Source organism: Carya illinoinensis, chromosome 1 (assembly GCF_018687715.1).
Source record: "Carya illinoinensis cultivar Pawnee chromosome 1, C.illinoinensisPawnee_v1, whole genome shotgun sequence".
NCBI classification, from domain to species: Eukaryota; Viridiplantae; Streptophyta; class Magnoliopsida; order Fagales; family Juglandaceae; genus Carya; species Carya illinoinensis.
Genome location: NC_056752.1, coordinates 43,230,735 through 43,371,411, shown reverse-complemented (window position 1 = coordinate 43,371,411; position 140,677 = coordinate 43,230,735). Strand labels below are relative to the sequence as shown.

General features: G+C 35.1%; 13 protein-coding genes across 28 annotated transcripts; 8 read left to right on the top strand and 5 right to left on the bottom strand.

Moving 5' to 3' along the window:
* Positions 1–22,733: 22,733 nt before the first annotated feature.
* LOC122276096 (serine carboxypeptidase-like 13) lies at positions 22,734–26,714 on the top strand. Its single transcript, XM_043085564.1, has 14 exons — positions 22,734–22,946; positions 23,063–23,208; positions 23,392–23,468; positions 23,545–23,667; positions 23,835–23,937; positions 24,064–24,101; positions 24,252–24,353; positions 24,935–25,021; positions 25,154–25,309; positions 25,445–25,516; positions 25,594–25,712; positions 26,072–26,185; positions 26,269–26,323; positions 26,423–26,714. Exons 1-14 carry the CDS (start codon positions 22,801–22,803, stop codon positions 26,504–26,506), a joined length of 1,422 nt encoding a protein of 473 aa, XP_042941498.1. The 5' UTR covers positions 22,734–22,800; the 3' UTR covers positions 26,507–26,714.
* A 2,003-nt stretch (positions 26,715–28,717) lies between these two features.
* LOC122276068 (protein NLP9) lies at positions 28,718–38,318 on the top strand. 5 transcript variants are annotated; one of them, XM_043085543.1, is made up of 7 exons: positions 28,718–28,871; positions 29,883–29,991; positions 30,207–31,342; positions 32,896–32,940; positions 33,021–33,794; positions 35,714–35,834; positions 36,581–38,318. In XM_043085543.1, exons 3-7 carry the CDS (start codon positions 30,395–30,397, stop codon positions 37,705–37,707), a joined length of 3,015 nt encoding a protein of 1,004 aa, XP_042941477.1. In that variant the 5' UTR covers positions 28,718–28,871; positions 29,883–29,991; positions 30,207–30,394; the 3' UTR covers positions 37,708–38,318. The 5 variants fall into 5 exon arrangements, with proteins under 5 accessions (XP_042941477.1, XP_042941469.1, XP_042941452.1 ...); XM_043085535.1 differs by lacking the exon at positions 28,718–28,871 and adding an exon at positions 28,938–29,161; XM_043085518.1 differs by lacking the exon at positions 28,718–28,871 and adding an exon at positions 28,938–29,735.
* A 2,172-nt stretch (positions 38,319–40,490) lies between these two features.
* On the top strand, positions 40,491–44,793 carry LOC122276060 (peroxisomal membrane protein 13-like). 2 transcript variants are annotated; one of them, XR_006228750.1, is made up of 6 exons: positions 40,491–40,669; positions 42,207–42,440; positions 42,541–42,863; positions 43,550–43,642; positions 44,342–44,624; positions 44,658–44,793. XR_006228750.1 is itself a non-coding variant. In XM_043085501.1 (5 exons), the coding sequence occupies exons 1-5, from the start codon at positions 40,645–40,647 to the stop codon at positions 44,561–44,563; spliced, it is 897 nt and encodes a 298-aa protein (XP_042941435.1). In that variant the 5' UTR covers positions 40,491–40,644; the 3' UTR covers positions 44,564–44,793. The 2 variants fall into 2 exon arrangements, 1 of the variants encoding a protein (XP_042941435.1); XM_043085501.1 differs by having other exon boundaries at positions 44,342–44,793.
* A 1,064-nt stretch (positions 44,794–45,857) lies between these two features.
* Positions 45,858–51,228, bottom strand: LOC122276048. Of its 2 annotated transcripts, none has more exons than XM_043085490.1 (7): positions 50,982–51,228; positions 50,451–50,522; positions 50,309–50,342; positions 48,187–49,951; positions 47,391–47,484; positions 46,540–46,686; positions 45,858–46,451 (listed from the first exon to the last, which is right to left on the bottom strand). In XM_043085490.1, the coding sequence occupies exons 1-6, from the start codon at positions 51,068–51,070 to the stop codon at positions 46,647–46,649; spliced, it is 2,094 nt and encodes a 697-aa protein (XP_042941424.1). In that variant the 5' UTR covers positions 51,071–51,228; the 3' UTR covers positions 45,858–46,451; positions 46,540–46,646. The 2 variants fall into 2 exon arrangements, with proteins under 2 accessions (XP_042941424.1, XP_042941415.1); XM_043085481.1 differs by having other exon boundaries at positions 48,157–49,951; positions 50,982–51,225.
* Positions 51,229–52,463: 1,235 nt separating this feature from the next.
* On the bottom strand, positions 52,464–62,501 carry LOC122276044 (uncharacterized GPI-anchored protein At1g61900-like). 2 transcript variants are annotated; one of them, XM_043085467.1, is made up of 9 exons: positions 62,141–62,501; positions 61,743–61,838; positions 61,100–61,231; positions 55,815–56,669; positions 54,770–55,015; positions 54,649–54,663; positions 53,569–53,709; positions 53,314–53,361; positions 52,464–52,649 (listed from the first exon to the last, which is right to left on the bottom strand). In XM_043085467.1, the coding sequence occupies exons 3-9, from the start codon at positions 61,131–61,133 to the stop codon at positions 52,576–52,578; spliced, it is 1,413 nt and encodes a 470-aa protein (XP_042941401.1). In that variant the 5' UTR covers positions 61,134–61,231; positions 61,743–61,838; positions 62,141–62,501; the 3' UTR covers positions 52,464–52,575. The 2 variants fall into 2 exon arrangements, with proteins under 2 accessions (XP_042941401.1, XP_042941397.1); XM_043085463.1 differs by lacking the exon at positions 61,743–61,838.
* A 549-nt stretch (positions 62,502–63,050) lies between these two features.
* LOC122276025 (protein GAMETE CELL DEFECTIVE 1, mitochondrial-like) lies at positions 63,051–66,149 on the top strand. Of its 3 annotated transcripts, none has more exons than XM_043085456.1 (4): positions 63,051–63,232; positions 63,836–64,556; positions 65,216–65,405; positions 65,610–66,149. In XM_043085456.1, the coding sequence occupies exons 2-4, from the start codon at positions 63,877–63,879 to the stop codon at positions 65,826–65,828; spliced, it is 1,089 nt and encodes a 362-aa protein (XP_042941390.1). In that variant the 5' UTR covers positions 63,051–63,232; positions 63,836–63,876; the 3' UTR covers positions 65,829–66,149. The 3 variants fall into 3 exon arrangements, with proteins under 3 accessions (XP_042941390.1, XP_042941383.1, XP_042941374.1); XM_043085449.1 differs by having other exon boundaries at positions 63,052–63,232; positions 63,831–64,556; XM_043085440.1 differs by having other exon boundaries at positions 63,052–63,232; positions 63,828–64,556.
* Positions 66,150–67,646: 1,497 nt separating this feature from the next.
* LOC122276011 (ribosome biogenesis protein BMS1 homolog) lies at positions 67,647–78,380 on the bottom strand. 2 transcript variants are annotated; one of them, XM_043085423.1, is made up of 18 exons: positions 78,067–78,380; positions 77,812–77,958; positions 77,610–77,700; positions 77,387–77,505; positions 76,648–76,838; positions 76,325–76,535; positions 75,414–75,651; positions 74,185–74,654; positions 73,237–73,339; positions 72,697–72,896; positions 72,244–72,596; positions 71,909–72,005; positions 71,609–71,827; positions 70,682–70,921; positions 69,922–70,131; positions 69,317–69,586; positions 69,016–69,222; positions 67,647–68,279 (listed from the first exon to the last, which is right to left on the bottom strand). In XM_043085423.1, exons 1-18 carry the CDS (start codon positions 78,202–78,204, stop codon positions 68,118–68,120), a joined length of 3,666 nt encoding a protein of 1,221 aa, XP_042941357.1. In that variant the 5' UTR covers positions 78,205–78,380; the 3' UTR covers positions 67,647–68,117. The 2 variants fall into 2 exon arrangements, with proteins under 2 accessions (XP_042941357.1, XP_042941364.1); XM_043085430.1 differs by having other exon boundaries at positions 74,185–74,651.
* Positions 78,381–80,115: 1,735 nt separating this feature from the next.
* LOC122275983 (GTPase-activating protein GYP1-like) lies at positions 80,116–90,334 on the top strand. Of its 4 annotated transcripts, XR_006228730.1 has the most exons (11): positions 80,116–80,310; positions 81,462–81,606; positions 81,761–81,944; positions 82,990–83,060; positions 84,621–84,758; positions 84,847–84,938; positions 86,428–86,699; positions 88,563–88,648; positions 88,827–88,928; positions 89,565–89,681; positions 89,909–90,052. XR_006228730.1 is itself a non-coding variant. In XM_043085393.1 (10 exons), exons 1-10 carry the CDS (start codon positions 80,201–80,203, stop codon positions 90,068–90,070), a joined length of 1,344 nt encoding a protein of 447 aa, XP_042941327.1. In that variant the 5' UTR covers positions 80,117–80,200; the 3' UTR covers positions 90,071–90,334. The 4 variants fall into 4 exon arrangements, 3 of the variants coding, with proteins under 3 accessions (XP_042941327.1, XP_042941321.1, XP_042941334.1); XM_043085393.1 differs by lacking the exon at positions 89,565–89,681 and having other exon boundaries at positions 80,117–80,310; positions 82,990–83,042; positions 89,909–90,334; XM_043085387.1 differs by lacking the exon at positions 89,565–89,681 and having other exon boundaries at positions 80,117–80,310; positions 89,909–90,334.
* Positions 90,335–91,100: 766 nt separating this feature from the next.
* On the bottom strand, positions 91,101–93,715 carry LOC122276006 (pentatricopeptide repeat-containing protein At1g62350-like). The gene is made up of 3 exons (XM_043085411.1): positions 93,284–93,715; positions 92,121–92,504; positions 91,101–91,505 (listed from the first exon to the last, which is right to left on the bottom strand). The coding sequence occupies exons 1-3, from the start codon at positions 93,599–93,601 to the stop codon at positions 91,473–91,475; spliced, it is 735 nt and encodes a 244-aa protein (XP_042941345.1). The 5' UTR covers positions 93,602–93,715; the 3' UTR covers positions 91,101–91,472.
* Positions 93,716–95,421: 1,706 nt separating this feature from the next.
* Positions 95,422–98,248, top strand: LOC122300152 (protein FAR1-RELATED SEQUENCE 5-like). Its single transcript, XM_043110615.1, has 5 exons — positions 95,422–95,526; positions 95,610–95,681; positions 95,783–95,894; positions 95,978–98,082; positions 98,177–98,248. The coding sequence occupies exons 1-5, from the start codon at positions 95,422–95,424 to the stop codon at positions 98,246–98,248; spliced, it is 2,466 nt and encodes an 821-aa protein (XP_042966549.1).
* Positions 98,249–101,915: 3,667 nt separating this feature from the next.
* On the top strand, positions 101,916–102,666 carry LOC122275979. The gene has a single exon (XM_043085378.1). It carries the CDS (start codon positions 101,949–101,951, stop codon positions 102,480–102,482), a length of 534 nt encoding a protein of 177 aa, XP_042941312.1. The 5' UTR covers positions 101,916–101,948; the 3' UTR covers positions 102,483–102,666.
* Positions 102,667–104,575: 1,909 nt separating this feature from the next.
* On the bottom strand, positions 104,576–110,771 carry LOC122275976 (peptidyl-prolyl cis-trans isomerase FKBP16-3, chloroplastic). The gene is made up of 7 exons (XM_043085362.1): positions 110,659–110,771; positions 109,492–109,775; positions 107,887–107,970; positions 107,065–107,114; positions 106,003–106,051; positions 105,307–105,381; positions 104,576–104,905 (listed from the first exon to the last, which is right to left on the bottom strand). The coding sequence occupies exons 1-7, from the start codon at positions 110,750–110,752 to the stop codon at positions 104,786–104,788; spliced, it is 756 nt and encodes a 251-aa protein (XP_042941296.1). The 5' UTR covers positions 110,753–110,771; the 3' UTR covers positions 104,576–104,785.
* Positions 110,772–117,269: 6,498 nt separating this feature from the next.
* Positions 117,270–124,124, top strand: LOC122275966 (membrane-associated 30 kDa protein, chloroplastic). 3 transcript variants are annotated; one of them, XM_043085341.1, is made up of 11 exons: positions 117,270–117,605; positions 119,205–119,317; positions 119,445–119,555; positions 119,837–119,901; positions 119,984–120,065; positions 120,857–120,931; positions 122,001–122,071; positions 122,163–122,245; positions 122,822–122,886; positions 123,369–123,443; positions 123,736–124,124. In XM_043085341.1, the coding sequence occupies exons 1-11, from the start codon at positions 117,467–117,469 to the stop codon at positions 123,853–123,855; spliced, it is 999 nt and encodes a 332-aa protein (XP_042941275.1). In that variant the 5' UTR covers positions 117,270–117,466; the 3' UTR covers positions 123,856–124,124. The 3 variants fall into 3 exon arrangements, with proteins under 3 accessions (XP_042941275.1, XP_042941266.1, XP_042941283.1); XM_043085332.1 differs by having other exon boundaries at positions 119,199–119,317; XM_043085349.1 differs by lacking the exon at positions 117,270–117,605 and adding an exon at positions 117,684–118,642 and having other exon boundaries at positions 119,199–119,317.
* The last annotated feature ends 16,553 nt before the right edge of the window (positions 124,125–140,677 follow it).

The following is a 140,677-nucleotide window of genomic DNA, read 5'->3' as shown; positions in this document are numbered from 1 at the left end:
AGGTGGTCCTTCGAGCCTTGTTGGACGGTTTTTCTCAAGAAGGGTGCATGCTCTTCCTGCACCGTGGGGCTAGTGTGCATGCATTTCCCGTCATGTGCCCAGGACGACTTATTGCCTTCTCGCCTGACGTCCTGTGAGTCTTTCCCTACGCTTTCACGGGCTTTCCATTTTGTCCACCCATTGGCCTTCTTATCGACTTGATCCAGCTCGATTTTCCTGGGGGACGTCAGGGCCAACATGGTGTCCTCCGCATTGATAAAGTTATATGCATGATCCATGAATTCTCGCAAGGTTGTGAGTGTTTTCAGTGCCAATTCTTGCATGGATGGGTTCCGCACTGTATTTTAAGTCAATGCTGGTGAGCAGTTGTGATGGGCCCCAAGGCAGATCAAGTCTCCGGGACCAATTAAAAGATTAAGAGCCACGAAAATCAAGGAAGCAATGCAAGAATTTGTGCAATCCAATTGAGATGAAGCTAGTAAGAGCCCAACACTCATGATGGGCTTGAGAGAAGGAGAACCAGTTTTGATTCACTTGATCCAAGTTATGGAAGATACGACTTGGGCTTATTGTTATTGAAGGCCTTGGACTTATTTATTTCATTAAAAGAGCTTATTTTATTAGTTTAGAATAAGTGGGCTTGAGGATGTCAGTTCGCATGTCTTATTTCTAATGAACTAAGGTTTTTGGGAAGGTCTTGTATTTTGGCCAAGGGCATAGTTGGAAAGTTATTATTTTAAGTGAACTAGGGTTTTAGAAGTTACTGTAGTGTATCATTGTTCACGCTACAGTACCGCGGCACTTAGCGTTTTTGGGGATGTTTATTTAAACCACTTGTAGCCTCATTTGAGAAAAAAAAAGACATTATTGAAATTGATGAATTTTATTCATTGGGAGTTGAGTTTATCTTATCTTGTTCTTGATTGAACGTTTGAACTTATCAAAGGTAAATCACAACCTTTGTGGCGTTCCTCCTTTGTAATCCGGGTTCTTGAAACAGGTTCTTCAACGGGTCTAGATTTTAATATAATCTAAGTTCTTGAAACGGGTTCTCAACGGGTCTAGATTCTCCATCCATAGACTTGAATTTGGATTTCTTGGGTTGTTTTTTCAATATTATTGTTGGGTCTCAAAGCGAGTCGATTGGGGTTCACATCAAGTTGATCCACGGATGAGAACGCACCCATCCTTTTGGCCATTTCAGCATACTTGTCCACGAGCGCATGCAACTCATGGTGCATTTGCCTCCTCTTTTCTCCTGTTGCATCTACCTCCGCCGCGCTTCATGACTTGGTGTGCTCGTTCTGAATTGTCCTTTCATATTCTATGAACTCGTCATTCACCCTCTACGGCACTTTGTTTTCTTGATAGAGGCTTCGCACCTTCGCAGTCAATTTCTTTATCATAACCTCCATCTTGACCAACCTTTCTTCCATGTTCCTAGATGATCTTTCCTGTCCACGCGTGGTTTGTGAACGCGTCGTTACCGGCATATGAATGACACGCTAATAAAAAATAATATCTTTAATATTTCTATTAAAGATGATATCAAATTAAGAATTTAATTTTTATAATTATCAAAGCAATAAACTTAATTTTCATAATGATCAAAATTATTTATCTTATCTCATTTTAATACAATTTTTTTATAAATATAGATTTATACTTTGTATTCAATTATTAAGAATAATAAAGATTTAATTTTCAAAGTTCTTCTCCTTTTCTCCAATTTAATTTCTATTTATATTAATTTCTAGAGACGGCCTAGAAACCTATTAATTTCTTTCCATTTAATCCTCAAATTAAATATAGAGATATCCTAGATTATATATATCGGAAATCATCGGAAATCTTCAGCAAAACTGAATATATTTGCAATCAGATGGCACTTGTTATGGGAGATCCCATGCAAAAACTATGAATTTTAGGACAGGAAGACTACTCTGTTCTTATGGGATAGTGCATTGGCTGCAGAGTGGGCAGAGGAAACTGCTTATTTATAAACCAGAAAAAGAAGGGAAAAAAAAAAGAAAGGAAAATAAGAGGTTGTGACTTGTTAAGCATGTCATAGACGGGGCAGGAAGCGACATGTTGTTACTGAATGACCCGATGCAATATCCGACGACATTTTTGTTTGCGCTCAAGAAATCGAATCTAGGAAGTTGGAAGATCGGACTTTCAACCCGTCAGACTTTCTGCTCTGTTTCTATGGATGAAATTATCCAACTGCTCGATCTTCTAGCATTCCTGCTTCCTTACAAGTTATCCACGTCTTGTTTCTCGTTGCATTATAAATGAAGATGCCGATGAGTTTCTTTGCATGAGTTTGCGATATTCCTAACAAAGCAAACCCAGATATGAACATGTTCTTAATAGTTAATAGTTAATTTTTTGCTTCTGTTTGTGTAGTATAAGTTACGGTACTTACAATTTGTCTTGCCTAATTATTAATTTTTTTAATAAGTTTTCACCCTAAGCGTATTTTTTCAAATATCATCACATAATAATTAATATACTACTAAAAAAATTTGATATAAAAAAATACACTTTTTAATGATGACTCTTATTTGTTTCCAAAGGAAGTACACAAAATTTACATATTCCACTATTGAATCTATGAAGAAGATAGTTAATTTTTTGGGTTAATTACATTTTGTTCTCTCGAACTTTTACTCAATTCACAATGTGCCCCTGAAACTAATAATTGCATCAAAGTGGACCCGCTTATTTTCAAAATGATCAATCCTCCATTTTGTTTACTAGCAGCGTCAAATATAATGGAAAGTGCTTCCACGTGCTACTCACGTGCATAACATTCACTGCAAAGACAAAAGCACATGTGATTGCATCGAAATTATTAGTTTGGGGGCACATTGTGAATTGCATTAAAGTTCAAGGGGGTAAAATGAAATTAACCCTAACTAATAAGTCTAACATAAAAGGAAATATTAATTTAATGTAAAATAAATTAAGAGAAATATATGGTCTAAAGTATGTTGGTTAAACATATGTAGATTTCTATCAATGTGAAAGAAATGGTTGTGCTTCAATGACTATTTTTTTAAAAAAACTTTAAACAATTTTACTAAGAGTTTTGCTGCATACAGTCACTTTTGCATATTTTTTACGCACTCTACTAGTGTGATTTGCCAAAACAATTAGTTTAGATTAAAAAAAATGACGCAACTAATTACATTATTGGAGTGCACAAAATATACACAAAAGTGCTTGCAAATATGATTTTTGTTAATCAACCCCTTTTTAACAATAATAGAAAACATCAATTGCAAATAATTTTATTAATATTTTAAGAAATATTTATAAATAAATATGAGTGACGTGTATTTTATTGATTTGTTATTATTAGAATCATCAAGAATATATTTGAATAAAACAATACATTTTATATGAAATTATGTTATATTTAGATTTAATTTTTTTTTTTCATTCAAATGATACAGATAAATTTATACAGAATAGTATATTCACGTATATTTTTGAATAGTAGTAAAATTTTTAAAATACACAATTAATTTCACTTTGTCCTCTCGAACTTTCACACAAGTCAGGGGTACTTTTGTCTTTGCATTGAACAAGATACATGTGAGCAGCACATGGAGGAAGTTTCCGTTATATTTGACATTCCTGGTAAACAAAATGAGGGGATTGATAAGTTTTGAAAATAAGCAGGTCCACTTTGATGCAATTATGAGTGTCAGAGGTACATTGCGAATTGAGTGAAAGTTTGAGGGGGTAAAGTGTAATTAACGCTAATTTATTTTATGAAAATGGAATTTATTTCGTTCATAAAATTGATATTCTCAATTCATGTATATATAGTTTTCTTTTACCACACGGCCCATGCCTAGGTCTACAATATTTGTATATATGAAGATGATCTTGAAAGTTTAATGTTTTGAACTAAACTAATGAAAATCTAAGATAGAAAGGTACAAGAATAAAACATTAATTTGAAATTATTTAGTACGCTAATCCTTATGATTGGACCACTTTTTTTAAATAATGGACAAAAAAATTATTAGATTGTCTTATTTTTAAATAACTCATATCATATGGTGTTATTTCTAAAAACAATCGCACATGAACCTAACCCTAAGCTTGTCTAACCACAAGAGAATGACCAAATTTATCTAAAATTTTTCCAAAAGAAATCTCTGGTGCAAAAATATAATTTTATCTAAGAAACAACACAATTTAGTTAATGCAAAATAGACAAAAAGACAGATTTGAGAGAGAGAGAGAGAGAGAGAGAGAGAGAGAGAGAGAGAGAGAGAGAGAGAGTAATCTTCTAAATGAAAATCTTGATAAATTTACTTGCTAAACAAAAAATATTTTAGAATCTCATGGACAAAAAGGTAGCCCATCAAATACAAACTTCAAGGATAAAGAGGTAATTTTACCCATCAAATTAATAAATTAGACCCTCAAGGATAAAGAGGTAATTTTGCTCATAAAACACAAACCTGAAGATCAAAAAATTAGTTTTTCTTTGCTCATTAAACATAAACTTCAATGATAAGAATGTAATTTTTTGACCAAACACAAATTACAATTCATACTACTCACATGCCCCGATAGCTTTGATTAATAGCATAGATGGATCATTCTACTAGACTGTCTAGTGCAAATTGTGTTTTATTTAAAAATAATATTTTTTTATAAAAAAAATATATCAATATTCACTTTTTTAACTATTAAGAACAAAATTAAAATATATGCCCGGTCAAACTCAGAGTAAAATAGGAGGGCAAACTAGCATCTTTTAGAATAGATATACATGTTCCGAATAATGAGACACAGACATGCAGAGGATCGGATATTCGAAGGCTTTACGTGCGGTAGGCTAAGCTGTCATATAGCGGATCTTGATTATCATAGTACTTTCCTCGGCACATAAAAGATACATATCCGAAAATCAAACCACCGATCCGATGGCTTTTTCTACCACTTCCTAATTAAACTAACCGAACTCCAGTAGAGTTTTTCCAAGCCAACACGTATTCAAAATATTATACTTTTATTTGTTATGAAATAAAATATTATGAAACCAAAAATAAAAAAAAACACTCCATTTCGTTTGGCACAAAACATATCTCTTCTGTAACTCGAATTCTGCGATGTTAAACATATCTCCTCCCTTTCTCCATTTTAGTTTCTGTTCTATATTAATTTCTTTCAATTTCTAGAGACACCCTAGAAATTCGTAGTAATTTCAATTTCTAGAGACACCCTAGGATCGGAAATCTTCAACAAAAGTGAATATATTTACAATCAGATGGCACTTGTTATGGTAGGTCCCATGCAAAAACTACGAATTTTAGGACATATAGAATACTCTGTTTCTTATGGGACGGTGCATTGGCTACAGAGTGAAAAGAGGAAAATGCTTATTTATTAACCAAAACAGTAAAATAAAAGGTGGTGACTTGTAAGCGTGTCATAGACGGGGAGGGAGAGATAATTATCCGATTAGAAAGTATTATAGCTATAAAAGAATTATATAAAAATAATCATATAAAATGATGTGGTTTGTTAAGTTATAAAATTATTTTTATTATAAAGTAAATTTAACGAATTACACGAATTTATATCACTTTGTAAGATTATTTTTATATAAGTCTTTTGTAAATGTAACGGTACTTTATTTGTATTTGTATGCTTGGATCTAACAAAGTGCACTTTCGAGTTCCTTTTTGCCTTTTTTTTTTTTTTTAACATCGGTATTGAATGGCCCGATGCAATATCCGACAACATTTTTGTTTGCGCTCAGGAATTAATAGGATCTGGGAAGTTGGAAGATCGGACTTTCGACCCTTCAGCCTTTTTGCACTATTTCTAAGGATGAAATGATCCGATTGCTCGATCTTCTAGCATGCCTACTTCCTTACAAGTCATCCACGTCTTTGTTTCCTCGTTGCATTATAAATGTAGATGTCGAGGATGTTGTTTGCATGAGTTTGTCATATTCCTAACAAAGCAAAACCCAGATATCAACATGATGAACATTGCCCGGCGTTCCAAAGAAGTCTTTTTTGCTTTCTTAGCGTCAATGTCCGAACTCTTGCCTAAACCATTAGATCCACCTGCAACAACACAACCTAGAGTGGCAGGACATAATCATGTCGTTTTGCTTCACATCAGCCATTGCAATAGCACTCCAATCCCAGCAAACTCACTCGAATTTTCCTCCATCTTCTTATCCCCTTTGTTTCGCTATGTTACTCATTTTTTCGTCCCTCTTTGTTGCCAAATTTATTAGCTCGAAGTTTCCCACCTTAGCCCGAGCTCTGGAGTTACTTGCAATCTTCGTCGCCGCCGCTGCATTCTTCCTTGCCGTAGCCATTCCCCTGCCACTGTCCCTCAAGTTCGCCACTTGGGCTATCTTTGGAGTCTCATTGCTCACTATTATCATCTGCAATATCTTGTAAGTGTGTGTGTCTATACATGTATGTCTTGTTGTTGTACGAATATCAAATGAAATGCTTGTATGATCATTTGAAAGAGAAAGAAAGCAGGTATGATAGTTGAAATCTGTTATGGTCATAGTGTGTGTTTTAGGTGATTATCTGAGCCAGAGGTACATGTTGAAGTACCGATGGAGTATTCCAGTTGGGAAATGATAGGAGTTCATTTGTCCTGCTCAATCTTCTTTTTCTTTTCTTTTTTTAATTTTTTTTTTTACAGAAAGATTAAACATTTTTTTCATATCAGTTTTTTAACACTTTTAAATATTAAAATTTACAATATAATTAAACAATATTTTCTTAATCTTTCTATAAAAAAATTCAAAAAAAAAAGAAAAAAAAAAGAGGTTAGCGGAATACTTGAATGGAATCTCCAACGGAATCCCTAACATTGCCCTTTTCAATTATATATATATATAATATATAAAGGCATTATATGTTATTGTTTCCAAAAATATCCATGTCTAAATAAAATTATTGCTACACTTAAGAAATCTCTCTCTCTCTCTATGTGTGAGAATGATGCACGATTTCCAGAAGTTTTACTCACAATGAACTTCTTGCGGAATATCATATATGTTTGGAAATGAAAAAACAAAAACAGTACAGCAAAAACATAAAGACCATTTTATGGGAACTGCTCATGAGAGAAAGTAAAAAGGCTTCCGATTATGTTCCAGATCAGAAAGAATTCCTTAGAAAAAAAAAAAAAAAGTGAAAGAAAACAGTCTTCTTTCCTTCGCCGGCCCTCAGTGTCAAGCATAACGAAGTTTCTCGGTATTGGGATTTCGTTGAGTAATTTCCAACAATTTTGAAGCTAATTCTTAAGTTATGATTGGTTGTTGAATCATTTCAATCCATCTCAAACAAGATGTATTACTTTTTAAAATTTTTATAAAAATTGAACTCATCTCACTTTATTTCATATATTTAAACACATATTTCAATTTATTTATATTCAAACACACTTTAGTGAAATTAATAAAATATTATTATTCATAAATCAACTTAAATTATTTGAGATCACTTTAACATCTAAACGCAGCTTATGTCTTTTCGATAATAGGCGAGAAATTAGTATTAATTTGGGATAACACATCGTTGATTCATCGGAACTATGTTGTGAAAATAGAATTAGTTGCTTCATTGACATCACAAAATATTATTTTATAAAATTCAAACAACCAATCTTGAAACTCTACGAGATTAAAAAAAACACTCATGATCGAATATTTTGATAATTTTCATAAGCAAAATAATAATCAGCAACTTTTCTAAAATCATCCTAAACAAATTCTGATGATCAACGTCTAATCTCTTTAAGAGTAAAACTGTTATTAGTGTAACCATCAAAATAACAAATCTTGACCGAACAATATTAAGGCTATATTTGATTGTTGAATCAATTTCAATTCATTTCAAATCAATTATTAATAGGATCCATTATTTTTTTAATTTTTTATAAAAAAAATTAAATTCATCTTAACACACTTCATATATTTTAATCTAAAAATTTAAATTCATCTCAACCTTAATAAGTTAAATTCATCTCAATGAGATCTATAAAATACTATTATTTATAACTCAACTTAACACATCTCAATATTCAAACGCAACTTAAACCAAGATCGAACAAATATTTTTTTTATTTTTTAAATTATGCTTGAGTTCATATTGAATGAACTCTCATATTTGGCTCATTTTCTCTCTAGCTAAATTTTAAAAACCCGTTTTGAATATTAAGAATATTTTAAAATATATATAAATAGTAATAAAATAATTTATGAATAATAATAAAATAAAATAAAAATAAAATTATATTAATAAATGATTTTAAAAGATCTAAAAATAATTATTTTTCAATCGTAACGTTAGTCGGTCTTCTTTAATCGTGCTTTTGAAACCCACGTAATGACCGGCATCACTTATCAACTTTTTTTTTTATTTTTTTATTTAATGTGTAAGAAAGTGATTTTAAGTATATTAATTTTATTTTTATTTTTAAATATATTAAAAAAATGTGAAAAAAAAAAACAAAAGTGTGTAACAATGTAGCTTATTCATCTGTCCTTATGATTGGATCACATTTTTTTATGATTGGACATTATTTTGACATTATTTAGTACTCTAATCAGTAATCTTTATTAGATGGTCTTATTTTTAAATAACTTATTCTATATGGTGTTATTTTTAAAAACAATCGCTCATGAACTTAGTCCTAAGCTTGTCACACCATAAGAGGATGACCAAATTTGTCTAAAATCTTTTCAAAAGAAATCTCAGGGTAAAAATATAATTTTATTTAAGAACCAATAAAATCTAATTAATGCAAAATAGATAGAAAGAAAAAGATAAAAATAAAATAAAATAAGTGGCACTAATATTCTAACTGAAAATAATTTTAGTTGCCAAAGAAAAAAATATTTTAGAATCTCATGAACAAAAAAGTAGCCCATCAAACACAAACATAAAGGATAAAGAGATAATTTGACCATCAAATACATTGGAACCAAAGATAATTAGTTTTTCTTTGATTAATAAACATAAACCTCAAGGACAAAAAAGTAATTTTTTGACCAAACATAAATTATAATTCATGCTAGTCACATGTCCCGATAGATTTTATTAATAGAATAGATGAATGGTTCTTCACAACTGCACAGCATGTATCATTGGTTGTGCCATTTAATATAAATTAAAATTATATTTTTTTCTTTTAAATGATTTTTAAATATATTTTAAATTTTTTTCAAAAAAGTACATTAATTCATTTGTAATAACTTATTTAATTATTAAGAAAATTTTTAAAAAAAATTAAGATATATAAACAGCCAAGCAAAATAGGGGGCAAACTAGTACCTTCCTAGAATAGATATACATGATCCGAACAATGAGACAGGGACATGCACTAGATCGGATATCCGAAGACTTTATGAGCGGAAGCCTAAGCAGTCATATATCGGATCTTGATTATCATAGGATTTCCTCAGCACGTAAAAGACAACGATCCGATAATCAAACCACTGATCCGATGACTTTTTGTGGCTCTTCCTGAGCGCAAACAAAAATCTCGTCAGATATTGCATCCGGTCATTCAATACCGACCAAAAAAAAAAAGCAACTGGAAAGTCCACTTTGTTAGGTGCAAGCATACAAATCGGATAATTGTCTCTCACAGTGTCCCTCACCGTTTGTACGGAAAATTTTATATATTATATTATTATTCTACTTACATATTATTAAGTAAAATATAATATATTTATTTTAATTAAATGATTATTTATTACATACTTTTTTATGTTAGTACAAAAAAGGCAATAAAAACAAAAATAATGAGTGAAAATTTACTTCAAGGCGCATTACAAATGTTACTTTCTTTAAGATAATATTCGCTTCTATCAATTACGGTATGTACATGGGTTACAAACGAATTTGTTTCCAAGATATAATAAAATCCAGAACAAGTCTGTTTGTTTAACTGTGTCATGCATACACCTAATTAGACCCCAAATACTTTCAAATTTTACTATTCAACCAAGAAATTAGAAATCTTTTCTCTACCTAATGATTAGATCCTAATAATAAGTTTTAAAGAAATGAAGACTTTTGAGAGAGAGAATTTCAAAATTATCTTTGATATTCTATAATTCTATTTTCTATATTAAGTTTGCCACTGGGTGTTCTCATCCGAACAGGTATATTAATTGTGCCTGCAACCACGTGACCTAAAGGTTGGGCCTAGTCCAATGGTTACGTTAGTCCTTTTTGATCCGTCTCACACTGGTTCGATCCCCAAATGGTGTGACTTTTGCCATTTATTTTCCAGGCGCCTATTCACAAATTGCACGATGGCTGTATTCCACAACCAGCAATACTACATATAGTGAATTACAAACGCCGCGTAATCGCTTTGAAAAAGAGTGAAGTCTACGATTAAAAAATTAATTTTTTTTTATGTGGATCCCATATTAATTCATATTTTTCAGAACGACTGCACGCCGCTTGCACAACCACGACTGCAAATATCATTTCTCTTTCCACAATAAAAAGATACTTGTTTCGAACCTCTCTACCGATCATCAAGTCAAGTGTTTTATACCCTCTCTACCCATGATCAAGTCAAGTGTTTTATACCACCAGTCAAGTATCTAATTTGACTTGTAATGCATACTTAAATATTATAACCATAAGCAATAGCTTATAAACTGTCCTCCTTCTCTCTTTTCAAAATAATTCATAACTTCTAAACATAAATCATAACATATTATTAATAATAAATATAATATATATTATTTTAAAAATATTTTTAATAATTTATTATTAAATAATAATAAATATGTCACATTATATAATCGAATGCGAGTAAAATGATATTGAGATGTATAGCTTTAATCTTCTATGACACGCTTACAAGTCACCACCTCTTACTTTACTGTTATCCCACTCTGCATCCAATGCACTGTCCCATAAGAACCAGGAAACCAGCTAGAAATTAATCCCACGCGGTATTGGGAAAAAAGTCCGGATAGGGGTAAAAAAACAAAAAGTCACACATCCTGCCTGCAATTATACAAGTTGCTCATCTTATTCCCAAGCCGAAGCAGAAGCAGAGGCAGGTCTTTCTATCACGTACAGAGACCTGAGCAAACTCTCCAAGTTCAGGCTTTCTTCTTGCCGCGAGTTTCAGGTATGTATTTGTGTAATATGATCTAGTAGTAATTTGTTTGTTCAAATATTTTGGCGTACGTTTCGGCCGGTTCTGTATTTCAATCTTCGATCTAGGCAACCAGCATGAATTTCTTTTTATTTTTTATTTTTTAAAGAATGATATATTCATTATGCTTATAATCATTTTAAAGTTGATTTCATATCAAGTTGTTAAATATATTTTAAAAATCGATAAAATTATCTTAGACCTAGAGAACTTTCAATTCGAGCTCAAACGTTTATCTTAGACCGAACGTGGGCCTGCCCCTATATTTATCATTTTATTCTAAGAATTGCATAACCAACCATTTATACTCCTAGTAGTATATGATACTGCCAAATGTATGACGGTCTTTTTCCATTACTTATGTATTTGTTAATAGGAAGTCAGTACACAAAATGAAAACTTTAGGAGCTTCATCCACTAGCTTACAAATGTACGATGAGAGACCTAAAGAAACTTATGCAGTACCCTCGTCTTCTAAAAAAAGAAAGTCTGAGGTCTGGAACGACTTTGACAAGATTATAATAAACCAAAAGGAGAAGGCCGTGATTGTAATAAGAAACTCGAAGGGTCTAGCAAAAGTGGGACCTCATACCTAAAAAATCACTTGTTAAGATGTCCAAGTACGAAAGATGTAAAAACACACAAAAAAATGATGAATACTTGTCTTGAAACAACCGACATTGGGGCTGATTTTGTGTTTGAATCTTTGATGATTAAATGAGTCGCTTGGATATGGCAAGAATGATAATTAAGCATGGACATCCATTGGATATGGTTGGACATGAGTTTTTTTCAAATTTTCGTGAAGAATTTACAGCCTAGTTTCAAACTTTGGCCACAAGATGCTTTAAAGGACGGCATTCTTCGTGTCTATGAAGAAGAGAAGAAGAAACTCTACGAGTATCTTGGTACGCTTTCTTGCCATTTTAGTTTAATAATTCAGTTTTGGACATGCCATCGTAAGAAGAATGTATATTGTTGTTGTTGTGCCCAAGGTCGTCCAGAAAACAATCACACAATAGATAGAGACAGTATTTAAATGATTCGGCAATTTGCCTACGTCCACTGAAGCGGAAACTTGATATTGAATGTGTTTGTACAAAATTACAAACACTTTCTCAAAACAATTCTCTATCTCTCAAATGACACTCTACAAACTCACACTCAGAAGCGAACTCCTCTTTTTGGATGATTTTCTCTTCAGCAATCCACTCCTATTTATAGGAGAGGTTAAGCTTCTCCCTCCACAGCACATAACATAGTGGAGGGACATATATGAGCTAGAAAAACGTTGGAGATACCCAATTATTTCTAGTGCACATGGGTGGACCACAAAAATCACCACATCTACCCAAGTGTGCCATATTAGGATACTACATATTGCATCCTTCCAATGATTGTACCCCCTCATCGAAATGTTCATTTGTTTTTACCATGAAAGATTTCTGCTATCAAATGCGCCTTAAGACGCCAATGCACCCGTAGGTGCTCAACAGTGTGAGATATTAATCAAATCCAAACAGTGTTAGAACTTGATCTCAGTGACCACTTTCATCAACATATCTGTTGGATTATCTTTAGTGTCAATCTTCTAAAGTAGAATGTCCCCTTCTTCCAATATCTCACGTACAAAGTGGAAATGGACATCTATATGTTTTGTTCGAGAGTGATACACTTAATTCTTGACTAGATGAATTGCACTCTGACTGTCATAGTAAACGGTAACCTCTTGCTGCTTAAAGTCTAAATCTGCCTTGTAACCAAATGGCTTCTTTCATAGCTTTTTATTATAGTCATGTATTCAGTCTCCGTAGATGATAATGCAATTGTAAACTGCAAAGTTGATCGCCAACTGACAGGTCCTCCAGCCATGGTGAACACATATCCAGTTGTCGACAGGCTTTTGTCAAGATCACCTGCATAGTCTGAGTCAACATATCCAGTTACTAGACTATCTTTACTCTTATTGAACTTCAAACCAATGTATACGGTCCCTAGAATATAACGTAGAATACATTTAGCTGCATACTAGTGTGTCTTTTTAGGATTATGCATATATTGGCTGACTAAGCTGACGGCCTAGGAGATATTAGGTCGTGTACATACCATGGCATACATTAGACTTCTAAGAACACTGGCATACGGGACATTTTTTATGTAGTCTCTCTTTTCATCACTTTTAGGAGATTACAGCGCACTAAGTTTGAAATATGGGGCCATTTGAGTACTTACTGTCTTCATCTTCGTGTCCATGTTGAAGCGTTGTAATATTCTCTTCAGATACTGCTTCTGAATAAGGTAAACTATACATTTCACCTTATCTCTGTTAATCTTCATCCCCAATATTTTTCATGCTTCACCTAAATATTTCATTTCAAACTCTTAACTCAACTGAGTTTTCAAACGATTTATCTCCACCTTACTTTTACATGCAATGAGCATATTGTCTACATATAAAAGCAAATATATGAAAGATCCATCTGCAAGTTGTCGAAATACACACAGTGATCATATTAGCAACGAGTGTATTACAGGTCCATCATGAAGCGATCGAAACACTTGTATCATTGTTGGTATGACTACTTCAACCCATATAGAGACTTCTTCAAACTGCAGACCAATTTTTCTTTTCCAGTTTCTTTAAAGCCTTCTGGTTGAGACATATAAATCCCCTCCTTCAGATCACTATGTAAGAAAGTTGTCTTTACGTCAAGCTGTGCTAATTCAAGATCATATTGTGCAACCAAACCTAACAATATCTGAATGGATGAATGTTTCACAACAGAAAAGAATACTTTACTGTAGTCAATTCCCTCTGTCTAAGCCTAGCCTTTGGCTACTAACCTAACTTTATATCGCACTCCATTTTTAGCGACTTGATCGTCTTTCAAGTTAAAAACCCACTTACAACCAATTGACTTCCTTCCTTGTGGAAGTGGCACAAGCTCCCATGTCTAGTTCTTATGAAGAGACTGCATATCTTTATTCATTGCCTTGTCCATTCAGTCTTTTCACATGACTATATGGCTTTTTTGTAAGTGGTTGGGGTCTCATCCCCTTCAGCTAGTAGTGCATACGTCACATAGTTTGCAAAATGTGCCGGTACATGTGTCTCTCGTCTCGGCCTGTTAGTTGCTATTGATTCAGGTTGTATTGGAGGCACTGTGACTGGACTATCAACCTTATCTTGTCCGTGCTCTCCATTTGTTTTTCCTGAATCCTTCTAAGTGGTAAACTCCACCTTTTACGAATCATCAAGCGTTTCGTTATGATGGCTGCCTTTATTGGAGTTTTTATGCTCATGTGACTTAAGTATCTCAGACTCGTTGAATGTTACATCTCTACGGATGATAACCTTCTTAGCCTCTATGCACCATAGTCTATATCCTTTTACACCAGTACTAAAGTCTAAGAATTTTACTTTCTTGGCTTTAAGGTCAAGCTTACTTTCTTAAGCATGATAGTAAGTAGGACATCCAAAAATGTATAAAGAGTTATAATCAGTGGCATGAGTACCTTTCCATATTTCAATGGGTGTCTTCCCGCCATTGGCAGCTGCGGGTAATCGGTTGATGAGGTGATAGGCATATGTCACAGTTTCAACTCAAAATTGTTTACTGAATCCAGCATCTAGTAACATACATAGTACTTTCTCCAGCAAAGTACGATTCATCCATTCTGCCACACCATTTTGTTGCAGTGTTCCTCGTATCGTGAAGTGTCTGATGATTCCCTCTCTTCGGCATACTTCCATGAAGGGGTCCGAAGTGTACTCACCTCCATTATCTGATTTGAGTCGCTTGATTTTTTTGCCGGTCTGAGTCTCGATAATTTCCTTTCAATCAAGAAAGATCTTCAACACTTCATCTTTATGCTTCGTCATGTACACCCACACATGACGAAAATAATCGTCTACAAAAGTTACAAACTAATGCTTACCTCCCAAAGATGCATTTATGGAAGGTCCCCAAACATTAGAGTGTACATAGTCTAGTATCCCCTGTGTATTGTGGACTGCGTTTCTGAACTGAATCCGATCCTGCTTCTCCAATACACAGTTCTCACAAAAAGATAATTTTCTAGTTTTAGCACCTTTGAGTAAGCCTTGGTTTACCAATGTTTGCAAAATTTTTTCTCCAACATGTCCCATACGCATATGTCAAAACCTAGTGGTGTCATCATCAGTTTCGTCTAGCTCCTCATAGATTGTGGAAACTCTTCCATCAACAATACTCCTTTGCAATAAGTACAAATTTCTCCGCTTTAAGCCCTTCATAGCCACTTATACTCCCATTACCACTTTGAGAATTCCATTTTCAATAGTGATTCTAAATCCCTTTGAATCCAGAGATCCAAGTGAGATGAGATTCTTTTGCAAATTCAGAACATACCGAACTTCTATCAAGGCCCTGACAGTTCCGTCGTACAACTTCAACCGAATGCTATCTATTCCTTGAGTCTTATAAGGACTGTCATTGCCCATAAGTACTGCTCCACCATTAATCTTTGTGAAATCAGTAAACCAGTCCAGATTAAGACACATGTGATAGGTACATCCGAAATTCATAATGCATTCATCAGAGTGACAAATGAATGATGAACTTGTCCGCGCAATGTCTGGATCTTCATCTTTGTTGACGACATTGGCTGTGGAGGGTTGGTTCTTCTGATGTCCCTTCAGTTTGGGACAATCTTTCTTCTAGTACCCTTTGTTGAAACAAAAGGCACACTCATCTTTGGCGGGTCTTCTTTCGACTGATTTATCACTTGATGTGGCTCGAATTCTCAATTGAGAATCATTATGCTTTCCAGGATGCTTTGATCTCGATCTTCCTCTAGCTGTAAGTGCTTCACTTGAAGTATTTAGTTGTACCTGCTTATCATTTTTGCAGTACTCATTACTAACCAAAGCACTGGATACATATTTTTTCCTTCCCATACAATAGTGTAGTAATCAAATGATCATATGTATCGGGCAAGAAATTTAACAATAGTAAAGCCTTATATTCATCTTGGATTTCGACATCCAAGTTTCGCAAATCAGCAAAAATTATATTGTAATCATTGAGATGTTTGTTCATAGAAGTACTTTCTCGAAATTGAAATCTGAAGAGCTTCTTCTTTAAGTGCAAGCGACTTTCAATGCTCTTCTTTATAAATTTATCTTCAAATTTCTATGAAAATTCACTTGCTTTTGTCTCTCTAATGACAAAATACTTCTGATCTTTGATAAGACACAAACGGATTGTACTACAAGCTAGAGTATTAAGCTTCTTCCAATTTTTTTCCGTCATATCATCTAGCCTCCCCTCTAACGCTATATCTAAATCTTGTTGGATCAAAACGTCCATCACTTCGCATTGCCACATGCCAAAGTTGCTAGTTCCATCGACCTTATCAACTTGAAACTTGTCATTCGAAACTGTGGACATATGACTAGAGCTACTAGCATTTTCAGAACTTCTATTTCTTGTATAATCTTCCATCTCAATTTTGAAAAGAAAATTAGAAAGAAAATCTCAAAATTCTAACCGTACGGATGAGTTCGGAACGTTCCAAATAGTTGGAAAGTACTATTTGATTGTTGAAATTAGACTCCAAATGGCTTAGATCAAGTCTAAAATGGTACTAAAAATCAGACGGTCCAGATCTTCTGGCACGTGGGTTGCACTCACAGCAGGGCGCATGAGTTACATGCGTTGAAGGTTGGCGACTGAGGCACGTAAGATGAGTGGAGTACACACATGGGCAGCTTCTTGTGTGCATGGGGGCGCGTGTTGTACACGCGCAGAAAGCTCCTAGGGCACGTGGGGGTGTGTTCCTCACTTGTCTTCAACCTCCGATGTGTGTGGGGGCACATGGGCTTCAGTCGTCTTCTTCCTTTGGCTGCATTTGAGGCACGTGAAGTCCACTCTCTGACTTCTAGAGACGCGTACGGGCTTTTCCGATGTTAGTTTTCGATACTGTTTGAGCCAACGGATCCGTCTTGATAAGAGGAACGTTGTGGTGTGATCAAAAATTGATTTCGATCAACTAGAATTTTTTGGATAGCACAAACCGAAGCTCTAATACAAATAGATAGATACAATATTTAAGTGGTTCGGCGATTTGCTTACATCCATTAGAGCGGAAACTTGATATTCAATGTATTTGTATAAAATTACAAACACTCCCTTAAAATAACTCTCTATCTCTCAAATGACACTCTACAAACTCACACTTAGAAGCGAACTCCTCTTCTTGAATGATTTTCTTTTCAGCAATCATCTCCTATATATATATATATATATGAGAGGTTGAGCTTCTCACTCCATAGAATATAACATAATGGAGGGACATATATGAGCTGGAGAAATGCTAGATATGCCCAATTATTTCCAATGCATATGGGTGGACCAAAACAGTTGCTTTGCCTTACAATTCCTTGAAAATGGTCTAATATTAAAGAAAAAGATTCTTGCCTTAAAAAAATAGGTCAATGCAACGATGTTGTAGCTGAAACTTTGTTTGAAATAGTAAAAAGTTTGCTTCGAGAGTGAAAAATTGACAATAAATTGTGATCTATTACTCTAAATTCTTCCCCAATTGATAAAAGGAAAAAGTTAAGTACACATTTCCCACTGCTGCCAAAATTCTTTTTTCAATTAAGAAAATATTTTTTAATAATATTGTGAATTTTCTTTTTAAAAAAAATTATTTTAAAGTGTTAAAAAATACATGTAAAAATAAGTAGAACAAAAAAAATACACTTTTATATTATCCTAGCAATAATTGGGAGCAATGACTATAGTGCCACCTTGATAAATGGTTCCAAAATTGGAAATCTGGCTCGACAAGCTAGCTAGCAAGCTGCCTTTATGTGGATATTTCTTCCACATGCATTGCACTACATATATTTTAAACCATCGTTTTCAGGATGGATGGAATGAGGTGGGTGAGATAATTGTTAAGAGCATTCCTATCCGGTATCCTAAACATCAAATTTTCTATAATTTGAGGAAATATTTAGAGATTTTATCCCAAACCACCCTCCATCCCATTCCTCATTTTAGAGTTTAGGGATGAGGTTGCTACAGTAAATCCCTAAATATTGGGATCTATTATTTGTTTCCAAACTATTTTTATATTGATAAAATTATTTGTAGTTAAGTTTATAAAAGGAGGTGAGAGAAAAATGTAATAAAGAAATAATAAAAAAATGTTATTTTAATAAAATAGAGAAAATATAGGGAATGAGATGTATGAGGTTTTTGAAAGATGAATAAAATTTAAGAAAAAATTTTAAAAAATGTATTTTTTAGTTAAATTATAGGAAATTTTATAGAGAATGGAATGTAAATGCTCTAAGAGCGGGAACACTACAAGATATACTAAAGAAGAACGAGTGCATTGGGAACTGAATTTTGATCAGACTCTAGAGCAACACTATTTTCAAGGCAAGTATAGTGTTTCTCCAAGATGGAATTCCGCCTTAGCTTGATTCCCTAATAGAAAAAAAATCAGTTTTCTCTTGAATGCGATGCGGCGGCAGTAAGTAAATTCTTGAAACTACTACATGTTGCTTGTAGTATTTTAGGACGCAGATCTCTTACTATAAATATGTACTTTTTTTTATATTTGTGACATTTACTTCAAACTACTTGAATTGTAAAAAAGTAAATATCTAAATATTTGCATGATAGCAATTAAAATGAAAGAGAAATTTGACAAGTATCTTGACGAGTGTCGAATGGGTTTAGCAATTGCAAGCATTCTTGACTTGAGTAAAAAATGTAAATACATGACATTTGCATTCAAGGAATGCTATGGTAAGGAAGCTCAGACATACTTGGTAAGGAAGCGATCTACCTCAAACTTCTCAAATATTATTATAGGTTCAGTCAACTCTACAGTACTTTTTGAAATAGAGATCTCAGCTAAAAGCTAGTTTATAAGAGATTCACGTTTCAGTTCTTATAAAATTCTTTATAAAGTTATAATTTAGTTAAAAAGTATATTTTTTTAATTTTTTTTTTTAAATTTTATTCATCTTTCAAAAACTTCTTAGAGCACTCATAATAGTTTATCTATCCTAACCTTTAAAATACATCATCAAAACTTACTTTTCTATTTTACATATTGACTTTTACAATATATTATACATCAGCTTATCTATTTTTTCTTCATATCATTTAAATATTATACTTTTTATTCTTTATTATTCATTTCAAATATTTTCTCCAACTATCAATAATATCCTCCTATATTTGGATATTTGCAATATCTCCTCATATATAATATCATAAAATTATATCCTATTTTAAATTAACCCAAATTTATAAGGTAAACTAAAATATAAATTAATTCAAAAAATAAAAAGAATAGATTATATAATAAAAATATTCTGAAAACATATTATGAGAAAATCTATTTTTGATAATTGTAAAAGAATATTATTAATATGTTTAGAATATTGAATGAGGAAAAGAGAAATGAATTAAAAATGTTTAGATTGATGAACAGTATCCTCTACATGTAGAGGGATTACTGTAGCAAAATGTAAACTAATTTTAAAATACACAATCCAATGGAGTAATACTTTAAGAGCATTTCTTTAAATTTTGAAGAAAAATGTATTATAGAAAAGCCATTGGGAATGCTCTTACATCTCATTCCCTATTATTTCTTTATTCTATTAAAATAATATTTCTTTATTATTTTTTATTACTTTTTTCTTTCACTTCCATTTACAAACTTAATTACTCAATATATATATATATATAATTTGAACTATTACTCTAATGTTTTTAACAAAAATTAAAATTTTTTTTGTAGATATGATATTTTTTTTTAAATTAATTTTTTTCTATTTTTTTAATTAATTAAATTGTTTTTAAAACTATTATTTAAAACTATAATAAATATGAGTATGAAAAAAAATATAAATAATTGAAAGAATAATTTATTTTATGTATTAAAATAAAATTATTGATAAAAAATAGTTTAGTGAGTGAATAGTAATTTCTTATATTTAGAAAATTATTATATTCTCTAAATCTTTTTCTTAAAATAAAAATTTAGACAAAAGAGTATTTTGATCAAAACCTTAAAATAAAGTTCAAACTATAGGAAAAATTATGTCAGTCACCCGAAATTGAATGCTCAGAGAAAACATAGTACTCCCGAATGCGAAAGGTCATAGAAAACCTAGTACTATTCAGAAGCCAATCATTAAAATGTACATCAAATTCAAGCTCAGATACAATTGGGGGAGAGAGAGACAGACTTGTTGTTACAACAACCTCGTGGATATATTGAGATTGAAATAAGAGTGATGCCACGTGCATCTTATACGGACTACAAAATGGATGTTACCAGTATTCGTGGATATATTGAGATTGATATAAGAGTGATGCCACGTGAATCTTATACGGACTACAAAATGGATGTTACTAGTTATTATACTGTTAATAACTTAATGCTAAGAGTAAAACGGAAAGTGATACAAATATAATTATTTTTTTCATAATTTTTTTATACATATATGTTTTAGATGAATGATATTTATAAAATAACATTATTTTATAGAAATATGTTCAATTTAAATTATAATTTTATAAAAGATTATAAAAATAATAAAAATAGTGTAATATATATAGATAATAAGTAAAATTATTCATAATTGCTGGCACAAAAGGACCGAAAAAAATAAAAATTGAAGTCACCCGGAACCCAACAGCTAACAGTCTTAACACCCTTTCCGACAGCTTGCGACTCTTCTTCCGACGACGGGCAGACTAATTTGTACAAACCCCAAACTTAATGCATTTGGATTAACAACGTCTGCATGTTTATTAATTAATAATTAGATGTGTTTTTCTAAATTTGAATTTTATGAATTCAATAATTAGTGGAGGCAGTTAAATTAAAATATAATAATTGTTTTTCTAAATGTCTGTCTTCTTCTTCGTCCTTTGCCTTTTGTCTTTTTTCTTTTAATATTAAAATAAGTGCTGGCCACATCGGCAAGGTGCACATGGGTGCACAAAGTGGTCCGTACGTAGAAGCACCAAGGGTGTGATAACTTTTTCAGCTGGTAAAGCATCATTTTTTTAAGTAATATTATTCATTATTTTAATTTTTATTATTTTTTCATCATATTATAATTTGATATTAGATGATTGAAAATTATTTATTATATTTTATTTGTAAACTTATCATTTAATACTATATCATAAGATGATGAGAAGATATGAAAATTAAGATGCTGAATAGATTTTTTCTTACATTTTTTACCTTAATTCCATGATAGCACTAAGGGTATAATCAGTACCGTCCGGTTTGGGAGGATCATGAATATTTTTTTACTTTTACCCTTAACTATCGGTCCAGTCAGTTTATTTGGACTGATTCAGTTTATGAATTTTTTTTTTCTCTTTTTTCTTTTTTTGACAAAAAATTAATACAAAAAATTAATTAAATTGGTAAAATTAAAGTTAAGTGATATCTTTTAACATTTTATATATGATTAATGAATATTGAATAATTTCATTGTATATATGATTAATAGTGATCCATTGGATAAAAATTATATAATTAACTTATACGACTACTATATAAAATAATATATTATATGTATAAAATATTTAAAATATATATATATATATATACATTCAGTCAGTCTCGATCCAATCCGATAAAAACAAATCATACTCCGATGCTGACTAATAAGATCCGAACGGATAGTCTTAAAGCCCTAATGGCTAATAGGCAAACTAATTCGTGAAACCTCAAACTTTAATGTATTTGGAATTTAGTAGACTAATTAAGAACGTGCATGTTTATTAGACGTGTTTTTCTAAATTTGAATAATTGTTTACGAATTCAATGATTAGGGGAGGCAGTTGAATCTGAGTTTCAAAGTAATAAAATATGAGTTTTGCTATGTATAAGCGAATTCGTATACCGATCAATATATTAATATTGTTGTTTTCATATTCAAAATTTATATTGACATTATTTTTATTAAAGTCTGACTTTCTGACCAATCACGTTGGATAGATACACGTATTAGTGCACAGAATCGCTTACAATCAGATTTTTTCATAAAATATTGATGAAGCAAATTAATTCCACTTAATGCTATTATAATTGCATTTGAAACCAATTGGCAATTAGTAGTTTAGAGAAATTCACCGGCCGATACATCATTATTCCTTTGAATAAATTTTGAAGATCTTTGATGCTACCCTACTCATATTCACTTCTAGGTACATACAAAATAAGAACTGTTTTTGGGTCAAAGCCAACTAAAGGATGCTAACTTGAATGACAAGTACTGAAATGCGAACGAATTTAACCACAGCCGAATCAGGGGAACTTCACCCACTTTTCCACTTTGACAATGGTTGTAACTCTGCATGGCAAATGAAATTAGTTTGGTAGGAAGTATATTCAAATAACGAACGAGACAGTCTGATTCTACCAGTCCTATTTACCGTGCATTTTTTCATGAAAGTTTGGTAGGGCGTGCATATTAATATCGACGGAGACGGTTTCGTTTCCGCAATGTGAGGGAGAGAAAATACTCTCATTCTAGTACAAGTGCTTCCCATTTTCATTATGTTTAACTCCACAGCAGCGTTGTTGTATGGGGCGTGTCTGCACATTACTTTGCTACTGATTTTGTCAGGCGTTTCCCTCTCAGGCACAGTTGTCAAGACCCTACCTGGGTTTGCTGGTGATCTTCCATTTACGCTTGAAACTGGGTGACTTTTTCCTCTTATATGGCACACCCCATTCCTTTTAATTTCTTCTTCCTTTTTTTTTTCTTTTTTTTTTTTTTTTTGCCGAGTTTGGGGTGATTGAGTTACTTTGGTTGCAGATATATTGGCGTAGGTGACACCGAAGATGTGCAGCTGTTTTATTATTTCGTAGAGTCTCAGAGAAGCCCTGCACAGGACCCTGTTGTGCTCTGGCTCACTGGTGGTCCTGGCTGTTCTACTCTCTTGGCATTCTTTTACGAGAGTGGTATACCGTATTTCTACTTTTGTCCTTCAACTGTACTTCTCCCTTCCTCCCTTCCTACTTTAGGAAACTCACTTCACGTGTCTATTTTTCTTGTATGGTTTGATAGTATTGTATATGTCCGTCCAAGTGCTAACTTACAAGTACCTAAGTTAAAAGCATGGAGATCTTTCAAATTTGGTACAGGACCTTTGGGTTTCACTTATTCCGAATACAATGGGAGCTTACCATCACTTCATTTGAACCCATACACATGGACCAAGGTATTAAATTAAATGCAGCATATCATACGTGGAAAGAAAAAACAAATACTCAAAAGGGTGGAAACAACTTTTGCAGAGCCTCAACATAATATACGTGGATGCACCCGTCGGCACCGGATTCTCTTACTCCACCACCTCAGAAGGCTACTACAGTAGTGACACAGCAACAGCAGCACTCACCTATGAGTTTCTGAGGAAGGTGCATAAAACATTTTTATTTATTTATTTATTTATTTTGCATTTTTATGTGCTAACTCTCGAGTGAAAACCAGCACTAAATTTCAATTAATATGTTATATATCGGCATTGTAATTATTTATTATTATTATTTTTTTCATTTGGTTAAATTTTCAAATTGTAATGCAGTGGATAATGGAGCACCAACAATTCAAGTCGAATCAACTATACATAGGTGGTGATTCATATTCAGGGATAACTGTGCCGTTGGTCGTTCAAGAAATAATAGGGGGTAAATTACTCTTATGAAAACAAAATAATCAGTATATAAACTTTTTTTGAGACCAGAGCAATTCCTTTTTAGATTTGGAACATAAACTCATTAAGCTCTGTTTTGGATATTGATTTTGGATTTCAGGCAATCAAATTCAAGAATATACACGCATGAATCTGAAAGTATGTTACCTAGAACTTCAATTACTTCAGTTAGTTCGAACATGCATGCTTTCCTCTCTGTTAATTAGGATTGCCAATCCATGCGACTATTTTTCAGTTCCTTCAGAACAAAAATTGTTGTATGACATAATGTTCTTTGAATTGAATCAGGGTTATGTGCTTGGGAACCCAAAGACGGATACTCAAATTGATGATAATTCAAGATATCTCTATGGTTACCACCTAGCTCTTATTCCAAAGGAACTCTATGAGGTGAGATGATGACTTCTCTCTCTCTCTCTCTCTCTCTCTCTCTCTCTCTCTCTCTCTCTCTCTCTCTCTCTCTCTCTCTCTATAAGTTTTATGGGAATCCACCAAACATATCAACTTCCAGGCCTCATAGACAGGATTTTAGCTTTGGCAGATGAAGGAAGTGTAGGAAGTGATATTGCATATATTCTGAATCCAAATGTGGATATAGTCTCCACTTATAAAGTTTTATTTGGATGACTCAAATTGGAACTGCTTTTGCCTCATAAGCTGCATTAAATTGGTAAAAACCAGAGTACTTCCTTCTCAAACCGTTTTAACAAGGAAAGTTTTAGCTAACAATGGATTATCTCATTATTAGTGATCATTTCAATTTCAATGGAAAGCTGTTTCCAAAATGTGATGCAAGAAACAGAATTTGTGAGTAGATTTTAGCATCTACTTCTGAAAGAGGCCGTGAGTTGTAGAATCAGCTTTGTCAGTGTTTTATCCAGCTTCTTATGCTTCGTTATTTTACTGCCTTTGAATCATTAATATTTTATTATTGTGTCTTTACTCTCTCTCTATCTCCTATTTATGCCTAGACCGCCTATATAAGCTGCAACGGAGACTTTGTGAATGTGGATTCAAGCAATGCACAATGCGAGTCTGTTCTTCAAACCATCGAAGAGGTTAGCAAACTGCCATAATTGCCTTGAGTTGACTCCCTTCTTCTTCTTCTCCTCCTCCTCTCTTTTTGGTACAATTGCATTTTTATTCTCCTCATCGTGATCTTAATTGACCTGTGAGTAATGGCCATGCAGTTGATCCTTGAGATAAATCTTCAACATGTTCTTGAACCTTCATGCTCCATGACATCCCCAGAACCAAGTTCAGTGAATTCAGATCGGCGATCCCTAAGAGAGCAGTCCCAAGATCTTCTCCTCTCACATCCTAAAGGCCCTGCATTTTGGTGCCGGGTATCTCTCTCTCTCTCTCTCTCTCTCTCTCTCTCTCTCTATATATATATATATATATATATATAAATATATGTGTGTGCGCGCGCGTCTGTGTCTGTGTCTGTGTGAGCAACATTTGGATTACTATTTTCTCAGAATTATCGACACGTACTGTGTGGCATCTGGGCAAATGATAAGAGCGTCCAAGAAGCTCTTAATATTCGAAAGGTAAGTGAAAATTACGAGTGATACTACCCCTTATACCAAAAAAATGGACTAAACAATAGCTCTGTACTGCTAATTAGGGAACGAAAGAGTTATGGAAGATGTGCAACAGCAGCTTATCTTACACACAGGAGTTCTCAAGTGTCGTTAGTTATCACAAGAATTTTACTCGAGCCGAACTAAGAGCTTTGATATACAGGTAAAATTTGGTCCCAATCAATTACGAGCCGCAGATCTCAATCATACTTCTTGATGTGTCACATTTTAAGTGACTGTCACTTAAATGGTTGAAATATAAAGTCATTTAAAATGCGTTATATAAACAAATGTGATTGAGAATGACAAGATTTACGATAGAGAGTTGCATTGCTGAAAGCATATAAACTAGCAAGGGAAACTTTTATTTTTTAGGCTTGTGTCCCTTGACTGCATGATATTGGAGTTCTCTAATTAAAGTTCTTTGAAGCTAGTAAGAGAGCTCATGAAACAGGGTCTTTAAAGTTACGAAGTTAATTTTAATACCTCACATGAATTAATGTCGTTGTTGGATTCCAACAGTGGTGATCATGACATGTCTATTCCCCACATTGGCACACGACAATGGATAAGATCATTTAACATGACCCTAATGGATGCTTGGCGACCATGGTACCTCGATGCTCAAGTTGCTGGGTAGGTTTGGGATTTTGATTTCCTTTTCAAGTTCTCTCAAACTTTGGAATCTTGTTACTTAACACAGTATATGTTCTGCTTAGATACACGGAGGAGTATACAGAAAATGACTTTGTCCTGACATTTGTAACCGTGAAGGCAAGAAAACCCCTCAAACTCATGACTTCCCTCCATTGATAATGGTTATAAGAAAAAAACTAACGATGGTTTCTGTATTTTGATTCATTTTCTGGTCAGGGAGGGGGTCACATTGCTGCAGAGTACAAGCAGAAGGAGTGTGCTGCCATGCTTGACAGATGGTTTGCTTATTACCCTATGTAGTTAGTTGTGCCTGAGAAGAATAAAAAGATTGTTGGTGCTGCCCAAAACGCATCAAAACCATGTTGAGCCAGTTTTAGGGCGTTTGGGCACAGAGGCAACTGGGCCGAATTTTTTTCGTCCATTCTCAAGCAGGCTTTTTTCTTCTTTCAGATAGCATTGTAATTTGCATCAACCATTATCATCTGCATTTATATCTTTCAAGCGTGAATTCGGAGCAATTGTCCCGGCCAAGTTCTTAAGACGGTTTAGATAATGAGATGAGATAAAAAAATTTTATGCTATATATTATTTATATGAAATAATTTAATTTATAAAATTTAAATTTTAATATGTGAATGTTATGTGGTGTAAAAGTTTTTATATAATACTAGATAGATGAATAAACACGAAAAGAAAAGAGAGAGATTGTTGGATTTGAGCATTGAGAAATGTTGAAATATATTGTGAATATTAGGAAAAAAAGTAAAAAGTAATAATAAAATATTACATAATAATAAAAAGTAATGAATAATAATAAAAAATAATAATAAAGTAATAAATAGTAGTGAAGTATATTGAAAAGTGTTGAGATATTTTCAACACGGCCGGTTTCGATGTTGAGTTAAGTTGAGATGAAAGTTGAAAGTTAAATAAAATATTATTAGAATATTATTTATTATTATTATTATTATTTTAATATTTAAAAAATTAAATTATTTATTATATTTTATATTAAAAATTAAAAAAATTATAATAATCAGAGAAAATAAATAGTGGTAAGTTAAAAAGTAATTAAATAACCAGACGCAACTTAAAATAATTGAAAGTTGGAGTTGAAAATGGATTCCAGGTGGTCTAAAAACTCAACTCCAAATAAAGAAGGAAGAACTTATTACAGTGACAGTTGCGTGCTTGGGTGGTGGCGTGAGATAGGGTGTATGTATTTTTATGAATTCATGACGACTTTTTGGGCTTTGGAATCTAATACCCCTCCATGCTCGCGTCATCTGCCCAAGATTCAAGTCGCCGATTTGAAGGCGCCCCAACCTTCTGACCCCTCCTCTTCCTGCCACCTGTCTACTCCCCTCATTCTCCACCACCAAAACCTTTTTAATTAAAAAAATATATATTTAACTTTGAATGATGGTAAAAGTAAGTTTTTTTTTTTTTTTTAAAAAATTCTATTTATAATCTTCACTTAAAAATTAGATGTGCAGGTCTTTTGTTGAATAAAAAAGACATCATTTTAGAATAATATTTTAGTAATTTTAAAAAATTTTAAAGATAAAATTATCTATACCTATATTGTAATCTCTAAATAAAGACTATACGTAATATTGTTCTTTTTTTTCCTCTGATTTTTCATCCATTTTCTACCAAATAAAACACCATTGCCCTCAAAATAAAAAAAAATAAAAAAAAAAGTGGTATTTTTTTGCTACATAAAGAACAAAAAGAAAATTTCCCACTAAACATAATAATAAATTAATAACAACTCAATTCAAAAGGGGGAAAAAATGAATTAACTGCATTAAACCGATCCACCAATTGATTATAAAGAAAAATTGTATTCTTAAGCCGAATACGTAGAATATACATATAAAGTACTTATATGACATGATTTGATTTGAAATATAAATTTTAAATTTTACAAATCAAATATTATAATTTAAGTAATGTGAAACATGAATGATATATTTTACATATCGGCTTAATAATATAATAACTCCATTACAAAATCACTTTTTCTATGGTCTTTTCTTTAGTTTGTATGGCCCGAGATCTTTTTTTTTTTTTTTGACCTATTGTTGAAATCTTCCGCATGAAGTTATTGAATTTAGGATATGTTTGAGTAATGAGATGATATTAAAATTTTGTAAATAATAGTAAAATAATTTATAACTCGTAATTAATAGTTTAGGTTAAGATCTTTAATTAGATTTTGAGAAATGAAAGAAAAATAATTGAATGATAAATTATAAAGTTAAAGTATTTTTATAATATTATTTTTGTTTTGAAATTTAAAAAAATTATATTAATTTTTATGTTTTATTTAAAAGTTTGAAAAAATTATAATAATTAGATAAAAAATTAAAAATTAAAAATTAAAAATGATTTATTTATTTTTAGAGACGCATGCAAAGAAAATTTTGAAAAGTTGAGAGTAAGATGTTAGCAAACAAGTACTTAATTTTGACGCAAGTTCATTAGGCCTCCCCTTCGTTCCTCTCCAACCCTTGGAGTGAATCGAGACTTGACGAGCCATTTATCAGGATTCCCATGGGGCTATATGTCCCTTCATTTGACTTTGTTTATTCCTGATCTGTCAACACAAAACATCACAACAATGGACAAAGCATGACTTTCGATCCTTTCTGGCCACTCAGTACGTTCTTGATACATTTTCCTTGTTTTGTACAGAGATTAATAATACCATGACTTCAATTTTTTGACTCTTGAGCTTCAAATTGCGCTAAAAACATCAGATTATATGCTTTTGGGTCCTTTTAAAAAATTATAATTGCATTTGATCAAAGCCATGGCTACTATTCCCTTGTCTATTTTTTCACAAAACCAGAAGGAAAAAGGAAAGAAGATTGCTCTTCACCATGTATTTGTTCTCCTTTCCCTCCTCGTTCTTGGGCCGGAAGGTATTGGAAAAGGAAGAAATGTAAGGTGAGAAATAAGAATATCGAAGAAACAGACAACATAGACAATTTCCATCTGTGTCTTTCCTTATCAAATATCGGGTTCGGAGGACGATATCGGGAGTCACAACACATTTCGGGTTTTTTGTTTTAGTTTTTTGGGGGTAGGGGGGAGGGAGGGGGGTTGCTTTACCAGGACAGAAAGGCCAAGTACAGTGTAAGCTTAACACTCAGACGGTCAGACCCCTTTCGTTTTCTTGGTCCGAATCTCTGCGCAAAGTTATCGGTACAAACTCCGGATCCCACACAGACAGCACTCTTTTAATTAACGGGTCAAGTCCCCATAGTATTTAGCTCCCAGGCACAGGCTGACGCAACAACGTTAACATTCCTTTTTTAGTAAGCCGGTTGGTTCTCTGCGACAACCGTACAAAAGCCGTAATCCCCACTCCTTAGGGTTTCCCTTTATAGTAGCCCTTACAAACCACACACGCACGGACGCAACGCACCCACCCTCTCTCTATGGTTCTTGGACTTTTGCTGAAAGCTGAGCGAGCTTTGAAAACTCCGAGACACGAAATCGTCAAGTTTGAGATGCTTAGGTGGGCGCTTTCGTCGGATTTTTTTTATTTTTTATCTGGGAAATTTGAATTTGGCCTTGAATTTCATGTTCCATTCATCTCTACCTGAGTTCCAGTCTGATTTTCGACAACTTTTGGTTAATTTTGTCATTTTCTGCTCACCCACAGACTTACATCTATGCACTACGGGATGAATCTGAAAATGAGTTTTGTGGATTACTGCTGATTGGGAACTGTGGCCTTTTACTGCACCAGTTTGTGGCGGTTGGTGGTAGAGGTGAATTCTATCAGAATCTTATTAAGTTCAGACTCTCAATTTTTTATATGGTATATTTATATTGCTTTTATAGAAAATTAAATATGTTCAACTTCACTAATTTAATGTTGCGGTAAATTTTGTAGTTATTTGCCGAGAAGGGTGTTTTTTTTTTTTTTAATCGCGGGCAGTGCAGGTTTTGTATGTTTGAACTGGGAAAAGTTTGTTTTTGACAGGAAAATTGAGCACTTGTTTGGATGGTTTCGAGTGTTTCACCGCGAAAGACAAATCCATGAGGAGCTTTGAGGGTCTTGGGCGTAGCGGCGAGGAAAGATAAAGGGGAAATGAAGACTTTTCTAGCCACTGTCAATTTATAGGTCTCTAGGATCCTAACTTCAGTTTCAAATTTCGTTTTGATCTTAAGATGGATTACCCCCTTTTTTCTAAAGAAAAAGGGACTGGATTTTGGGCATCTTCAAAAGTTCAGATGGAGAATTTGCTTTCATTTGATGGAACAAGGAACCTTAATTCGGAGGAAAACTTCACGGAACTCATGAATTTTGATACATACGCTGGGTGGTGCAACAGCCCTGGAGCAGCCGATCAGATTTTCCCCTCTTTTGGATTGTCATCGTCTGCGTCAATGCCTCATGGTGCATCATTGGATGCTTTGAATTTCACAGAACAGAACACCGGTGCATTTCCGGTGAACGAAAGTCATGGAAATTTCAATCCTATCGAGAATTCTTTCAATTCTGGAGATAAAATGATGTTTCAACAGATGGACACCCGGTATGGCTTCTCAATGGATTCCAACGACACAAATGACGTAGCAGCTGCACAAAATACCCGTTCTTTTCAACAAAATAATATATTGAATATAGAAAATTATATTATTCCTAGGCCATTTAGTTTGTCAGTTGATGAGAAGATGCTCAGGGCGTTGTCTCTGTTCAAAGAATCATCCGGTGGGGGCATTTTGGCACAAGTTTGGGTTCCCATGAGGCTCGGTGATCATTATGTCTTAAGCACCAGTGAGCAACCCTATTTGCTTGATCAAATGCTTGCAGGGTATCGTGAAGTTTCAAGGTTGTTTACGTTTTCAGCAGAAAGGGGATCTGATTCTTTCCTTGGGCTTCCTGGTCGTGTGTTTATTTCCAAGGTTCCAGAATGGACTTCGAACGTCAGTTATTACAATAAGATTGAGTACCTGAGAGTCGATCATGCAGCTAACCATGAAGTCCGTGGATCTATTGCCTTGCCAGTTTTTGATTCTCCTGCGATGTCCTGCTGTGCTGTGTTGGAACTTGTCACTACCAAAGAGAAGCCCAATTTTGACAAAGAGATGGAAATTGTTTGCAATGCGCTCAAGGTTGGCCTCCCTTTTCCATTTGTTGGGATTCCTTTATTTATTTATTTATTTTCTAAAAATGTCCTTTTCCAAGTATCCTTGAGTTGAATACGTATAAGGGTAAGTAAGCACCTAACCACTTTTAATTTGTGAGAATCAAGATATGCTTGTTCTTGATTTAAATTCTTTTCTGCTATGATATAAGTTAAAACAGCAGCAGAAAGGAAAAACCATATAGTATTTTCTGGATTAATATTAAGTAATCGCTGCTTTAGAAAGGGTTTTGATTTATGGCTTTGGAAAATATCCATGAGTTGTACTGGTAGGTGTTGAGTTGACCTCATTGTAACAGTTTTGGTTGTAAGTTGCGTGCTTCCCCATGACATACTTGTTGGGTAGAAGATATATGCGTTTGGATGCTGAGCTGAGTTAAGTTGAACTAAGTTCTTTATAAATAATAGTGAGTTGAGATGGTTGAATGAATTTGGTGAGGTCCACTTAAGATGAGTTTGTTTGGATGTTAAGATGAGTTTAGATATATTTATGGAAAGTTGTAAAAGAAATGGGTCCTACTATTATTTTATACTGTTGAATCTGACAAGCTTTGACCAAAATATTCTCATTTGGACCACACCATGTACAGCAAAAAACTAGTGATTCAAGTGCACTGCAATCCCCAACGGCCTTGGAAGCAATGGCATCATCCGAATTAAATAGCAGCCATCGTCTTTTTTTTATTTTTATTTCATGAATAAAGCAGCCATCGTCAACTACTGAGTCAAGAATCCTGCCATTTGTCAGGGTTACATCTAGGTACAGTATAAAGCCAAGTTCAGCTCACCTCGATGTCTATCAGCTAGTTGTTTGGTTACTAGAAGAAGTTTATAATGTAAACTGCACTGAGCTGAGTTCAGCTCACTCAAGTAATTGAAAATTGAAAATTGAAAATTGAATAAAATATTATATATTTTTTTTAATATTATTATTATTTTGGGATTTGAAAAAGTTGAATTGTTTATTATATTTTGTGTTGGAAGTTGGGAAAGTTGTAATGATTAGATGAGATGAGTTGAGAGGAGTTGAGGAACCAAACACACATCTTATTTTGTGCATGTTATGTAAGTTTATGCCCTATTATTTTTCTCTTCTTAATTTGCCTCTGCAAATAGACTAGAAAAGTTAAATAGAGGTCTTCTTGTGGATGGGGATACATCTGATTCTCTGAACATTTTTATTTGGGGGACTAAGGGTGATGTGTTCTCAATTGAAGGGAGGATTGGGCCTATTCACGGTGATTGTGGATATGTGCTGTAGTTAGAGGTTCAAATAGGATGAGCTGGTGGATCAATGTTAGGAGTGGATGGGATGATGCAGCTCAGTGTTACTTGAGGGGACAGTTTTTTTGTTTTGCCTGAGTGGATGCAGTTCCAATAATGTACTACAAACTACATGATCTTGTATATTTTGAATGAATTTTTTCTTCTTTAAGAAGTATCTTTTGTATGAATTTGCATCAGATTGAAAAGGTTTACCAATATTATTATAAGATCTATTCTTACCATGGTCCCTTGCAGGCTGTGAATTTATCAACTGCTGCACCTCCTCGACTTCATCCTCAGGTACTGTTGATGACACTGGCCCCCTCCCCTTTTCCCCTGGTCAATTCTGCATGCTTATCAAGTTAATATGCTCTTTGCAGTGTCTGTCGGTGAACCAAAGAGCTGCCTTAGCAGAGATAATTGATGTCTTACGTGCTGTATGTCATGCACATAGATTGCCACTAGCTCTGACATGGATTCCTTGCTGCTACACTGAGAGAGCTGGTAAAGAAATTACAGGAGTGCGGGTAAGAGAGGGTAAAACAAATTCTAATGAGAAATATATACTTTGCATTGAGGAGACAGCTTGCTATGTTAATGATCGAATGATGGAAGGTTTTGTACATGCATGTTTGGAACATCATCTTGATGAAGGGCAAGGTATAGCTGGGAAAGCACTTCAATCCAATCATCCCTTCTTCTTTCCTGATGTGAAGACTTATGACATAAGTGAGTATCCACTTGTCCATCATGCACGCAAGTTTGGGTTGAATGCAGCAGTCTCGATCAGGCTAAGGAGCACCTACACTGGTGATGCTGATTATATACTGGAGTTCTTTCTCCCTGTCAGCATGAAGGGTAGTTTGGAGCAGCAACTCTTGTTAAACAACCTCTCAGGTACCATGCAGAGAATATGTAAGAGTTTGAGGACAGTTTCTGATACGGAATTAGCTGGCGCAGAAAGCTCTAATGTTGCATGTCAGATGGGAGCAGTCCAGAAGTTTACACCGATGACTAAAAGAAACTCTCAAGAAATGTCATCAGATAGTGATGTGAATTCAACCGAGAAATTACCTGAGAAGATACGTCAGAAAGTATCTGATGCAAGTAATGATGGAATTGAGGCAGATAGTCCTCATGAACAAGTACTGTTCGTAAGATATCCTTCTTCTTCTTCTTCTTCTTCTTTGTGTTACTCTGAAAAATGGAAGGAGCATGGTTTGTTTAATGGATAGTTTGGTGCATAACTTAGAAGCATTAATTTGTCTAAGGAAGTATGGCTCCTACATCATTGCAATGATGTTAGATTATATCTTTCTGGTTGAAATTGCCTGGGGAATGTGGTTTCCCCTGCTTTACTTGGTTGATGAATGATAAAAAAGTGGAGGGATATTTGTTACGTGCTTGCTGCAGTCATTCTAGATAGTCAATTGAAAGCCAAACATATTCTACACTCACTAGGATCTACCTTATATGTAATATAGCTGTAGCACCGCTGCAATTAGGATGTAAACATATCTGAAATGGGCTAAGCTTTGTACAGCTCGGTAGGTTCAGCTTTGTTTTGCAACACTTTCGAAAAGCCCAGCACTGGATGGTTCTATATTTGTTTGACCCTGGGCTGGATGCTTCAATGATTTAGATGCTCACTTCATGTAAAAGGTTGATTTGGAAACCTCAATAGATACTTTAGGGAAAGAAACTTAAAACAGGAGAGAACCAGGTAGGGGATTAAACTGTGGTGAGTACATGAATGGCTGATTTGCTTTTCATTGGGTGTAAATTGTCATGTTATGTGGAATATGATGAAAACAAAAGTATCTTGATTACTCTAGAATGCGGTAGGGGATGTAGTAAAACTGGATAATGTATTTTTCATCCCAACTCTAATCAAATTATTCTTAAAGACCACTCATGGCACATAATCTTCCTCATTTATATCAGGGAACTGTGAGATAGTAATTAACTGCATTCGACCATGCCACTCAGTGTTTCCTGTCTCTATCAGTTCTTGTTTGGACGCTTTAATATGGAGAGCTGTCTCCTTGTCTTGCCTTGTGTTCCTTTCATCTTTTAAACTAATGTGGAAATATTGAGGAGAAAGTATTGCTTGACCACGAACAAGAAGTATTGAAGTAAGAATTGAGTGGTCTGGGATTTTATTATATATGATATAGATGGAAACATGGGACACTTGACATTCTATAACACATGAAAATTAAGGGAAAAAATTAGTTTCTGTTTTTTCTTTTGAGCAACTATGCACTTGAAGGTAAAAGTAGTTTAACAAACCCCTCCATCTTTTGGGCCACTTATCACCGTCTTGTAGTTCTGTTCTTGGGAAAATATTAGCAGCTTGTTAAAACTCGGCTTTCTATGCTAATTTTCAATGATCTATCTGGTCTTATGGGTTTGACTTCCTTTGATTCCTGCATCATGTTTTTCCTCCTCTTGACATGCTTCATGGCATCTGTTGATATTGCTAGACATTAAAAAAAAGGGGAACAAAACTCTTTTTTTGTTTCATTATAATTAGCACATAAAATTTTGACACCGTGCTATAAAGCGGGTTAGGTGTCTGATTTATGTGACTGTTAGAACTGGGGATGAGTTTTTTTCGCATACATGAGTAATATATTAGACCTCACATATTTCGGATATAGGTTGAATACTATTAATTATGAGGGTGCTTCAGGGTTATATATCAAATACACCATCTGTTACTATTGTACAAAAACCTGGCCTGAGCTCAAAGTGTATTTGATAAGGTGACTCAGCTTTTTTCAAGAGCTTATGCTGGGTAGATATAGTTAATGTTTTTGTTGGTTTCTGTTTTGCCTTTTTCATATTCAATGATGCATATCTATCTAGCATTTATTATTGATAGAAAGAAAAGCAAAATGTAAGAATTGGAGTATAATAGCTATCTATGACATGTTTGTCGTGGAAAGAATTTGATTCCTACTACAAAACGTCTATTCTTACTTCTAGCAAGTAGTCTGGGTTTTCTTTGTGCATGATTTTGAAGAGCTTGTGGGATCCTTTTTTTAACTGTTTCTTGTACATCTTGCAGGCGAGAAGTGGATCAAGAAGGCAGGAGAAAAAGAGAAATACAGCAGAGAAAAATGTGAGCTTAAATGTTCTTCAGCAATACTTCTCTGGGAGTCTTAAGGATGCTGCAAAAAGCATAGGCGGTGAGATCTGTTATCCATGTGTGGACATTTCCTAAAGACTGATCCAGTTATCCTGAGTTATTAAGCTTTAGTAATCATCAAATTAAAGCGAGGATTTAAAATTTCAGAAAGACAGGCAATAAAATAGATATGGTTTTCTTTTTTAAAAAAAAAAAAAGAAAAAAAGAAGAAGAAAAAACTAATTTTCCATGTATGTATATTTCTTGTATATTATTGAAAATTAGGGTAGATTGTGTTTTGTTTGTGTTTTTTTTTTTTTTTTTTGTTTGGGGGGGGGGGGGGGGGGGGGTGATGTCATGCATAAAGTTGTGACCTTTTAGGATTTCTCTTATCATTTCCTAATGCCCGCTAACATCTAGTTAGTCCCAGCATTGGAGAAGTTTATTTAGTGCTCATTATGTTGTTATAACAATGCTATAACAGTAGTCTCTATTGTTTAGAATTGAAAAGTTCACGTGGACAACTCTTATTAGGATTTGGTTAGTAATGTTAACTTCAGAGCTTGGGTAACAATCTGAAAGACCAAGAGTTATAGTAATAACCTTTTATAGAACCCACTAACGCCCCCCCTCCCGCGCCCCCCCCCCCCCCCAACCCAAAAAAAAAAAGGAAAGAAAAAACATTTGTAGAGGCCCTACTGTTGCCATTTCATGAACAAACATGTTTTTAATGTTAAATATAACTATGTGTGCTTCATTTCTGTATGACTTTGATTTACATTGGTTCTTTGTTCTTTGTGTGTGTAGTTTGCCCCACTACTCTCAAAAGAATATGCAGACAACATGGAATTTCAAGATGGCCCTCCCGTAAGATAAATAAGGTGAACCGTTCATTAAGGAAAATACAGACTGTACTTGATTCTGTTCAGGGGGTGGAGGGAGGATTGAAGTTTGACCCAACCACTGGGGAATTTGTTGCATCAGGCTCCACAGCCCAGGAATCTGATTCACAGAAAGGTCTCCTCTTCCATGACACAGATATGTGTGGCAAAAATGCCATGCCAGCTACCCAAAATGCAGTTTCAGTACCTTCAACACCTGGTGTGAGTTCTCTAATCAAGCCCGAAGTGGATGACTGTTCTATGGGAAACCAAGTAGGGCCCTCAAGTGAGCTCCCTATAAATGCTTGTGAAGGTGAACTTGATAAACCCAGTGCCTCTTGGATTGATTGTAGTGAAGATTCAAACATAGCTGCAATAGATGCTGTATCATGCCAGCTGGCTAGCCTTGAAACTGCTCCTCTGACTTCTTCAGAAAATGCCACCTTGGGCTCTTATGTTGTGGATAGAGATGAAAAATGGGGTCTGAAAAGGGGTAGCTTGAAATTAGTAGATTCTGATTTCCACTTTGTGCCTCGAAGTTCCATCTCCTTGGCTGCTGCCAACGAAATGCATACTGGAGTTGGTGGGACTGCTGGGATTGTTGAACATAACCAGCTTACTTCTTCAAGTTTGACAGACTCATCAGACGGTGCTGGTTCAGTGATGCATGGTAGTTCATCAGGCTCTCAGAGCTTTGAGGAGCAGAAGCATTCTAAAGTCAAAACAAGCTGTGTTGATGGTGGCTCCAAAATTACTGTGAAAGCTACTTATAGAGAAGATACAATCCGGTTCAAGTTTGAGCCTTCAGCTGGGTTTTTCCAACTGTATGAAGAAGTTGCAAAGAGGTTCAAGTTACAAAACGGGACATTCCAGCTAAAGTATTTAGATGATGAAGAGGAATGGGTGATGCTAGAGAGCGATTCAGATCTTCAGGAGTGTCTTGAGATTTTGGATGATATCGGCACACGTAGTGTGAAGTTCCTAGTTCGTGATGTGCCTTTTACTATAAGCAGCTCTGGCAGTAGCAACTGTTACTTGAATAGAGGATCATAGTATGAGGATAATAGTCAACTCGGTGAGTGGTATTTGAGTAGTCTGGATTTTGTAGTATTTTGATCAATCTCTCCACGCTCCGACGGGTGGTTCTAGTTCACATGCATGGATTTCTGAGAAGGTAGGAGGCATTCTGTAGAAATGAGCCCGATGTCTCATAGAAGTTAGTGCTTTTTTCCTTACATCTCTTGCACTGCCAATCATGAGATGGGGCATCACCGTGGGTTAAATTTGTTGCCATATTTCAAAGAAACTCCTAGTCTGAAATGTAACGATAGAGGTCTTGTATATTGGGGGTTGCCCATGTATCTTCTTATATATAGGTCTGTTGTATATTGGGGGTTGCCCATGTATCTTCTTATATATAGGTCTGTATATGGTAGAATTTGCAATAAAGGTTGTAGCTTTAGGAGTGTGCAGGTATACAGTATACTTCTCTGCAGAGATCTAATCCCAGTCTGTATATGTTTTACATGAGAATTAGATGGCTTGGAGCTGTTGATTTTGTGTTTTAGGACATGAGGAAGAAAAAACATTTGACTTGTTAGCAGTTCAGCAGGTATTTTGATCTCATATGAATGAAATTATGTTGTGCGTGGATGTATTCTTTAGATGTGTGAGAGGACATGACCATTACTACGAGATGAGATAACCTCAACTCGTACGTAGACACTCTTTTATTCAAACTTGTATTTTAAAATTACTTTTTAATTTAAAATCATCTCATATCATCTCACTTCTTAATTTATAGACATAATTTTTAAAAATTGTATTATCTCATCTCAATTCAACAATCTTATTATTATTCACAAACTATCTCATCTCATTTCACTTATTAATTCAAACATATAAATTTTTTAAAAACCATCACATCTTATCTTAACTCAACAATTTCATTATTATTTACAAACTATCTTAACTTATCTTATATTATCTCACTATCCAAACGGGGCGATGTTAACACAATGACAATGGATTTTAACTTCATTTATGTCCATCTCTTTTTTTGGTGATTTTTCTTTTGATGTTCTAAAGATATGATTGCTCAAGTGAAACGAATGTGTAGCACTGTAGGTCAATTAATTACATATAAAATATTTACTTTGGGTTAAGTATTTTTACCTAAGAATAGCATTAAAGGGCTCTAATTTCTCGAAATTTCCATATTTCTTCTTTCTAATCTTTCATGAGTCATAACCTTCCTTTTTTCTGTTTTGGATTAATACAATGTCAAGGCCTAGAGAATGACGGACTAGGATCATCCAATACAAGAGATCCTCCCTTTCCACTGATTAAAAATAGTGAAAAGCTTGTATGTCGTCTCCATTTGACCGCCTTAGTTGATTGCTGATCAAATTTTATTTTATTTTTATTTACTTAATAATTAAGAAATTAATTTTAAGTGTATTGGTATATTTTTTTATTTTTTTAAATATTTAAATCTATTAGAAAATGTGAAAAGATAAGTACAAAAAAAAATATAGTGAATATAAAGAATGGTCTACTTAGATGGCAGAGTAGTCCGATCCTTAAAAATATGGAATGTTTTGATATTTTCTAATATTACGCTTTTAAAAATATAGCGCCCGAAACATCCCATATTTTATATCAAATAGATATTATACATTTCAAGTAAAATAAAAATGATTTTATTTCAAATATAGAGACAATAATTGAGTTCTATAATATTCATTGAGTATTAAAAAAAATTCACATCGATGACAAGTGAATATTATAGGACCAATTTCTTGCATTTATTTATTTTTTTCTACTTTAAATCCTAAAACTCCAACAAGAATCCTAAGTATCTGGATTAATCTTTCAACCTTGGAGAAACTTCAAAGTGAGAGAGAAAAAAGAAAATAAGAACAAGTGTGGGTAATTTATGTATTTATTTATGAATAATAATATATAGTAGCGGCCCGTTGCAGACCTTTTGTAAAAAAAATATGTGAAAAACTTACCCTTTTTTTTAATGTTTACACGATTCACTTTTTTACAAGAGAAATTTTAAATGGAAGCAAGCATTCACAATGTTGCCTTTATCTAATCTTTTAAAATATATTATCAATCTTATTTTTTCTATTTTACATACTAATTTTACAATATATTATACGTCAGCTTATCTATTTTTTTACCATACCATTTAAATAATATTTTTTTTTATTCTTTTTAAATATTTTCCTTCTACCAATAAATTTAAAAATTCCATACATTTTTATATACTATGTAATATAATTTAGTCCTATACACACAAAATAAAAATATATAAGCCAATTAAAAATATAATCAAAATATAAAAAAATTGGATAAAATTTTTTTTTAGAAGAAAATGAAATAGAGGTGTTTCAAATGATGAACAATAAAAAGAATTTTTTTATATGATAAAAGAAAAAAGAAAAAAGGAAAGAGTAAATGAAATATAAATAATAAAAAAATGTTTACAGGATGAGCAGTACCCGCTACGTGTAATTTGTTACGGTAACAAATTTTATTTTAGATTTCCTTTTACACAATCGGATGAAACTCAAGTTATTGTGAATATTCTTACACCACATACATTCATCTAACTAAGTAATTTATCATTTTTATCTTTATATCTTAATACTTAAAATATATATATTTAAATAAAAAAATTACATATTAACTAAATAGAAGCGTAGGATTAAAGCGTAATTGTAAAATAACTCCTCCTATTTTTTTTTACCCCTAATATTACTCCTTATGCATAGGTGTGAGTGTCTTCGAAAGCGCAATCTTTATATGAAATGGATGGGGGCCAAAACAATGGACGTTTCAGATACAGTTTCGTCCAAAACAACAACCTACATGTATTGTCGGGTACCGACGATAAGAAAGACCTTTGGGTGAGTAGAAGGAAAGACACAGCAAAAACCTACGCCCGTTTTCTCTTTATGCCGCTTCTCTGCAATCCCCATGGACTCCAATCGCCCACCGTCCGGTTCGTAAAGTCCTCTAATTCTTCTCTCTCTCATATTCAATTTATTGGTTTTTGTATTCGTAACGTTTTTTTTTTTGGATTAGTGATTGATTACTCTGGGGGTTCCGATGCGTTATGCTGATATTGGATTTAACTTTCAATTAGCTGAATTTTAGTTATTTTTCTCCAAAACTTTCGGTTTGGAGTCAGGCTATCTGGTCGCCGAGAGAATTATGGAAATCGAAAGTAATCAGAATTTTGAACAATCGGGTTTCGGCTTTCCGTATTCTCTAAAGAATAAATCTTCTGATTCGATTGTTTTGTTCTTTCCAGAGCCAAAAGATTTGATTCAGTTTTTTTCCTTATAAAAAAAAAGATTTGTTTCAGTTTGTTTGATTCGATTTGATATCGATGTGCGTACATCTGACTACGTCCTGCGAGTAGTTTTATTGCTCCGCTTGTTTCCAAGGTAAATCTTTTTCTTACAAAATCTTTCCCACGCGGAATGAAACCTCTGTGCAGAAAAATACACTTCAAAAACTCTATATAGCACACTTTCATCTGACTTCTTTTATTTATTTTTGTTTGACAAGTAAAAACTTTCATCCCACTTTGATGATGTGGCATTGTCCATCAATCATTGAGTTTTTCTTGAAAGAAAATAGAGGATCCAGGGTGATGAAAGTGTCACATTTCATATAGTGGAATGAAAGTGGTTTGTAGCATTACGCCACGCACGCACATGCGTAAATATAAGAATTTTGTTGGACTTTTAGGTTGGCTGGTCTTTCGATTCATGCATCTGTGAATTCTGGTTTGGGCTTATACTTGTTGAAAAGGATATCAGAGTATACCAAATGCTTGAAAAAAAAGTCTAAAAGAATCGTCTTACTCAAAAAGTATTTTTGTATTTGTTTTCCACACTTTTACAGAGCAATACAGTGAGCTATTTATATAGTACATTCCTCTCAACTATTGGTCCACCTGTACATTCGGTTATGAGTGATTCCTTCTAGAATTTACAAGATATTAGAGCAGAGGAGCATATACATTGTGGGGTGATTTCTCTATGGTCAGATTGTGGTGTTGGTCCTCCTGTGAGGCCTTTATATTATTTGCCTTATCAATACTGGAGTGAAACGATATAAGTTGTCTTGTAAGAGGTTGGGGTATAGTTGCATGAGGTACTGTTAATAAGGTAGCGGTTTTACTCAATTTTCTATTATGCAGTAATATAAACTATATATTCTGTGATAAATGTTTGAATCGTATATTACTAAACCTGAGTTGACTGTCTATTTGAATATCTGTTGAAATTGCTTGGAAGACATGATGCTTTACTTCCCTGGAAGTGTTTTCCTACTTATATCAATGCTCTGACGTGTAGGTTATTGTTGAATGCTAAGATGGTACTTGGAAATATGTTGTGGTCTTTTTACCTTTTTTTTTTTTTTTTTTTTTGAACGCTTTGCTTGGTTAAGATGAGGTCATCAGTCAACCCTTTCTTTCAATAATAGCAACACTTTTGAAAATTAAGTCATGTTATTACATTTTGCAGCTAATAGCCCTCCACCAAAACCCTGGGAACGAGCAGGTGGCTCAACTGGCCCTGCACCATTTAAACCCCCGTCAGCGGGTAGCACGAGTGATGTAGTTGAGGCTTCAGGAACTGCAAAACCAGGAGAAATAGTTTCTACTTCTGGTCAGAATGCTGCTATTAACAGGAACGCCCTTAGCAGGCCTGTTCCCACGAGGCCTTGGGAGCAGAGTTATGGAACTAGCAACTATGGAGGTACTTACTGATCTCTAATGGAAATATTTTTCCTTTTCTTTTTCCCTCCCCTTTTTATGGTTGTTTTTGGATCTTTTGAAAATTGCCCCCAAATCTACAGGTTATGGCTCTAATGTGGGCTACAACTCTAGCTATGGTTCTGGAATGTATGGCTCAGGATCATATGGTGCAGGGGGATTGTATGGTGGAGGTATGTACGGTAACAACATGAATAGAGGAGGTTATGGAGGGCTTTATGGATCTTCCGGCATGTATGGAGGTGGGATGTATAATAGTGGTTTTGGAGGCTCCGTGGGTGGTTATGGAATGGGTATGGGTGGTTATGGAATGGGTATGGGTGGTCCTAATGGCGTTGAAGATCCAAATAATCCATATGGTGCTCCTCCATCTCCTCCAGGGTTTTGGATTTCAGCTCTTCGGGTGGTAAGGCATATACTTGTCTAGTTTAATTCTTTCTATATGTAGGATGACAAGCACCTTGCGCACATAGTACCTATAGGTAATTTTTTTCCTTATATATGAAGTCTGACAGACTTGCCCTTGGGTTTGGCCAATGGCCTAGGTATTTAGATGGAGTTATGATGAATCTTAAAATTCAAATCTTACCATCTTCAATCTTACCCCCCCCCCCCCCCCCCCCCCCCCCCCCCCCCAAAAAAAAAAAAAAGGAAAAGAAAAAGGGCATTTTTCAGATGACTATACCAGATAAAAGGTTTCTTAAAACCTCTCCAGATGATTAGTACTCAAAATCATTTCAAGTTGGTAACTCAATATGTCGGACAAATATAAAATTGCCTCCATATGTTCACATTTTTCTATCTGCCATTTTACTTATTATGCTAGAAAAGGGCATTTAGTTATGACCATGATGTTAATGGATTGCTTCAGATGTGTCTAGCTTCTTTGTTAATTGATTTCTTATTTGTTTATGTTGTTGCTTTCAATGATTAATCAACCTTATATGAATATCATTTTTGTGCTGAACATTGTGAGGAGTTATACTAGCCCATGATTGTTGTAATATACTCTTTTTTCCCTTCATTTTTCATTTTTGGGTGAGAATATTTCGGTTATGCTGTTACTTATTCTTGGACTTTCTTTTGTTGCAGATGCAGGGTGTGGTAAACTTTTTTGGTAGGATCTCGATTCTCATAGACCAGAATACACAGGCCTTTCATATGTTTATGACTGCAATGCTTCAGGTGTTTTCTCCATCCTGTTTCCTTTCATTTGGCCATATAGTGTGTGAATTCTGGTAGAATCGGAATCCATTTTTTTCTTTTTCTTTATGGCATTTTTTTATGGAAATAAAGTAAAACCACCTCCCATCTTGTTCATATTAGTTAGCACTGGGCAAATATGTGATAGCTTCTGCGCACTGACCCCTGACGTTTGTATCAATTTATGGTCATCATTAATATTTGAGTTGAACTTTTAGCGCAGCTTCTGGGATGTTCCAAGTTTTTGAGTAATAGCTCTACTTAGCAGAATATAAGTCTTTAGTAAGCACCACTTTTCTTTTCTTTTCTTTTCTCAACAAGCATGCGTTATCTATATATATTGAAAAGGGAGAGATGCAACGTGTTCAAGGTGATCCTTTCCACTATCTATATATATATATATATATATAGTAAGCACCACTTGATATGACTTCAGGAGAAGACATTTCTTCAATTGCATTTATGATTCAAAAGACTGATCCAGAAGATAATCCATTTAAGCTACTGTAGCCTCTTCGACTGATATTTGTGACAGTGCCTTTCAACCTAAAAAGTACTAGAAAGTTTCATTATGTATGATATCCTCGGAATGTAAGTTGTCTAAATGTTAATTTGACAGCCGAGTATGATTAGCACCATCAAAGCATTATATGTCTCGTGTAACATGGGCTTTTGTTGCAGCTTTTTGATCGCTCTGGTTTATTGTACGGAGAGCTAGCTAGATTTGTGTTGAGGATTCTGGGCATTAGAAGCAAGCACAAGATGGTTCAGCCACCGGGCGCCAATGGACTTCCACTTCCTGGACCTCACAATCCCCACGCAAACCAGAACTACATTGAAGGAGCAAAGGCAGCTCCAAGTGGTGGTTGGGACAATGTTTGGGAAAATGACGCGGGCAAGTAATGCAATTGCAATGTGGCGCTTGAGATGAAGCGCTCTCTCTCTCTCTCTCTCTCTCTCTCTCTCTCTCTCTCTCTCTCTCTCTCTCTCTCTCTCTGTGTGAAGTCATTTGTAAAAGTCCTTGCTTTTGTGGGTCATTGTGATAAATGGGCTGTCCAAACTAATGAGGCTAAGATCTCAGCTATATGTATCATATAGTGAAATAATGAAATGTTGGCCATTAGTTATTTTTAGGGTGGCTCCAGTTTGAATTTGCAGTCTTTTAACATGTCAGGCTCTTCAACTTACCCATCTGTCTAACCCACAAACCAAGCGATCCGATCCGATCCGATTTTGCGATTCGAACTCGAGCCTCAATTAGTTCTGCAATCCTATCTTTGGGTTACTTACGAACTCTCAGCTTAAACCAACGGGAATCTAAAAATACTAGGAAAATTACTGTAATGTCCCTAGAATTTGATCAAATTTTTTTTTTTTTTTTTTTTTTTTTTTTTTTTTTTTTTTTTTTTATCGGTCCCAATTCTCTTAATTCATTAAATAAAGTTATTTGTGTGGCAAGTGTCTAATAGCATACAGACACGTGCCATATATAAACATTCAGCTTTTTTTATACACAATAACCAAACTTATGAAATTAAAAAGAAAAAAATGTTAGAACTTAAAAAAAAAAAAAATGTAAAAAGGAGTATAATTAGCTTTGTGGAGATAAAAAGCTTAATATTATTATTATTTAAAAAAATTATCTTTTTTATTATCTTATTTTGATTTAAAAAATTATATATAAAGTCACTTTTATATATTTTTTATACATTCTATTAATATGATTAATTGTATTATTTTTTTAAATATAAAATAACTATTTTAACCAATCACATTAATAGAATACATAATGAATATGCAAAAGTAACTATGTTGCGAAACTCTTTTGATTTTTGCCTATTTTTAATTTTATAACTTTAATGAAGTTGATTTTTTTTAATAAAATCTAGTTCTTTTCATTTTAAGCATTTGTAATTTGTCAATATATCACTGACGAAATGTTGATTGGATACTTTTTAATTTTTTAAAAATTGTATGTACGACAAGCATGCCCATGAGTGATCATATATATATATATATATATAATATTACCTAGTTTGTAATACCCAACCATTTAAGTTAAGAGTTAAATATTGCCGGGGTTGTAAACCAGCTTAATTCTCGTCTTTTCCCCAAAAATATTTCGTCTCACAATATATTTTATCACAGTATTAAAAAATAAAAAGAAAATATAATTGATTTGATTTAACAAACAAGATACAGCTAATGCAAAACAGTTCTTGATATGATTTTATGAAACCAACAACACGAAAATCCCACATGCAAACACGGAATGAAAAACGTAAATTAATTCAATCTAAACACGAACATTTAACCATCAATTTCTTCTTTAATTACTTCTTTAAACATGATAATGATACTCAGTAAATTTTTTTAATCATCATCTAACAAATAGTTCTTCGATCAAATAATGATATACTAGGAAATGAGGAAATGATGATTTTTTTTTTTTTTTTTTTTTTTTAACATAAGGGGTGGGGGGTTCCAAACCAGCTTTTTCATTTGTAAAATCAGATCGAATGCCATCAGGCAATCAGACTTTTAAAATGATGATGATTTTAAAAGACTTACCGACAACATCCCTAATTACCTACAGACGAAAAGCATATTCAAACTACATCATCTGCGCTATTGCGGTTACCCAATTTTCAGAAAGACTCCTACACCAGTTCTGGGCAACCGTAGGAACACTGCTATCTCAAATGTCCGCAATATTCAAATCTGGGTTTCTTCATTTGGATTTCCATTCAAGTGAGATAAAGCTCAAAACCCATGAGATGTAGAACGTCACCTGTATTAAGGGCAACAGTCATGTCACACTGCCACAACTGAACTCTATTGATGTCAATGCTTTGAAGGATCACAAACAGCACACTCACCTCTATGTCAGAACTCAGAAGGGATGGGCAAGCTGGTAAAAGAATGCAAAAGCATTCCAAACTACAGTCAGGACCTCTGAAAATGACCACCAAAGCCTCAAAGAATGCTACCATAAGCCCAATAATTTCTTCACTTTCTCTATTCCACTGCACTCGTAGAACAAAAAGGTTACTCCTACATATGAGAATGATTCCAATTGTATTTTTATTTTTCATAATTTTCTTTAAAGACTCCACAAAGTAATCTAACAAATCCTTTCAATGTTTTAAGTTAGCTCAGCCAGAAATGTAGAATAAACACTTCCACTCCATTAACAGAATGCTTGACTTGAATCAAGCCTAATTATCAGACTTGCAACAAGACAGTTAAAATTAGATATTAATGATTAACGGCATCAACACTAACTCGAGAGTGAAAGAATAAACATCCTACCTGGTGTTGTTAAAAGCACATCTAGGCAATCTTAAAGAGCATAACATAGAGTTCCAAGAGTAAAGTGGTTTTGATACCCTAAGTGAAAGTGCATTCACCGATGCATGCATGAGGCATGCTTTCTTATGCTTTTAAGGAAAGCCCAAATCATGTTCTTTCAATCTTTTGAAAAATATACTGTTCAAAGTACTAATTTGTTATATGAAATTCTTAAATTATATATTACTTGTAAGTAAAATTGGGTAATAAGAGTTTAACTTAAATTATAAATTATGAATCTTTCCATTAGAACTATTTATATATATTATAAAAAATGTATGTTTTACTTCTGTTGGGCGCAGAATTGCACTTATTCATCTAGGTCACAGTGTCACACCAATCCAGCCTTAAGCAGATCTTAATGGATGAGTAACAATACCTCTTAGGAAAGGAAGGTATTTGCTCTTCAACTACTCGGACAACAACTGAACCTCCATCATATGCCTCAGATAAATTCTGCTCTTCCTTTCCCACTGCAAATGTAAATGGGAAACATCATCAAATATTTTCCTTTTAAGCATATTAGAATAGGAAAAGGAAAGAGATAATAAACATTAGCTGGCAACTTGGAACCACGCAAGATCAAGAGACCATTTCAGCCTTTCTTCTGATATAGCATGACATTATTGGTTTAAATCCATCCATTGAACACCTTCAACTTTTAAGCATGTACAAGAATGTACTTCTGATATACATATAACACCTATTATGGTGAAATCCTTATTTTTTCTTACACGTCCACTTTAATTTTTAATCTTTTTGGCTTTTCTAATGTTTGTTCAGATCCCTTGTCCATAAAATACTCCGCCACAGTAAGTTCTAAACTTGAATTGAAATCTAACAGGCCTGCAAGATCCACAACCTATATCATCCATACCATAAAATTTTTTTTAGATGTTTGTATTTCAATTCTTGGATCAACAACCACAGCAGGCTGGGTCACAATTTTATCCTTTAAAAAAAAAAAGCAGATAACATACAGAGAAATAATCTCTTGCATGTAATTGCAAATTTGCAATATGTTATATAAATAATAATAGAAAAAAAATAAATATCATGATGAACATTCGTCCCCCCTTGAGGATTGTTCTTGTTAATCACATAGCTCAATTGAAAAGAAGGGAAAAAGATTATACTTCCGATACCTAGAGAATCTTCTTCCATAGAATTATCACCTTGTAAATACAAATGGTCTCTCCAGTCCAAATCTAAGCCTTCTGTTTGTGCTAGCTTCTCCAGCAAATGACCAATGAGGTTGTAGGCAACCATACTAGTTTCATCACAAATTTCTTGGATGGCAAGGTATTGGTTCTTACATTTACTTTGCTTGTCATTATTAGCTGTTTGTTCCCCACATGAAAAGTTTGAAGAGATGAAAAGTGGAGTGTTTGCTGGAGCTATTCCCGAATTGCATTCAGGTTCACATCTCTCGCACCTTTGGTTTGCTGAAACAGGTGAGGAGAAATAATTGCTATCTGTAGGCATGAAAGATCTGCCAATACCTTCAACTTTGTCATGGATCATATCCACGTCAACCATCCTGCTATGAAATCTTGATTTCCCGGATAAAGAGGAAGGAATGATTCTATTAGGATTGATAGAATCTATTCCACTAGTATCGTTAGGTTCAAGTCCCTCAACAGAACCACCATTTAAGTCTTTTTGGGGGGTAAATGGGGAGGAAGGGATGCTCTTGTTGGTCGTAGAGGTAGGTGGCTTGACATTGAATGGTATTGACTCTCCAGTACTTTCTACTTCATCAACTGAATCAGTACAGCGAGACCTACTATTCTGACAGCTTCTATCTTCCAGGAGCCAGCCATCATCGTCATCATCATTACCATCATCACTTTCTTCTAATTCCTCCATATATGCATCGGTAAATTCTCGATCAAAGTCATGGTCAGGTAGCAAATCCAACACAATCTGCTTTGTCAGAGCACTCACACTCAATATACATTCTACTTCTTCTTCAACTTTCTCCTTACTAAAGCATTCAAGCAGTGTACTTTGAGAATTACTATTGATAATAGCAAGAGTTTCCAATATAGACTTTGGAATGGCATCCATTTCACTGCACTCAAAGAGATATTCAGTCAACATTTTCCTAATTGCTGTCCGTAAACACCGATTTGATACTTTGGCATTCGGGTCTAATAAAAGTTGCAAGTTTTTAAGCACTGGTAACCTAACCTTTGTTTTCAGTAACAAAATAGCCTTTGCTATCTCATTCTGCAGGCTTTCTACTTCTGAAGAGAATGGGTAAAACTCCGTCACAGACGAATTTTGAAAACCTGGTGTTAGCTTTAGCAGCAAGCCAGGTACTGACATTGCTTTGGCTAGTGGCTCTTGTAATTCATCCCCTTCACCAAGTTCTGAAAGCATCCTTTCGCTATATTTCCTCACTTGTTTAATTAAATAATCTCGACCCCATCCATGTCTGCGAGGCAATAATTGAGGCATGCCTGCTTGGGAACCTTTAAGCTTCCTGTACATTACAATCAGGATCTCGCAAGGCAAGTCTTTTAGTCCAGATAGCACCTTTTTCACAGCAGCATGATGGGATTGGGATCTAGACATAAAAAATGTCACACCTTTCTTTCGGAAATTTTTTGGGTCACTGAGAAGTTGAGATAGCTGTCTGCATATGCTAATTTGATGGCTGTGATTTCTGCTTCCCAAAACTTTTGGAAGAAGATCTTTAATTACCTTCTTCATCTTCCAACGAGTTTTCTCAAACTCACAAGAGCCTCTTGTAAGAATCATGGCAACAAGATATAGCCCCTTATTGGTCAAATCATCAAGGTGTGACATAATTCTTCTTGTTATACTGCACGTGCCAGACAATACCATATGATCTTCATTTACGCTGTGCCATCCTTCAGCATTACATGCTCCAAAGGCCTCTTCTATATGCATTCTTATGGTCTCATAGAATATCTGAAAATAAGATATTAAGGAAATCATCAGCTAACAGGAGGGAATATTGTGTATCCCAAAATGTAAAACGCAAAATTGGACAGATGGCAGGGACTCAAAAATGAAGAATCATATTATTAAGCCTCTGAAACCTTACAAGCAAGATATCATAATGACCAACCACATTATTGAACTGACTCAATAATAAGATATGGCTGATCGTAGTATTTATTTAACAACTGCCTCAAAATGAAAACCCAACAATGTATAAAGGCAATTTCTAAACGCACCATGCCATGATGCTCTACATGCATAGTTTATTTATCCATCAAGAACACCCATTAAGTATAAAAACGATTTCTACCACAGAAAACTTACATCATCTTCCCTAAGCAAAGACTCGGGTAAAGTCCTGTTGAGACAACATGAAAACTATTAGTCTAATGATGTAAAAAATGGGCTTCAGCCAATAATCAAAAGAAACAGACAGAGTTATAAGATATAAAATTGTCGCACTCACCTCTGTTTCAAAAACTCAGGTTCTTCAAAACGCTTTCTTCTAGATTTGGATGTAGGAAGCCCCATCAACCATCTGCATCAATTTCATATGATAAAATTTGGCTTGATAAGCTCATACATGCAATATCATGTCCCAACAAACAATGGCATATGCACAAACTAAAGAGAAAGCAGCAGACTAATCAATTGTAGACAATTATTCGAATAAGACACAATGAACCCAGGTCCCTGACTCGTTCAAATTCACATTATTACTCAAAGTCCTTGGAGTAATGCTGGAAAAGTAAACTTCAATCAGAAGAACCGATACATTTGCAAAGTGCCTTCGATTTAATTATTTTTTCCTTTGTGGAGGAAAACATAACTTCTCATTTTCACGAATACAAACATAATAAAAAAGGAAATTTTTTGATCGCGGACAATCCGGAACAAAATTATAAAAGAAACTCATTCTTAACAAGCACAATCATATATAAAAGGAAAAGGAAATTTAAATGCCAAAAAGGATATTAAAAAGAAAAAAAAAACTGACCTTCTTTTGAGTCTCATCTGCTTCTCTTGGTGCTTAATTTGTGACAAAATCGACTCGCAATCCGTTTGGAAAAACTCTGCATTCGCCATATCGATCGATTCTGGGGGTTGCACAGGGCCAGAGAGAAAGCGGGCTAGGGTTTTAGCTTTGAACGGAAACGAGGGGTTTTAGAAGCAGAACCGTACGTACTTCTAATTGTAATTTTATGAATAAAAATGTCAATGTATCCAAATCGATTATCAAAACGTTTTTAAATACTACTTATTGTTTGAGAATTTTTTAGTGTAGAAGAAAAATCCTGAATAACGTAAACTTATTTTTCCTTCTTCTCTCTCTCTTCTCTCTCTCTTTTTTTTTTTTTAAATTAATTAATTAATTAATTTTTACAATTATCTATATAAATTAAGAGAAATACTAGTTATAATAATAAATATATAAATATCACACAATTATTTAAAAATAAATAAATAAATACGAAATTTCATTAAAAAAATTAATCTTTCAATAATAGATTCTATTTTTTTTAAATAACTGCTTGACACTTGTACAACTATATATAATATTACTCATAAATTAATATGCATTTTTAATCATTTAAGTTTCACGTGGTTTAAGGGCCAACGAATTCACATGGTACTTTTAAAATATTTTTGTCAGAATCTATATAAAGTTTTCTAACTTTTTAATTGAATGAGACCAACTTACTCGATTAAATTAGATATTTCAATACCAAAAAATAAAAATAAAAAAAAAGTAACTGCACATGTTCGGTACATATTATTATTTTTTTTTTTTTGATATAGGGATTTGGGGAGGGGATCGAACCCCAGACCTCACTTTTGGAGGTGGGGCTTCATGCCATCAGGCCGTTGGCCTTTGGCAAGTACATATTATTTAAAAGGACTGATTTGAAAGTAAAATGAAATACAAAAATTTTATTCCATCATCAATATAATTTTCTCAAATTTTCACGTAAAATATAATAAATAATTTAATTTTTTTAAATCTTTATTCAACGTTTTTAAATTTTAAAATAATAATAATATTAAAAAATAATATTTTAAACTTTTATCTCAAACTCAAAATTCTAATCCCCGCAATGTATTTATTTCTCTTAAAACTATAATATTCAATCCAATTTGATAACGGAAGATCTCATCTCTATTTAGTAATTAAATTCAAAAATTAATTTTAAGTTTATTCTCGCGTACCACATTCAGCCAAGTTTGTTTGTAAACTTGCTTTTGTAAGATATCTCTGCGATCAAACCATTTCTCATTATGAATACCGGGTTTAGATCGTATAATTTGCCATGAATTGGAAAAAATGAAAAAATATTTATTTTTATATTAAGTACTTAAAATATATGCGCATGGCTTACTCTGTTGCGCGGCATATGTAACATGCATACCCGATGGATTGGCAACGTAACGCATGGAGTGGAGACTAACAGCTTAAAAAGGAACGGGCAGATGCCAGAAGAGCGGAGAAAACAAAGAAAGGCTGCTATACATGGAGGCTATTCAAAATATACACGCAAAAATCCACAACCAATTTTCAACCTCAAGCCAGCTCAACCCAAGCAAAATCTCCTTCAGTACAACAATGTACTGAAAATAAACAATGAAAAAATGGGTACCAGCAGTTCTAACTCACCACCACCACAACCTGCATTATAGCATTGTAATCAAATGTCATTTCAAATAAGTTTCGGGGAAAAAAAAAAAAACTAATCAAGTTATCGGTTTTATAGTGCAATGATCTTCTGCTATTTATCAAATGATGCAACATCTTGGCAAACAGTTCATAGAAAAGATCTTGGTCCTCTAGATGGGATTGAAGTTTTTCATCTATCTCAACCATTCAAATACGAAAATCTCATATATGACATTTCCCCAGAATCCAAGAAAATATAAAAGGAAGTAAAATATCAACATTTTACAGATAAGACAGTTCATAATCTTTACGCATCTTCATATTTTTTAGCATAAAAGGTAAAGTGAACTATGGGTATATCAAAATGCTCATCTGATGAAAACTTGTTTAACATGTTGGTGTGTGCGTGCATGTGTTTCAATTAACATTTTGTATTTGCAATGGTTCATGGGAACTGAAAAAACTAATAATGTATATGTAAATGATGTTACTTATGTATATGTATAAAATCCTATGTGATATATGAATCGGTGCCAAATCTGAATTCCACCACACTAGACATCACCAATACTTCCATTTTCATAAATAATCAACATCTCACATCCTTGTGCATGTGAAAATCAATGATATACTAAATTTAAGAGAGTTAGAAATTGCCCAAAGCAATGGCACACACCAGAATTTTTTAAAGTCTCTGATGTTGGTAGTGTATGCAATGACATCTCTGCAAAATTCGATAACATCGATAAGGATAAGGACACTAGAACAAACTCCAAATACGCTAATCTCAGAATTTTAACATTATTTATATTAATCTTCTAGAACTGAGAGTAGAAACAACAGGTAAAAATGATATCTTCATTAACTTTTTTTTCATAGGTGATATTTTCATTATTTCTTTTTTTGATAGGTGATATTTTCATTATCTTACCAGGTGCACAAAGAGACACGGATGAAATTGAGGATGACGAAGGCCATGGGGCAGCAATGTTATCACTCAAGTCACATGTAAAGCTGATGCCTGTTGCATTGTCAAATATGACATCTGCAGGCAAGCTCCGAAGTAGACACCCTGCATTCCAATGAAAGTCATAATTATCCTTTTTTAAAGTTAAAAAAAAAACATATAAATATAAGTACGCAAAAAACCATAATCATCAGTTATTGAACATTCGGGAATACTAACTCTATTTTTATCACCATCCATTTATTCATCAAATGAAACACAAAAACCTAGCCTAAGACTTTAGAGTGTACAGGGAAATTTCCCTAACCCACCTCAGACGGTCAATGTCATCCAACATACTTATTACCATTTTGACATCGCAACAAGAAGTTAGACAAAGCAACCAGATAAAAGTTATTTCATGAAAAGCCACGAAAATTGTCAGCTAGCATTTACCACATAACCCAATTCCTAACCATCCACTCTGAGCATCAGGCCTTCAAATATATCTTGAAGGCTGACACAAGGCCCATAATGGTAAAGCAAATGCTCCACATTAAGCACAAAGAAGCTTAATGGCCATAACTTTGAAGATTGTGAGAGAACGCTGCCAGAGTTGAAAACAGCCATGCTTAAACCTTTCTAGGAATGGACTATGGTCCCCATAACAATGCCTGATTTGCATCTTCTGTCGATTTTAGTAGTTCTTGCTACCTAAACCTTCCTTAAAATAGGCTTGCTTGGGTTGCACCCTAGTACTTTTAATTTTTTTTATAGTTAATAAGAAAATTTTCTTGCTACCTAAGTCCAATTACACGGGACGTATACAAAGGAAATACCTACTTTACACTAGAAACAAAAAGAGCCTAAAGCAAATCCCGAAAATTATCATCATTCGGTACAAGAGCCTTAGCCCACAAACACAAAGTACTTTTAATAAAATGTGGTACCTTTACTTATAAAAAAAATATAAGGCTAAAGCAAATCTTTTCATATGAAACACTAAGAGAGAACAACAAAAGTAATGATGAAGATTGAAAGAAGGAAGCTGAAACAGTAGCAAACCTTGTTGTCCATATACTGCTCCAGTGCACATGTAGATCCACAGACAGAGAGATTGTTCAGGGCGACAAGATAAAGCTATGACCAACGGCAGAAAACAAGAACAATAAAGCAAGAAATGTACCTTGGATACTAAAATCTTTCAAGTCAACATCACAAAGCTCATAAATATTTTCCATAATCCCACCTTTCCGTAACATGGCTCCAAACACTGTTGCACAGATTATGGCTTGTCTATTTGTTATTAACATTTGCTTTTGTACTCCAGCAATGTAAGTATTTAATGAGCTACAGCAGGAAGGACTGGGAGCAGCTACATTACGACATGCTACAATAACCTCGGAAGGCTCCTTAAAACTTAAAGGACACACTGCACAAACAATGTTTATTTCATTTAGAAGTTAAATGGCACCAACAATTCATAAAAAATATATAAAGTGGGACAGCAAACCAACCGCAACAACAAATACTACATTTGAATTATATCAAGCACACATAAATAGAGTTGAAAAAATAAAAAGCTGGTCCTATTTCTTTCTGAAAGCCAGGTAACTTTAATCTTGATACTATTTGCTTCTGCTCTACAACAACCTGAAGTTTTGAATCTCATGCTTGCTAGTTCTTGATTGTGGTTAAAAGCTACATATGCATGAGTGTGGGTATCTCCCATTAGTGACCAGTCAACATTCAATAATAATAATATAGTGTTTAAAATCAAATGAAATATAAAATTCCAATATGCTACGTTTGTTAGAGAGGAAATGAATAAGATGCTAAACTGAAAATGAATAAGATGTTTAATAGTTACATCTTTTGGCTGGCCATTATTCATTGTTTCCTTCAGGATATATTTGGAAAAAAAATGATATTAAATAAATCAAACAAACAAATAAATTGAAACAAGAATCTTCAAGAATGATGAAACCATGTGACAAGCAAGGAAAAAGGTGAACTGATACAATAAACTATCTAATCTTATAGCAGAATGCCTACACCTTTACTCCCATTACATTTATGACTAGAGTAATTCATTCACCTGAAGGATGCCTTGCAATGTTAGAACTAGACAACCGTATACATCTGCTATCTAATAACGTTCCTATAAACTTACAGACAACCACTATAGCCATTTATATATAACAAACATAGGAAATACTATAACTCACTACCTTTGTTGACTTTGCAGGCAGATAATATTCGAAACACAGTATTTGCAGCATCTGACGGAAGTTTCCTTGAAAGATAGGAATAAACCACTCCTTTGCAATCATTAAGAGAATCAATTGGATAAGGCTCGCCCACTATATTCTTATTCTCATTGAGTGTCAATTGCCTTCCTGATATCTGAAGAGCAGCATCCATAATTGCAGGTTGGCAAACGGGTCTACAACATTCTTTAAGAGGATCTATAGTGCCGCAGGCCTCCAGTAGTTTGCTTGTGTTCACTGTTTTCTCAAAGGAAAAAAGATCCTTCACTGGACATGACCCTCCCGTAAGACTCGATGATTTAACAGAGCAAAGGGTAGGTAACGTACTATTTGCCCCTCTACTAGCTAAGATATTAAGGATGTCTGTAAAACAACTATTAGCAACAGCATCTTGCAAAACCAACTTATCAGAGTTGATACTATAGAAGCCCCGGAAGATGTGGAGTAAACTAGTAAACTGTGGACAACATATTACATTTCCTACAAGTGCCGCCAATGGTTGAGAACAATCAGATGCTGTTTTTTCCATGAGACTGGATATAAGAGTGAAATTTACAGGACATTTTCCTGATAGAACTGGCTCGTATCTGGTAGGAAAGGTTGGGTACATAGGTGGCAAAGGTTCACTGGGATTTGGGTAGTGGGGTATGACAGCGGGAGATATTGCTATGGGATCAAACAGTCCAGTAGTAGGGGGATTAGCTAGCTCTGACATGGAAGAAGTATGAGTAGGTGCAAGCAGCATCTGCAAGGCCACTAATTCTTGAAAACTGTATAACCAAATGATGAATAATAATAACTGATTGCACAAAGAACCTGCAATCGTATATAAGCCAGCCTTCAGCAATGAAACAAGTAATTTCTTTTGTGAAAGAAAATAATACATGACAATGAACAAACACATGCTCAAACCTAATATTGCCATCTATTTCCAGTCCAACTTGTCCAAGCATGCCCTTCATCTACTTATAGTTTGTAACATGTCAAGAAGCTTCTTTGTTGCTTTTTTTTTATTATTATTTCAAGATTTCAAGGATAAAATATACCCCTTGGATTTAGACGAATATACATTGATCTCCCTCACATTTTTACAATACACTTCAGTCCATATCAAAGGATTCTGTCAATGAATAATTGTAAATTGGCAATTTTAGGCTTACAAACTTTGACATTAAGATTTATTTTTTATTGTCAATAAAAAAAAGGTGCGAATAAAAAAACGGATGGAATTAATTCTCACTTTTTTCCCCAAGCCACTCCTCCAACTCATTGTCAAACTGCCCATCCTACATTGGTGAGGTTCCATGTCATATACAAATAAAAAATAAATTAAAAAAAGCTATCCAACTCCAGACCCAACTGAGCACAACCCATACTTTCAAGTTCATTCCACGATTCTCATGCGCTTCACCTTCAATATTTCTCCCTTAAATAAAGTTAAAAAAAAAAAAAAAAAAATCCAGTGTCATACTCACAGCCATGCCTACCACACCATACTCCCATAGTGACCTAACCACATCATGATCTTCATAGACATCAAAGTCAAATTGGTCCAAGAGCCATACCTCTAGAACATAATTTGTTGGAGAGGGGTCAAAAGAGCATGAAAAAAATGTGTGCATTTGGGTCAGGCGATCCGAAATTCCTCCCTCCTTATCTCACACCCCCATTGTCCCTCTCTAAAATGGAATCATTCATGTGCATGGTATTTTACTACCTCCTCCATCCCATTGTGTGTCTAATATGCATATCCTCTGCTCCCTCCCTCCCTCCACCCAAAAGAAAAGGCTTTTCAGATGGTCTAAACAACATTTGATCGCAACATATGAGGATCCCCTAGAGTTCAGTTTTCTCTCTCTCTTTCTCTCTCCGTACATCCATGGGTGATCTTTTCTAGTGTTACACTGGAATCTTCATCCCCTTAAGCTTGGGTCTGCTACAGTCTCTAGTTTAAGATGGGTTACTCTAAACATGTATTCATAGAAACTAAAGTTTTTATTTTAGCATTAGAGCGGGGGAACTTCCTTCGTATTACAGAAAGAAGTAGAAAGGTGACGAAGGAGCTGGTCTTCAGTCTTTCTTGTGTGCATTGGATGGCTAACATGGTGTAAGAATGTTATCTTTCGATGGGGAAAAGGGATTTCTTCAAGTCTTTTCGGGTTGGTTCTTTGGCTGTAGTTGCTCGTAGAAGATCTAATGCCTTTGGACAATTCTTGGAAGTTACGGAATATGGTGGTAATGGCCGCCGAGGCATGCTGGTGTTTCCAGCAGGGAAGGAAGGACATGGGTGGAGGACTTTATCCTTGAAGCTGAAGCATGCTCTGGCAGGTTTCTCCAAGGCTCCAGTGGTGGTTAAGGGTGGTGGGAAGGGGAAAGAAATGGGAGGGCAAACCAGGACGTATGCTGAGGCTGCTGGGGGAGGTAAAGCAAGTAGTAGGGTGGCGGTGCAGGGAGGCAATGTGCAGATTTTGAATAACGTAGAGAAAGAAAAAAATAAGGGGGTTGCAGGAGAGTGTCATATGGCAGGGAGAGTTGGTAGAGAACAAGTCAATGACTTAGGTGTAGTTAGTCTGCCTGAGACCTGTGTAGGGGAAAGGGAGGGGCAGAACCTACTTTTTGGGATGAAAGTGGAACTGGCTGGCGTGAAGGAGGAATTGGCTGGGGTAAAGAAGACTATTGAATCAATTATAGGAAAGGTGGACTGGGATTTATTTCTCAAAAGGAATTTGGGTCTGAAAAATAAAGGGGCTGAGGCAAACCCGAAACCCAGGGTGAATAAAGGTAAAACCAAGTTGGGTATGGACTTGGGCCGGTCACACCAAGCCCACCCAAAGCTGAAATGGAGACTCAAGATGAATGGGCCAGCCCTGGAGAAGGTCCAGCCCGAGAACAATGGGGGAGCTGAAAGTTTTTTTCTTCAAAACTTTGTTTTCTTGGGTGGGAGCCATTGTATGTAATGGACTAAATGTCCATGACTTTCTTATTTCGGTTGTAAACTCTAGATAGGTATCTTTCAATTATATGCCCTGTGTACTTGGGATTTGCCATTTATGATGAATAAAACTTCTTGATTACCGATAAAAAAGAAAAACATATGAGGATTGTGCTACAAATTCCAGATTTGCAAGAAGATAAGAATTAGGCCTTCGGCGCTGTTGTAATTTCAACATCTAACAATTACTTGCTTACAACAATAGAATGTAATTTCTCAATGTGAAATGTCACCCTTGCTGGAATAGGAAATAGGGATAGAAAGTATGTTGGTATGTTAGAAAGAGTACTCTTAATAAGCGTAATCCTATCCCCTTTTGAAAGGTACATTCTCTTCCAGCCCACTAATCGTCGCTCAACTTTCTCAATCACTGTATCCCAAAGCGCAACTGTTCTCGAGGGGGCCCCCAAAGGTAGGCCTAGGTACGTCATAGGGAGTGTAGTAGTCTTACACCCTAGAATATTGGCCAACTGTCTAAAACGCTGAATGCCACCAATAGGCACCATCTCTAATTTGTCCAGGTTCACTTTCAAACCTTTCGGGTGGTATAGGAGAGGAGTTCAAGTTTCATCTAGTCAGATGGGAACAGGTGTTTAGGCCTATCTCGAATGGGGGATTGGGCATTAGAAAGCTGAGAACCTTTAATCGGGCATTGCTTGGAAAGTGGTTATGGAGATATCATAGAGAACCAGAAGCCCTATGGAAGTTGGTGATTAAAAGCAAGTATGGGGATTCATGGGGTGGGCGGTGTACTAAGGAAGTGCGAGGGGCGCATGGTGTGGGTTTGTAGAAACACATCATACATGGATGGGAGTTTTTCTCTCAGTATACGAGGCTTCGTTTAGGAGAGGGAAATATGATCAAATTCTGGTATGACATCTGATGTGGTAATTGTGCTTTTAAGGATTTATTCCCAACATTGTTCTCGGTTGCAAGTGATAAAGAAACATCAGTCGTGGAAGTTATGGTGGTAATGGGAGAACAAATCCAGTGGAACATCAACTTCAGCAAGGCGGCACAAGATTTGGAAATGGACAATTTTGAAGTCTTTTTCAGTCTCCTTTATTCAACCAAATCAAGCAACCAGCTCCTAGACTCGCTATGGTGGGTACCATCAATAAAAGGTCTGTTCTCGGTTCGCACTTTTTACAAGGCTCTAGCACAAGAGCAACCATCTCATTTTCCTTGGAAAAGGTTGTGGAAACACAAGGCGCCTCTCAAAGCGGCTTTCTTTGTGTGGACCGCTTCCTTGGGTAAGATCCTCACAACAGATAATTTGAGAAAACGAAGGGTGATCATCATGGATTGGTGTTGTATGTGTAGGAAGGGGGGTGAATCCGTAGACCATCTGTTATTGCATTGTGAGGTTGCTCGAGGGTTGTGGAATGAGGTTTTCTGTCGATTAGACTTGGGTTGGGTTATGCCGGAAACAGTAATGGAGGTACTTGCTAGCTGGACAGGTCTAAGAGGCAACAACCAAATCAAGGCAATTTGGAAGATGATTCCGATATGCATTATGTGGTGCGTGTGGCAGGAGCGCAATGAACGGACATTTGAGGATAAAGAGAGATCAATGGAGGAGCTGAAAGTTTTCTTTTTTAGAACTCTTTGTACTTGGGCTGTTGCTGTTAGCTTTAATGGCCAAAATTTACATGACTTCCTTATCTATACTGTTCCTACGTAGTTTAGGACATTCTTTGTACTGAACGTGGCTTTTTGCCTATTCTTTGATTAATATAATCTATTACTTCTCTCAAAAAAAAAAAAAAAAACAATAGACCTTACATAAAAATAGTTCATGTATGGATTTGTTGTAAGTTCACACTTACGTATGGTCAGGTTCCAAATTCAAAATAGTTGAACAGCAATTGTGAGCAGCAAAGATAACATGAAAATAAAAGGAATGAAAAAAGAGGCATAAACTGCAAAGCCATAACTCTTTCAAAATAGTTAACATGCTAGTAACATACACTGCCCAAATATTGCAGACTAAGGATGGTCCTCGCAAAAAAAGTGAGAGCAAGGGAATAATCTAAATGAATACCTAAGAGTCTCAGGGTCAAAACAGCATTGCACTAATGAAAAACCAACATCGTACCACAGAGTAAGTCTAGACAATCAAAAATGGAAATTAACGTCGAATAGTTCATCTTTTGTAGGGTTAAGACAACACCTTCAGTGACATCTTTTTGCATCATCCCATCAAGGAAAGGCAAGGCTATTAAGACAGCACGAATAGCAGAATATAACTTACCCTTAAGATGACCAACAGTCTGGAAAAAGTTCATGGTTCCACTAGCCCTTTGCTATCATGGATATTTATGACAAAAACCCTGAGTCAGCAATCAGCTGGTGCCAGAGATAGCTCAGACAAATCCTGCAACACCTGCATTAGGCCCAATGAAAGAAAATGAGATTTCACACTATAAGGAATGCAATCAATATAGTAAGGTAAATAATTAACAATGGCCGCTAAGGAGTTGGGTTAAGAATTTTCAGAGAGGTCACATACATTTTTCTTAAGAGATAGAGCTACAGAAACTACTCCAATAGTTAGAGCGTAACTATCTCAAATAACACATTATCAAGCTACAGATGGAGTGTGCCAAACTTGGGAAATATTCCATGTAACTAGCTCTACCGCATGAGAAAATTTGAAGGTTTCCATTCGTTCCTTTTAATGGTAAGCTTATTGAACGGTGAATATAAATACACATCCACAATCAAAACAAGCACCCAATACTGAGGTCTAACAAGAAGGTTCTAGGTAAGCTTTTCTATTCAAACAAATCAGCATAGAATCTGGTATATAAGTTATATTTTCCAGGCAACGAATCAGAAAGCATGAAAAATATACTGAAAAAAATAGAGTAGCGGCTTAAGCTAGGAAAACTAACATGGCTTAAATGGTCGTGTTCGGAAAACATAACGCAAAGAGCACGGAAAAAGAAGAAGCTGACCAATGCATGTGCGGTTCACATATTACATTCACCCTGCGTTTGGTAATCAATAAAACGAAGGAAAATAAAAGAAAACCCCAAGAAACCCGACAATTTCAGAACCGCTCCAAAACTGAAAAGAAAATACATATCAACAAACCCAAATAGTCGGATTGCGCTCCAACAAACGGGAAAAGCATAAAACCAGTTAAATAAAAAGAAAATATGAAACTCGTATTAAGATTACCCTGCACTCTCCCGCACCTTCTCAGATACCAACCAGAAAATCAGACATACATAAGCTAGTGAAAAAAGAAGCCAATCAGACGGAGAAATAAAGGAACAAAGAAACATACCTGAAGATTTCGGAGCCATAAAGAAGCGCGGGGCTAAAATAGAAGGTTTTTAAGGTTTGGGATCAAGAATCGGAGAAGGCACACATTTTTGCGCAATGTCGATCGGATTGTGTCAAGTGCAAGTTGGGAAATATTGGGAAACCCCAAAACTCAGAGCTGGCTCTCACTCAAGACAGCCTTGGTGGAACTGTCTCCCACTCTCTCGGTCGCTCTCTATCTCTCTCACTCACTCACTTCTCTTTCTTTTTCTGTGTCGTTGCAATCTGAAGGCGGTAGGTAGTGGGGGAAGTTGCGTTTTTTACAGCAGCCGCTGGATAAAGCGAGAGTCGAGACTAGAAAAACTTTACCTTTCAATTTGGACCCCAAATGAAAGGGGCTGGGCTTTTTCACCATCGTAGCGGTTTTAAATATTGAATTATTTATTTATTAGTTAAAATAAAATAAAAAATTAATAATTTAATAATATTTTTTCTTAATTTACATTTTTTAAGTTTTTACAATTCTACTAATTATATTTTAATTAATAATTAAATTACAATTAATATATAATTGACTGGGACAAACAGGTAAAAATCTTAAAAAAGGAGATAGAGATAAATTATAAAAATATTAATTATAATTAACATATAATTAGTAAATACAAACAGTAAAAATCCTAATTTATAAGTAAAAATCCTAACACGTGTTGTATTATTTGCATGGTCTTCGAAATTCATCTTCATCTCTTCATTTTTTGTTGGGAGGTATGTGTTTTATTTTTTGTAAACAAATTATTAATTTCGTATATAAAATAAACAGAAAAGAACATAAAATTAGTAAATTAAATCTTACAGTTTCGTCTTTTCTACCCAGAATAAACTTATAGACGACATCGTTTTGCAGTCATGCTCTTTCCTATTAATTTTTTGCTCCTCCTCCCCTTCCCTTCCCTTCCCTATTCGTCGACGCCTACACAGCGACAATACACAAACGGAGTCACAACCATAGCAGCTACCCTTCGATCGCTAGCCACCATCACCGTCGATACCCAACTCAAATTTTACCCGAAGGAAAAGTACCGGCGAGCTTATCTGAGCTAGCCCTCGTGGCAAGGTAATTTCATAGAAGTAGAGAATTAAAGTTTTTGATCTCCATTTGATGGAGTGGACTTGCGGCGGCGGCGCCTTTTTGGGGGGGGGGGGGGGGGGGGGATTGTAGGCGGAAACCCACTATTTAATTATTCATGGAGGTTTCTTTTTTGTTCTTGAGCTCTGATTTTTTAGTGTTAACGTGTTCAAAAACTTTTCGGAGCATTCGAAGCGGTTCATGCCATTTTGGGCGGGATTTGGGTTTGGATGAGGCCCAAACCTCAGGGAAAAGCCTTCAAGTTTTCGATTTTTTTGTTCATCTTGGGATGCATTTGATGGTTTTTATTTCAATGATATCATTTTCATTCGCTTACGTTTCTCAGCTAACGCATGGATACTTGGGCTGCTAAATCATAGTTATCAGTATACCACACACATAGATTTTCTTTATTGTGGGTGCGCGCGTATCTATTTGTATGATTATTTTTAATTTTTTATGTGTGTATATGGCTGTTGACGTGCTTGCATGTGTATCTGTTATCCTGGTTGTATTTTAGCCTCTCTATTTTGCTAAGTACAGGTATATTTTGGTTTCTGCCTTTTTTGTGGTTGCTTTTTAGTAGTGTAGACTGAAAACGATTCCAACTCCGTGGGGAAATTGCTTCAAGAATGCAAAATCTGCATCGTATTATATCCCGTTTTTCTTCCACTTCACTAGGCTCAAGCACGACTAAAAACAGAGTTTTGACAGAGAGAACCAACACTAAGTTGAGAAAAGATGCAATCAGCTTTAGGGGATTCTCTGCAAAATCTGGTGAAAATGATGGTAAAGATGAATGGGACAAGACTATGGAGGGATCATTTGATGGTATGGCATCGGGTGATTTGGGATGGGATTCTGTGTCATCTTGGTCAACTGGACTGACCAAGGAGCATTTTGACGGTGAGGCCCCACCTAGCAGAGGGGACTCCTCACATTCTTCAGTGATATCTGAATTGCAAGAGATTGATGATAAGTTGAGGGAACTGGACTCGGAGAATCGCAAAAGTAAGGCTTTTGTGGATGGATGGGGTGAGAGGATGCAGGAGACAAGTGTGTTGTTGAAACAAGTGAGAGAGCCTGGTGCAAGAGGGTCATATCTGAAGGACTCTGAGAAAGCTGAGATGTATCGCTTGCACAAGCAGAATCCTGAGGTTTACACTGTTGAGAGGCTGGCAAAGGATTTTAGGATTATGAGGCAAAGAGTGCATGCCATTCTTTGGTTAAAGGAGCTTGAGGAGGAAGAGGAGAAAAGGCTTGGGCATCCTTTGGACGATTCTGTGGAGCTCTTGCTCGATACTTGTCCCGAGTAAGTTATTAGTTCTAAACATTACTTGGTTTATCTTGAGTGGCATTTATGTTTGTTATTATGCATATCTGAATGGTATGAGAAATGGTACCCACTGATTACAGTTGTGCTTCTTCTGTGATTTACATTGATTATGTGCTTGTTTATAAGAAGCTTGGCTAGAAGAATTAGTTGCAATCACTGAGAGATATGAATCAAACTGCTTATTCTTGTAGAAGCAAACTGATGTGCTTATTTACCGTTTTAATTTTTAATTTTAAAATACGGACTGTTGATACTGTTGATTTGTGTTTTCTTGTTAATGGCCATATTTCGTGGAATCATGTCTAACCATCCCATTATTAACCTAGCTACATTAAAGCCCCATTTGAGCCCTCCGAAGTCCATGTTAGCTGCCTTGACCCATCATGAGCTATTCTAGTTGGTCATTAATCCGTTGGTTCTAATTTAGATACATACCTCTTTGCTGAAATGCAGGACTCTGAGAGAAAGCAACATCAAGTTTGAGAAATGTCTATTTACTTTCATTCAGTAGTTATAGGAATTTTCTTGATATGAGTGAATATACAAGCGTTGCTTCTAGTTTTTTTTTTTTTTTTTTTTTTCAATTCTAATATACAACTTGATTTTTTATAATTCTTTGTCCTTTCATCCTGCAGATTTTTTAATTCTCACGACAGGGAATTCCATGTGGCTTCCCTTTCTTACAAACCTGACTTCAAAGTTATGCCGGAGGGTTGGGATGGTACAACCAAAGATCTGGATGAAGTCCATTATGAGATTTCCCAGAAAGAGGATGAAATGCTTTATCAAGAATTTGTCCAGAGGATGAACTTCAACAAAAAGAAAGTAAGTTATTTCTGCTCACCCTGTTTGCTTTCCCATTCCTCCCCTCCCCCACTTTGTTTGGTCTCTGTGCAGTTGCCCCTCCCCCTCTTCTCAGTTTTTGTCTTTTACAATGTACTGCAGATCCCAATTTGGACAATACATGTCACATGTATTTCATTAATGCTGTTTGGAACCTTTCAAATGATGTCTTTTGCTCATGTACAGATGGCTGGAGAGGTAAAATGCCACAAGTACAGCCGGCGGCGCCCATCAGAGGGGTGGAATTTCACAGTAGAGAAACTGGGACCGCGAGGGAAGCGTGGAGGTGGTGGTGGCTGGAAGTTTGTCAGCTTGCCTGATGGTTCCAGCCGACCTCTCAATGAAATGGAGAAAATGTACGTGAAGCGAGAGACTCCCCGCCGCCGACGCAAGATACTCCCCTGATGATGGTCTCTGTTTTCAAATGGATATTAGAATGAAGGCTTTTTGTAGCTGAGTATCAGATGTTTGGGGTTCTAAGGTAGTGTGTTCTTAACCTTCTCCTAAACTTTTACTTCCCCCTCCCCACCCACATCCGAGCAACGGTCCTTTTTGTTTAGGAGTATGTATTTGTTACACTGGTAAATCCTGTTTGGAGCTAAACTTTGAACAAATTGGAAGTGCTGAGTGAGCAACGCTTCTTCCTTGCCTCTCATCTTGAGGAAACTTGAAATTCAAGTGAATGTTAATGCGGCTTTAAGCAAATAAGAGATTTTGTTGATTGTATGGTTTGGTGTTCTCTTGGCACCCCTAGAGCTTGGACTAACCCAGCAAAGTGATTGGAAGCAGATTTTGCTGAAGCTAGAGCGGTGAGACCGGGGGGGTGTTTCAGGTCAGGTGCCACGTATTGAGGCCGATATAGACCTTGGTCTGTTCTCTCAGAATTAAGTATCTCTCTTCTCAATTCAAACCATACAAATAAAAAAAATGGCATGCAATATGAATTAGGCTTATAGAAATATCAAATATGTATTTTTTTTTTAAAGGTTACGTGTGGGTGGGTGTGTGTGTGTGTGTCAAGCAAGGGATATTAAAACCATACAAGTAAAATGTATGTAATTCATGTTAAAGAAATATGTGAATATCTACTCTATAATAAGGATATACATTTTAAAAGAAAAATTCAAGACGAGAGGGGGAACGTGGGCCATATAATATAGTAGACATGAACACATCGCACTGGAAACAAAACAACATACAACATATACATGAGGAATGGCAGCAAAATCCTAAACAAGGGAACTAGAGATATTCATCCCTGAAAGAATGAAGCTGCAGTCACGGCGTCAAGCACGGACTCGGTACATTCGTTTTATTTTTAATCCATGTCAGCCATGGTTTTTCCAACCTCGCTAACTTTAGACTCATTTTTCATCTCAAAACCCCTCATATTTCAGACGAGACCCTCATGTGCAGAAGCAGTCTGTAATTCATGGTAATCCAAGCTGCCGTCCTCTTCGTTTTTTGTTGTCCTCACCATGTAGGTTACAGGCCCCGATTTGAGGCTCTTTTTCACGTTGGGTTACCATGCCTATCTATGGCATAAACTTAAAAGAACAAGCCCCGGCCGCAATGCTGCCATTGGTGTCGATGCATTATCAAGAAGAATATGGTATCAAGACATAAAACAGGGAGGCTGTGTGCTTGCATATGTGCGTTGATATATCCCTTATATCTTGTCTCTGATCGCAACCATAAATAATACTACCATCAACCTTCTTTGCAACATCCTTTACCAAAAACATCACCACCACCAGTAGATGAACACTACTCCTATACAGAGGACTTCATCTCTACCATATATTATATGTGGATATGTGAGCCTATTGGCAACAAAAATATTTCATCTCCCAAGAAAATCGTGTAAAAAATTATGAGGTCTCCAATTTCGAATTAATTTTTTGTAACGCGTGTTTTAAGATGGCATTTCTAACTAGTTCTAACTTTTCCCGTGGCATGCATTAACTCATCCTTTCAACTCTTTTTTGTTTCCGCAGATCATAGATGTCCCATACACGCCTGTCTATTAAGACGACAATTTGAGTCAGAATAAGTCCCAAAATAATTATATATATAAAAAAATACTATTTTGAAGAGTCAAGTTATATCATATGCTTCAACCATTCACGAGAATCACAAAAATACATGTGCTCTTTGAGCTTATGACTCTCACAAGAAACCAACACCTTAATGCACAGATAAAAGGAGGAAATTACAGAGTAATTTTGTAAAACTGCTCAATTTTTATAATAATGTTCAAAAAACTGTTCACAAGAAGTCCTAGCTAAAGTGCGTAGAACTCTCATACAACTCACCAGAGAAACTTGTGCCACGGACAAAACTGATTGATAGTGTTAGGAATTAATACTCTACAATGTTAACTTGGATGCTTGAAAACACACTATTAACATCACGAATACTTGAGAGAATGAAAGTGCAGCCGCAGGAGCTAAACCGCCGCAGCAATAGACAGTCCCGATCTGCTCGATATCATTGTATTTGGGCCGGCAAAATTGCTAATCAAGAGCATCACTTGTGAGGCACCAAGTTCCGTGTGTGACAGATGCCAAGGTTGGCTTAAGAAAAATTGTCACATCAGATACAACATGCTCTAGTCCTTTGGGACAACATAAACCTGGTTTGCCTGCACCCCAACACAACGTTTTATAAAACAATTCTACAATGAGAGCAGGCCTATGCATTTCTCCGAATTTTCTTCTTCTTCAGTTTATCTTGCTCCCGATATCTCTCCCGTCTTTCTTCTCTGTGACGCTTTTTTGACAACTGCTCCTCCTTGGTTCTCTCTACCTCGAGTTCTTTCTTCCTCTTGTCTTCCTTAAGCTTTCGCTTCTTCATCTGCAAAAGGGCCAAGTTATGAGGTGAGCAAGGAAAACTTTCAAATAGCAGCAGCATTCACTGTCACAAGAAAAACTATCAGGTTCTTAACAGTTGTCATTATTTCGTCAACAAACTTGTACACAAAAACATTTACCATTAAGGCGAATAAGTGGAAACATTCCTTAATAGTCTCTCTCTCTCTCTCCCCACCCCCAAGTTTTCAACAGAGAACAGCTAGAAAAACTCCCGTGTTCTCAAAGCACCTTAAATGATTTGTAAATAGTCTTCACCATTACAGCAAAGAGGAAGAAATATTGAAAGTAGGACCATATAATAGTGTAGAGAATTTGTCTGGATGAGACAAAAAGTACCACTTTTTTTTTTATTGGCAGAAAAAGTACCACTTTTAAATCATGAATCAATAAGCAGTTCAGTTAAATTATTACTTAACAAAAAAAAAATGCAGTTCAGTTCTTACAGTGAAAATGCTGAGAATCAACAAAGCAGTTTAATTTTGAAACCTAAAGTTTAAACTCCCTCTTCCCACCCCCAATCTTTACTTCTCTCTTTACTTATTCGCTAAATGGTAGTTCTGATTCCCCTAAAAACTGGATTTTCAATCAAAGACAAATTGGATTTCCAGCAGATTTAACCACCATCAAATACAATGTATTAGACCAGGTTTAACATATATATTTTTAATAAGTAGGTTAAAATGTCATAAAATACAGTAATTCAGTATAAAATTGCAAACCTTCTCATTTCTAATCAATTGAAGATGTTGAACAAGAGCATGAACTTTTCGCTCATGAGGCTCCATGACCACAGCTGGTCTTCTCTTTTCAAGAAGTGGTCGTTTCCGACTAGGAATATCCTTGGGCTTTGATGCAAACGGGAGAGCTGCCTGCAAGTTCTTGGGTATCACCAATGGGTTGAACTTCTTTGGCTTCCTTTCAATTGGCTGTTGATACAAAAGATGATTAATAATAGCAAAAAGAGCAATACCAAACAATGCCTTTGGTCCAGAATAATCACCACCTTATGTCAGAACTTACCTTGTAGAGTGAATCCTTGTTAAGAGGAGTGGGAAGATTGTATTCTCTCCTCAATTCAGCTACAGTTTTCATTCCTTGCCAGGTCTGCTCACGAGGTTGCAAGGCCGTTGACAATGGGTTGTAAAAGCAAGGAACTTCGACTTGAGTCCATGCACGCAAGAAAACAATGTCACTCATCTTGATCTTATCCTCAAAGGTACACCTTGCAATCCCTTCACTAGGCTGTCCTCCCTTCTTTTTTGGTTCATTACCCATCTCTTCTTTTGCAGCCTGCACATATTAAAGTCATAAAATCACTTTCGGGGTAAAGAAGAGACATGCTTATACTTTATTGTTTACACACATTTCCATGCATAGAGTCAACTAGGAGGGTTCCATCCATACGACAATGTGCAATCATTGCTGGCATAACATACTTCCCACTAGAAATTGAATAAAGCTTGGTAATGCTGAATTTGAAGTGTCTGATCTAAAACTAAAAGGCAAACACATAGTAACAAGCAGATGCAACCGACAAGATCAAAGGGGAAAAATCGTTTTTTTGTAGTAAGTAATCTAAGGAGACAAAGTCGGAATGAACAATACATATACAAGTTTCTCATTACCTTCTTAACCTGGCCCCGAATCCCACTGACGGTTCGAACAGCTGCACCTTCAAATCGAGCAACTTCAAGATCTGAAGTAAACATATCCTTGATAAGCGCTGTCTTCTTGAAGATCTTGCAGGGGTAACCAACCATCTTGATTTTCTTCACTATTCGAGCCGCATGATTGAACTCAAGCACAACTGCAGTAGCAGTAATCCTAAATGCAGCCTGACAAATCAAACAGAAGCCGCTTAGGGGCTAGGGAAAATATGAAAGTAAAAACCATAAAATGTTTCATGTGCTAACATAAGAGAAAGCCTCAGAACTGTAGTTTGGTGCATCTAAAAGAAACCCAGTGCCAATTAAAAAAAAGAAAAGAAAGAAACAATGATCTGAGTTGACAATTATGCAACACTTATGAGCCAGATTGTTGACAATTATCACAAAGTACAGAACGGCACCCAAATTGAAAAGTTCTAAGCTGCTGTTTGTGTGAAAAGTGCTTTTCAACTGATTTTTGTAGGCTCTAACAGTAAATTACTATTTAGTCACCAAAAACTTCCAATAACTTCCTAAAACTGGGTACTACAGCAAGCAACAGAACAAATGAGGAAACAAAATCCAACCAAAGCAAGAGAAATGGTACAAATCATAATGGACCAAAATCCTGGTCATTCTGACAAAGCACAAGAAAATACAGCTTTTAGTTTCACACAGGATAACCAGTAGAATGGGATTAGAGCAAAGTGCCCCCTCTAGAAGTAAAAAGAAAAAAGACCTGATTGTTGGATACATTCTGAACAGCAACGACACCAGTATTGGGAGGGGCAAGAGGGCCCCAGAATGTGGCAAGGCAATGCATGTGTTCATGAGTATACTTAAGCATGCGATGCCTTCCATTTTGATCCTCAGTGGCGTAAACAGGTATAGTTTGGTATCGTCTCCATCCAATTGAAACAATTATTGGATCTCTATTCTTCAGTAACTTCTTGTGCCATCTGTGCCGCTTCAACCTGGCCTGGAAGAAAAGAAAGAAAACATCTTATGACATCAAGATTTGCCAAGTAAGGGGTTTAAATAAGAAAGCTAATCATCAATGATACAGAATGAGTGAGCGTGTGATAAATGAAATTTTTTGCTAATGTTACAAAATTGTGCCAGGAGTTAAATATTTTTTTAAACTCACTAAGCACCAATACAAATCTAACTGGTATAAACAAACTGGATTTATTATAAAGAAATAAACCATGTAAGTAGTTGAGTAAGAGTTACAAGTATAATAACGAATAACCCTTCTTTTCTTTAGATTTTTTTATTATAATAATAATTATTTTATACTAAATTTGCCTCGCTGAGTCCTGATATGTGACATGTCAGCCTTGACAGGGAGGTAGACTCTTGTTGAATTCTTAATGACATTGGGAAGTTACAAGTAAATAACAATTCCATTATAATCGAATACTAATTCAACAAAACAATTCCCCCCCAGTCAGTAGAGCCATTCTGCTGACCAGCAAAATAAGTCTTGGAAAAAGCTCCAGTTTCAGCGGACATAATATGGTTGCATTCGTGAGTAACTAAGTGGTGGTATGCTCACTGGGTGGAAAGGAGTGACATAACAGCCCAGGAAATAGCAGAAGGAAAAAACAATACTATTCTTTTTGGCATTGGAGCGAGAAAAAATGAAGTCATTAGTGCATTCTACCTGCATGTAACCAACATTTTCCTCCCCAAGACCAACTCCTCCAACCAAAATTGGATGGCATGGATCGAAATATTCAACCATCTCAAAAGGAACATCATGAACCTCCAATCTCAGGTAAGTCCCTGTCCGAAAGCCCTCTATCTCTATTCTGGTGGGCTCATCCAGATCATTGAGTTCAGATATATTCATCTGTTTACGAATTTCAATCTCCTCCTTCAACTGCACAAAACAACCACGATTTACTTCTCAATAAGTTTTACGTGTAGCAAACTATGCCCACAAATAAGCCAAAAGATCTACCTTGTCAAAATAACTACTTTCATTAGCTTGACCATGATGAAACTTGGCTCTATCCTTTTTATCAACTTCTTCATCTGGTGATTCAGATCCGTCAAATGTGCATAATAATTAAGGTCACAGAGAAAAATCATAATGCTATTCTACATATAAGACTGCATTCATGACAAAACAGAAGTAAGATTGTTCACCTACATCAATGATAGTAAAAACACTATCTTCTGTGCCACATAAGGAATTTAAAAATGAAAAATAAAAAATAAAAATTATTATGACCCTTGGATTGGGATTTGGATTTGGGGGAAAATAGTATGAAATGTATCAAGTTAAAAGGATATTGTGCATCAAACTTTGCTCGAAGAGCCAGCTTCTTAAGCCTTCGCTCCTCAGCTGCTGAGTCATTTTCCTTTTGAATTGCACCATTGCCAATATCATTGGTCTGATGCCTATTGTTCTCAGCTTCTAAATCTTCAAAATCGCCATAGACAGCATCGTCATCATCTTCTTCTTCAGAATTGGACCCGGGGACCTTATTTCTACTTTTAGCTTTTTGCCAGTCACCAGTTACAAAACGGTCACGAATACTCTGAATAAGCTCTTCATCTTTCCAGTTTTTTAGATTTTCCAGATTTGTGAATTTGGAACAGTCCTCAGCATTGACATTTCCATCATCAAACCCTTCTCCCAGATTCTGCAATGAACAGACCATCAAGAAGGCATTTATATCTATTTTAAAGGGCAATGAGAAACATCTAAGATATTAGAAGTAAATGTGTGTATCAAGAAAAAACCTTTTTCCCTTCTCCTTTTGGCTTAAAGAAGTCGTCTCCATCACTTTCCTCATCGTCACTGCTATCCTGTGCTTCATTAAGAGTTGTAGTTGGTGTTGATGTAGCTTTCCCATATACAAGTTGCATAAGATTTGTATTTTGTCTCGAGACAGTCCTTTCCATCAAAGACTCTTTCCACTTTGAAATGTTTCCCATGTCATCTTGTTCAAGAACAGTTGAGAATACAAATTAGAAATAGAATTATGTTAACAAGGACATTAGTTTGATTTACCACCTTGCCCACATCAACAATGAAGCAATTAATCAAGAAAACTACTCAATAAAAGTCATTAACTTGAACTATATTCCACTACCATCTTAAATTGGTTTCGGCATCTCATCCCTCTATAAAGACAAGCACAGGACTTCCAAAAGGCCAAATAAGAACACTCAAAAAAGGAAACAAATTGAAAGAAAAAGAGGAGGATAGATGGAATTCGAAGAAGAAGAGGAAAAAGGCTACAAAACAGAACATATTGACAATCATGTAGAAAAATGTACCATCTATTTCATTATCCGCTCCATCTTCCTCTGAAAAATCTGAACCAGAGGGTGTCTGGTTATCTACACCATCATCACTGTTTTCATTCTCTTCTTCCGAATCCTATAATTAAGCAAGTGTAGAAAACATGAAGACGGTAAAAAGAATAGAAACTTTGTGATATTGTTAACAGTTTGTCATTGTCAACCACTATATTTCTCACATGCATCAATCGAGAAGAGGGGACCACACTAGTTTTTTGGGATAACTAAAGGGCAACCAAAATATTTCTCATAAGAGTTAATCAAGAAGAGAAAAAATGACATTATAGAAACATGGAAATGGATAACATCTATATATTATATATGCATCGATTAATTTCAAATAAAAATTCCATAAAAATATAAGTAGCAGTTTATCATATCAAGAAGAAATTGGGTTTAGAGTCTTTAAACAAAGACAATATAATTTCCATCATGACCCATGTACTCTAAATAAATTCAAGCACAATGCTGAAAAAGAGATCTCAACGAGGAATCAACATCACAAGGTCGAGATGAGTAAATACCATAACAGTTGGAAAGGTGTTGACATTATTAAGCATACTGTTTTTTTCCCAAACTTTTTTGAGAAGTGTTTGGTCTACACACATTTTTTACAAAGAAGTTTTCACGCTCACATAGCTTGATATAATACGCCAGATTTACTTTACTATAAAAAAAAGGTTTACAATCTGATAGATCACATTAAACCATGTCAGCGTGTAGACTTTCTTGTGAAAGATTTCTATGTAGACCAAATATTTTTCTACTTTTTTTCCTTAAATGGCAATGGTACACAGAATCCTAAACAGGTACCTATGCATGGTAACAGAATTCCAAAAGAAAATTCTTTAAATGTTTTTTTTACACACCCACTGTTCAGCTCTTGGTTCTGTTCAATGCATAATGACTAACAGCAATATCTACCTTCAAATCCTCGTGATCAGTGTCCTTTCCAAAGAGAGCTTTTCGCCTTAGCCTTCCACCATGGTACTCAACATGTTCCTGCAAGTGATCTTTAAGAGGAGATTGCTGCTCAAATGTGTCAACAGTCTCTTCTTCAGAAACACCACCTTTACTTTTTATCATTGCATCTTTTTGAATGGCTTCATCTTGATCTGAAGATTCCATACCATCCAATTCACCATCATCACTTTCTTCATCAGATTCGTCTGCTTCAATTTCATCCCCAGAATTGTCTCTCTCTGAAGGTTCAATTTTGCGAGCCTGCTCTACAGTTTCATGATCATCTTTTCCATCATTTTGAGCCTCTAACAGCATATTAGGCTTCCGGCCAAAAACGTTTATGAAGCTTTTTTCTAACTTTTCATCAACTGAGTATTTTGTGTTCTGAAGAGATTTCACCAAAACCTCACCCACATCTCGGTCCTTACCTGCTACATCAAGAACAAACACACTTGAGTATTGAAAATATTGGCTACAACAACAAGAAGAGTGAGAAATTTACATAGTGCCTAATACCCATTTTACTGTGGCACTATTATTTTTTATTGGCACCAGGTTTCCAGGAACAGCATCCTGACGAATCCCGAGGTGCACAGGCCCTCGGTAAGGAGTTTCCTGCAGGTGCACCTCAGGTAATTCAAGAGGAAAATCCCCCAAGCCGATGGCCCCTAAATATTTTTTGTAACCAGTGGGGTTCAAACCTTGGACCTTGGAGGAAGCATGCCACCAAGACCAAGCCTTTACCACTTGAGCCAACCCCTAGGGGTTATTTTACCCAGGCTATATAATTTTGTTTATCAGAACTAAAACATTTTTTTTTTGATAAATAAACAAATATATTGATCAATGGCAAAGCCAGAATTACAATACTAACGCCCTAACTAGGTAGGCACGTTAGAGATAAGAAAATCATGCATGGCCATGCCATTAAAATCCACAGCAATGGCCCAGTTACAAAGGGTTCTAAAAAATAATAGTTTAAGCTCCTCCACTAATAGTTCTGTTTATCAGAACTAAAACATACAAATGATGAAGGGGGGATTTCATAGAAAACATAGCAATGTTTGCTAATAACAAACAGGAGATAGATGGTCTCAAAAGCATAATGAAAAGGCAACACCAAATTGACATAAATTAAACTTAGCATTCACCCACAAAGCAAAAATGTAAGACTATAGAACAAATAAAACCTTTGTGTGTCACTCCGTTCTCATAATCAACATTAGAAAACTGAACGAAGTGGTCATTTATGTTTATATAGACAGCATCCTTGTCATAAAGAAGATCCCCAAGTCCAGACATAGGTGCATAAAACAATTTTTCTTTATCACGAAGCCCTTTCTTTTTTGCAGCTGATGGCAAAGGACAGGGATCAGCTAACCCTGTAATGCCAGCTAAACTGTAATCACCCACACCAGCAATATGCACCTGATTCACAAAACATGCATTAGATTATCCATGATAATTCAATTAGAATTGGCATTGACCGTATGTATCATTCATGTCGAAACATTCAGAATCGGAACATAGACCTACGGGTAAAGCTGCTTTTTTATTGAGCGGCAAGAAGCAAGGTTCAATGCACAATCATATTTCTCACAGCTTTTGTAATTTAAAACAAACATGAATTTTTCTTGATAAGCACAAATATGAAAAATAATAGAGTGAAACTATATTGAATACATAAGATGAGGAACAAAAAAACGCAATATAACAGTGCAATTCACATAACTTGGGCATCATATCATTACACAGATTCAGTTTTTTGTAAGAGCCCAAGGCTCCTACCTCTCTTTCCATATTATCAATTGCATGAAAAAAAACAAGATAAAAACCAGTCATGCCCACGATGTACTGGCCTACACTTCTGTAAGATGCATTAATATCTGCTCTAGGTAAAAAAAGAAAAAAAAAAAAAAAAAAGTCAACTGCAGTTATATAACATTCCAAGATGTTAACTAACATCTAGAACTCCAGAAGATCATTACAGAACCTTTCAACCAAAGGAACATAGTCCTCTTTCCTTTTTCACAAGGAAAAAAAAATCATTGCATATCTACTTAATGCAGATTTCAATTTTAGTTGCCCTTAGAAGGCATACCTTAGTCCCCTTCTTCATATTACAGCCTCGCAAATAACCATAAAGAGTGATGTTTCTATCACATTTTTTATTCATTCGCACTTGCTCAGGAGGAGTGACGTCTTCAAGTCGATCAACTAGAATATAAGGATGAGAAGCTCGCCAAGACAGAGGATGAAATTTCATTACAGAGATAAACCGTGCAAGATTGTGAATTTCACGCTTGGCATACCTGTTCAATTGAGATGGAAATCAAGTAAGAATGAACCTCACACGTGTAATGTATCTGTTAACAAAGCAGTGCTTCTATGATCCATAACAAAGGTTGCCAATAAGTCACTTACTTCCCATGAATTAAACCAGATAAATAAAATAATTTTGCTCCATCGTATATTTCGGTCCAGAAACGATGCTTGAGACGCTGCTTTGTTTTCTTCAGTTTCTTTGCATCCTTGAACTTGTCAAGGTGAGTAAGAACTCCCATAACCTTTGGAAACCCATGAACTTGCAATATATTCAGGAATTCAAACGTTTCCTGTAAGGAGAAAAAATAGAACTGAGCACCTGGTTCCTCGTCATTAAAAAAAAAAAAAACATAGAGGAGATTGAAATAAAATAAAAATGGCATGAGAAGCAAAATCTAAACGCTAAATGTTTTCATATTAAACCAATGGAAAATAGAAGCAGCCTAATATAAATCCTGCATAGCAAAAAAAAAAAAAGATAATTATCTAGATCTTTTTTATAAGTGATAATTATCTAGCAAATATAAACTTAACTGGGCGCATCATACCAATTTATTAGCACCAAAACCAGTCCAACCAAAGCAAACAAACTTAATTAACTTAACAACTCAATTGGGATAAAATGGGTGCAAACCTTTCAATAAACTAGAGTAAAATCATCAGAATTCAAAACCGAGAAGTTTCTTATAGACTATCATAAAAAAGGAATACAATTTTATGCTTTATCAATAGGCAGCTTAAACCTAGTATCTAATTGTGAAGCGAAATATAATCCTACATGGATTCAAGTGGGTGAGTCTTTAAACAAAGAAGCAAAAGTCATGAAAGTATATCTCACCATTTCGAAACCATAACTTCCATCTATAAGAAGCAAAGCAAGATCAGCAAACTTTGCTGCGTCAATCATGCCGTTTATATCGTTTGGGCACTCCACAAACTGTAGACGCCTTTGCTTACCTGAGAAAGTTGAATCAACCAGTCTATACCCATATGCTTGTTTTTCTTCTCTTTTTTCCTAAACGGATTAATTTAATAATTTAGGATAGGAGACATATATAAACCTGATACAATTGTGATTGGCCCTCGAACCTCAGACATGTTGTGTTTGGTATAATGCTTTACAAGAGACTTTATCAGGAGCGATTTCCCAACCTGCAATCACTCCAAAACTATCATCTTCCAAACCACCAAAAAAAAAAAACGACTCAGAATAGCACAAAATACCTATAAGTTTAACAAAAATGCAACAAGTTTATCAGATACCTGGGGTGGACCATGCACCACAACAACAAACGGTGCCGGTTCGCCATAAGACCGATCAATCAGCGGGACGTGAAGCCTTCTCTGTTCTTTCTCGACCGACCGCGACTGTAATCGCTTTGCCTTCACCGAAGAACTAAAAGCAAATGCCTATACATATCATACATTATATGTCCTCAAGTTTGATAAATTTACACGTTCTAAAGAAGCTAAATAACATAAATGCAGAACGATTAAGATAAATGAAGCTAATGGAACCTTAGGGTTCTGTTTCCTGTCGTTCTCGGAAATGTTTTTCTTCTTCTTCTTGTCGGATTTCGCCTTCTTCTTGGGACCCGCCTGGCGAGTTCGATGCGCCTTGTGCGACTGATCAATGCCAGTACTGTCTAAAGCCATGGTCTGTTCGAAAATAATACCCGCAAACCCAAGTTTGTCACAAGCCAAGCTCAAGGCTATGAATTGGGGGGACGGCGGGGCTTCTGTGAGGTGGAGGGTTCGAGGTGATGGGGTCACAGAGAGGACTACGGCTCAGGGACTTGTTCAGTTGTGTTAACGAATTCCTTTGATCAATAGCTGAACAAATGTTGTCGTGGGCCTAGGTTAAGTACTAAGAAGCCCGGTGTCGTGGGCTTATTTTACTCTTGTTGTTGAGTCGGCCCGTGGCCTTTACTGATTTACTGATTTAGTTGTACTGGCCCATATACTGTAATAGTCAGTATATGTAGTGGGTCAAAAGATTGTAACGACATACAAAAGCTAATCAAAATCTCTATTTTACTTTTTCACATTAAGTCTAATTAGTTACACAAAATTAAAAATTTTATCTCATTTTAATTTATCATTATAATTTTTTTTAAATTTTTATATAAAATATAATAAATAATTTAACTTTTTTAAATCTCAATACAAAATTAATATTAAAAAATTATATTATAATAATATTTTATTCGTTATTATTTAAAACATCACGTCTTATCTGTGTAACTAAACGAGACTCCAGTCTTCTTCTTTGATACTACTCAGTACAGTAATTTTAGATATTTTATAAATAGTAATAAAAAATAAAAAATATTAATAATAAAAATATTAAATAATAATTAATAGTAATAAACATAATAAAAAATATGTGAAAAGTAATGATAAAAGTAATGTAAAAAATACTCTAATATCCAAACTAACCCTTAGCCCCAGAGTTTGCACTCCCTCAAACTTATATAAAAATTTGACATACAGTTACTTTTATGTATTTTTTACATATTCTGTTAATACGATTGGGTACATCATTTTTTAATATAAAATAATTAATTTAACTAATCATATCAATAAAGTCCACAACGAGTATGCAAAATTAACTATACGTAGCAAAACTCAGAATTTACAAATGATGTTATCTTATTTCAAAAACATTTATCTCTCCATCAACATTCACCTGTGCTAAAAATAATTAAAAGAATCAGAAGGAAAAAAAAAAAAAAAAAACACAGAAACTTCTTCAAACTACTATATAAATACAATTGTCCTCAATTATTAATTTAGAAAATCACTTTCAAACTATCATAAATAAAAACCTGTCGTCAAAATTATCTCTAAGAATAATTAAAAAAAAGACAATAAAATCTGCCAAATTTGAATTTTGATCATTTTAAAAAAATATATATTAAAATGTATTTTATATTTCGTCTTGTAGAGATGAATAGGTAGAAAGTTATGTTAATTCTTAAGATTTTCTAGAGAAATTAGGCAAACTATGAGATAATCTTTCTTAAGAAATATAAAATTATTTAATATTTAAAAGATTTTGGGATTGAGGGTGCAAGTTTTTTGAACAAACTTATATATATAAACAAAAAAATAAAATTCAAGTATTTTCTTACATACTTAGCTTCACAAAAAAATTACATTTCAAAATAAAATTAGTACAACAAATTGCAAAAACATCGACCAAACACTCATTCTCAACGTATGGAAGAAATAATAATCAAAATGAAATATAAATTATCTTTGAGATTGGACTAATATTATGTATAGTCGTAACATATGGAAGTATCGTCTAATTATTTAAAAAATAATATTTATTATTATGAAAATTTTATTTAAAAATTAAATTTTTTATATAAATTTTATATCTATTTATATTTTTTTAAAATAATTATATAATACTTACTTTATAATTATAAATATTATTTCTCTTTAAATTATTAACGGCCAAAAAGATCGCCAATTATGTATCGTGGTGGAGGCGTTTTGCCGTTTTTTAATTCTTTGACAAGCGTCGCAAGTAACAAGAAAAAATAATAATGAATAAATAAATAAAAAGAGAAGAGAGCGAGAAAAAGGAAAACAAACCAGCACAAGCACAGAGAAAAGCGGGGTTTTGCCATTGCCAACGACCATGATGAACAACACCAACCGTGACAGCGAAGAAAATCAGCGGAAGAAAGAGAGCACTGTAACGAGCTTATTAGACTCGAGATTCAACCAGACCCTAAAAAATGTTCAAGGGTTCGAGTCCTAAATTCCCAAGAATTCTCATTTCCCATTTCTCAGTTATATTTGCTTGAATTTTCCTTGAATTGGGAGAAAAGCTCCTGATCTCTCATGGAGATGCTTGCAAAGTCATGAGTTTACGAGGACTTCAGAATTTCACTAGTCAGTGAGTCTGTGGTATTAGATTTAGAAAATCCACCGGATATTGTTTCTAATCTTAATAATGGCTTCTGATCTCTCAAACTCTATCTTACTTATCGAAAAAATAAAATAAAATCTCTCAAACTCTATGATATGGTTGAGAAAATTTATAGGTCCTGGTTATTTTTATGTATTTGATATAAATCAGCAAGGTAATTTGTGTAATTTATACGATCTGTGCATTTGGGTTGGGTGGGTTCGTTATACTCTGTTCCGTTAAGATTCTGGGAAAATGTGGGTAAGCATCTGGACTGAGATGTAGACCATGGAATTCGAAGTTTGGTTTATTATATCCTAAGTTTGCTTGGCAATCGAATGGAGCTGAGAATTAGTAGTAGGAAGTTCATTTTACAAGATTTGGTTACTTGCACTTGGTGTTGTGGATCTCTGATCTATTTGAACATGTGGCCACAGAGGTGGACTTTTCAGTCCCTCTGTCCTTTTGTCTATGTCTGTCCATGTTTCTGTCTCGAGTGATTTGCTATCTGCATGACAATGTCTCATTTAGTTTTGAATGTTCGGTAGAAAAAGTTATCACGATTCTTGATATAACCTTGTGACATGTCTTATTTTCCTTAAAAATCACTTCCTTACATCTTTTGACCCCTTTAATCGGGTTTTTCCTGCTCGATTTTCTCAAATTGGTTTGATTCTGATTGCAATATGTTGTCTTAGACTTTTAATAATACAACTCCTTGTTTATATCATTTGATTATGTCATGATCTAAAAGTTTCCACTTTCAAGCATTTGGAGTGATGCCTATTTATGAAGATGACTAAGTATTTATCTATTTAAAGAATATCTTTATCTAATATTGAGATAGGCTACCTATATTATGGGTTCTTTAGAGTTTCTTTAGCATATCACTGATTCTTGTACATCAATTCCGCCATGTGCTTTTGTTGTAATACCTTCTTTTTTAGCAATCAATAGCATTGTGACTTTTAATTGTTGGTCTATCTAGGTTGCTCAAAGGCCGCAGTATACCTGGTAAAATTTTGCTAACTAGAAGGTCAGATCCAAGCTTACAAGAACTGTCTCCAGAGTATGAAAGGAGCTCCTCATTCAAGGATGCTGGCTCAAGTGATCGTGTGACCAAGGAAGTAGAGGCAATATTAATATCCATTTTTACTCATCATTATGTTTCATTATTAAAAAAGTTTATGGTATGCGTATACTAATAAAAAAAAATTATTATAGACCTATGATGTGTGAAATTTTGATGATTGAGAATTAAAAGGGGGTCTTTTACTTGTAATGTAGGAAGAAGTCCAGATTACAAGCAATGCAAATAAGAACACAAATGTCAATAAGTTGAAAACATCAACCTCAAATATTGAAAATACATCCAAAGAAGTTCAGAAGTCCACTATGGGTGCTAGAGCTACAGATTCTACGAGAGTTATGAAGTTCACAAAGGTGCTCTCAGGGACAACGGTCGTATTAGGTATTGTTTCTCCTCTCTGTCTTTGCATCCTTCACATGTCTAGTGATGGATGTGTTGTGGTGTATACTGTAGAGTATGATGGGACTGCCAGTAGATATCAAGATGCTGAAGCTTGGTGAAATTATACTCTATGCTTTAGTTATATTTTAATATATATCTGAATTTTTTTTTATCTCTCCTCTTTTCCAACTAAGTGTCTACTAGATCTTGTGTGGATTGCTTCTGAGAATGTGTTATAGGGCTATTTTTTATGCTTATTGGTTTTACAATTTTATACAATAGATTTTTTTTTTTTTTTTTTTTCTCTAGAATCATCTTAGCTGAGGTGAACATGTGAAAAAGGTGCAGGATGATATTTTTTTTCCCGACAACTGTTACAACAATAGTAGTTGTGAATAATAACAATTTCATTGCCATGTAACCTAGGTCTGATGGACAGCCCTTTGCACAATGTGATCTTCTATCAAATGATTTTTTTTTATGGACAAACCATTTTTCTAACAATATATTCATCAGGAACATAAACTTTTTTCCCAAAACAACGGCTATTGAATTACAGTGATATGTAGACTTTTATCCCAATGGATAATGGCATCCTCATTTTTCCAATGTTTGGCATTCCCAATAGCACACATTTTATCGTGACATGCATGTTTTTTAGCTTAATTTTTATGGTTGGGCATATTGTATAGGTGCTCGAACACTTGTCCCAGCAGCAGCACATTGTCTTTTGCAGAGTTTATTAATTTCTAACATTACATTTTTAATTTTTTGGGAAGTTTGTGTGTACGTCTTTTATCATGGTTTTCCTCCTAATCTTTTATTAGAAGTCGTTATAATTACCTTTCAGAAAAAGGTTTTCATTTTGGTAGTTTGAGTTTGTATTTTGAATGAAAACTTACCTGAAGAAATGTAATTTTCATGCAAATAGGGGCCAGTACCTCTGCCTTCTTTTCTCCTAGGTCGCTCTTATGAGGTCTTACAATTTTAATGTACATATGACTTGATGAGCTATAACATCTCTATTTTGAATTTCATATTGTAGAGAATTTGCGGGAGTTAGCTTGGAGTGGAGTACCAGATTATATGCGCCCAGATGTATGGAGGCTACTCTTAGTAAGTTTGAGAGTTCTAATAGCTATCCAATTTAAAAATCATGTGACTGGAAATCTCAGGCTTGTGATCTGAAGCTGTCTTTATACAGAGGTTTTGGTCTTGTAATAAAATGTTTCTTGGCATATAATTAGAGATCTTGGATTGAATGGAAAGCTGTGAAATTATATTTCTTCTCCATTGGACTGATAAAGAGAACATAGAATCCCTAGGGGTTGGCTCAAGTGGTAAAGTCCTTGATCTTGGTGGTATGCTCCCTCCAAGGTCTAAGGTTTGAATCCTCTTGGGTGCAAACAATTTCTAGGGGCCATTGAACTAGGAGATTTTTCCTTTGAATTACCCGAGGTGCACTTGCAGAAAACTCCTTGCCAAGGGCCTGTGCACCCCCTGGATTAGTTGGGACACTGTTCTTAGACACCTGGTGCCAATCGAGAGAGAGAGAGAGAGAGAGAGAGAGAGAGAGAGAGAGAGAGAGAGAGAGAGAGAGAGAGAGAGGCACAAGATGTTAATGGCTCACACTTGATAGTAGTGAATTGTTAGTCTCTCATGATTTTAGATAAAACCTTTAGCAATTAATGCATCAATTTTTGGAAGTGAGCATCTGTTTCAGGCTTCTAGATGTCACTTGGATTTGGACCTTCTCATGTTTGCTGCCAAAGCTTGACTCATTTTAGTGATGTCTCTGCCACTACAAAATGGTCTGGTTATAATCTTTCTTGTATGAGTGGGTCTCACGGTCAGCTAGATGGATCCTATTTTGCTGCAAGATCATCGTTATATGCAATCGTGAAAGAGATCGTTATTATCCATTTAATTTATTGCATTTGAGATTTCCAGACGTCAGTGATGTAAATTTGAGAATCTAATTCCCATTCCGCATAATACTTGAGATTTTTTTTCCTCTTTCTGTACCATCTACTAAAACAATCTGTTAGAAAACCAAAATTCTACAGTTAGGATTTCGTATGCATGGAAGAACCTTTTTTTAGGAGCACCATTTTCTTTACAGATATGTTTTTAAAGCTGAAATCAATTTATAATCCTTGCTAAGACCTCTTCAACAAGATTTTTTTTTTTTTGGCACTGGGTGTCCAGGAACAGCATCCCAACTAATTCCAGGGGTGCACAGGCCCTCGGCAAGGTCTTAATAAGCATTGCTTAAGTTATATCATCTTGCAGATATTTGAAGTGAAAATACTCATCTCCTCTGCTAACATTAAATTTTTCCTTTCCTTTGCTGTTTGTTCAATCTAATTTTTCCATTAGCCATCCTGATTTAGCAGACTTTGAGTGCTAGCGAGGAACAGCATTCAAGGAATCTTATAGTCTGCAATTCACCTTGCTATAGCTGATCTCTTCATTACTATTAATTCCCTACCCCTTCGTTAGAAAGTTTGCATTTATCTTGGAACAAAAAAGGTTCATTGGCTCATTTTGTAGTGCTATGTATTGGAGGGACTATCATATCTAAGCTCGGGCTCACATAATCAGGCTTTTCTCCTGATTTTTCTTATTAAATTAAAATTTGTTGCATGCTTGAAATTTAAAATGAACTGACAACAGGGATATGCACCACCTAATTCAGATAGAAAGGAGGGAGTTCTAAGAAGAAAGCGCCTTGAGTATCTCGACTTTGTTTCTCGGTATTATGATATTCCAGATACTGACAGATCAGATGATGAGATCAACATGCTTCGCCAGGTATTTTTAATGTCTTGCATTCTTGTTCTGGTTTTTGTTGTTATCTTGTGCCCAATTTTTGACAAATTGCCGATTTTATTCTTGTCAGATTGCTGTTGATTGTCCACGAACTGTACCTGATGTTACTTTCTTCCACGAACCACAAGTTCAGAAATCCTTGGAGCGCATCCTTTATACATGGTCACAACCACCCTATAATCTCTGTTTTTTAGAATTAAGGCAGACACCAACACATACTGCATGCTTCGTCTCTCCTGCTCTAGTTCATTACACAAATATGCATTGGCTTAATGAATTTTTGGCATGGGATCTTATAGCTCCGAAGTTTGTGACTTAGGAGTCTTAAGAATTTTGGGACTCATTTAGGGGAAACACAGATCTGAAGCTGGTCTGTGCAGATTGGGATTGTAAGTTTCTGGCTGGGGCTTGAACAATCAGAATAAAGGTTCTGGAACACAGCAACAAGTGAAAGAAAATAAAAAGAAAAGGAGAGAGTAGAATAAAACTCAATCTAGCATACTTTATTTTAAAAAAATAAAAAATAAACCTAGCATCATACTGTCCTTTAACTTCTACCCAAGAAAAAGATGCACCACACACCAGACAACAACTGTGTTTTCCATTTTCTTTCTCCATTTATGGACATGAAACTAATATCAACTCTCTTCTGGCACTTGTTTGCACAGCTGCAAAAGAATTTGCCTTAGTATTCCCAGAGAAATGCAGAATCTTATATACCTATAAAAAAATTTAAAAAAAAATTGCAGAATCTTATGAATATTGTGCATTCAAGAAAATTTTTAGTTGTTACTTTCATAACTTTCTTTTATAAGTAAAACCGTAAAATAAGATTTTATTGATCAAGTAAATAAGATTTTTTTTCATAATTTGTTACTTTCATAATTTTTTTACTATCTATTACCAATGGTATTTGGGACCAAACGACAACCCCATCCCAAACAATTAGGGACGGAGGTAAGCTTAGGCTATGTTTGGGCACTTAGATGATATGAGATCAAAACATTTTATAATTTCCTTCCAAAACATCACTCAAACACAAAACACTTTTCAATTTCAAATATTCAAAATTTTCATCTAATCATTACCTAATCATTACAACTCTTCCAAACTTTCAAACAAAACACAAAAAACAATGCAACTTTTTCAAATTTCAAAACAGAAATAATATTAAAAAATTATATTCAAACAATGTTTTAACTTTATAATATTTTTATTCAAATTTTTCTCTCTCCTTTCCCAAAATCCAATAAAACATCTTAACTCAAGCCATTTCACTACTATTCACAGAATTATCATCTCATCTCATTACCCAAGCATGCCCTTAATCACATAGAGTGCATGAGTTGTGCCTATTGAAAAAAATTTCTAACCATGATTCTTATGCATAGGTGTAGATTGTCAATCCGAAATAATTATAAATTAAGATATAAATTCACCAAAGCACAAATATATGGTTGTGACTCTTTTTTTGGTTCATTTCATAAGGTAGGAAAAACGAAAACTGGTCAACTTGTAGTGTATGATTGTGAAAGTGTGCCATTGATCAATATAATTTGTTTAAAAAAAAAAAGGATTGTGAAAGTGTCCTCATTGGAGTATTTTCCTCTTGTCGTCAATTTATTAATTGGTTTTTCTGATTTCTTTACAGGGCCATTCGGCATCCTGCAAGTGGATATGTTCAGGGAATAAATGATCTAGCTACACCCTTCCTAGTTGTTTTCTTGTCAGAATACTTGGAAGGGGGGATGGATAACTGGTCAGTCTGTAATTTATCTCCAGAAAAAATCTCTAACATAGAGGCTGATTGCTATTGGTGTCTATCGAAATTGCTTGATGGGATGCAAGACCATTACACATTTGCTCAACCTGGAATTCAAAGGCTTGTGTTTAAACTGAAAGAGTTGGTTAGGCGGATTGATGGTAACACCTTTCTTTTAGCCTCTAGTTTCTTACTCTATAACGCTTCCTTTGCATGAAATAAACTGGTGTACACTGTCCACTGTCATACCCGAATCCTTGATTGTTTCTGCTATTTGTGTAAGTAGGCTTTTGTGTTTTGGGTCGAGTTGGAAGTCCTGAACATTCCCATTTTTGTGCACAGCACATTCAAAGGAAACCTACAAATCCTTTGGTGCTCTTCTACACATTTTCTGATTTTGATTGCAGCAACTTGTTTAAATTACCAATAAGCCAAACTCTGGGAGCACTCAATCTCCAATTTTTACACATTTTTTTAAATACTCCTCTAAATCCTCTTATTACTATTATACAGTGCAATCATGTATATCGAGAAAAAAAATCTGTGAAAGTTTCTTGTCACTGATATTGGATGGCATTGGCAATATCTACCTTTTAAACTACCCAAACCACTTTCCCACTCCTCTACAATCTTTTACTCAAATGTTTTTCTTTTCTTTCTCTCTCATTCTCTCCTTCCCTGTCACTCCTCTTTCCCCAATTTTATTTAAGAAAAATTCCCTGCACACTTGTCAGCACACGCCAAAACGCTAGTATTATTTAAAGTTCAAGTTTCTCTAAGCCTGTTTATGCAATCATTACTGAAGGGTTATGTCTTCTTGGGTGGAGTGGTGCCATCTCTTTTCTTTGTCCCCTTGTTGTTCTGGTGTAAAGAGTTACCTCAAAATATCACTGAATCTGCTGCAGAATAATGGAAATAGGTTATTGTCTGAATAAATACAATGATAGTTGTATTCTGGATGATGCATTTTGCTGGTTTATCAAGAAGTTCAATTTCGTGCTTTAGTAAGGGGACGAATCTCCTACTAGGATGTTATGGGCCCAATGTGGTGTCATTACAAAATAACAAACTGGTAGATTGGAGATTTGAGTTAATTAAACCGTAGTACTAATTAAATTGTAATGTTCTATAGAAATTCTTATGGGCTTCTGTAATTGTTCTCAACAGGGCTAGTTTCCAATATTTTCTTATTTTCATTGAAAGTCCCTAACTTGTAACTAGGTGTCTCTTTGTATACCTCCTGTGTACTTGGGCTACGCCTGTTAACTTCTATCAATATTTATTTTACCTATAATGTCCTAAGAAATATAATATTGGTTGTGATTTAAAATATCCTCTTTTAACATTTTAAAATTAAGTTAGCAATGCCTGGCCAATATTTATATTAAATGAAAAATAAGACCCCCATTTCACCAACCTAACTCACTTTAGTTGCAGATTTCTATACATATCTTATTTTGAAAGAATATGTTGTTAATTATACTTTTTTAGGAACGGTGCCGTCTAGGAATTTTATTTTGAAGGAAAGCAAGCATATTCTTCGTAGTCACTCCAAGTGCTTCCATGGGAAAGGATTCAAAGGACTTTTTAAACTTTTGTAATAAATAGCTTTTTTTTATAGGAAACTTTTGTAAGAAATAGCTTTCTTGAGTTCCTAGATCTTTTTGATGAAGTATTTGGTGAACCATCTTCCATAGATTGCAGTTCCAAATCGTATGTTTTAGTATTATTATTATTATTATTACCCTTTGTATTGATGCATGAAATGTTTGAAACTTCTAATTACCAAGGCATATTCCAAGTACACTGGACAAATACAAGGGCAACACCTAGGCATCATTGACTAAGGACACAAGTGATTCTTGAATATTCCTTATTTACTGATAACAAAAATTTATATATGATCTTTTTTGTTTCTTCATTTTTTTATATTCATTTTGTCCAAAATTATTCTTATAAAAAAATCTGTCCAAAGTTCTAATTACAATATGCTGGGCCCAATTGACAAAATCTCTTTGTGCTAGAACCTGTTTCAAGACACGTGGAGGAGCAAGGGCTGGAATTTCTTCAATTTGCTTTCCGCTGGTTCAACTGTCTTCTAATACGTGAGGTTGGCAACTACAAATGCATTAGGTGTACTATTAATTACTGTAATCTTAAACAAATAAATAAATATGTAATCTCTGGGTTTCTTAAGTTGCAGCTGAGAACATTTGCAGGGGATATTTGACCATGACCTTGTGCTTTAATAATTTGTGCAAAGCTAACGACAGCTTCTGTTTTGTTAGATACCTTTCCATCTCGTGACTCGCTTGTGGGACACATATCTTGCAGAAGGAGATGCACTGCCAGAGTTCCTTGTGTACATTTTTGCCAGTTTTCTTTTAACGGTGAGATGGGCATTCTTGCCTTTTTGCTGATACGAGCTCTAATTTATGGTTGGAAATGTATTTGGTCTCAATTGTCATCGTTGTCTTTTACTGCTGTTTGGTGGATAACGGGAAATTAAAGGCAAAATATGAAAGAGCTTGTGTTTTGCATTATCCTGCAGTTAATTCTAATGCACCATACAAGTGCCACTTTTGAACTTATCCCTGACGTGTTTTTGTGGGCTCCTCATTTGGACTCAGTACTGTCATTCCATGTTAGAATGTTATACTTAGAACACCAGTGACCTTATTGCTAATCAATTAATACCTTTTCTTGTTATTTGCTAATTCCTTGGAAAGAATATTCCATGATTTATAAAGCAAGTTCCTGTGCTATCACTCCGACTAAACATTGCAAGTTTCCGCAGCCTCAGGCTGGTTTTTTAGTAATTCCTCGTTTAGCATTGTTTTTCATTGGTTCATATGCTAAATATTCTGGATTAGGCCGTTGTCTAGCTCATGGTTGATCCAGTCTGTTGGCGAACTTTTGTTCCTATTCCATGTACCTTATCTTTTTTCAATTTTTTTAAAGAAAGAGAAACATCAAGCAATAGAACCTTAAACATCTGCTATATTAAAGCTGATATCTGATTGCAGCATCTCGGACATACTAGCCATAGCATCAGCTACTCAATTTCTTTCCTGCTAGATGTGATTTTCTGAAACTTTGCAAATGATTATGAATGTCTCGAACCAGAGTCCATATTGTTGAAGGTAATTTAGACCTTAACACTTGCGGTAACCACCTCACCTCTGGAGAATATAAAAGGTTGTCTCTGTATGGTGTTGATAACATTTTATTGTAGACCATTTGGTTATGCCTTGTTCTCCAACTAAATGTCGGATAGAGGCTAGATGATGTTACCATTAGATTCTCCACTGCAATAGTGACCTTTATTATACCTCCAATAATTGACAAGAGCTGTTACTTTTATCTTCAGTGGTCAGATAAGCTCCAGATGCTTGATTTCCAGGAATTGGTGATGTTCCTTCAACACCTTCCAACACAAAAATGGACTCACGCAGAGCTTGAGATGGTGCTTTCGAGAGCCTTCATGTGGCACAGTATGTTCAACAACTCTCCCAGCCACTTAGCTAGCTAGAAAGGAATTTTTGATATTCGCTATTTACGGTCAGATTGGAATTTTGTTATTTTCATGATTCCATCACCTTTTCTTCGTATTGTATCTACAAATGTTCTCTCCCCGCCCCACAAAAAAAAAACAAGCATATGTATTCGTTTTGTAGATTTGCTTTGATCGGAGAAAAAAAAAGGAAAAAAGATAATTTCTTTGGTTGTATGACACTTAACATTTCGTGAATGGACACGAGAGGAATCTGCATCCTATCTATTCATTTTTTGTTTACATCTTCTTAACTCATTCCTGGTAAATGCCGAACTCCCAGCTGTACCTCAAGATGGGTATTTTTCTTTTTATCATATTTGTCTTCAGAAAATTCTACAAAATACACCATCGTCCTACTGCTATCCCACCATGATGAGCCATGAGGTGCATAGTCCATCAAACCTTTAGAATTTTCTTTTAAAATATAAAACAAATCAAATGGTGATAAAATCGTTGCATTTGAAAGTGGGAAGTGAGATGAAATGCTGCTTGACTGGGATCTAAACTGGCTGCTTGGGGAGATCCCAGTCAAGGTTTAGATTTCTCTGGTGAATTGTTTCCTTTCAACCTTGCCATCTTTTCTTGCTTTGGGTCAATGAAATCATACAAAAAATAAAAAATTGTGCTGCCAGAAGCGTTTTGATCTACCGGTGACTTTCACGAAGGAAGCTGTCACCGTTATAATGTGTGCTACCAGCCTATCAATTACTAACTTCAAACGAAAAAAAAAAAAACCAGCGCATCCTTGTTCAAAACGTCGTAGGTTTTGTGGTAAATTACTACAAAATATAGAGCAGTTTTAGGTTTACTCTTTGTTTGGCCAAAAATTTTCATGGTTTCAGATGATCCTATCATTCGGGAAGGTATGAGAACATGCAGTGAAAAACCCAGATATCCTTGTATGCCTCTAGACATGTTCTGAGCAACTACATTTGACAAAGAGTATAAGCGGACAAAAATTAACTTCCCCTCTAACAGTGTAGTCATAGAATCATAATACAGCATGAAAACATAATCCGGAGTTCCTTTAAATCAGAAGAGGCCTCAGAGATGTCCAAAATGATCTATTGAATTACACTACACTGTTATAACATGCCCAGCATATATCTAGAAACATTTCCGGTATCCGGTTTTTCAAAATATGAAATGAAGAATCAAGAGAGCCACATAGAAACCTACAAAGGCAGGTCCTAAAAATGCGGCAAATATCACATACTTAACAACAGTGCCAAACCATATGCTGAAGATCCTCATCATCTCATCTATGTTGACAAATGCTTCAACAAGCTACAGTTGAGCCTGGCTAAGTATATTGCCTCATTCCAGTTATAACTACCAGAGTAAACCTGTCCAAGGTTTGCAGTCCAGGTACTGGCACTTATGACACAAGATTAGTTGATCGCTTCCTTCGCTGAAACAATACGAGGATCCCAAGTCAGCAACTAGGTTGAAACAAGCTTGATGAACATAAAAATTTGTAACCTTAGGTAGAAAGGTTGCTTTGTTCATGCATGGAACTTTGAAGTGACACCATTCTACATCATTTGTTGTTCATTAGCATGGAAAATTTAAATATGTACGCAAGTGAATAGCCCTGGAAGTTGAAAGTATTATCAGCACAAAATTGAAAGTCCATGCCGAACTACCTCATTAAAGTAATGGAGGTTTTTTTATTCAGCTACTTAAAGGTAGTGAGATGAACAGAACACTGTCTAAGTCAGGAAACTGTTTATAAAATAATAAACTTGTTTTTTTTTTTTTTTTTTTTCCTATCCCACAAAGCTAAAAAATGGTTATTGTCATGAATCACAAAAAATGCTTATGCTTTCTGAAAATATCAATGCCTTCATAAAATGACATGCGGTGAGAAAGTTTCGTCCCATAATTTTTCCTGATAAAGATTTTTCTGTACGTAACAGAAAGAAAACAGCTTCGTTTTCACAGCTTCGTTGGCACATAGGAAATCATGCCAAAGATCGTACTCGGATCAAAAAAATAACAAGCACAAGTGACTATAAATCCTTACATGTTTTTCAACTTCTTCAAGGAACTTCTCCGAATAATCAACAAATTCAGCACATTCCTTCTTTACCATTGCTGCTAGTTCTTGTTTTCCTGCATTCTCAAGGTTCCTTATCAATATCATAAACGTTAGCCTATCTGGGGTACAACCTGATTCCTTCATTAATTCATATGTCTCCATGGCTTTTTCTATCATACCCACTCGTATATATGCCCCAACCATCTCAGCAAAAGCCCTTGTGTTGGGTTGTAAGCCTTCTTTCTTCATTTCCGAAAAGAGCTCTTCAGCCATTTCAATCAATTTGTTCTTTCCCAGCAATAGAATCATGTCACAAAATAACACCAGATCGGGTTTATACCACTCTTCCTTGCGCACAAATTGGAAGACCTAAAGCCTGATAGATATTCAGAAGAATATACAAAATTCAAAAGAATAATATTCGACTTTATACCAAAACATCGCAATTAAAATGATTCACTTAATAGTAGAGCAAAACTTTGTATGACTGCTTTCTTGATTGGAGTCAGCATCTTGGAAACTGGTAAACTGACCGGTTGGACAGGAAGGATTAGGAACAGGCCAGCCAATTCCAAAAATCCCAATACATTTTCTTCATGGTGGGGATAGTTCCAAATAATTAACAGTCTGAAATATCATCCCTAAACTTTAATTCCAGCATAATTGAACGCTCCTTGTATCTCCCAAAAGGAAAATGAAAAATGAACGGAAGCAAATTTACGTTTGACTATAAATCAAAACAGCCTCTAAATCAGTCATTCGAATTTTAACTGTATAAATAAGGATCTGACCCAACTCTTTTCCATCTGAAATTTTATTAGGGTTTCCGGTATCAATCCCAATCTTCCAAGTATCGATATCTACAAGACAAATAATGCATATATACTCGTATGTATCCATGCACCGGAGTCTCCATGATACTCCGGGCCAAAAACGAAGAGAACTAGGAATTGTAAGGACGATAAAAGGCTAAAATTTCCTTCACACACATTTAATTTTGACTCCCATTCTTTCATTGCAAAATATTCTACACACAGTCACAAACTTCATGTACATAGCAGTACTCCAAGGGCTAATTCAAACCATGACACACTCAAAAGCACATGTATATTAAACAAGCAGTGATATATATATATATATATATATACCTTAAGAGCCAAGTCCAACTCATTTTGTCTTTGCAGCTCACCCAAGGTGTCTAACAAGTCTTCCTTCAAGAGCCTACTAACTCTACTATTAAGAACCTCCTCTAATCTGACTGTTGACGATCTGGACAGCTTTAAGGAGTGGACTGCTTGAATGGCTTCCGATGAGATCACGCTTTTCCTCCACATAGGCTTTCTGGGTCCGCGCCTGAGGCCGCAGGTGACCACGGAAGAGCGTGGGTGGGGTTTGGGAAAGTTTTGGAGAAGACCCAGTTGAGGTAAGTGGAATTTGAGAGAGCCCATCATTAGACTGAATTCCATCAAGCGGAAGAGATGAAGAGCGCGGGGAATGTGTATCCACACTGAGCTTTACAACGTTGCTCTTTTGTAATCAAAGAAAAATACTGAGGAGGGGCAAATAAGTCCTTTCATCGAACTTAAAAGTACCTTATCAGCTGTTTATCAGACGAGTAACACTATGGATCCACAACTGTAGCAGGAGCACACCTGCACACCATACGTGGCATCCAATATTTTTCTTTTTTTTTTTTTTTTTTTTTTGGAAAAAGTCAAAACGTGCGTTTTTTGATGGGGTCAGTACGTGATTGTTTCCATTTCGAAATCCCTCCCGCGAAAGCCCTCGTTCGTCGCCCGCGTGACAGGTTCCTCCGCCCAGCACCACCGGCGACGCCGTCTCTCCGCCCAGGAACGTCGAGCACAGTACTTAGTCTGTAAAGAGCTGCCGGTCCTTGGTAAACCAAATAACAGAGCAACCGGTGGGTATTTTGAATCTGCGAAGACCCCCCTCCCTCGCCGGCGCCACCGCTGCTCATACGAAGGTAAAAAATTTTCAGAACAATGAACTGCAAAACAGTTACGTTTATCTTGTGTACACAGAGATGAGTTTTGGGTTTTGTGAGGTAGATATTGTGGATTAGGGCATGGTTAAACGTAACTGTGTTGCATGGCTTTTGACGTCTGGTTTGGTCCTCTGCTTTCAAGCAGCTCGGTCCTTTGTTTTTTTATTTTTTATTTTCCTCTGTATTGAGAATCAGTGTTTTCATCTTATGCACGCATTCGGACTAATTATTTTCGCATGCATTCGGACTAATTTTTCTAATCTTTTGCACGCATTGTAAGGGAAATGCATGGTGGTTAGAAAATAAAGGTGCTCTCTGTTTAGTGTAGACAGAAAGCTAAAAAGTAATATATATAAGTTGTATTTGTGGTGTGGGAGGGAAGCCGGAGGGATTTGGTTTCGATCATGTTATGTTACCCAATTTCCATTTCGTGTGGTTCTACATCTCTACTGCTCCTCCCACGTTAATTTGTACGTCTTGCTACTAAATATGTATGGATGGAAGACTATCCAAGAGAAATTTGTAATAATGTATCACTAGATTAACTCTGTATTGATTGATGGTGGTAATAAAATGCTCAGTTTGGCTTGTTTTAAAAAGAAAAAAGAAAAAAACACTAATCTTTATTATATGTCATGATAATTGGGATATTCACAACAATTTTTTTTGTTAATCGTTTTTCTTTCTATTTTTATTCTTTGTTTGGTTTTGTTTACAAAGATAAGTCAAGTTAGCTCCAACTTATAATTAAGATCTAAAATCAAACTCCAAAATTTAAAATCAAACTCTTCAATTTAGTAAAAATTGAAGATCGGACCAAGGAGTTTTCAGGCAACCTTGCCACCCTCAAAGCAACCTTGCTACCCTCAAAGCGAGCTAGTGGCTTAGGTTGCATCTAGGACAGCTTAATTAATATAAATTGAGAGTTAAGGTAAAATTTAAGTGAATCATTATAATTGTAATAAAATAAATGAGGCTTTATTTAAAATATTTAAATAAAAGTTCTTGAATCTGTATTTAATACAACAAATTTAAAATACACCAAATAAAAAAATAAAAGTTCTTGAATCTATAGTTTTGCACACTATCTAGTTATTTTTAAAACTAGTCTATATTGATTTATTGTGTAGTGATCTTAAAAAAATTGTTGAGACCTTTGTAGTTTTGCACACTATCTGAGTATTTACCAAATTTTTAATTATTGATTTATTGTGTTTACATTTAAAAAATATATATATATCGACTTTAAATAATTTTGTAAGTCATCTTGATTTTAGTGTAATGGGGGAAGAGGAAGATAGAATGGCACCCAGGCCTTCAACATCGACTTCACAGCCAGTTTACACGCATCAAAATGATGGCTTAGGATGTCCAAACTTAGACCATGTGAGTAGGCAGGCTGATGATAGAATTTTTACATACATCATTTGACGTGCGCATGCATCTAACTAATTGCATAAAACTTGCAGCATCCTCACCATATGTCCTACCCTCTGGCGAGTGATCTGGAGGATTTTATTAGAGTTGACGATTCATTCCGGGTATATTTCTGTTTGTTACCCAAATTCCTAAAATTTACATGTTAATTTGTTTGTTTGAGGATAGCTGATTTGTTCTAGTGCCATGCTGCTATTATACTCAGTACCAATCCTCGAGTAATCCAGAGTACTTGAGGCAAGAAACGCCCCCCGCGTCAGTTACACCAAATAGTGATGAATTTGAAGAAAATGTTGGAAGTTGTCATGATGCTGATGGTATTACCGTTTTATATGCTTGCCTTAAATAATGACTCTAATATTGAATTATTGCTAATTCATCCTTATGTTTCCATTGATAGAAATGTTCTTTGACATAAATGAAGATTTGGAGGGTACCACTGTTGTCAGGGATGATGAGGTACAAGTTGAACCACCAAGATCCGGGTTGGAGTTTGACAGTGAGAAAGAGGTTGTGGCGTACTATAAGAAGTATGCCAAGCAAGAGGGTTTTGGTGTAAGGACACAGAGGACTAAAAGAGATGATGATGGGAAGCCGGTGTATCTGACCATTGGTTGTGCCCGTGGTGGAAAGTACCATCCTAAGCCGAACAGTAATATCTCGAAGCCACGGGCAACCACCAAAACAGGTTGTAAGGCGAAAGTAAATGCAGCGCTGAACAAAAATGGAAAATGGGTTTTCACCACTACTGAGAATTCTCACAACCATATTACTGTGAGCCCCAAGAAAAGTAGACTATTGCGATCCCACAAACACCTAGATCAATACAGTCAAAGGATCTTGGACCTGAATGATAGAGCCGGTATACGAATGAGTAAGAACTTTTATTCTCTTGTTGTTGACGCAGGGGGTTATGAGAATCTAGCTTTTCAAGAGCAAGATTGTAGGAATTACATTGACAAAGCTAGATATTTAAGGTTGGGCAAAGGAGGTAGTGATGCACTTAATGAGTATTTCAAGAGAATGAGAGATCAGAATGATGGCTTTGTTTCTAATATGGACGTGGATGATGAGGGAAAGCTACGGAATGTGTTTTGGGCTGATGCACGTAGTCGAGCCGCCTACGAGTATTTTGGAGACGTTGTATCATTCGATACAACGTATCTAACAAATAGGTATGGTATGCCTTTTGCTCCATTCGTGGGTGTTAACCATCATGGGCAGTCCATACTATTCGGGGCTGGATTGCTATCAAGAGAGGACACACATAGTTTTGTTTGGTTGTTCCGGATGTGGTTGGATTGCATGAAGGGTAGGGCGCTGAAGTCTATCATAACCGACCAAGATAGAGCGATGAAGAATGCGATTGCTACTGTATTCCCTGAAACTCGCCATAGATATTGTTTATGGCATATCATGCGCAAACTTCCTGAGAAGTTAGGATCGCACGCCAAATTCAACCTTGGGTTGAAGACTGATATCCATTCGGCATTATATGATTCACAAACCACCACAGAATTTGAGGAGAGCTGGGGTGGACTACTTGAAAAGTATGATCTTATCGGCAACAATTGGCTTCAGACCTTATATGAGGAAAGGTCCTTTTGGGTTCCTGTTTTCCTCAAGAGTGTATTTTGGGCTGGTATGAGCACAACACAAAGGTCTGAAAGTATGAATGCATTTTTTGATGGGTATGTCCATGCTGGGACGACATTGAAGGAATTCGTCGACCAATTCGACAATGCTCTTAGAAAGAAAGTGGAGGTCGAGACAACGGCTGATTTCAATTCTACCAACCAAACTATCCCCTGCATCTCCCCTTTCAACATTGAGAAGCAGTTTCAAAAAGTCTATACAAATGCAAAGTTTAAGGAGGTCCAAAGAGAGTTTATGGGACTAATGGGTTGTAATTGTTGGTTGGTTAGCACACAGGGGTGCATTTTAACATTTGATGTGTTGGATGAAATATCATTTGATGAGCAAACCAAAAGAGTTCATTACTCAGTTTACTATAACGAAGATGAGTGCGAGGTGAAATGCACTTGTGGTTTGTTTGAGATGAGGGGGATTATTTGTAGGCATGCACTTAGAGTTTGTCAGTTGAAGAACATTAATGTGCTGCCGAAAGTTTATTTCCTAGATCGATGGAGAAAGGACTTAAAGAGGCATTACACGTTAATCAGAAGTAGTTATGATGACTTGCGGGGTAGATCAGACACGCGTAATTACGAACTTATGATCCAAAGATGTTCGAAATTAGCCGCCAAAATATCCTCAAACAACGATAAAGTCCATGCATTCCTGCACTATGTTGATGACTTTGATAAATCCTGTGAAGGTTCCACATGTCAGTCGACTATCCAATCAAATATGGCCAACCCAACGGTGGTATTGGATAAGGGTAAAAAGATTTTAAGCCCTAACGTCGTTCGAGGGAAAGGGAGACCTCCAAATAAGAGGAAGGTCCCACGTGTGGAGAAATTGGCAACAAAGCGAAAAAAACAGGTATTATACTAGACAACGGCTTATTTTGTTACTTGAATTTTAGTAGTTCAAATTCTAATTTGAATATTTTTTTTTTATTTGATATGGAACTTAGACTTCCAGGAAACTGTTGGTGGATGAAAGTGAACAGGGTGAGAGCCCAAGATCACAACCCAATCCAAGTTGAATTTGGTGGAGGGCTCAGGTAATGACTCTTAGTTTCTCGGTAAATCTCCAAGAATAGAGGGAAAAAAATAGGGTGCAGGGCATATCCTCAAAAAATTCCCATTCATTTTTCATTGGAGTTTTATTTGGGACGGTTGGAAACTTGGAAGGCATTAAACAAAGGAGTTTTTGGAATATTTTGGTAATTAATGGCTGAAAGAGATAGATATATGGGGAGATATAAAAGAAAATCTTATTTTGACTATAACATGTACAAGCTGCTGAGGAAATTTTTGGAGTTTGTCATGGGATGGCATGTGGATAGGATGTTTCTGGTATGAGTAAAAAAATTTGTTTTCCATGCCAAATATTGATGGGTACGTATTTTTTTCCTACTTTTAGATTAAACATTGTCTTTATCATCTCAGTCAAAATAATCATGTGGGATGGCATGCAGACAGTGATATTGTTGTCGCTAAATATCCTCATGGATATTTCCACAAATAACCTGCCATACTATTTATAGAAAGATTATTAGTATTAGGGTTTTTAGGGTGCAAGTATTATCTTGTGATTTGCCTGAGGGGTTGAAGTTAATAAACTGGTCATACAGTTGAAAGGTAGGTGCCATTTAGGTGAGGCAGTTATTGCAAGCACGAGCTAGCTGCCATTTCTAGCAAAGGACAGCTTATTTTTTATCTGTAGTTATGTTGTTGTTAATATTGTGTTGCATAAAAATTGAAGATGTCTATCTGAGGAAACCTGAGTTTAATAATAAAGTCCTGTTTTCTTGCAGTACAGTGCAGAGTTTGTCAGTCGGAATGCACTATCTCGAAGCCACTATATAGATCTCAGTTCGAGGAGGCTGCAACCAAAATCAAGATCTTACTGATTTTGCAAAGACTGATTGTTTGTATTGCATAAAGTAATATTTTGCAAAGATCTAAAATGTATATATTTCATTTTAAGACTGAAAGTTTGGTTCATATGTTGTACAGACCAATGGATATGTATTAAAAGCTTAACTTGTGTTGCAGGAAAATGGCAATAGCTACTTGATGGCTGTTATTGTACATTCCAAACGTGATGAATGACTTACCATTTTAAAGTTGATTGTTTATCTACATCGGATAAATTGGATTCTACCATATCCACAAATAGAATGTGGGACCAGATATCAACCCCTCATAAATGAGTATTTGAAGTGCCATCAGGATGCTAGATACGAATGATAACAATTTTGTAATCTAAACTTGATAAATGCAGGGGGCAATATAGTCCCTCAAATGAGTAAAAATTGATAAGATTCATTCCGGGTATATACTTGGGATAATTCCACCTTCTCCAATAACATCAATCCAAACTATCCTTCAAATCAGATGAGGATCAGTGAATGCCAAAAACAATTCTTGAAGTGCATAACAACTAAATTTAAATGCTCCAACATCCCTGTTTTGAGCAATCTCACTAAATGACACTTTGCTAAAGTCTACCAAAATTAATTTAATTGCACAAAAGTTCGTCACAGTCTTATAGGTTAACACCATACAATTTACATACATGGTCTTGATCCACAAACCATGTGCACCTCAAAAGAACCATGCAAAACCCAAAAGAGTTCGCCCAACTACTTTACATAGTATTTATCCAAACCAAATAAACACTATTACAAATGTCAGAATCCAGTAGAAAATCAAAAGTTTTCGCTTTTTCTTTTTCAGATTCTTTGCCATTTCTCTCACTTTATCTTCTCGTTTCCGAACGGCATACTCGCGCTGTAATACTTCATTCCACGAAATACTTGTCGCCTTATTCTCACGAGCACGAAAATTTTCCTCTAGCAAATGAAGTATATCGGCCCATACAAAAAATTCACACCTTGCTTCTCCCTACACACAATATTAATTCACAATTAATATGATAAAATACACCCAACCAGCAAACCATTACGCAAAACAAAACAAAGCAGACTTTGACAAATTGCTCTTACCGTTTTATAGTTTGGGCAAGCGAAAAATCTCCTTCCGGGATTTTTCGACGTGTGAGATGTCTTTAGTGGTGTTTTCAAACCACACCAACAAGTTGGAGATTCCAAGACATTATCATTAAGTACAGATGATGATGCTGACATGATTGATTCTGAAAAATAAAAAACTGAACATTATTATCACATATTTTTATTAATGGGTTAATAGTATGTGCAAGGTAAAAAAAAAATTGCATCTGCTTTTAGCAAGAATGGCAATAGCTAATCGAATTTGAAGTTTAGAAAATTTATGGAGAAAAGGGCTAGCATACTGCCAAACTATTCGGGGCAAGTGTAAGATCCAAGTTGAATTTTGAGTTCAACTCTTGGCTTAAGCCAAAACCAAATTTTCTAAATTGAGTTTACAGAAGTATGCCAAATATGCATTTGTTATATTCTTAAAATCAAATCAAGTACAACAAAGAAGTAATCAATGGGAATGAGCTAAATTTTTTCCTGTTTTTGTCCACGAGAATGTGCAAACTAATATCCTTCAAAAAATTAGCACATACAACTACCATGATAGAGGTCTAACATGAATTCTGAAATAACAGTTAGAAACTAGTTACCATAAATGACACATTATGATATATGAGAATTACACATATCAAGTGCCATATGGGCGGGTATTTTAGTTATGACGTAATAATTTTTAACTATGTGATGAAGGACCATTTAACTTATTTTTTTGATAAGTTAAATTGGTTGTGTCATGAAGGAGCTTCAACTTATAACCTGGATAGCTAAGCTTAAAATCTTCCTTTATTCTGTTTGACATGAACCGATAAACCTAGCCTGAACTGGAAGGAACACAAAATACTCAAAAGCCACAAGCCAAAGCCCCACAAAATGGGACGTTCGAGACCAACAACTTACAACTTCAGAGTGTCACAACTTCAATTACACAAAAGCCAATTGTGAGAGACAAACCAAAACCAAAACCTTGGCTGAGCCGGAATTTTAATGAGGGTTTTCTCAAAGTCCACAAAACGCAGAACACCCAGAAGCAAACAATTTCATCAACTACTCGAAAACTAAACCTACAAGCCAAAAGCTAAGCTTACACTGAGACGACCCAACTTACCAAAACACCTCAAAATACTTTCTACTGAGTTGCTCTAAAACCCAGACTCCATAACTTCTGAACAGGTCCGACCCAAACGCACCGACCCAGAGTGCGAACAGATTCCAACCCAACCTGACCAACTTTTCCTTCACAGAAACACTACAGCCGAAATCCAAGGGAGTGACACAAGGAAAGCAAAAAGTAAGCATGCTCATACCCAGATCGTGTCACAGAGGGGCTTCGCGTTGGTCTCGTTATGGACCCAGGGCTTGGACTGATCTCCTCGGGATGTCGTGGTGGGGAGGCCGGAGGTCGAGGTCTGAGCTCGAAGAGGACGACGGGGAGAGTCTGGGTTTCAGAATCACGGAACGAGGGAGGGAACGGAGCTCCGGCTACATTGGGTTGAAGAACATCACGGAACAAGAGAGGGAACGTCAGTACGGAGCTCGAGCTACATTTCTCAAAATGAAATGTTTGCTTCAACTGAGGGAGGGAACGTCCTATGGTGTCAGCACGGTCATTTCGCCCATGCCACGTGTGGTGTGCGTCGGTTGCTCCCAAACAGGGGCTGATCCGAATAATTATTCTTATCAGACTAAAGGCGGAGAGAGAGAGAGAGAGAGAAGAGAGATGGGCAATGGCATTTCACCCTCAAAGCGAGTCACGGCTTTACTCTCAAACTCGCCCGAGTTCGACTCAGCATGCGACTCAGGCTACTCACACTGCATCTCCTTGACCCAGCACGCTTTCCCTGGCGTCTTCCCCTACCAACTCGCCACTGCCTCCGACCACCTCCACCGCACCCTATCCACCCTCCGGCCCCACCCTCTCATCATGAAGTGGGTCCCCTCTCCACCATCTCGAGCCCAGGTCGACTCCGCCCTCCGAGCAGTGACTCACCGGTGGCCCAACAGAGAGGATTTAACGGCTCAGCACGAGTCCCTTATCGGGCCCCCCCAGTTCAAGGAATGGGCCATTGAGCTGTTCACGGATGCCGTGGTGTCGAACGCTGGGAAAGCAGTTCTCTGCAGAGTTCCGATTGGAATAGTCGGGATTGCTGGAATCGGGGCGGTGACTCGTTCTGGAAAGGACCTGATTGGGACGGCAATCGGCGTATACGCTCTTGGCATTGCGACTTCCGTTTATCTTAGTTTGTCAGGCTAGTGTACTGTTTTTTCTTTCTTGTTTTCTATATTCGACTTCTGTTTATGTTGATGATACGTGGCATAATCCTAATCTCTCTGTAAGAACAGAATAATTATTAGCCGTCGGGTGGCAAGACTATCCAGAAATTGTAACTATGCATAGCAAATTTTTAATGAGAACATTAAAGTAGGTTCATGTATTATTGCTTGGCTAAACCAGTTTGCATAGGCAATGTTTTCTATTTTTTACCAAGTGTTTTGCACAGTTTATGGCAAGCTATATTGAATTGAATAATCAAAGCTGGTGGACTGAAAAACCAGTCTTACATTACATTTGTTTCTAAATTGTCCTTTAAGTTTCCTAGTTGATCCAAGTTCATTTGTCTCCTTGCCTTGTTCTTGTGAGCGTATAGACAGAATCAGAACAGTACTTCCAACCATTTATCAAACCGGTGCTTACGAGTAATTGTTGCAAATTTGTTCACTCATTTATTTGCTTATCATTATGGTAAAATCAGACATACCATTGTTTCTTTATCAGGGCCAGAGCAACGTTTTTTTTTTTTAATTTTATTGGTACGAGTGTCCAGATCAACGTCCTGACTAATCTTAGGTTGCACAGGACCTCGGTAAGGAGTTTACCACAAGTGCACCTTGGGTAATTCAAGAGAAAAACCCCCGTCTGATGGCCGGAGCAACAATTGTACTTCGATGCTAATGCAATATGCAGTTTTTTTATGTTTGAGTCAACAAGCAGTTCCTTCTTAAAGCTTCTCCACATGAAAATATAAATAGAGTTTTGCTATATTTTACAATGAATGGATGGCTTTGTGCCAAATCCAATTAGACCATTCCATTTTGGCATGATGCTCTCGGATCACAGACCAGACAGTATTACTTACATACCGATTTTACCATAATGATAAGCAAGCAAATAAATGAATAAATTTGTACATAGCATTGTTTCTTTATCAGGCTTGATATGAATTTGCTTTTTTGCTGGGATTCAGATTTTATAGTATACAAAACTGGAAATCCGTAGTGGAGAAATGGTTCAATAAAGCCCATGTTGTGTCTCAGTTAGGAGTAGTGGGTATACTGGAATACCACCATCTGTAATAAGTTGGTGCCTATAGTTTAGGAGATGTAAGGCTTGAATGGAAGATAAGTTGAAGACACTTGTGGATCAAATGTTGAAGCTGTCCTCCTTCAAAAGAATAAGCAGTGTGGATATACATATATTACAGTAGTTTGGTATGGCTCCTATTCCCATTAAATCTCCTAATGTTATGGTTTTACAATGGTTAAGGCCAGCTTTAGGCCATGTCAAATTAAATATCGATAGATGTAGCTTGGACAACTCACGTGAGTGTGGCGGTGTTGGGTGGAATTGGCCGGTTTTGCTAATTATCATAGTCCAGTACGAACATGATGGCTGAGGTAAAAGGTTTATTGGATGGCTTAAGAGTCTTGTGACAAAGTTGCAACTCAAGAATGAAGTTGAAACTAATTCCAAAATAATGATAGACTGGATAGGTTTACTGGGAAGTGAAGACGATTGAGATAGGATTCGGCTACTGCCAAGGGACCTGGTATCCTCATTGCTTCGTGTTTACATGGAGGTTAACCAAGTGGCTGATGCACTTGCACAAATGGGTGCCAAAGGTGTTCGCGAAGAGTTTATTACAGCACCAACGGAAAGATGGGTACTTCCACGTACTGATAAATAAGTACTCACAGCTTTATGCTGTAAATGATCTGATTTTTTATTGATTTTTGTTTTTGGTTTATAACTAGGTCGTTTGTTTTTACACCTTGGTTTTGGATTTCTATGCTGTTAACTCCAAGGTGTTGGAATGTAACCATTGGCTTTTGCTAGAATGGAGTTCCATCATCTTCGAAAAAAAGAAGAAGTAATACTGACTATAATGATATTAAACAAATGAAATAAAATAACCTCCTATTTTTTGGTATGAGTTGGGGAATCGTAGGACTTCTCTTTTTATGCCAATAATTCCTTCCATGTTCTGTTTCCTCGGCAGTTGGCTGCCAATGGAAGCAAAGAACTTGTATGTAGACTTGGTTCATAATAAAAAGAAAAGAGTCGAGCCATGGTCAAATTTTTAGATTTGTTTCGACTGTTGCCACCATACCAAGCATTTGAGGCTTGGAATGAAGAATAAATACTGCTTTTGTACAGTGTGAAAAAGAAATTAATGAATTAATTTAAGTTTTACAATGTTAGTATCAGATCATGAACTTGTTTTGGATACCAATAAAGGTTAAAAAAGAGAAGAAAAAAGAAGGGGGTAAAGAATTCTGTTACTCTTCATCCACTTCAAGGCCTGGTATGTATTCCAAACTCACATCGAAGATGACTGGACTGTTTGGAGCCACTCTTGGCCTTCCTGGAGCTGAAGTGAGACCTTTTGGAAATGCCAACTAATCAAAGAGAAACAAACCCGATACACGTTAGGGCCTTTCCACCAAAAATTTTCAGAACAGAAACTTGCAATTGGCTCTCGGAAAGACACATGGACAGAAAATGAAAATTTTGAATCTGCATTGCTGAGTCATGCCAAAACAAGTAAGGTAAATATGAATTCTAAAGCCAATAGGCCTTGGCCTTTCATCCATCCCCCAGGGACGGGATCTAGGGTTCAATCCCCACAGCTGGGACTATATGTCCCTAAATTTCCTAGAAAGCAATAAAAAGAAGAACATGAATTCAAACGCCCCTTTGCGAACATTTTATCTTGCATAGGAGCATCAAAAATATCAAGTGAAAAGGAAATTATGAGCAAAAATATGTTGCAGCATCAAATATCAAGTGAAAAACATACTGATCCTGGGATGAAAATTCGACGCTTTCCTCCTGCTTTCATGCTCAGGATCCCTTCATCAAGTCCCTTGATCACCTGTTTTACCATTTAGACTATAATCACTAAATCTGTAGCAGAATTTACAGTGAGCACATGCATGAAAAAAATTTGTCCATTTAAAGAGAGTAGGTCTTCTTTCTAATTTTCTATAGTGCTATGGATAAAGTAAGGATACCATTTAAGAGATACAGGCATGTTGCTGCTTCCAGTTTAAAATTCTTCTATTTACCCAGGCCGAGGACAGCATGGCACATGCTTATCACCATTACATGGATCTGTTTAGTAGTTTATTTTTTTTTTATTCTTTTTTCTTTACAGTGAGATCATACAGGCATTACCATCCTATGATTACTGACTAAAAAATCAGAAAGGTGGAGAACCTCCATTATTTATTATTGAGGCGGAGAACCTTATTTAGACATAACCAACTTAATGATGGCATACAAAAGCTTATAAACAAGTTAACAGTTCAAAATTAGGAGTGTGCGCAGCAAAAATACCACAATTGCTTAGATTGAACCGAACAAAATGCAATGATTTTTTTATAGGAACTTGAGAGAAATGGTTTGAATTAATAAAATGCAATAAATTAATATTGATTCTTTTTCTTGGTGACCTGTAAATCACAAAGGATTAGGAACTGCTTCTAAAGCTCACCTGACCAGAGCCAACACGAAAAATGTAAATCTGACCTTTCTCCAATGAACTGCAGAGTTTAAAGGAAGACGTCTCAGAGAAGAAAGAAATTGTAAGTGTTTCTCAGACCCTATGACATGCCAGTGCAGGACTTTACACAAAAGTAGGTCCTAGGATTAGGCTGTCTAAAACGAACTACGATTTAATGTGGGCCAAATTAAGTTTTATATGTTCATTCATATAACTTTGATTGCATAACTAGGTGTCAGATTTCAATTTTTTCCCTCGCTATTGATTGCATTAATTTGGCGCTTGATGTTTTGAAAATGCTTCGATTTGATCCTTGCAATGTATTTTTGTCACCATGCAAATAACGCGTATTGTTGATATGAAATGTGATGTGAGATCACAAAACGGCTCATAAAATTAGAGAAGAATGGTAGGAACATTGGTGTGGCAGCAGAAGGGTGTAATGTGGCACTATCTTCTCTGCTCTTGTGAGCCTTATTGTGGCCTAATATGCCATGCCAACATTGACATGAACATCTAGGACAGAAATGTCTATCAGAGTATAATAATTACAGTTACCATAGTGACAATAAGATGGGCATTAAAGTTTTTATCCAGCACTAAATTGGCAAGATCATTATTTCCCAGACAAAATTATAGCATAATAAATTCTGAGAATTTTGAGAAAGAATTTTGAGGTGTCTTTGTGTTTATGTTTGTGACTGGTGGAGTCCATTGAAGATATTTGGAAAGAAAATTATAAGAGATGTGTATTTTTGCTGTTTGTGAAAGTGGTGAGGTCCACTAGTGATTAGATGAATTTTCTGGGAGATGAAAATATATTTGGGGGCATGTTTGTGTTGAAAATTGAAGGAAAATGGAAATGTTTTGATTGGCAAACAATCTTAGAATCTGACACATAGGTCAGGGACCAATGCACATTTCGATCAAAAGTCTATATTTAAGCCCTATGTATGACAAATATGACATGGCAGCCTAAGAACACATTCAAAGTCTGAGCTTAATTTAGAGATATAAAGCTTATTACATTTTCCATGTAATCAATGTTCTTACCTGTCGAATATTTGTCCAGATGGAACCATGGCAACATAATTAGCAGCCACCTAACAGTGATATCAACAGAAGAAATGGTCATAACATGAAGTAAGAACTAAGTCTCAATATATTGGTACAAGGAGGAAGGTGAGGATATAGAACTATTTCCATGTTCATTTATATTAACATAAGCAACTGTATACTTCAACGGCCAGTTTAAAGAAGGTCCTTTCTTAGAAAAGATTAATTAAGTCAGTGAAGTTTTTGTCATGCATACCAGCTAAATATGTTGATAGATAAAGTCTATTGAGTGAATGCTGATTCAATGAATAATGCGAAAATATAAAGCTATCTTTGACAGAGTAGGCAGGCAGACTTTGACGGGACACGGGAATCAAAAAAGGTTATTTGACCAGAGAATTTTGGATGAGAAATAAGAAGGGGGGGAAACCGAGAAGGATTGTACCACCAAAGAAGCCTCATCACCTACTCCTGCAGAAGCAATGACTGCTACAGTTGTTTGCCAATTCCTAAGTTACAGTTTGATGAATATGCACCAAGTTTCCTAACCATATTGAAGGCATGGGATAGACCCATACTAAAGATGTCATTCACCAATTGATTCTGAATATAGCTAAAGTGCAACTTGAGAGAGTTAATCGGCAAGGTAATTTGGAGAACCATCCATAAATTAAATTTACAGGTACAAAATACTTTTTACAAGCTAGAAAGTTATCTATTGTTGACTCTTCCTATTGCTGCTTATGGCTTCATATATAGGTTCACCATCACATGCTGCAGGAATAAACTAATATGCAAGAGCCAGACTAATTTGCCCACCTGAAATCCAACTGGTGGACTAGGGCCTGCACCAACTTTTATGTCCTTATACTGCAAACCAGACTCTGTAGTTACCATAGGTACCTTCATTCAAGAGTGCATCCAACATTCAGCATAAGATCATCAACAATAGAAGTCAATAGTCTATATTAATTCAAAACTAATTACATGCAAACTCACAATCACAGATATTTTGTATATAATAGAAAAGGTTTGAACCACAACGGTCTCACTGTAATAGTGGCCTTAATAATGTTAATCTGGGGCCACCATTTGCGCATTGATCACAATAACTGCCATGAAGTTGATTAAATGTTTCTCACACTCGAGATCGATCTCTTGGTTCAATCAATTGCACTAGTGTGGATGGTTGGAAAACATTCAGGTTATAGAAAAAAAGAACTAGTTTACACCAAAATGATTGTCGTAGTGTAAGAAGGCCAGGGAGAACCTGCTGGAATTCATTTAGTACTTAGGCATTATTCTTTCAGCCCATCTAGCAATTATTATTTTTTGATAAGTAAACGATAGTATTAATAAGAATAGGCATAGCCCAAGTACACAAGGAGGTATACAAGAGATAACACCTATCTAGTTCACTAAGTAGGACAAAAGGAAATCATGTACATTTAGGCCATGGAAATCTATGGCAATGGCCCATTGAAACAAAGTACTGAAAAATAACAGACGCAGCTCCTCTAGTGTGTGCTCCTTCTCTTCGAAGGTCCTTTAATATTGACTGGGTTTCATTACAAAATCAAAGTTTCAGGATTCAATCGATGAATTTGATCACATCATGGTGACAATATGGATTTCATTTATGTGAAGAGAATAGTATGAATTGACATAATATGTATCAAACATGGAGATCAGTACAAACAAAGAGTCCCATGCCGTAATTACTTGACCAACTTGAATAGAGATCGATTATGTAATAAGTGAGGGGCAAGATGTTGAAACAACATATAGTGTGAGAACTAAGCCCCAATGAGTAGGGCTCTAGCCTCAGGATGCTTCAGAATGACTGTTAAGTATAATGCTGGACAGTTGGAAGAAGAAAAAATAGATAGAAAAGTTTGAGTAATAAAAATTTTATTGAATGAGAGACAACCGATCGAAATGGTCTTAAAAGAGAGAGATGCAATATTTAGTGTAAATGTAGAGGAGAAATTTAGCTCAACAGGAGAAGACTCAAATGGACATAAGAGATTGAGCATGTTTTTAAGACTCCTCATTTACTGAAACCACACTTTGTTGCTGTACCTCAGGACATCAAGACATGTTATAAACATGTCTAGAATCAAGTTATTAACAGGCATTCAGTGCTAGAGGCAAGGGTTATAAGCCCACATAAAGTTGGACACTCCCAGTGAAAGAATGGCATATATAGCATATTACGAATTTATATGGTAGCATATGCAAGAGTTATAATCCTACAGTGGTGGCAGCTATGTTTTAAGTTTCAACAGTTTAATTGTTATCTTATTGGTACAATGCAACCTGCTTCAGTGAGGAGGCATCTTTATACTGTTCTAATTAGTAAGTAACATTTGAAGTGCTGAAAAGATATTCTTGCAGGTAAGGGGCCATGTAATCTCACCATACATTTTCAAGCTCTTTCTCACAAGTGTCATCGCAGAGTCTTGGCTTCTGCTCAGGGGGCAAGCCAGCGCCCTTGGCTTCAAATGAGTCTGTAAAGAGGCTTGACAATCCAAAAGCCAGCCCAATTACATCCCTACGTTTAATTACATTGAACTCATCCCTCAATTCCCTTGCCCTTGAAGCTTCAGCCTTAAGATCCAAAGTTGAGCATCTCACAACCAGACCGCGAACTTTATCACTGGAAATGGCTTGATGATTGGCAAACAAACTGTTGCCAAAAGCAGAACCTAATACAATTGGAATATCACAAAGATTTTAGGAGCAAGAGATCGCATTTGAAGTCATAGAAAAATGAATGAATATTGAAACAAAAAAGCAACAGGAAATGTTAAAAGAAGTACACTTTTATTTTTAAATGCCATCACATTGACAGGAGATGTTTCCGCAAATGTTATCAATATTAAAAATGAATTTTACATTACAAAAAAAAAAGCATTTTATCAAATTTGACAGGAGCATATATCTGTGTCGCATGTCATGTACAGCAGCAAAACACACAGGAATAGAACAAGTTTTTGCAGGAAGTTCAAACGCGCAACATATGGGGGACCCGGGAATAATGAAGAGGAAATGTTATCATTCTTGATATTTCCCTTTTGGTTCATCAGCTACTGCAAAGTTCAGATGGTTATATGTACAAACAGCACAGTTGAGCATAATCTGGTCAATATACCAAGCATCTGGGCCTTCTGAACTTTGAGAGAGATAGTTTTAGACATTAATTTGGAGAGAGCAAAGTTATTTGAACTGGCATAAAATCATAGAAAACGTAATTGCCACATAGAAAACGTAATTGCCACTTAGAATTGCCGATTGCTTGGAAGAAGAACTAGACACATTTACCTTGCAATAAGCACTTGCATCGACTAAAAAAAACCATTCATTTTCTTTTCGCCAAAGTCCAAGCAGTCGAAGCTAAGGTTCATTACTAATCATATTTACAAACTATCTGGGTTTGCAATTTTTATAACAGAAAAGAAAGAAACAAAAGAAAACACAGAGTTTGCCGTTTCTAAATCATGATCTGCACGTTGCTTTCAGAACTATGATTACGAGTAAGGAACTTGGAAAATAAAATTAAAATGGAAAGAAACTAGAAGAGTGGATTACCAATTGGAAGCAACAGAGAAGCCATCCTCCTTGATAAGCGAGGAGCTCGTAACGTTCGGAAACGGATAACGAAATCTTGGCGTGTCATATACATGAGATGTGTATCTATCTCTCTGCAATTCATCAAAAATTTAAAAATAAAAAATAAACCTCTTTCTGTGCTGGTTTGGCACTTCTACTGATTCCACGTGGCAAGTATCTTGTGCTCTAGCCCACCTCCGCATTTTTAAGATGAAGTGTTGTGCTTTTTTTATTTTTTTTTCCTTTTTTAATGAGTAGGGTTACGTATAGTTGTATAGTACGTGAAGATCATGTAATTATTTTAAAAAATAGTATAATTTATTATTAGAATATTAATTTTTTTATGTAAGTCTCATATTTACTCATTTTAAAAAAAAAAATTACACGACACTTATGTATTTCATAATTACAAATATCTTTTCTCTTCTCACAAAGGAAAGCAGCTTAAATCCATTTTTTTGTAGTCTGATAAATAGATTGCGACACTATCACGACTAAAAATCATAATAGATTGTGTTCTGTTACATTTAGCTAGTCCAGTTTGGTTGAAAGAGATGTCCTGTGACGCCCCCAAATTTCGTTTGGGATCGGACGGACATTTGAAGCGTCGAGATATGCAACACAAGGTTATCTGCCCCCGTTCATGACATATAAGATGCAATGTTCCTAACATGTATCTAACATTATGCAATATTCGCAGCGGATAATTTTTTTCTTTAGCAATACTATGCACCAAATTGAAAATATCTCAAATGCTTAAAATATACTTCATACATAAAGACCCATTGAACATATCACAACACTAGTCCAAAATGGTTATGATCCAAAAAGTACTAGAGATGCAACTCCATTGTACAAGTAGTAATTTACGTTAACTACTATATTAATATTGACGTCGTACCGTCGCTTAGTCAACTGTATCTAGTTGATCAGCTCCTGATTCTCCTTCAGGTCCTGTAACAAGATCTACCATTCGGGGGGAATGGTAGTTGGGACTACCAAAATGAGATTTGATTACAAATCTCAGTAAGTTAACAAAAAACTTCCACACAAGCTAATGATGCATGGATGACAGTAAAAACATAAATGCATAATTAAATTCATAAGTAATTAAAGCATAACTTAACGTACAACATAACATAATTGACATAACTTAAATTGAAACATGAACTGAACTTGACTTGACATGAACTTGATCTGAAACTTGACTTAGCATGAACTTGCTCTGAAACTTGAATTAATATGAAAAATACATACTCCACAGTTGTTGTGGCCTCATGTATTCTACGTGAAAATACATACTCCACAGTTGTTGTGGCCCCATGTATTCTACACAAACTTGACTTAACTTGAAAAATACATACTCCACAGTTGTTATGGCTCCATGTATTCTACGTGTAAATACATACTCCACAGTTGTTGTGGCCCCATATATTCTACTTGTCACAATTGCTGTGTCTCACGTAGTGTATGCATCACAATTGCTGTGACCCCATACATAAGTAATTAAGATGAAACGTGAATGGAATACGAAATGACTGAAGCCCTGACGTAACATAACGTGATTTGAACATAACTTGAAATACATGACCAACTTGAGATAGAAACATTTTGTAACATGGCATAACATATAATAGACAACATATTTAATATGACATACTTACAACAGTAAATATTACATGACTTGACATATATGTAATAGATGGTATACCTAGCATGACGTACTTGTAAGGTACAGTAATACATGACAGAATATATTATGTAACAGATAAAAATTGATGACAGAATAAATTCTGTATAATAGACAATTACTTGATAACTTGGCATGGCATGACACATATGATAACACACATACATACACTGTAGTTCCTTTACTTAACACACATACACAGTAGACTGCTAGTAAGTTAAAAGCTAACTTACCTCGATCTTCGCGTTTCTTATAAAATTTCAAGTGCGATCACGAGGAATTGTAATTAGTGATTCTAAAAGTTAAAACTAAATCACTAATAATTTGAAATATGGAAAATACTAACTTAAAGAGTAAAATTTTCATTTTACTTTCTACATGTGGGAAAATGACCGTTTTACCCATAACTTAAGGATTTTGCATACTAACTTCAAAAGTTTCCAAAATTTACATTCCTCATGTAAATTTTGTCCTAAATTTAAAGATCAATTCAGAAAAATTTAAAACAAAACACAACTATGGAAAACATACTATGGCCGAAACATCCATAGGCCATTTCCCTTGATTTTTGTTTCAATTCCTTCCAACTTCAAAACTCATGCTTAAACCAAAATTTTGCAACAAACATCTTCCAATCCTAAGTTCAAAACCATACTTAAAACATCCATTTAGAAAAAGCTAATAATCAACACTAAACTTTTTTGTAAAAAGATCCAAGCACTTGAATCACAAGTTTTGACCTTAAATCAAAACATCTCTAAGAATTTCAAAAAATCAAATCTTACTTCTAACAGATTCATAATATCATCCTAACATCAACCATGCTTTAAATCATCAAACTAAAGTCACCAAAATCACAAAATAACATTTGGAGTTTTTGGTTTTACACTTAGTCCAAAAACAGAAACTTTTTCCTCAACTAGTTTTGATAAATCTCTTGATCTATGACTTATAAATATATGATCTTCAAACCAAACCGTCACATGGTTTAAAAAGATGTCCTAAAACATATATAAGCTTCTAATTCAAGATCACATGGTTAGAAATTAACCAAAACATAAATTTAGCCAAGAATATCCACACTTTGGTTTATCTAAATATCTCTTTGCATAAAATTTCATATCTTTGAAACTAACATAAAATATCTTCAAAATAATAATATAACATGTATATAAGATGCTTATGATCCTCCAATAAAATTATCAAGATCATTAGAATAGATTTAGACCACCAAAGAGTTAAACTTTCTCAAAACAGAAACTGTTTTTCCTCTTCCAGTTTCTAAGTTTTTAAATCTAAGAAAATATTTCATCAAAACCTTTAATCATGCAAAAATCCTCAACCAATATTCATATATACATGTTAACAATACTCTATAAAAATTTCGGATCAATATCTATCATTAGCTTGGTCAAAAACTCCAAACTATAACATATTCTCCAGTTTATCTTCCAGAATGACCTTTCTATAGTTTACATAATATTTGACTGACCAAATGATTTTCAAATGGGACAAATAAGATATCCACGTAAATTAGACTTAAAAAGGAACAACTTATATGAAGGAGACTTTATGATAAAACACTTACAAAAGCTTCGAAATGGGCATGCAAAAGAACTCCTAAAAGCTGTCCGAGAGAGAGTTTTTGATATTATTTTAATGGAAAGTATAAATGAAAATAATTTCGTGGGGAGAGGTGGCTGGAGATACTTATGGATGAGATATGGAAGAGATGAGGCTGAAGTGAGAGTTAAGTGTAGGACTCTTTTACCTGAAGTGAGAGTTAAGTGTAAGACTCTCTTACCCGGAGTGAGAGTGGAGTGTAGGACTCTCTTACCTAATAATATCTACAAAAATCAATTCAAGATATTTTTACCTAATAATATCCACAAAATTAGCTTAAAATATTTTTATCTAATAATATCCACAAAATTAGGTTAAGATATTTTTATCCAATAATATCTACAGTTTTGAACAGACGTTTTGTCCGAAAATATGAAAAAATATTATTGCGCCATAAGACCTTAAATAACCCTCCGAGTCTAATGACACAAATCATAATACATTTTGACACTTCTAACTATCTCCAATAATCAAAAACACACTTCTGATACCATAATAAATAATAACACCAACTATGTAGTTAGACAAAAACCTATACGATTAATGGATTCGTGAAAACTTATGGAATCTTCACGAGGTTCTTAAAGTTAATAGAAATTTCACAATTGAATTTCTAGAGGCTGTTACACGTCCACTTTCATTTCCTCACGATCTTTGAATAGAATAAGCGGTAATATAAGAAAATAACATTGTTAGTTAGTCTAATACATCGGCTGTTTGGTTGTGAATGCACATGGGAATCATGCGCCACTACTAGCGAGAAGACATTTGTTGGATCTGTAAGATTTAAGGCTACTAATCCCATTTCTACCATGCATGGCGGCAAAACATGCATTGTGACGTTGTGGCACTTTGAGATTCACGTGCTACTCAAATGGAACCTGTTCTTATGGAAACCAATAGATCAGCAGTTGGGAAGTCTTGTGGCCGCTGGTGGTCGAAAATCAATAGATTGGCCTATCTCTATGCTATTTCCGAAAAATAAAAAGAAAGATCAGACAAAAATTGATAGATGGTAGCGAAAAGTATTGAATGAAAAGAAAGGAGGAGTTGCGGAAACTCTCATAACCCCTAGATGGGAGAGCGAGAATCTTAGGAGAAGGGTTTTGGGATAACTTTTGAGAACGAGAGAGAACAAAACAAGATTAGTGTTGTGTTGCATGCGTATGAATATCTTATATAAATGAATTTATAAATTAATGGGAGGAGACGTTAATTGTAAATTGATATGTTACATTTATTTTATATATAAATTTTTATATTTTATATCATTTAATCTATTAATTTATTATAATTATTGTAATATTATATTATACAAATAACAATAGTTCAATCAATTTTAAGTTTTATACTTTAATAATAAATGATTTAGATTAAACATCGACAGGACAAAAAAAGACAAATGACAAGATTAATATGTTATAATCTCTTGATAACGTATTAAAGACATACATGATTTATGTTCTATTATCACATTGGATCATTTTCTGTCTCTTTTTTGTTTTTATAAAAGGAGAAAGGCCATATTTGGATAAGCAATTGGCCTCACTCTATCTCATCTAATTTCAACGTTAAATTATTATTCAAATACAAACACTTTTTAATTTTTCTTTCGTACTTTTTTATCTAATAATTAATAGTTATTACAATTTTTCAAAATTTTCATATATAAAATACAAAAAATAGTTTTATTTTTCAAATTTTAAAATAAAAATAATATTATAACTTTATAATATTTTTATTTAACTTTTTCTCTCTTATTTTTTGAAATTCAATAAAAATTTTAACTCAAGCTATTTTACTACTATTTATAAACTATTTTATTACTATTTATATATTTATCTTATCATCTCATCTGACTACCTAAACCAAGTCTCCTCATTTGGATTTAGAAAGCATCCTATTTCATCTCGTTCCATTTCATCATTACAATTTTATCAAATTTTCATACAAAATATAATAAACAATTCAACAATTTCAAATCTCAATTCAACTTTTTCAAATTTCAAAACAATAATAATATTAAAAAATAATATTTTATTTTATTTTCATATTTCATCTAAAATCATCTCATACTTGGCTACCTAAATCAAGCCTTTGTAGGAGTTAATACCAACAAGCACACTCTTCTTTTATTTCCCATCTCTTTTTATTACTACAAAAGAAAAACATGCCAATTGAAGTTAAATCTAAAAGGCAAAGAATGATACTTCAGACAAAAACCTACCAATAAGTTATTCATAATTATAGGTTAAAAAGAGGATGGCTATATAAAACTTACTTACATGGCTATGTGTTGAGTATTTGGGATTGGTCTTTTCTCCTTAATTCAACCAGTGCATTCTCAAGCTTGATATGCAAGTATCCCCAAGGTAAGGTACAAAAAATCTAGAGTGCATAGTTTTCCCTTTCCTCCAAACCAAGAAAAATGTATCAAAGCATAATTAGAAATGCTTATCTGAAAAACATGGAGAGGCTTGTTTGTATTTTTAGAAGTAGGGTTGTAAGTACGATGTTTCAAAATTAACACTCATTATTCCTCTCTCCTTCCTTATTATAAAAAAATTTTAAAAAAAAAATCCTTAAATCTTCTCAATCTTCTCATACATAGATCGCACCCATGGCATTAAGTTGATAATATTGATGGAAGGAGAGGGAGTTCTGATTCCCACCTTAAGAAAGCAACATTGATCAATATAGAATAATTATAATAATAAAATGGATGACTCTTTTAAACATATATTATATATATATATATATATGAGAAATGATAGTTGCAGTTGTGATTACGTAAGCGCCGTGCAGTCATTTAAAAAAAATGAACGAGAGAAATTTTATTTGGAGACTGCATGTGGAGGCTCTTTATTAAATGAGAAAAAAATCATTTTAGGATGAATATTTTTATAATTTTAAAAAATTTTAAAAATAAAATTACCTATAGCTGTATTGTAATCTGCATATGGGGACTATACATAGAATAAATATAGGACGTACATGAAAAAAATTAATTTTTTAATAATAGATCTTATTATTTTTCAAAGTGACTGTACAATACGTACATACTCCACAATTGTATATAACGTTACTCTATATATATATTATTTTTAGATCTTGCAAAGTTTAAAATTCCCAACCTTATTGTCTTTCATGTGAAATATTGTAGCAACTTGATCTGGGATGCACTCAAAAATGAAACAATCCTCCCCAAAAAATCAAATCAAAATAAAAATGAAAGTGATTGTCCATTTTGTTATCCAATCTGGGATGATAAGATCACAGAAGAAACCAACAGTTACTCCAACTTGTAATGACCCGGCCCGGCCCCGGCCCGTTCAATACAGGTTCGGAAACCCCGAAAACTCAAAACCATTTACTGGAGAAAGGCGAATCAATATCTTCTTCTTCTTCTCTATTCATAAATTTTTGGAACCATTCCGTTGTTCCGCAACAATTTTATTGATTTCGCAAGTAAAAATGTCCGCGAAAGTGCATATATTTACGGGATTAACCCTGGCCTCAGCGCCTGCTTCTTCGTTCCAGCCCTCTTCTTCGAGCTCTCACAGTCTATGCATGGTCAGGAAGCCCCTCACCACGTCGTTTTTCGGTCGTGGAGGTATGCGTTTCTTGCTGATAATGCTCCGTGGATTAGTGGGTATCGCTTAGACTTAAAAAAAAAAAAAAAAAAAAATCTTTTGGGTTCTTATCTGCGTTTCAACTTACACTCCGTTTGGTTACTTAAAAGGGAAAATAAAAGAAAATAACTTAATATTGAACTTATACAATTCAAACAATTTCACTAGACTTCGTAAGGTGGGTTTTTTTTATTGGCTTCAAATTAAGGAAAATATGCTATTAAAAAATTTGAATTTACTTTTTCTTTCTCTATGCATTGCTGGGTAATGTGATGGTGCAGTAATGAACTTTGGAAAACAATATCCGGAATGAACCCACTATATTTTCTTTGACAAGTTCATTAATTTGTGTAATCGTTTTTTAATGGGTTTCCACGGCTAAATTCTGGCTTATATTGCTGGATTACATAATTTTGGTGGAGCATCAAAGAAATGAACTATCTAAAAAAAAGTATCAAATAAGAATATATGTGGGAAGCTTATTTGTGGGGACTTTATATTGATGAGGTAGTACGGAGCACAAGCAGAATAACTCTAGAACTTTTTGAGATGTCATCATTCAAGGCAATAATGGATAATATAACTGGAAGCAAGTAACGACATTTCTTGTTTTGACTTCATTATTTTTTGGGGGGGATAAGTAAATTTATTATCTTTCAGAGCGATCAAGTATAGGAAATACTAGATTCAATGTATATTTTTTCCATGATCTAGATGGTATTGAAAGAGCTTGATCTCATTCGTTAGCACATGATTCAAACATGTTTCTGACCCTAATTTTATGGAAAGATGTAAAACTCAGTTGTCATGCACCTTCTCCCATGTGATATTGTGTCTCATGCTAGTCCACGAACATAGGATGTTTTTCGAGCCATTTGGATTGTGGCATATATAACGAGATAACTAATTTTGAATAGTTGCAACTTGCATGTGGTGAATACTTGGAAAGGAACTCTCCCAAGTAAAGTCGCCTCGTCTCAAACTAGTCCACAAACATAAGAAGTTCCTCAAGCAAAGAGTGAGTTTGGATTGTGGCCTATACAAGGAGATGATTAAATTTGAAGTCTGATATTTTAAATAAATTGGATTTTCTCTTTTTTTAAATGGATGCTATTAAGGAGTTTCTTTGATAGACTGCTAATACTTTTTTTTTTTGATAATTGAGACTGCTAATACTTGAAGGAACTTGTTAAATTAATTAGCATATTCATTTCTGTGGACAAGTGACTGATGAAGCCTAGAAAGGAAAAAAAAAAAAAAATCCCAGAATCTCGTGCTCTTTTAATGAGTTGAAAGTTCCGAAGTGATTAGTATGCTGGATTTCTATTGTTCGATATATTTTCCATATCAGGAGTTTGATTTCTTAATTGCAATACTTTGATTGAATCCCTGTCTGGATTCCAAAATCTCTCTCTCTCTCTCTCTCTCTCTCTCGCTCCCTCCCTCCCCCCCCCCCCCCCCCACAAACAAAAAGGCAATTTCACTTGTATTTCTTATTTGAACCCTCAGGAGTACGCTGTTACTTATGTAAAAACATCTCATTTGAACCCATAATTTGGGAAATATTTCTTCAGTCACAGGAAAAGTTACAGGGATAAGAATTACTACTTTTAACCAATCCCGTAGTAGACAAAGGGGAGGTTCACTTGCTGCTGGTATGAACCTTTTTGACCGCTTTTCTAGGGTTGTCAAGGTGAGATTTGTGGAAATGTTTGCATGCATTCACGTTAAATTAATTATGTATGCTTATCATGAGAGGCTACTGACTGCTATTGGTTATATAATCCGTATGATATAATTAAGCGCTCTCCTAACTGCAGTCATATGCAAATGCAATTATAAGTTCCTTTGAAGATCCGGAGAAAATTCTAGAGCAAACAGTGCTTGAAATGAATGATGACTTGATGAAGATGCGTCAGGCCACAGCTCAAGTAAGTATCAATTGTTCTTCTTCTGACCTTGCTTTCACTATTTTTTCATTCTTCTAGAACTAAGCAAAGGGCAAACCAATTATGGCATTCAACCACTTACTAAACATATCAGTGGCATGTTATAGTCTTGCTAGATTAAAAAATCTTATAATCCTGACCTATATTCGTTGTTGTTGTGTGGCATTTACTTTTAAGGACCCCCCCCCCCCCCCCCCAACAACAAAAAAAAAAAAAAAAAACAAAAGTTCCAAGTTTTAAAATTGAATTTTTTTTGTGAGAAGGTATTGGCATCTCAAAAGCAGTTGGAAAACAAATATAAGGCTGCACAACAAGCTTCTGAAGATTGGTAATAGATGGTTTTATTATTATCTTGATTCCGTAAGTATAGTAGTAACGCATAATACGCGTGTGCCTTATGTTTAATACAGGTACCGTAAGGCTCAATTTGCTCTACAGAAAGGAGAAGAAGATCTTGCACGGGAAGCCCTAAAGAGGCGTAAATCTTATGCTGTAAGTTATCATCTTAGTAAAAGAGTTCTTGCTAGGAGTTCAGCTCTGTTCTTTTTGGATTTACAATGAACATTCTAGCTGAATTTGAATGCTAAACTTGTAGAAACTGATTAATGTTGAATTGTTATTCATGTTGTTTCTTCCTCATCCCAAAAAAAGTTTCATATTGTTTGTTTGTTCATTTTTCTTACATTTTTGCTCTTGAAAAATAGTGCAATTTGTTTTTACCGCGTTTACAGATTGCATAGATCCAGCCTATCCATTATAAGACCAAATAGGTGGCTGAAGTTCCTTTTATTTGCAAATAAATTATGAAAAATAAAATAGCTTTTTTTTTTTTAAAGAATGGTAAGATGCCAGAACATGGTTTACAATTGAAGATGATAATTGGGATCCGTTTAGGGAATTTGTCACCAAGTTAACTTGATTCTTGAGGGGTTAGGCAAATTAGAATACCAGATTCACATATTATACTACCTATATATAAAAAAAAAAAAGAATACCAGATTTACATATTATACTGGAACAACAAATTGTGATCTCTATATTTTTCATGATTCTTATTTTCCATTGGATACTTCTACTATTTATATCAGGAAAAAAAATTGTTACTGTAAGAGAATTACAGTTTGCAGAAATAACTATTATTTGCTTTTGCTGTGCTGGTGCAAAGGGGTGTAACTGAATGCTGAACTATCTAGGGATGCCTAGGAATCTGGACCATAAGTAATGCAACATTTTCTAAAGGATTTGGTCTACAAGATGATGATGATGCTTAAATTTGTATGCAGGATAATGCTAATGCTTTGAAAGCTCAACTGGATCAACAGAAAACTGTTGTTGAGAATCTTGTCTCTAATACACGGGTACGTCAATATCTCTTTTTCATTTGTCATTCATATCCTTATAGGGTTGTTTTGATAGACATGTTCAATTGTCGATTAACATCACTGTTGTTTTGGCATTGATGATGTTACGTTATAATTCATGCACATGTGAATAAGCCATGTTTTGGTTTGGGTGGTAAAAAATTCAAGCAAAAGCATATCTTCATAATATAATTGCCAAGCTGATAGAAAGCAATTTTACACGGATCTTCTTCGTCTTCTTTTTAGTTTGATTTGAGAAATTATTTATCAAAAAAGATAAAAAAAAATTGATTTGAGAAGTTGGATCTTTTTTGTTGGTAGAATGCATTTAATTTGTTGTTATTTGTCAACAAGGTATTTCCATTATAGGTACCATGAAATTTAATGTGTTAAGTTGGATCTTTTTTTGTTTGTTAGGATTCATTATTTTGTCAAAAAATGGTATTGTTCCTTACATGTAGCATGGCATTTTACTTATAAGTGGGTTTCTTTTTATGGGAGGACCAACTATCATCAGAACTATGAATAACTGGGGAGAGGAGCTGTGATGTATTTATCTTCAATCTTTGGTGACAGTTGTACTTTGCAACAAATTTGAACTTTAAGGTTCTGCTTGGCCACTGAGATTTTTCAGATGAGAATTTTGAGTTTTAAGATTAAAAATTAAAATATTATATTTTAATATTATTATTGTATTGGAATTTGAAAAAGTTAAGAAAAAGTTGAATTGTTTATTATATTTTGTATGGAGATTTTAAAAAGTTGTAATGATGAGATGAGAATTTTATGTTTGAGATGAGAATTTCATGTAGCCAAACAGTACCTAAATGTAAGCAAGAAATTGGGCAGAACCAAGGAAATTAATTCTGCTTGTTAAAACAGGTCAAAACGCTAATTTTGATAGAATCAATTTTATTTTGTGTCCAGAAGACTGCAGATGAACGTTGCCATATGCTGGTTATACTTGCAACCTCCAGTTATTCTGACTCTTCCCATGCTATTAACTATAACTAGTGTACATAAAGTATATAATAAATTTGCATTCTATAAATTTTGTTTTATGTAGCTTTTGGAGAGTAAGATACAGGAAGCAAGATCAAAGAAAGATACTCTGAAAGCTCGTGCTCAGTCTGCGAAGTTTGTCTTCCACCACCTGAATGCATCGCTATGTTCTTTTACCTATTTGTTGCCAACATAATGTGTCAGTAATGGCCACTTTGGTGTTCAGGACTGCAAGCAAAGTGAGTGAGATGTTGGGGAACGTCAATACAAGCAATGCTCTTTCAGCTTTTGAAAAGATGGAAGAGAAAGGTGATGCATTTAGATGGTCAGAATTACTCTCACAATTCACCTATTATACATTGAATAAAAAGCTTCAATCCTGGATTTTCTGCATTTCAACCCCCTCAACCCTCCCTCTACCCCAGGGTGCTGCAGAAAGAGTTAACTCTGTATTCAGTTGGCCATTATCCTTAAGAAAAAATATGAAGTTAAGAGAGAGAGAGAGTTGTCCTCGTGTGCATCACACAGAACATGCTACCTTTTGCTTAAATTTGAAATGCAAAGTATTAATATATGATCAGTTGAGTTCTTCAAGAATGCACCACAGAATACTTGTTCAAACATTGCCACTTTAGGTACATCTTAAGCTTTAAAGTACAGGTCACAATATTTCTTTCTTTTTTCTTTTCTTTTCATTTTTTGGGATAAGTACTCAGGTTACAATAGGGTTTTAATAACCCAAATATGTAACCCAGTCAGCTGTCAGTATTTCCATATTATCTTAATTTTGCTGGAATCTTGTTCCATAAAGAAGTAATCTTTGTATATCGTATTGATCCTATTTTTTTCTGATTTAAAATTTATTGATTCTTTTCATCTTGATAGTTTTGGCAATGGAATCCCAAGCAGAAGCGGTTGGTCAATTAACTACTGATGATCTTGAAGGGAAGGTAGTCTCCACTTCCCTTTCTCTTCGGTGCATTCCATATTTGTTAGATCAATGATTATCTGAGTGAAAAAACATCAGAGTAAGTTCTGCATCTATTGTGAATTAATTTTTAGGTTCTTCAGCAAGTCTAATCCGGAAACGAGTCAATGAGTAAAGCTCAGCACCCTATGTGGATACGCTTTAGAACATGTATATATACACTGTCTATTTACATGGATGTATGTTAAAATGCAACTCTTGAGTTTTAAAGTGGATCTGTGAATGTTAAACCATGTTTTAAAGGGTATTGGACGTGCATGCATCTGTAGATTCCTCTTAGCATCTGAAATCAATAAGCTAACATTTTGTTTATTTTAAAGCGTGATACACTGCTAAATATTCACCATCTGTTCCTCACACAGGATAATATTGTCTTCACCTGCATTCGATGGCTCCTTTTGAAAAATCATGCTTAACCATGCTTGCATAATATTTATGTTGCAGTTTGCACTACTAGAGGGCTCATCAGTTGATGATGATCTAGCAAACCTGAAGAAAGAACTGTCTGGTAGCTCAAAGGTATGCCTCATACTCCCCTTATTATATGGGAGAAGGCACATGTTTTCAACTATTCAGCCAAGTTCCTGGTTGTCTTTTGCTTGAAATTAATCCATAAATTCATTTGATCTCTGCTCAGTTTTAGTAGAACTATTTGGGTTGCAATTGTTTCCTTCATATTTGAAGGCAATCAGATGGGCGGGTAGAAATAAGGGAAAGAAAATCTCCTGTTGTAAAATGCCTGTGTTTCTTTTAAGTTTATGCCTTCTCAACAACCCTGGACTTTGCCTTGATTTTCTTCTTTTCCCGACAGAAAGGAGAGCTTCCACCAGGAAGAACTGTCACTACCAGCACAAACAAGGCATATCCGTACCGAGATGCTGATATTGAAATGGAGCTTAATGAACTAAGGCAAAGGGCGAAGGATTTCTAGACTTTCAGATTTTGCCCATCTTAACTTTCTTCTTTCAAGCTCAGCATTGCCTTTTATTTTTCCAACAGATTTAACTTTGTACAGCTAAACGCCATACATATTAACATTGTATAGCTAGAAGGCCAAGCTTAAATCAATTATAGTGATGTCTGGACGGGTATGCAATGGAACAGAGCTGCACGTTTATATGCGATAAAACACCATTGTTGTGTTCTAGATGTAGGCTTATCATGAGCATTATATGAAGCAGAACCCTTGTTTTTGGATAATGTGTGCCATTTCCTATTTATTGTACATTTAGAATCGTTCTGAAAATTTCCTTTTATCATTCTTATATGTTATCCAAACCAGGGTACAAACTAGGAGACTGTCGGTATCTGCTGTGGCATCTATTGGATTACAGTTTGTGGCTGGGACCTGCAACCCACAGAGCCAATAGTTGCAAGGGGTCGCAATGAGAATGGCAGGCACGCGGCAGGGGGCGTTTAAAAGAATGACTCAGTACCGAATCAGCTAATTTCTTGAGAAATGTCTGGTCTGTTTAAGATTTTACAAAAGTCAAACTTAAAATATTTGAATAACAGTAACAGTAAATGAAATTGACATGATAATCTATTTGAATAATCTATTTTAGTCATATAGTTGAACAGGATTTTTATCCATATCGAGAGCATGAAGTCGATAAACAAGTGTAGACCGGTATCATCTGGGCTGTTTCCTTTTAAACAATTTTCTCAGTTTTCGGCAGTCCAATATTCAAAAGCAAGAACAAGAACGAGAACGAGTCAATTCAAAATTTCCAAGCTTTGGATTTGATTATTATATATATGGTTATCAAGAACTCGTACTTCAAATTAAAAAGGGTTAGAAACGTATTTTAAATTTAATTATTTTTAATCTTAGTTGTGAGGGAAAAAATAGTAAATATGATGAAAAAATTATATAAAAACACACGTGGAGATCCGACGCATGCATTTGACTGTTTTCCTACTCGGCTCCTCCCACCAACTTTGCTAGCTAGCTATATTATTGTAGACTCTACAAACCAAAACGTTTAAAAATCCAAAAGCCAAATTAAGCGCATGCAGTAATTAAGATCATTATAGGGAGACGAAGGGACGTCGACGGTCATATTTGGTGGTTTTTCAAAACACATGCAATATTATTATCTACGTATAATGTACTACTTTTCTGGCGGACTTCATTCAAAAACAAGAACAAGACCAACTATCTAGTCCATTCAAATTTTCCAAACATTGGACTGAATTAATTACTTAGGATGTCAACCAAAATCAAATTTCAGTTTAAGAAATGCGTTTTTCATCTTAGACTAGTATATCATGATCTCTAGACTCTAGTTGTACTTGCTGTTGCATGTACGTAATACATTTTAAGTGACTGTTTATTTAAATGGTAAAAGATGATCAAACTTAAGAACAACAATTAATATTATTGATTACATTGATACAAAAAAGAGAAATGATTTGTATAAGTTTCAAATAAACAAGTCCCGTACAAGCTTTTGTAAAAAAGTGTAAAAGAAAAAATTCTTTTTTAGTATGAGATCCATTCTTTTATAAAAGATCTATATAAGATTTATGTATTTAAAATTTATACCTAATATTACTCTATTTGAAATTTGAAATACGTGCGCACCTACGTATTTGACATCGAGTCAAGAACAAGGCCATTTTAATAACGAGCAAGTACGTTTTTTGCACTCCTTCCTGGTTGGAGCCCAGTTGGTATCCCCTTTACCCAGCAAACCTCAGGGTCCAAGACTCCAAGCGCCCCCAATATGTTTCAGCTCGCTTGTGCACGACTCTTTCCACCCAAACTCCTTAGTCAACACGTAAACCCTGAAAGCCCACCAAATTAAACTCCCAGTTCAGAACGACATACAAATCTCCAGCCCTATAAATACCGATACTACCCACTCATACTTTGTCATACACATCCACAAGTACCAGCAAAAGCTTTATTTCGAGCTGAAAGCTGTTCATACATATATACCAGAAAAAACCTTTTCATCTGAGCAGAAACTTCATACATTGCAGTAATTTATAACTTGGGCGCTCTGAAAATGAATTTCAGAAGGACAAACACCCTTTTGATCGTCATCTTTGTCATCACCGTGGCCATCATGATGAGCCATGCAAGGGTTGAAGCAACCAGAGTGTTATGCGAGGACTTTGCCAGTGTTAATCACCTCGGGACACAATTATTCTATGAGAAGGCAAAGCACACCATGGCGTCTTGGCTTGAACGGTTGCCCTCCGGACCCAGCGATAGAGGCGATGGTCACTAGCTAGTTCGTTGGAATTGTGAAAGTTTTTATACAAATACAGTACTGCATGCTACGTGTACAAGAAAACAAACATATGTAGATTTGTATTTTTTTAAGGTCGCGCGAGATATACGTACGTAAGTACGTAGGTTTTGCTATATGTAAGTAGCACTGTACCAAACAAAGGAAAAAGAAAAATAAAATTCATTTATTTGTTGCAAGGCGTTGTTAGTACAGCTTATTAATTAATTCGATCTTTTTTAATCTATTATATATCCTTTGTTTTGTATGCATGCATGCATGGACGTGCGCGCAAGATAATGTCAAATTCACAATCCCGCATTGAGTTCTAAATTGAGGAAAATGACAGAGAAGAGATCGAAAACAACTGATCATGATATATTATATGCAGGTTCATGATCATCATTCCTAGCTCGAAATTATTAAAAGAAAAGAAAACAAATTTAATCTATTCTTTAGCTAATTGATCTCTCTTTTAGTTTTAAACAACGTATGATCGATCCTACAATACCTGTTCATATTCTTTAGCTAATTGATCTCTCTTTTAGCTTTTGCTGGGCTGGTACAAAAGGGTGCAGCTGAATGCTGAACTATCTAGGGATGCCTAGCTAGGAATCTGGACCATAAGTAATGCAACATTTTCTAAAGGATTTGGTCTACAAGATGCTGCTTAAATTTTTATGCGGGATAGCTAATGCTTTGAAAGCTCAACTGAATCAACAGATCGAAAACTGTTGTTGAGAATCTTGTCTGTAATACACGGGTACGTCAATATCTATTTTTCATTTGCCATTCATATCCTTATAGGGTTGTTTTGATAGGCATGTTGGATTGTCGATTAACATCACTGCTGTTTTGGCATTGATGATGTTTTGTTATAATTCATGCGCATGTGAAGAAGCCATGTTTTGGTTTGGGTGGTAAAAAATTCAAGTAAAAAGGCATATCTTCATAATATAATTGCCAAGATATAATCGTTGACGCATTTTGTGTTTTTTTGCAACCAATTTAAGCGATGACTACAAGGTGTTGCAGAAAGTCATTTTTCTTGTAGACAATCGTAAAAAGGTCATTCAATCTTAGGTGACAGTCGTAATTTGCAACAAATTTGAACTTTAAATGTAAGCAAGAAATTGGGCAGAACCAAGACAATTAATTCTGCTTGTACTTAAAACAGATGAAAAAGCTAATTTTGATAGAATCAATTTTATTTTGTGTCCAGAGACTGGCAGATGAACTTTGCCACATGCTGGTTATACTTGAAACCTTTAGTTATTCTGACTCTTCCCTTATACTCCCCCTGTTATATGGGAGAAAGCACATGTTTTCAACTATTCAGCTAAGTTCCTGGTTGTCTTTTGCTTGAAATTAATCCATAAATTCATTTGATCTGTCATTTTTAGTAGAACTATTTGGGTTGCAATTGTTTCCTTCATTTTTCGAGGCAATCAGACAAGGCGGGTAGAAGGAAGGGAAAGAAAATCTCCTGTTGTAAAATGCCTGTGTTTCTTTTTAGTTTATGCCTTCTCAACAACCCTGGACTTTGCCTTGATTTTCTTCTTTTCCCGACAGAAAGGAGACCCTCCACTAGGAAGAACTGTCACTACCAGCACAAACAAGGCATATCCGTACCGAGATGCTGATATTGAAATGGAGCTTAATGAACTAAGGCAAAGGGCGAAGGATTTCTAGACTCAGATTTTGCCCATCTTAACTTTCTTCTTTCAAGCTTTTATTTTTCCAACAGATTTAACTTTGTACAGCTAAAGGCCATACACATTAACATTGGATAGCTAGAAGGCCAAGCTTAAATCAATCATAGTGATGTCTGGACGGGTTTGCAAGGGAACAGAGCTGCACGTTTATATGCGATAAAACACCATTGTTGTGTTCTAGATGTAGGCTTATCATGAACATCATATGCAGCAGAACCCTTGTTTTTGGATAATGTGTGCGTGTGCCATTTCCTATTTAATAGAATTGTTCTGAAAATGACGCTTTTAAAGCCACCGCTGGAGTTTCTGTTGGGAGCTCTCAATAGGCTTAGAATATATTTTTTTTTGATATTATTTTTACATCATTTTTTAATATTTTTAAACATTTAAAAAAAAAAAATTCATAATAATATTAATTTTTTTTTTCTTAATCATTAAAAAAAAAAAAAAAAAAACTGCTCCTAGCGGTTCCGCATCGAGGGATCCAGCATTTCTCATTGGATTAACTTTGTAAGTGGGGCCTGCAACCCACAGGGTCAATAGCTGTAAGGGGTCTCAGTGAGAATGGCCGGCACGCGGCAGGGTGCGTGTAAAAGAATCATGACTCAGTACTGAATCAGCTAATTTCTTGAGAAATGAAATCTGGTGTGTATAAGATTTTACAAAAGTCAAACTGACTTGCCGTGATCGAGCTATAAGATTGTAAAAGTAGATCTCACTGCAAATCAAACCATATAATAATATTAAGAGGTGTTTTAGATTAAGAAATACTTTTTTTTTTCATTTTTTTATTATAATTTTTTTAAATTTTTATATAAAATATAATAAATAATTTAATTTTTTAAATTTTAAATTAATTTTTTTTAAATTCTAAAATAATAATAATATTAAAAAATAATATTTTATTCAACTTTCACTTAAAATAATCTCATCTCATTTCACTATTAAATTAACATAATCTATTTAAAATTGACATGATAGTCTATTTGAACAATCTATTTTAGTCATATAGGTGAACAGAATTTTTATCCATATTGAGAGCATGAAGACGACTCCGGTATCATCTGGGTTGGTTCCTTTTAAACAATTTTCTCAGTTTTCGTCAGTCCAATATTCAAAAGCAAGAACAAGAACAAGAACGAGTCAATTCAAAATTTCCAAGCTTTGGATCGATTTGATTATTATATCTATCACATTGAATTGAATTTTATTTTCATTGTCTGTGACACTTTTTTCTTTTTTGCACCTAAATTCTTTCCTGGCCTGTATATAAATAATAAATTTGGTTATATATTTATGACTCAAACTGGACATTCTATAATGGAGAGAGATGCCTGTGGTCACATCTAGAGAGAATTACTATGCAACGCTGGTCACCGGCAGCCACCTCTCATTTCTTAAAAAAAAAAAAAAAAATTAGTTAGATTGTCGCACAATGATTAATAAGAACTCTTACTTCGAATTCAAGGGGTTAGAAACGTATTTTAAACTTAATTACTTTTAATCTTAGTTGTAAGGGAATTAAAACTAGTAAATATGATGAAAAAGTTCAATAAAAACACACGTGGAGATCTGACGCACGCATTTGACTGTTTAATTCCTACTCGGCTCCTCCCACCAATTTTGCTAGCTAGTTATTTTAATATTGTAGACTCAACAAACCAAAACGTTTAAAAATCCGAAGGCCAAAGCAAATGCAATAAGATCATTAATTATAGGGAAACGAAGGGACGTCGACGGTCATATTTGGTGGTTTTTCAAAACACATGCAATATTATTATGTACTTACGCACTAAGAATTTTCTGGCGGACTCCATTTAAAAACAAGAACAAGACCAACAATCTAGTCCATTCAATTTTTCCAAACATTGGACTAAATTAATTAGGATTTCAACCAAAATCAAATTTCAGTTTAAGAAATGCGTTTTTCATCTTAGACTCATTGTTAGGATAGTGAAAGTGTTTTATTACATCTCATATCATTATTATAATTTTCTTAAATTCTCATACAAAATATCATAAAAAATTTAAAATTTTCAAATTTTAAAGTGATAATAATATTAAAAAAAATAATATTTTAACAATATTTTATTTAACTTTGAACTCTTATCTAAAATCATCTAATCGATCTCATCTCATTGTCCAAACTGCATCTCTAGTTGTACTTCTTGTTATAATACATTTTAAGTAAACTGTCGATTTAAATGTTAAAAAATGATACAACGTAAGAACAACAATTGATATTATTGATTACACTAATATGTAAAAGATAAATGATTTGTACGTGCAAGATTCAAATAGACAAGACCCGTTGTTAAAAAATATATATATAGATAATCCCTGGCCGCACAAGCCTTCGTAAAAAAGTGTTAAAAGAATATTCTTTTTTAGTGAGACCCATTTTTTTTATAAAGGTTCTATACAAAATTTTTACATTTAAGATTTGTAACTATTATTACTCTATGTAAAAACTACCAACAGTGCCCTGCACGTACATACGGATTTGATGACATCGAGTCAAGCTAGAACAAGGCCATTTTGATAACGAGCATGCAAGTGGCTTTTTTTTGCACTCCTTCCTGGTTGGAGCCCAGGTGGTATGCCCTTTACCCAGCAAAACTCGGTCCAAGCCCCCCCATTATGTTTCAGCTCACATGTGCACGACTCTTTCCACCAAAACTCCTTATTCAACACGTAAACCCTAAAAGCCCACCAAATTAAACTCCCAGTTCAGAACGACATACAAATCTCCAGCCCTATAAATACCGATTCCACCCACTCATACTTTGTCATACACATCCACAAGGAGCAGCAAAAGCTTTATTTTGAGCTGAAAGCTAGCTGTTCATATATACCAGCAAATACCTTTTCTTTTGAGCAGAAACTTCATACATTGGAGTAATTTATAACTTGGGCGCTCTGAAAATGAATTTCAGAAGGACAAGCACCCTTTTGATCGTCGTCTTTGTCATCACTGTGGCCATCATGATGAGCCATGCAAGGGTTGAAGCAACCAGAGTGTTATTTGAGGACTTTTCCAGTGTTAATCACCTCGAGACACAATTATTCTATGAGAAGGCAAAGCACACCATGGCGTCTTGGCTTGAACGGTTGCCCTCCGGACCCAGCGATAGAGGCGCTGGCCACTAGCTAGTTCGTTGGAGTTGTGAAAGCTGTTTTTATACAAATACAGTACTGCATGTTACGCGTACGTACAAGAAAACAAACATATATAGATTTGTATTTTGTTTTTTAAGGTCGAGATATACGTACGTACGTAGGTCTTGCTTTATGTAAGTAGCACCATACCACACAAAGGAAAATGAAAAATAAAATTCGTTTATTTGATTAAGTTGATCAAAGGCGTTGTTATATATTACAGCTTATTAATTAATTCGATCTTTTTTAATCTATTATATATCCTTTGTTTTGTTATATGCATGCATGCATGGACGTGCGCGCAAGATAATTTCAAATTCATAATTTTCGCGATATATATAGATTTTCAAGAACAATCCCGCATTGATCTAGTTCTAAATTAAGGAAAATGACAGAGAAGAGATCGAAAACAACCGATCATATATATATTATATGCAGGTGGTTCATGATCATCAAATATTCCTAGCTCGAAATTAAAAGAAATGAAAAGAAATTTAATCTATTCTTTAGCTAATTGATCTCTCTTTTAGTTTTAAACAACGTATGATCGATCCTATACAATACCTGTTCATATTCGCATATAAGCGTAATTCTTTAGCTTTTGGCAGTACACAATTGATCAATAATATTCCACGTACGGTTTTCACCGCGTATAGAGGGAAAAGATTCATGAAGTCATGTGTGCACGTACAATACTATTGATTTCACATTTTTTTGGTTGAACAAACTATATATTGATTTCACTTGATATCACGTTTAGCACTCTTTTCTCGAATTTTTGGTTATATAAGACCTACCCCCCAAGACTTTATAAACCTTTTAGAATGTGAACTAGAGTTAAAAGGCATCATCAAAACACGCACGATGATGATCTGGTCACCAGTACCCATGCACCGACGCATGTCCTACCCAAGCTGGTCTATAATTTCTCTCTTGGTGCATGTGTATGTCTGACATGCAGTACATGTACTGTCTGTGCATCTGTTTTCATATTGGTGATATATATATATATCTATGTATGAAGTAGTACTGCATTCATATAATGTATGTATGTATGTGTGTGTGTATATATATACGTATGTATATATGTATATTCTGATATGCATCGGCTCGGTTTAATGGCAATTTTTCTGATTATGGATTTTTCAAGGGCACACACATTATATATATAGATATATATACCTTTAATTGAAAACTCAGATTAACCGAATCAATAAAAATGATTTATTTTATTAGATTCTCCAATTTTCATATAAAAGGTTAGCTAGTTTGATAAGTAATTTTTTAGTTAAGAAAAATACAGAAATTGAAAAAAAAAAATTTATTGATAATTAATTGTCAAATATAGTATATATATTATATGCTAACGGCCGGCCGGCTAACACATTTCTCACCATACGTATAGAATGACCGGCCATGCATATATTTACGCAGTTCGGTCTCGGCGAGACCGCATGCAAAATGACCATCAGGACCGAATTAACCGACTCCTTTGGTTTGGGAAGCTGGTTTGGTGGACAGATCATCATGAGTCACATACATCCTTTTCGGTTTTTCACGAGTCATTTTGAAGAAAGACAATTCATCACATAAAAAGAACAAAAATAAAAAAAAATTCAAAGTGCGCGCGCGCATGCAGTTGACATTTCAGACCAACTTATACAGGAGTTACCCTTCGCACGTATACCGGCCATCTCATGCCCAAGCAAATTCAAACTCCTTGGTCAACACGTAAGTACTCCTCCTAAAAGTAAAAGCTAGCCCACCAATCCCCCCTCCCACCAAAAGGTCCAAAAAGACGGGTTGATCAAAACTCTAATAGCAGTGTATATAAATACCAGCACTCCCGGACGTAGTTCGTCACATCCACAGCCACAAGCACACAAGAAAGCTCTCTAATATTGGGTATATATCACAAAACCTCTCGTCTTTTTCAAGCCAAAAACTTCATAAATCCGACCAGCAACTTAGGTCGATTCTGAAGATGAATTCCAGAAACATTAGTACTCATATTCTGATCATTTTTGTCATCTTTGTGGCCGTGATCTTGAGCCATGGCTCCGTCAGGGTAGAAGCAACCAGAGTGTTACCGGAGGATTTCGCCAGTGCTAATCACCTCGACATGACCTATTCGACGTCTCTCTACGAGAAGGCGAAGCACAGCATGGCGTACTGGCTCGAACGGCTGCCGTCCGGACCTAGCCCCAGTGGTCCTGGCCATTAGTCAAATATTCCAGTTAATTCGTGAAAAAGGTCTTAATTTGTAGGTACTTACACATATATTTATACAAGCGGGTCATCAGACAGTACCCCAATTACTAGAAAACAAGCTAGCTAGCTAGCATAAACGGGCCAGGTTCCCGTCTTTCTTTTATTTATAATTTTTTGTTTGTTTGTTCCTCGTTGAAGGATCGATGGACTGTACCTGTTACCACATAATTTTACGAAACAAATTAGGAAAAATGAAAGCTGCTAAATATTTTTGATCTATCATATGTATTGTAGTCCAGTGAATGCTATTTCTAATCGATTATTTCCCATTCTTTGTTCTGTATGCATGCGTGCATGCATGGACGTTTGCAATTAATTTGCATTATTATCAAGCTATAGATTAATCAATATCATATTATAGACGCTGATCATCATCATCATCAATCTTGAACGTACATCGAACTTGACGATCAGAAAGCTGAGATCGAACACGATAAATACGTACGATTCGTCCAAGTAATTAAAATGAAAAACAACAGTACTAATGCACAGATCAATATATATAGTTGATCTTTAATACTAATCGATCTTTGTTTTATCGTTAAATATATATATATATATATATATATATATATATATTGTCAATTAAGCTTAATTAGGTTGTATCGATTTCTTTATATGCTCGCATAATCATTCCGTGCCGATTCATATATTTGTTTTAATCGTTTATAACCTTCAGTGGTACTACTATCTCGTGATTGCAAGCACGAGACATTGAGATCAGAAAACTCACTTTTACAACAACCCGTTGAAAACTTGAACGAGCAATTAATTAATAAGCAAGATCCTTTTTTTTTTTTTTAGCTTTTTTCTTTTTCCAAGATGTTAATTAAGTACTTATCACCCTTTCCGAAATAATTAAAGGCTAGGCGCTTTTGCCTCTTGATGACTGCATATTGAATATTAATCATGTTATGCCTAATTTTTATAGAACGTACGTAACAGTACAGAGAGTATAGATAGCTATGAAAGTTTTTTCTCTTCCCCATGAAAATGGTTACATGTTTATAACCTTGCCACTATAGTTTCCTAGTTAGAGCGGAGATTGCTTTACCGTAAACACGTTTCTAATGGGTACCCATTCATGAACAACATGAGCTAAGTTAGGTCAAATGCTCATCATCGTAAACACGTTTCTAATTAATCAACCCTATGCCCATAAAAGTTATATATATAATATAATATATATATCCACCCCTACCAGCTCATTTACTTCCCAAGCGGCCAACGCACATGATTACGACATTAATGCAAATATATGAAATATCCGAATCTCTCTCTCTCTCTCTCTCTCTCTCTCTCTCTCTCTCTCTCTCTCTCTCTCTCTCTCTCTCTCTCTCTCTATATATATATATATATATATATATTTACACACAATATGCATGTTAAAATGTATTTCAAAATTTGTACGTCATTGAGTAATTATAAGGTATTTGTAAAATAGAACACGTGATATTTTATCTAATTATAAGGTAATGTTATTTAATTTATTAAAGTAGTTAGTTACCAACTAATTTTAATGAAACGAATTGATCTTGTGATAATTAATGTGATGCAGTGAAAATACCACCACATTTATATATATTGAGGGTGTTTGATAATTAGTAATCGTCATTGATGATATAATAGTGATCGAAAGATCATATATATATAAAAGGTCCCTCCCTAGTATGAAACATGTCACTTATAACTACTTTTCGATCAGTACAGAACATACTCATGATTTCCTGACCGGTAACTTGGAGGCTTTCACAATTACAGTCAAGTCTTCTAGGAGAGAGAGAGAGAGAGAGAGAGAGAGAGAGAGAGAGAGAGAGAGAGAGAGAGAGAGAGAGAGAGAGAGAGAGAGAGAGAGAGAGTTTTTTTTTTCTCATCTCATATGCAGACCGTAGCTAGCAATCTTTCTAGTTTATACGAAATATGTGTGGGAAAATACTCAGCAAGAAATATGGGGAACAAAAGTTGAAAATTTGGTAGAAAATACTATATCTACAAAGAGATTATTTAAAAGTAAACTTACAAACTGATGTGACTTGATGTGGTATGTTAGATTGTAAAGTTACTTTTATTATAAAATAAATCTAATAGATTTCATCATAAAACCACGTCAATTTGTAAGTTTCTTTTGTATAATATGTTTGTATTTGTACCAGTTCTCAAACATGACATATCGCGAGTACTTGAAGTCATAAACCCAATTTCCACAAATTGAAACATAGACTTTCTGTTTCATGAGTTGAGATCATATACGTCATGATCATGATATGTATGTGTTAGGAACTAATTAATTAATTAAAAACTTAACTTAGAGAGATCTTTTGATCATATAAATATTTGTACTAATATATATATCCAGGAGTTCATGATATTAATGTGTGAACATAAACTCCACTAGTTTCAGAATTACAAGTTTCAATCGGGGGGACAAGGTTTTAGATGATCTTCCACCTTATAATGTTTTTGACCGGTAGCTAGCTAGCAAGCAAGCTGGTACAAGCCCCCGACAAAACCGATGCTGTCAAAGTCTCATTTGGATCATCAGTTTGGAATTTAATTAGGAGGAATTACATTAAATTAATACGATGGAATTCTTGTTGGTTTTCATTCTTAATTAGTTTCTGTACCTAATTTTGGTAACATGAAGCTGACACGCCAGTCAATTAAAATTTCTCAACCTCTGACTTAATTGCTTGTTGATGATCTCACATGACATGAGTACCCATAATCAAACTTGTGGTTTCGCACACTATTCTCGATCGTAACTCTTTCACGTCACACGTGGCTGACAAAAATCATGAGTACGTACCCTCCGCCCACTTGTATCTTGTAAATTCAAATGTTTAATAATATATTTAATTCCCAGCCTTTGACAAATTCAGCCGTTACGTAGAATATTTAAACCCTGAAAATTAAGCCATGTATGAAGTCGTCATGTCACTACAACAAAATTAATCTTTTTCCACTATATATTCTCATGAAGAATAATTACTTGTTACAAATTGTATTAGTGGAAAAAAATATGTTCTTTTGTCACCATTTTATATCCCACGGTTTCAAAATAGTGGGTAAAACTGCTTTTTGCCACGACTTTATCTAGTGGAAATAAATTAACCTTTTGACACTAAAGAGGAGAGACGGCAAAAAAAAAAAAAAAAACCTTTTCCCACGACTTTTTGTCGCCGCAAATAAGTATTCTAGTTTAGTCTAAAAATTTAATCATCATCGTTGGATTAAATTTAGATCAACGGCCCACATTAAATTGAAACCCTAATATTTCCCCCCACCCTGTTCACTCACTCACTCTCTCTCTCTCTCTCTCTCTCTCTCTCTCTCTCTCTCTCTCTCTCTCTCTCTCTCTCTCTCTCTCTCTCTCTCTCCTTGGCTTCATCCCAGGCCACCGAGCATGACCACCTCACCGGACCCAGCCACCCCACCCCACGCCTCCCTCTGCCTCTCTTCCCTTTCTCTCTCCCCGAGGTAAGCCCAAACCGAGTCCCTCACTCGGTTCCCTGCCGTCGCGAGCCAATCTGACGCTAGCGGTTGAGCCGCACCACCACCAGCAGCCCCCCACCTCGCCGACGACCCGCTTCCTCCCTTTCCCACAGCCGAAGCCCCCAAATTTCCCCCTCCCTCGCACGCTCCATCTCCCTCTCGGCATTCTCTTCATCACGGCCCAAATCCACCGCTAGGCCCATCGTGAGCCACCTCGACAGTCTCAACTCTTTCCTCCCTCGCGTTCTCTCTCTCACGGATCCCCTGTGCACAGATTGGTTGATCTGCCGCCATGAGCCACAATCGCCGCCTTTAGCCACGACGCCGCACCACCACGGTTAATTGGATGATGAAGCTGTTATACCAACTTTGGAATCCTGTTTTACCCTCTAAATTGTTTTTTTTTTTCCTTTCGAAATCTGGAACAATAGAGTTGTAGTAGATGAAACAGTGCAATAATGTGGTGTTAACTTGGTGAAGATATGTAGATATTGCATTCTTGTTTTCTTAGCATGTATTAGTCATGTTTTTCATGATTGATGTCTGATTGTAACGGTTTGGGGATATTTTTCTGCTTTGTTTGGTTTCCCCTATGATTCTTTTAATATCTGTAAGGAAAAATATGCACTATGGTGGTCTTATTTTACAGATTTCACCACTTGTTTAATCAGGTCTTAGGACTACATTAATGCTCTGTCAGAGCTAAACTTCTTACTTAAACCTAGATTCCAGGTTCAAGATCACACACCGAAACCTTAATGCTCTGTTTCTGCCGAAGTTTGCATGTAGCTCTATCTATCTGTTCATCATTTTCATTTGTAGGTATGTTCATGAGTCATGAGTCATGAGTAAGGCAATAACACTTGGTTGTGAGTATATTTTGATTGTGTTGTTGTGGAAGTCAGAGGAGAAACAGATTTGGTTGTGATATTGTTGTTGGATTGTGAAGTTTTGGGTCTTGTGTTGTAGTTGTGAAGTTGTGCTAAGTGTTGGAAGCACGTGAGTCCACTTTTTTCAAGCCCTGTTTTTTTGGTTTGAAAACCTCCATTGATCCTAATTAGAGACTTGAAAATTGATAATGCATGAGTAATTAACTAGCTATACAACATGTTAATGTAAATTTTTACTCTTTTAGGCGTACACTAACTATACTTGGGTCCTTAATGCATGATTCTTTTTTATTTTTTTTTTTAAATATTGAAGTTAATAGCATGGTTCTTGGAACTATTTGATTCTTTTTTGGATGAAGTGGCTTTTCTTGCACAGGGCTGAGAGGAAATATCTAGTTTGTGTTGCTGATAATTATACCTACCAGCTTCATATTTTTGTCCCGCCCCTGCGCAAACAGGTGAGAATTAAACTTGATTCAACTATGCATACATATACATCAGATTAGTGTTATGTTATGCTTTTGGATGTCAGAAATAAATGGAACCTGATTTGGTGTTAGATTAGTGTTGGATTGGATTTGATTGTGTATGGAGGAAGGGTTGTATTGGTATGCTTGGTTGGGTAATGTGATTGTGTATGCTTGTGTTACCTGTTTGTTACTTCTAATGCATGATGCAATGCAGGATCTGAACACTTATCTCAATATTTGAGTGTTGTAATTTTGTTAAGGAGTAATACTTGGGTCCTTTCTGTGTCTTAGGGTGCTGTCAGTAAATTTAATTGATCTTTTTTGGGCTTTGTACAGACCTTTTACTCTCAAATATGCTGCTGAAGCTGCTTGCACTATGCTTCGTGTATACCAAGTAGTTGAACATGAGAAGGTGCCATTTCATTTTGCTTATATTCTTTTTAGTTGAATCTTTTGTCAATGAAACTCAAGAAGTCTGATTTTTTTTTTTCTTGGAACTATGGTGTCATTTCTTTTCTTGAAGATGATGACAAGAGATGTCGTTTGGAACTCAAGTATACATTTGAGATCAAAAGAGCAATTAGATGAGTTCTTGATTCGGGATTTTTCAGTTCAAGCTTGAGTATCAAAGGCCTGGATACACGGGCTTGTCCCTGTAAAAGTAGGTATATAATGTAGTTGAGTTATTTAGAGGTAATCATAAATTTGATTGATAATATCAATAGGCATAGTCCAAAAACATGGGTTGTATGTAGGAGCTTAGTATTCTTATAAGTTGTGTCGAGGTCTCGAGAATATTGCCTCCTGATTGTGAACCATATTCACGAAATCCTCCTCGATTATAGGATATATTTCTAGGTGATGGTTTCCATAGTTGTGTAATATACGATTGTAAATCCTTTCATATCTGTACAAATTGTCAACGATCGTAAATTTTTCCATAAGATGACTTTTTCTGCTTTTACAATTTTTTTTTGAATTCTTTTATATGTGATATTTAGTAATTTAGTTGAATGTTGATTAGTAGGTGTGAAACAATATCATTATTTTTATTCTTACAATTAATTTTTTTTTTTGAATTCTTTTACTATTTGCCGCAAATATGTCTCGTGGCAAATACACTTTTTTTTGCTAGAAAATATTTTTTTCCACCAAATGCTCTAGTGGGTAATATTAATACCCACCAACACATTTCGTCATAAAATATAGTATTTCTCACTAACCAATCTAATTTGAGTAACTTTTTACCACGAAATTTGTTGGCTATCTCCACTATCTATTTGGTGGAAAAATTTGGTAGAAAAATGTCACAATTTTCTACCAATTTAAGAATTAGTGAAAAAAAACACTTAGTGTCACCAACTTTAAGTCACTAGTCTCCCACTGATAGATTTAGTGGGTAAAGATCATTTTTTACTACGACTATAATTTTTCTGACCACATGCCCTTGCGGCAAAAACTAACAAATGTTGTAGTGTGTACAGCTAGCCTCTGATATTACAGATCCATTAATGACTAATTCAAATTACTTGGTCAAAACGCTACCTCCTAAAAGTCCCTTAATTAAAAAGAAAAAAAAAAGAAAAAGAAAAGAAGGCCTTGAATATTCCAAGAAAAGTCCTACAAACTCTTCTACTTGTATATATACCTTACGGTATGTACCGTACGTTCATATTTTCTTACACACACAAAACAAGTAACATCTCAACTCCTTTCAAAGAGGAATGGACCCAAAATATTGTGTCCTGAAAGATTTTTTTTTTATTTTTTATTTTTTAATTTAATGATTAAGAAAGTATTTTTTAGTGATATTATAATTTTTTTAAAAAAATATTTAAAATATAAAAAAATGAATTGAAAAAAAAAATTGCCTCTTCTTAGGTGGGTATTCGGCCTACGTCTCTCGGAAGATGTAACAGTATTCCTTTTCAAATCACACAATGGTTTTTTCCTCGAGAAAAAAGAAAAATATAGTCCATACGTTCTCAAATATATCAGCAACGTCGTACTTAATTGGCAGTACTTACAAATCAAGATGAGTTTCCGGAAGAGTACGGGCACCATTTTGATGATCGTTGTCATGATCTGGGTGGCCATTTTTTGCCACACTAATGGGGTTGAAGCAACCAGGGTACTGTTAAATGATCAGGAAGATGATATTATTGCTAGTAGTACTGCTAAAAATCACTTGCTGAAATACTAGACTCTTTAAGAGAAGGCAAAGCACAACATGGGTTATTGGCTTCCAACGGTTGCCATTCGGACCTAGTCCTAGCGGCCTAGGCCACTAGACATTTGTCGATCGACTCACTCATGAAATCATGCATTCTACAAGTATTATATATGCATTATTGCTTGGCTAAGAATTAAGCACAAGCAATATATAGAGTAATTAAGTTATAGAACAGCCGGCGGAGACAAATTAATATTGTAAATGATCAGGAAGACGATATTATTGCCAGTAGTACTGCTGCAAATCACTTGCTGAAATACTCAACTCTTTAAGAGAAGTCAAAG

What these genes read in the sequence shown, in the direction of transcription:
- LOC122276096 (XM_043085564.1), top strand. Translation starts at nt 22,801, where the DNA reads ATGTTTAACTCCACAGCAGCGTTGTTGTATGGGGCGTGTCTGCACATT. An exon ending in CCATTTACGCTTGAAACTGG is followed by an intron (nt 22,947 to 23,062) that starts GTGACTTTTTCC and finishes CTTTGGTTGCAG; the next exon opens with ATATATTGGCGTAGGTGACA. An exon ending in CTAAGAGCTTTGATATACAG is followed by an intron (nt 25,713 to 26,071) that starts GTAAAATTTGGT and finishes GGATTCCAACAG; the next exon opens with TGGTGATCATGACATGTCTA.
- LOC122276068 (XM_043085543.1), top strand. Translation starts at nt 30,395, where the DNA reads ATGGATTACCCCCTTTTTTCTAAAGAAAAAGGGACTGGATTTTGGGCA. An exon ending in TTGTTTGCAATGCGCTCAAG is followed by an intron (nt 31,343 to 32,895) that starts GTTGGCCTCCCT and finishes GGTCCCTTGCAG; the next exon opens with GCTGTGAATTTATCAACTGC. An exon ending in TGCTGCAAAAAGCATAGGCG is followed by an intron (nt 35,835 to 36,580) that starts GTGAGATCTGTT and finishes TTGTGTGTGTAG; the next exon opens with TTTGCCCCACTACTCTCAAA.
- LOC122276060 (XM_043085501.1), top strand. Translation starts at nt 40,645, where the DNA reads ATGGACTCCAATCGCCCACCGTCCG. An exon ending in CTCCAATCGCCCACCGTCCG is followed by an intron (nt 40,670 to 42,206) that starts GTTCGTAAAGTC and finishes TACATTTTGCAG; the next exon opens with CTAATAGCCCTCCACCAAAA. An exon ending in TGGAACTAGCAACTATGGAG is followed by an intron (nt 42,441 to 42,540) that starts GTACTTACTGAT and finishes CCAAATCTACAG; the next exon opens with GTTATGGCTCTAATGTGGGC.
- LOC122276048 (XM_043085481.1), bottom strand. Translation starts at nt 51,070, where the DNA reads ATGGCGAATGCAGAGTTTTTCCAAACGGATTGCGAGTCGATTTTGTCA. An exon ending in CAGATGAGACTCAAAAGAAG is followed by an intron (nt 50,523 to 50,981) that starts GTCAGTTTTTTT and finishes AAATTGATGCAG; the next exon opens with ATGGTTGATGGGGCTTCCTA. An exon ending in TATGGAAGAAGATTCTCTAG is followed by an intron (nt 47,485 to 48,156) that starts GTATCGGAAGTA and finishes TTACATTTGCAG; the next exon opens with TGGGAAAGGAAGAGCAGAAT.
- LOC122276044 (XM_043085467.1), bottom strand. Translation starts at nt 61,133, where the DNA reads ATGAACTTTTTCCAGACTGTTGGTCATCTTAAGG. An exon ending in GACTGTTGGTCATCTTAAGG is followed by an intron (nt 56,670 to 61,099) that starts GTAAGTTATATT and finishes ATACGATTGCAG; the next exon opens with GTTCTTTGTGCAATCAGTTA. An exon ending in AGAGACTTTAAAAAATTCTG is followed by an intron (nt 52,650 to 53,313) that starts GTGTGTGCCATT and finishes GCTATAATGCAG; the next exon opens with GTTGTGGTGGTGGTGAGTTA.
- LOC122276025 (XM_043085456.1), top strand. Translation starts at nt 63,877, where the DNA reads ATGCAAAATCTGCATCGTATTATATCCCGTTTTTCTTCCACTTCACTA. An exon ending in TTGCTCGATACTTGTCCCGA is followed by an intron (nt 64,557 to 65,215) that starts GTAAGTTATTAG and finishes TTCATCCTGCAG; the next exon opens with ATTTTTTAATTCTCACGACA. An exon ending in TGAACTTCAACAAAAAGAAA is followed by an intron (nt 65,406 to 65,609) that starts GTAAGTTATTTC and finishes GCTCATGTACAG; the next exon opens with ATGGCTGGAGAGGTAAAATG.
- LOC122276011 (XM_043085423.1), bottom strand. Translation starts at nt 78,204, where the DNA reads ATGGCTTTAGACAGTACTGGCATTGATCAGTCGCACAAGGCGCATCGA. An exon ending in ACAGGAAACAGAACCCTAAG is followed by an intron (nt 77,959 to 78,066) that starts GTTCCATTAGCT and finishes TGATATGTATAG; the next exon opens with GCATTTGCTTTTAGTTCTTC. An exon ending in CAAAAGGAGAAGGGAAAAAG is followed by an intron (nt 72,597 to 72,696) that starts GTTTTTTCTTGA and finishes TGTTCATTGCAG; the next exon opens with AATCTGGGAGAAGGGTTTGA.
- LOC122275983 (XM_043085387.1), top strand. Translation starts at nt 80,201, where the DNA reads ATGATGAACAACACCAACCGTGACAGCGAAGAAAATCAGCGGAAGAAA. An exon ending in AGATCAACATGCTTCGCCAG is followed by an intron (nt 84,759 to 84,846) that starts GTATTTTTAATG and finishes TATTCTTGTCAG; the next exon opens with ATTGCTGTTGATTGTCCACG. An exon ending in GAGCGCATCCTTTATACATG is followed by an intron (nt 84,939 to 86,427) that starts GTCACAACCACC and finishes ATTTCTTTACAG; the next exon opens with GGCCATTCGGCATCCTGCAA.
- LOC122276006 (XM_043085411.1), bottom strand. Translation starts at nt 93,601, where the DNA reads ATGGAATTCAGTCTAATGATGGGCTCTCTCAAATTCCACTTACCTCAA. An exon ending in AGTTGGACTTGGCTCTTAAG is followed by an intron (nt 92,505 to 93,283) that starts GTATATATATAT and finishes ATCAGGCTTTAG; the next exon opens with GTCTTCCAATTTGTGCGCAA. An exon ending in TTGAAGAAGTTGAAAAACAT is followed by an intron (nt 91,506 to 92,120) that starts GTAAGGATTTAT and finishes GTATTGTTTCAG; the next exon opens with CGAAGGAAGCGATCAACTAA.
- LOC122300152 (XM_043110615.1), top strand. Translation starts at nt 95,422, where the DNA reads ATGGGGGAAGAGGAAGATAGAATGGCACCCAGGCCTTCAACATCGACT. An exon ending in AAGTTGTCATGATGCTGATG is followed by an intron (nt 95,895 to 95,977) that starts GTATTACCGTTT and finishes TTCCATTGATAG; the next exon opens with AAATGTTCTTTGACATAAAT. An exon ending in CAACAAAGCGAAAAAAACAG is followed by an intron (nt 98,083 to 98,176) that starts GTATTATACTAG and finishes TATGGAACTTAG; the next exon opens with ACTTCCAGGAAACTGTTGGT.
- LOC122275979 (XM_043085378.1), top strand. Translation starts at nt 101,949, where the DNA reads ATGGGCAATGGCATTTCACCCTCAAAGCGAGTCACGGCTTTACTCTCA.
- LOC122275976 (XM_043085362.1), bottom strand. Translation starts at nt 110,752, where the DNA reads ATGTATATGACACGCCAAGATTTCGTTATCCGTTTCCGAACGTTACGA. An exon ending in TTCTCTGTTGCTTCCAATTG is followed by an intron (nt 109,776 to 110,658) that starts GTAATCCACTCT and finishes CAATTGTATTAG; the next exon opens with GTTCTGCTTTTGGCAACAGT. An exon ending in GTCCACCAGTTGGATTTCAG is followed by an intron (nt 107,115 to 107,886) that starts GTGGGCAAATTA and finishes TATCACTGTTAG; the next exon opens with GTGGCTGCTAATTATGTTGC.
- LOC122275966 (XM_043085332.1), top strand. Translation starts at nt 117,467, where the DNA reads ATGTCCGCGAAAGTGCATATATTTACGGGATTAACCCTGGCCTCAGCG. An exon ending in TGCGTCAGGCCACAGCTCAA is followed by an intron (nt 119,556 to 119,836) that starts GTAAGTATCAAT and finishes TTTTGTGAGAAG; the next exon opens with GTATTGGCATCTCAAAAGCA. An exon ending in TGAAAAGATGGAAGAGAAAG is followed by an intron (nt 122,246 to 122,821) that starts GTGATGCATTTA and finishes TCATCTTGATAG; the next exon opens with TTTTGGCAATGGAATCCCAA.